The sequence below is a fragment of the Callithrix jacchus genome, chromosome 6 (genome assembly GCF_049354715.1).
Source record: "Callithrix jacchus isolate 240 chromosome 6, calJac240_pri, whole genome shotgun sequence".
Lineage (NCBI taxonomy): Eukaryota > Metazoa > Chordata > Mammalia > Primates > Cebidae > Callithrix > Callithrix jacchus.
The window spans coordinates 24,251,631-24,375,756 of record NC_133507.1 but is presented as its reverse complement, the minus strand read 5'-3'; the positions used below and the strand labels follow the sequence as shown (position 1 = coordinate 24,375,756).

Sequence of the window (124,126 nt, the reverse complement as noted above, 5' to 3'; positions counted from 1 at the left end):
AGCAAAAATAGAAACATAGAGGCTATTTTTGCTCTTTTGTACAATGAGGCTATTTTGGCATTTTGTACAATGCCAGTTACCTAAGGAAGACACAGTGCTTTATAATGCAGATTCAAAATAACTGACTTAACCACCTTACCATGCCTGTTTCTGCCACAGAGGGGAAGTGAAAGCAGGACTTTGAGGAGCTTGGTCACATTGGAAGCAGGAACAACGGGCAGATTAATGATCTTCAGGAAGAGTAAAGTAGAAGTCAGCCCTGCTTTCACTCTTTAGCCCCTGGCTCCTGAATGTTCACCCTCTTACCCTTGTCACATGCTTCTGTTCTCTTTTTTTTAAATCTTTTTGATAAAAGTTATGTTTGTGTTCTTATCAAAGGCTACCCGCTCTAAATGAATGTGCAAGAGGCAGTTAAGCAGACCGACCTATGGGGTATGTAGGGACAGAATAAATGATAGAGAGACCTGGGCAAGGATGATGTGCTTCGTGTGTAGGTCACTAGGATCCTCTCTGGAGAAGGAACCAGGGAGGAAGCCCACCCCAAAAAAATCTCTGGAAGAATCTCTTGGTGCATGGATCTCCCTAAGTCTTTCCAATAACCCTGAGTGCTGTGACTAGGGCCGCAATTATTAACATGGATCTGAGGTGGGGTGGGGTAAAAGTGGCTGTGTGTCCGGCCCTAACACAGTGCCAGGCATATAGCAGATGTACAATTAATGTTAACTGAAGAGGGGAAAGGAGAGATGAAGAAAGAAAGCAGGGGGAAAAGGAGGGAAGGAAATCGAGATGGAAGGAAGGAGTTCTGAAGGAAAAAGAGTGATACAAAAATAAAATGATGGGAGAGGTAAAGTTAGCATGTCAAATGTTTTTCAAAGGTCTTGTGCAGTTGCCAGAGGAGGACTGCAATTTTGTCTTGGGTTTCCTAGCAACCAAAGCAAGGAGGGAAACACAATCAGTTATAACATTCACAGTAACCATAAGATAAAAACAGATCCATTGCCCAGAAAAACTCTTCCCTGGCTCCTATTAAAGGGAACACCATGTCATATAGTTTATCCTCAGCAACATTCCTGAAATAAATACAGAATCACATCCTGAACAATTGTCTCTCAGAACATCCTCAATGCAGGTGACTGGCATATTGGCAAGTGCCACTCAGGACACTCAAATGGTCAAAACAATTTCATATAAAAAGCAACTTTCTGAGGTTCTGGCTTCTTTTCAGTGATATATTTTTACAGTATCCGGTAACAGGGATGAAAATACCTTCCTGGTACCCACACCATCATTTCTAGTTTCAGCCCAGGACAAACATCACCGAATGATCACTGAACTTTTTCTCATTGATACTGGACATTGCCTCATAATCCTTGCCAACTGTACCCATTAACAGGGTTCTTCTCCCATGCCAACATCAATCTATCTGCCAGCTCTGATCAAAGGGAATTGATGAATATCCTTCAAGCAATACTCTATGAATATTATTTCATATAATAAAATTTGAATACAAATGAGGCAAGAGGGAGTGTGAAGTTATACTGGCTGGCAAGAAAAAAGAAATATTATATATTGATAAGCAAGGATAAAACGTAATGATTTCACAAGCAAGGACATGGATCATTTGACATTCTGTATGAAAAAGGTGAATTAGAACAAGGACTAAATCAAAATCCCATGTTGCTCTAGTATCCAGACTGTTCCTGGCTATGTCTCTCTCATACATACACATACACGCACACACTTTATTTTTTTCCTTCTAGAGACAGGGTCTTGATATGTTTGCCAAGCTGACCTTGATCTCCTCGGCTCAAGCAGTCCTCCCACCTCAGCCTTCTGAGTATCTGGGACTACTGGTGCGCACCACCAAACCCAGCTCTGTTTTATTTTTTAAAGAAAAAAAAACAAACAGTATTTGGAAACAGGGAAGCATTCTACTAGTGGACCAGAAAATGTGAAGGATACACAGAAGATTGTGCTGTTACTTTGGGTGCACCTAATAAACCACATTGCTCCTACCACTTGACTTTGAACTTGGCTATGTAACTTGTTTTGGTCAATGAGACATTAAGAAATGTAAGCAGAGGCTTACAGAACTGCTTGTACATTAAGGTTTATCCTTTTAGAATGTACCTTCTTGGAACCTAGCCATTATGCTGTCAGGAGGCTCAAGCAGCCATGTGGAAAGGCTAACATGCAGAAGAACTGAGGCCCCTGTCTGTCAACCTGAGTTGAGATCCCAGCCAGTAGCTATCACTAAAAATTAGCTGTGGGAGGATGTCATTTTGACGCTTCTGACACCACATAAAGCAAAACAACTGCATGGTCAACCCACAGAACCATGAGAAATGGTACATTTTTTATGTTTTAAGCCACTAAATTTTGGGGTGGTTATGCAGTAGTAGATAACTGAAAAATACAAAGCAGCAATGGGGAAAGAATAGAAGATTAAGCCTGAAGCAACAAAATTCTTCCTAATGGAGACAGGTTCAGGCTCAGAGTCAACAAATGCGAAGCATAGAAGGAAACCAATCATTCAGGAAAAGCATTGAGAACAGCTCAGATAGTCATCTCTTACCCTCTTCTCTGCATGAACATGTAATAGCTAGAAGCAAAGGCTTTCATGCTCAAGATTCATCCAGAAAACTGCTAAAGAAAGTGGACAGTCTTCCTAGGGAGTGTTTGTTGTTGTTGCTGTTGTTTTGCTTTTTAGACACAGGGTCTTCCTCTGTCACCCAGACTGGAGTGCACTGTGCGGTCATAGCTCACTGCAGTTTCAATTTTCTGAGTTCAAGTGATCCTCCCACTTCAGCCTCAAGAGTCTTGGACTACAGACTTGCACAACCACACTCGGCTAATTTTTAATTTTTTGTAGAGATGAGATCTCGTTATATTGCCCAGGGTGGCCCATGGAGCGTTTGAAGGGGGTTATAGGGCTTGAGAATGAAGCAGACCCCAGTTTGAAATACTAAAGAGATCTACCCCTCAGTAGAAGATAAAGCCCACTTCAACTATTGTGAATATCTGTAACCTCTGTGCTTCTCATCCAGACACTCTAAAAGGGTTTCTTTCTTTTGATAGGCCCCACCTACTTACAAAGAACCCTCAGATGATTTTATCAGTCAAGGAAGGGGCCTAATAGTGACTTACACAACTCTGCAAAGATACTCATGGAAACTACCATACTAGTTAACATAATCCTTTATCTATATAAACAGAAAACCAAAGTTTGCAAATATATTAGAAAAACCGCAGGGTGCGGTGGCTCAAGCCTGTAATCCCAGCACTTTGGGAGGCCAAGGCGGGTGGATCACGAGGTCAAGAGATCGAGACCATCCTGGTCAACATGGTGAAACCCGTCTCTACTAAAAATACAAAAAATTAGCTGGGTGTGGTGGCGCGTGCCTATAATCCTAGCTACTCAGGAGGCTGAGGCAGGAGAATTGCCTGAACCCAGGAGGTGGAGGTTGCGGTGAGCCAAGATGGCACCATTGCACTCCAGCCTGGGTAAAAAGAGTGAAACTCCGTCTCAAAAAAAAAAAAATCTAGACACATCTTGGCACAATTTCACAACTCCAAATATAAATGGGAAATCCTAAAATCTTGGGGATTTCCTAGAAAGAACAAGAAGCAGAATTTTCACCTGACATAGACAATGTTGGATCCTGGACAATGACTAACATAACATCTTCATAGTTAGCAAGGAAGCTTGGAACAATCTAAACCCTGCCCAAGTACCAGTAATTTGTAAGAAATCAGAACATTTACTGTTCATATTCTTTGGATGACAAAATTATTCAAACATATTTTCCAGCAAAAATTAAAGGAGGGTCCAAGAAAAAGGACAACATGGGATACAAGAAATTGAAATCCCAAAGAAGTGAAAGAAGCTGGCAAGAGATGAAGAGGATTCATCATCTTCGGATGCCCAAAAGAATTTCCTTGAACCAACAGTTCGAATGACATGAGGATTTACATTTATTAATATTCCCTTTTTTTTATGAGGGATTTCCAGTAAAAAAACAAAACAAAACGGAAAACCTGTTAGACAAATTCTAAAATAGCTTTAAAAATTGGTTATTTAGTGAATGATATTTACATAGTCACAAAGCTGAAATGCTATTTAAAAACTTTTAGGCCAGGCGCGGTGGCTTCTGCCTATAATCCCAGCACTTTGGGAGGCCGACGAGGGCGGATCATGAGGTCAAGAGATCAAGACCATCCTGGTCAACATGGTGAAACCCCGTCTTTACTAAAAATACAAAAATTAGCTGGGCATGGTGGTGCGCTCCTGTAGTCCCAGTTACTCGGGAGGCTGAGGCAGGAGAATTGCTTGAACCTGGGAGGCGGAGGTTGCAGTGAGCCAAGATGGTGCCGTTGCACTCCAGTCTGGGTAACAACAGCGAGACTCCGTCTCAAACAAACAAACAAAAAAAAACTTTTAAATTTTAAAACAACTACTACAGGCTAAACATAGAAAACTTTCTTAGAGTTACAAAATAAAATGTAAATTGTATACCTTTACCCTGTAAGAATAGTAACTGACAAAAATTGAGGTGAGGGCAGGGGATAGGCAAAGAAGATGCTTCTCTTTAAAAAAAAAAAAAAAAAAAAAAATTGAAATCCCCGCTGCAGTCCTGGTCCTCTCTCTCCATCTCTAGAAGCAATCACTCTCCTGAAATTGGGGCATAATCAGCCTATATTTATATACTTTACCTATACACAGTATGTAGTTATTTTATAAAAATTTAAAGGTTATGTAAATAATATCCTTACATGTTTTTCACTTAACATTAAGTTTTTGAAATCCACTGATATTAATACACTTGGTCATTCATTTTCACTGTTAGAGTAAAATTGACCATACCACAGTTTATTTTAAATTCCCCCCACCAATGGGGCATCGAGTTGTTTCACTACCATAAACCACGTTGTAGTGAACATCCTTGTACTGCTTTCCTTTGCACATGCTCAGGAGTTTCTCCAGGGCACCAATGTCTAAAAGGGAAATGGCCAGGTGCTGGGGGTGTGCACATTGTTTGAATCCTCTTTATACTTGGTCGGTCCATGGCTTCTCTGCGATTTGGCTGAGATCAAGTGTGCACTTGATCCGTCCAGGACCAGCTCCAGCTGGGGGATAGTCATGAGGAAGTAGGATTGGACAAAGAGGATGTGATCTAATGGAAAGAAACAGGGGAACTCAGCAAGGCCTGTCTGTTCAGATTCTTCTTGGTGTCTCTTTGTGGATTAGCATGTTCCTAATGTCCCTTTCCTCTGCACATAGGAAGGGTACTTCTGAGGTGAGGGTTTTATGACTCACTCCAGAGAAGGAAAAGAGGGAAGTGAGAGTGACCTTCCTGATTCTGCTATTTTCTCAAATGCCAAGATGTTATCTTTTAGGGTAATGTGTCCTGAACCTCATCAGGAGAGAGTGATTAATTTGGCCATAGAGGCAGGCTAGTTAGATAGAGACTGTGAACCCTGAAGGACCAGGGTAGAGAGTGCCTTTCAGAAGGAAGGCAGTTCAGCATGTAGAATGGCCCAGACATTATAACCCACAGCACAATCTAGGAACTCCCCACCACCTGGCTGAGGGAGGAGGGTTAGTAAAACTTTTTTTTTTTTTTGAAACGGAGTCTCTCTCTGTTCCCCAGGCTGGAGTGCAGTGGCATGATGTAAGCTTACTGCAGCCTCCACCCCCCGGATTCAAGCAATTCTGCCTCAGCCTCCCGAGTATCTGGGACTATAGGCATGTACCACCATGCCCAGCTAATTTTTGTATTTTTGTGGAGATGGGAGTACACCATATTGGTCAGGCTGGTCTCAAACTCCTGACCTCATGATCCATCCACCTCAGCCTCCCAAAGTGCTGGGATTACAGGCATGAGCCACCTAAACTTTTTTTTTTTTTTTTAAGATAGAGTTTTGCTCATATTGCCCAGGCTAGAGAGCAATAGCACCATCTCGGCTCACTACAACCTCTGACTCCCAGATTTAAGTGACTCTACTGTCTCAGCCTCCTGAGTAGCTGGGATTACAGACACTTGCCACCACCCCCAGCTAATTTTTTTTTTTTTTTTTTTTTGAGACAGAGTTTTACTCTCTTGCCCAGGCTGGAGTACAGTGGTGTGATCTCAGCTCACTGCAAGCTCCACCTCCCGAGCTCAAGGGATTCTCCTGCCTCAGCCTCCTGAGTAGCTGGCACTACAGGTGCTCACCACCACGCCTGGCTAATTTTTGTATTTTTAGTAGTGATGGGTTTCACAATGCTGGCCAGACAGGTCTTGAACTCCTGACCTTGTGATCCACCCGCCTCAGCCTCCCAAAGTCCTGGGATTACAGGCTATGGAAACTTTTAAGCAGAGGTGTAACATGCTCAGCTTGGCCATTTTAGTAGCTTAGTTTGGTAGATATGCAGAGAATGAGGTGAGGGGGGATCAAATAGGCAGCAAAGAGCTGAGAAGAACAGTAACCTAAGCCAAAAATGAACAGATCTTGACTATGGCAGCTGCGGTGAAAGGAGAAAGGAAAGATTAATTAGGAATCAAATCTAAGAGTTTGGTGATTAAATGGATGTGGAGAAACATGGAACAGAGAAGAATTTAGGGATGACAGTTGACTGGGAGAAGGAAAAGGAAAGGGAACTAAAAGGACTCAGCTATACTGACAGATATTGAGACCTATTCAGGGTCTCCTGAGGCCAGGAGACAGGGTTCTCCTTCCTTGTGCTTGTGGCTCCCCGAATAAAATCAGGTTTTATAAACTAAAGAAGAAAGGAGAAAAAAATGTTGGGTAGTGGTTATAAGATAGAAACCTATTATATGCTGGACGAATTACTTGCAGTGCCTGTCTTGATTCTCAAGCAACTCTACAAGGTGCTGTTTCCATTGGGAACACATGAAGTTACAAGTAAAAGGATGTATAACTCTGGTTTAAGCCATGAAGACGTTTGAAAATCTGACATAAGAATCCTAGAGAAAGAAGTTTCCTTTTAAGCTGCAGTGGCTCAAGGATGTCATTAAGAACCTGGCCTCTTTATGTCGTCCTAATCCGCATTCTCAGTGTGTTGGTTTTCACTCTTAAGCTTGTCAACACAAGGCTTTTTCCTTTAATTTGTATCTTTAACTGGGCTACATGAATCTTTCCAGAAGCCTGCTTCCAGACTCTTCCATCTCCTTGGCCATAATTGGCCACATGCTGAGTTCGGAAGCAATCTCTAGCTGGGGAACAGGATAGGCTTCAACCAACCAAGACTTTTCTCTGAGGCCTGGGGACAGGTATTCCTTCTTTGTACATGTTGTAGCACAAATGAAATCAGGTTCTATTAACCAGGAAAGAAGAAGAAATACTGTTAGGTAATGGGAGTAAGTCATAGTTCCAACCTTCAGAGCATCTGTGGAAAGAGGACAGAAAGAAAAAAGAAATGACCTAGGTCAATCTCCCAAATACTTATTGATGGCATTCACAATTGGAAAGATAACAAAAAGGCCTTATTTATGCAATACCTTTACCAGGAGATAGCTGATCTGTCCGCTATGTCATTACCGAAGTATAAAATGAAGGTATTTCCTGAGCTCTTTGTGTAAGTGAGGTCCTGCACACATCACTTAAAGCCTCCTATGTTCATTCTGTGCCAGAGTGTACCCTAATGTGGCAAGAGAGGACCTGGGGCTGCACGGTGGTCCCAAACGTCTATGTGCTTGGCCCAAGTCTCAATATCATCTGTATCTTTCTAATTATCAGTAAAGGCCAATACTGGATAAGACTACTGATTCTTGTGAGTCTATTGAACAATCTGACTTTTTACGTCATCCTCCCTAGGTAAACAACAATGTTATTATCTCCATTTGACAGGAGAAGGAATGGAAGCTTAGCAAGTTTTAAAAACTTGCCCAGGCAGGGCACAGTGGCTCACGCCTGTAATCCTAGCACGTTGGGAGGCCAAGGTGGACCAGTCACCTGAAGTCAGGAGTTCAAGACCAGCCTGGCCAACATGGTGAAACCTCTTCTCTACTAAAAATACAAAATTAGCATGGTGGCATGTGCCTGTAGTCCCTGCTACTCAGGAGGCTGAGGCAGGAGAATCACTTGAACCCAGGAGGTGGAGGTTGCAGTGAGCTGACATGGCATCATTGCACTCCAGCCTGGGCAACAAGAGAGAAACACTGTCTCAATTAAAAAAAAAAAAAATTTAAAAAAAGGCCAGGTGCGGTAACTCACACCTGTAATCCCAGCACTTTGGGAGGCCAAGACGGGCAGATCACGAGGTCAGGAGATCAAGGCCATCCCAGGATGATGACACCCTGTCTCTACTAAAAATATAAAATTAGCTGGGCATGATGTCTCGTGTCTGTAGTCCCAGCTACTCAGGAGGCTGAGGCAGGAGAATCACTTGAACCAGGGAGTCGGAGGTTGCAGTGAGCTGAAATTGCACCACTGCACTCCAGCCTGGCGACAGAGCAAGATTCCAATATGAACAGACGCTTTTCAAAAGAAGGCATTTATGTAGCCAACAAACATGAAAAAATGCTCATCATCACTGGTCTTTAGAGAAATGCAAATCCAAACCACATTGAGAGACCATCTCACATCAGTTAGAATGGCAATCATTAAAAAATCTGGAGACAACAGATGCTGGAGACGATGTGGAGAAATAGGAACACTTTTACACCATTGGTGGGAGTGTAAATTAGTTCAGCCATTGTGGAAGACATGGGTGATACCAGTGCCCAAGGTGGGACAGAAGAGAAGGCTGTGATACAGCAAACTGAAAAGAAAACATTAGAGAAAGAGAAATGTGAAAAATTATAAAACCATGTTATAAATTCCAGGTAAGGAGAGTTTCCAGGAGTTAAGGGTGAACCACCACGCCTAGTGAGGTCAAATAACACAACAGAAAAAGACTCATGGACTTGGCAGAGAGGAGATCATCAGCCAGTGGCCAGAGGCAGATCCCAGCGGTGTGGAGACTGTGAGGAGATGAAAATGTGGAGTGAAGAAACTTTGATAGGAAGGAAAAAGAAAGGAAGACACTCAGAGGTTGAAGCAGAGTCTTTGAGGACATGTTTTTCTGTTAGGGGAAATTGTTATGTATTTGTGGGTATCAGGAAAAGGAACCAGTAGAAATGGTGACATCAAACTCACCAAAAAGGAAATGGACAGGCTGGGTGAGGTGGCTCACGCCTGTAATCCCAGCAGCCAACATGGAGAAACCCTGTCTCTACTAAAAATACAAAATTAGCCAGACTTGGTGGCACATGTCTGTAATCCCAGCCACTTGGGAGGCTGAGGCAAGAGAACTGATTGAACTCAGGAAGTGGAGATCATGGTGAGCTGAGATCATACCATTACCCTCCAGCCTGGGCAACAAGAGTAAGACTCCATCTTAAAAAAAAAAAATGTCAGTGAACAGGAAGTTTAGCAAGACAGCAACGGAGTAAACTCAACAGCAAAGATGGAAAATTTAGCCTTGAAAAGAAGGGGAATTTCTGAGGCTAGAAGGAAAGGGATAAGCAGACCTACTTATACCTTTGGATTGATCTAGTTTCTGTTGGCTGGGAAATGAGTAAAGATGGGCAAAGTTAAATAAAATGTGTTCACATAATCAGTGTGGTCTATATTTATTTCCCTGTAACCAGAGAGGCAGCATATTCTAGTGTCACAGAGTCTGAAACCCAACCTGCTGCTTTGAATTTTACTTCTGGCCATGACATGCTTTTTCGTGGAAGATCATATTTATATCACTGCAGCAGAATCACAGCAACTGTGCTCAGTCTTCATGGATTATTTAAAAGATTCAGAACATGTGGAACAGATAATTCCAGCTCTTTAAAGTCTGTGGAGCCCTAATATTATTTTTATTAACACAACAACAGCCTTGATAATGTCATAAAAACTGGACTAATTTTAGTTATTTATCTTATATTTGACTGCATCAAAGCAGTACTTGAGACAGCTAATAATAAAAGCACGACTGGACAGTTAAAATGGATTGAAAAGAAAAACAACTTTGACAAAAATGTAAACAATAACAGTTACAGAAATGTAAATTCTGTATTTGTTATGGAATTTACATTTACAAAATGAGGCATCTTGTGTTAAATAATCAAAAGCAAAGTCAAATTATTAAATTCTTGTAGGGTAGACTTTAGGAAAAGAGTACAGAAATCGCCAGTCAGTAATGAAATTGGTTTGGTTCTTTGAGTACTTGCTAACATTTGTTGAGCACTTACCCTACATTGGGGGCTATTCTAGTATGTTTTCATCTCATTTCAATTTAACCCTCTGAGGTAGATCATGTTACTATTATCATCATCCCTATTTTCCAAATAAGGAAACTAGGGCACAGAAAGGTTAAGTCAATTGGCCAAGGTCTGTAGCAAATAAGTGGCCCAGCTGCAATTCAAAACCAGGTAGACCGACTTTACAGCCCTTGCTCTTAACTAATACTCTAGATGCTCAGTTCTCAAACGCGGCTCAGGGCCCCTCTACGTTCTTAAAAATTATTGAGACTTTCGTGATAAAACTTTCAGCAAACCAGGAATGGAGGGAGACTGTCCTCAACATGATGAAAAACTCACAGCTAGCATCATATTCAATGGTAAAACAGAAAAACTTTTAAGATCAGGAATAAGAGAAGGATGCCTATTTTCACACTGCTATTTTTTTTTTTTTTTTTTTTTTTGAGATGGAGTTTCGCTCTTGTTACCCAATCTGGAGTGCAATGGTGCTATCTTGGCTCACCACAACCTCCGCCTCCTGGGTTCAGGCAATTCTCCTGCCTCAGCCTCCTGAGTAGCTGGGATTACAGGCACGTACCACCATGCCCAGCTAATTTTTGTATTTCTAGTAGAGACGGGGTTTCACTATGTTGACCAGGATGCTCTCGATCTCCTGACCTCGTGATCCACCCGCCTCAGCCTCCCAAAGTGCTGGGATTATAGGGGTGAGCCACCGCGCCCGGCCTTCACACTGCTATTCAACTGTACTAGAACTCCTAGACAGAGCAATGAGCCAAGAAAAAGGGGAAAAAGCATCCAAATTGGAAGGAAGGAAGTAAAATTACCTTTATTAACAGATGACATGCTCCTATATATAGAAAACTCCAAAGAATACACACAAAAACCTACAAAAAGGCTGGGTGCAGTGGCTCATGCCTGTAATCCCAGCACTTTGGGAGGCTAAGCCAAACATATCACTTGAGGTCAGGAGTTCAAGATCAGCCTGGCCAACATGGTGAAACCCCATCTCTACTAAAAATACAAAAATTAGCAGAGTGTGGTGGCACTCACCTGTAATCCCAGCTACTCAGGAGGCTGAGGCAGGAGAATTGCTTGAACCCAGAGGTTGGAGGTGACAGTGAGCTCAGATTGCACCACTGCACTCAAACCTGGGTAAAAAAGCGAGACTCTGTCTCGCAAAAAAAAAAAAAAAAAAAAGGTTAAAAACTACAAAAAAAAAAAAAAAAAGCTGGGGGTGAGGCTGGGTGTGGGGCCGGGGACAGTGGCTCACGCCTGTAATCGCAGTACTTTGGCAGCAACCAACCTCACCCAGACTGGCAATGCCATGGCACGTTCAGTAGCAACTCTTAAGTAAAAATACAAAAATTAGCCATGTGTGGTGGCAGGCGCCTGTAATCCCCATACTCAGGAGGCTGAGGCAAGAGCGTCACTTGAATCCAGGAGGTGGAGGTGGCAGTGAGCTGAGATCGCACCACTGCAGTCCAGCCTGGGTGACAGAGCAAGACTCTGTCTCTAAAAAAAAAAAAAACAGCTGCTAAGGACTCCAAGAGCTTTTGCTTAGATGGGTTGTCTATCAATATTTATTGTATAAGAAATTAAAACTGGGCCGGGCACGGTGGCTCACGCCTATAATCCCAGCACTTTGGGAGGCCGAGGCGGGTGGATCACGAGGTCAAGAGATAGAGACCATCCTGGTCAACAAGGTGAAACCCCGTCTCTACTAAAAAAAAAAATACAAAAATTAGCTGGGCATGGTGGTGTGCACCTGTAGTCCCAGCTACTTGGGAGGCTGAGGCAGGAGAATTGCTTGAACCCAGAAGGCGGTTGCGGTGAGCCAAGATCGCACCATTGCACTCCAGTCTGGGTAACAACAGTGAAACTCCGTCTCAAAAAACACAAAACAAAACAAAACAAAACAAAAAAAGAAATTAAAACTGGGAAAGTGTTTAAATATATTTTTAAAATAAAAACAAAAATAAATATATAGAAATACATATGTAAAAATTTAAAATAACTACAAATGACATTTTTTAAAATTAAAAAAAAGGTTTTCCACACAGAAATTAGTGAGAAAATTGGTGAGGTTTTTTTTTTTACTTTTTTTTTTTTTTGAGACAGGGTCTTGCTCTGTCACCCAGGCTAGAGTGCAGTGGCACAATCTCGGCTCACTGCAACCTCCGCCTCCTGGGTTCAAGTGATTCTTCTGCCTCAGCCTCCCGAGTAGCTGGGACCAGAGGTGCATGCTACCATGCCTGGCTAATTTTTGTATTTTTAGTAGAGACGGGGTTTCACCATGTTGGCCAGGATGGTCTCGATCTCTTGACCTTGTGATCCGCCCGCCTTGGCCTCCCAAAGTGCTGGGATTACAGGCGTGAGCCACTGCGCCCAGCTCAGTAGCAACTTTTAAGGTATTTTAACAGGTGTGTTATACATGTATAGCAACTATAAAGGTATTTCAACAGATGTGTTAGTTTTTAAAATAAAAATATAAACTAAATGATTAATAATAGAAAAATGACCGAGAAAAAGTAGTTTTTTCTTCATCTCCTACCATATCTCCTCCCCTGATATTCACCATCTCAGCTCTTATCCATTAAGAAGTCCTAGAAAAAAATCATGAGCACAGAAGAAATGAGCTCCCCTGGGGCCACATTCTGGTTTCTACATACATTTCCCACTAAAGGGAACTAAGGCTCCTAAGAGAAAGGGCTGATTCCAGATCTGGGAGAGGAGATGTACCTCTTGGCATACTAATCAAGGAATGCGAAAAGACCACTATCATAGTGTCAAAAGACTCAGAAACCCAGGACCCAGAACAATGCCTGGTAATTAAAATGTCTAGACCCTGAAATTGAAAACAACCCCGGTGGATGTGTGCAGGAGGGAACAGGGACCACTGTGTGCCACCTGTTCATTCTCTGTATTCAAAACCTTATGGCTGAATATCTGACACGTGGCTCCAACAAAATGGCTATTGCTTGGATGGGTGATAGATGATTAGATGATGAATAGAGTGAAAAAGTAAGAGAAATTGTAAAAATCATTTAACTACTAAATGTAATATTGTGGGGAGTTGCAATGCCAGGAGCTTTCTTCTCAAGTTATTCCATTCAAATATATACAAAAATTTCTATCACAAAATACTTTCAACAGTAACAAATGTCTGCAAGGTGGGAAAATCAAGGAAAAATAAACAAGAGAAAGAAGGCTGTGAATTTATTCACACCAATCTCAGAAGTGCTGAAGAAATGTTTTATTTCTCTTTCAGTGATCTGATCTTACCAGGTCGCACCCACGAGGTGACAGGGAAAAAATGTATTTCAGTCTATCCCACTTCAATTAGTCCAAGGCAAGAATGTAATCCATCCATTTAAGTAAGGCTACCCCATAGGCAAAATGTCTCAGTCTCAGATTCCTCTCTCCTCTTCCAGCTTACCTCTAAGGTAGCAGCTGTCTTATTCTGTCTCCCAGGCTGTAGTGTAGTGGCACAATTTCAGCTCACTGCAACCTCCACCCCTGGGTTCAAGCAATTCTCCTGCATCAGTCTCCCAAGTAGCTGGGACTACAGGCATGCACCACCACGTCTGGTTAATTTTTGTATTTTTAATAGAGATAGGGTTTTGCCAGGTTGGCCAGGCTGGTCTTGAACTCCTGACCTCCAGTAATCCACCCACCTCAGCCTCCCAAAGCACTGAGATTACAGGCGTGAGTCACCGCACCTGTTTCCTTTTTTACCCTCTTCTTGAAGAAAAGGTCTGACCATTGAATCATGGGAATGACGTGTAAAAAAGAGAACCTCTCAGAGAAGGATGAACAAGAGGCAGCAAAGTCGCTTAGCACTGCCACTCAATGGAGTGGGGCAAGCTGGAGAGCCATCAGTGAGTGTGGCTGGGCACAGACCACTTTCTGGTGGGAAATCTGAGATGGAGGGGGTCTGCATAGTGGGGAGATTGGGTGGAAAGGTTGGGGGATCAAGCTGCTTCACACTAGCTTTACCTGTTTGTTTATTCGTTTGTTTAATTCCTAGGGCCATGCCTCTGGGAAATGGGAAAGGTTTCTCAGAAATTCTGGATCCCTGAGAAGGAGGGAATGTTGGGTTCTGGGGTTTAGGTCAACCACATTTTTCTGAAAAGTGTTCGTTCTCAATTGAAAAAAGGTGAAGTATGGGGAGAAATTAACCCTATGGGCTCAGAGATCTTAGAAATCAGACTTTGCTGTGCATTAGTGTTATAGTAAAGCGTGTCAAAGGCTGGGACTGGTTTTAGATTTATAGGAAGGAGCCGGCGTGGTGGCTCATGCCTGTAATCCCAGCACTTTGGGAGGCTGAAGAGGGCAGATCACCTCAGGTCAGGAGTTCGAGACTAGCCTGGCCAACATGGGGAAACCCCATCTCTACTAAAAATACAAAAATTAGCCAGATGTGGTGACATATGCCTGTGGTCCAGCTACTCAGGAGGGCAAGACAGGAGAATCGCTTGAACCCTGGAGGTGGAGGTAGCAGTGAGCCGAGGTCGTGCCACTGCTCTCCCACCTGGGCAACAGAGTGAGACTCTGTCGCCAAACGAAACAAAACAAAGAAAGATTGATAGGAAGGGCAATGTTGGGCGCCCTGGCTTTTATCCCACACTTCTTCCCTGGAGCTCAAACTCGGGTCACAGACATAATTGCAGCCTTATGAGTAGAGGATATTATTTTACATGCTTATCAGTCTCTGCGGGACGTGTGAGTCTTTTGCTGCCTTCGGCTTCTTGACCTTAGCTTCTATTTATACCTACAATACTCATCCTTTCAAATAGAGGGTAATCCAATAGCAGCTACATTTTCATGCACTCGCTGAAATATAAAAATCCTAAGGGCATAACAATTGCCTTTTATGCTTTTTAAATGTCTTATCTTTCTTTGGCATTAAATTATTTTCCAAAATAGATTTCTTTCTCCTGACTGCCTTTTCTAGAATTTTACTCAATGTTTTTTGCCAATAAGTCTTTTTCTTATAAGTCCTCACATTTGTTCTAATTATAAACTAGCACACATGGTGACATATATTACTTTCCTAGGCTGGATTCCAGAAAGCAATGACAAGCAAAGAGAGAAGAGCTCCATAAGTAAGCTGAATTTAGTCTAGGGGATGGCAAATTGCCTTTGCTGCTGCATTTTTTTTTTAATCCACCAGACATCAAAAGAAGTTTTATTTCTAGCTTAGCAGGTGCCAGTGGGCTTCCCCCTTTTCTACTAAATTATAAGCTTCTTCAGGGTGAGTAATATGTTCTAGTCATCTTTGGAATCTCACCTTTAAGTGCCTTGCAATGAGCATCAAACTGAATTAAATTGCATTTAGTCAAATGAAGGGTGAAACCTAACAGCATTTTTGAGGAAGTCAAGGAAATTTGTGGCGTAGACATGCTTAGTGTCCCTCCTGTAGCTGACCAGGTGGCTAATTCAAAATTTATATAGAGTCGAATCTCACAATATTTTTATTTAAGAGAGAAAAAAAAAACTATTTCCCTCAAATAAGAAAAGTAATAGATTGGGAGGCCAAGGTGGGCAGATCACAAGGTCAGGAGTTTGAGACCAGCCTGGCCAACATAGTGAAACCCCATCTCTAATAATAAATTAAAAATTAGCGAGGCATGATGGCCTGTGCCTGTAGTCCCAGCTACTTGGGAGGCTGAGGCAGGAGAATCGCTTGAACCCGGGAGGTGGAGGTTGCGATGAGCTGAGATTGTGCCATTGCAGGTGACACTGCGGGTCTCCATCTAAAAAAATAAAATTAAAAAAAAGAAAAAGAAAGTGGGGGAAATCACCCACATTTCTATTATCCTGATATCAAGCTGGTAACAGTGGTCATACTTTGTCTCTTTATACATATATATGTATGTATATCAGCCATTTAAAACAAAATGGGCAATAGGGTGAGTCTCTGTCTCAAAGCAAAACAAAACAAAACAAAAGATTTATAGAAGGACAGTGTTATACTTACTCTGAGCCCAAAAGACAAAATGGTATGCTACGCATCTCATTCAGTAGCCTGTTCTTTTTACTTAGCATTACTGGTTGAGAATATTTTTCACAACAGTGCAATTTTTTCAACAGATATTTATCATTCCACCTTATGACTGATTATCCCATAATTTGGTCAACCAATGATCTAAGGTGTTTCCGTTTTTAAATTATTATAATGCTTTGATATCTTTGTTATTTTTTTTTTAACTCTACACCCAGCTCTTATTTCTTCGGGATACCACAGGCAGAATTACCGGAACAAAAGATATTTAGGTTTTTAAACCGTGGGCTCATTTTTGAATTGCTCTTCAGAAAGGTTATACTTCTGTGAGTCCTCTGTTTGTGTCCTTTGTCCATTAAAAAAGGGAAGAGTAGGCCGGGCTTGGTGGCTCACGCCTGTAATCCCAACACTTTGGGAGGCAGAGGCAGGTGGATCACGAGGTCAAGAGATCGAGACCATCCTGGTCAACATGGTGAAACCCCGTCTCTACTAAAAATACGAAAAATTAGCTGGGTATGGCGGCGTGTGCCTGTAATCCCAGCTACTCAGGAGGCTGAGGCAGGAGAATTGCCTGAACCCAGGAGACAGAGGTTTCGGTGAGCCGAGATGGTGCCATTGCACTCCAGCCTGGGTGACAAGAGCGAAACTCCGTTTCAAAAAAAAAAAATGGAAGAGCATTTGCCTTACTGATTTGTAAAGTCTCTTTATATATTAAGGATATTATGCCTTTGTCATAAATCATGTAAACATTCTTCTCAGTTTGTGTTTATTTTTATTTTGCTTTGTTTTATTTTATCTTTTTGTAATCCCAGCACTTTGGGAGGCCTAGGAGGGTGGCTTGCCTGAGTTCAGGAGTTCAAGACCAGCCGGGGCAACAATGGTGAAACTCTGTCTCTACTAAAATACAAAAAATTAACCAGATGTGGTGGCGCATGGTTGTATTCCCAGCTATTTGGGAGGCTGAGGCATGAGAATTGCTTGAAGCCAGGGGGCGGAGGTTGCAGTGAGCCAAGATTGCACCACTGCACTCCAGCCTGGGTGACAGATCAAGACTCTTTCTCCAGATATGTATAAAATAAAAATACATAGCACCAGCTGCTAGTCTATGGAAAATCCATGGAAGTATGAAGTTGTAAACGGAGGATTTGATTCTCATTAACACTTGGTCAAAAAAGAAGTCTTCTCCTTTCAGGAACGTTCTTGATAATTTATTGATTATAACCATACCCTTTGTGACAGGAATCATACAAAATAGAATTTATCAGAATCCTTATTTGTAGGGCACAAATCTGTAGTGGTTCTCTAAATGTCTGGTACAGCTCAGACAGAAAAGAAACACCAAGAGGGTTTTTTAGATTTCAGAGCAATCCTAAAAATTTGCATATTACCAGTAACAAGCTCTAGTTACCAGTAACAAGCATATTACGAGTAACAAGACTGAAGAAACTTCTTGAAACAACCAATGATAAATGTTTAAGAGAAACATAAATTCTGTTGGGATATCATTTTCTAGAGAGAGAAAATGAAAGTATAAATATTCCTCTTTTTTTTTAATTTTTTTGAGATGGAGTCTCGCTGTGTCACCCGGTGCAGTGCCGTGATCTTGGCTCACCGCAACATCTGCCTCCTGGGTTCAAGCAATTCTCCTGCCTCAGCCTCCCAAGTAGCTGGGATTACAGGCACCCACCACCACACCCAGCTCAGTTTTGTGTTTTTAGTAGAGATGAGGTTTCACCATCTTGGCCAGGCTGGTCTTGAACTCCTGACCTAAGGTGATCCACCTGCCTCGGCCTCCCAAAGTGCTGGGATTTCAAGTGTGAGCCACTGTGTGCAGCCTATTCCAATGTTTTATTATCACAAATACAGCTGCACTGATATCTGCTATGGTTTGGATGTGGTTTGGCTCCACCAAATCTCATATTGAAATTTGATCCCCAGTGTTGTAGGTGAGGCCTGGTGGGTGGTGTTTGGATCATGGAGCAAGTCCCACATAAATGGCTTGGTGCCATTCTCATGGGAGTAAGTGAATTCTCACTTTTTTGTTTTTTTGAGATGGAGTTTCCCTCTTGTTACCCAGGCTGGAGTGTGATGGCGCCATCTCGGCTCACCGCAACCACCACTTCCTGGGTTCAGGCAATTCTCCTGCCTCAGCCTCCTGAGTAGCTGGGATTACAGGCACATGCCACCATGCCCAGCTAATTTTTTTGTATTTTTAGTAGAGATGGGGTTTCACCATGTTGACCAGGATGGTCTCGATCTCTTGACCTCGTGATCCACCCGCCTCGGCCTCCCAAAGTGCTGGGATTACAGGCTTGAGCCACCGCGCCCGGCCCTGAATTCTCACTCTTAAGAGCTTGGCACCTCCTCCCCTCTCTCTTGCTTCTTCTCTCACCATGTGATCTGTACATGCCAGCTGCCCCCTTTACCTTCCACCACGAGTAGAGGCAGACTGCAGAATTGTGAACCAAATAAATCTCTTTTCTTTATGAATTACCTAGCATCGGGTACTTTTTATAGCATCACAAATGGACTAAGACAGAAAATTTGTACCAAGGGTCAGGGGTTGCTATGAAGGTAACCTGAAAATGTGGAAGTGGTTTTGGAACTGAGTAATGGGCGTGGAAGAGTTTGGAGAGCTCAGAAGAAGACAGGAAGACAAGGGAAAGTTTGAAGCACTGAGATTGGTTAAACGGTTATGGCCAACATGCTGATAGAAATATGAACAATGAAGGCCAGGCTGATGAGGTTGCAGATGGAAATAAGGCACTTACTGAGAAGTGGGGCAAAAGTCACCCTTGTTAAACTATAGCAAATAACTTGGCTGCATTGTGTTCATGCACTAGGACTCTGGAAGGCTGAACTTCAGAGTGATGACCTAGGGTATCTGGTAGAAGAAATTTCTAAGCAGCAAGGCATCCAAGACATGGTGTGGCTGCTTTTAACAGCTTCTAATCAGATTTAGGAGTAAGGGCATGATCTAAAGTTGGAACTTAAAAGTGAAGCAGAGAGTAAACATTTGGAAAATTCTCAGCCTGGCCATGTGGTACACAAGGAAAGAGCATTTTCAGGTGCGGAATCCAAGAGCACAGCTGAGCCACCACTCTTTAGAGAGACTATCACAGCTAAAAGGGAGGCAGGGTTAATAGTCAAGACAATAGAAAAAGTCCCTGAAGGCATTTCAGAAATCTTCAAGGCTGTCTCTCCCATCACAGGCCCAGAGGCCTAGAAGGAGAGCATGTTTTGGGGGCCAAGCCTGGGATGCTGCTGCCCTGCAGCCACCTTTGGACTCTGCTTCCTACATTCCAGTCCTGGGTGCTGCTCAGGTCGCCTATCCAGAGGATGCAAGCCATAAGCCTTGGTGGCATCCATACCATGTTAGGTCTGCAGATATACAGAATGCGAAAGTAGCGAATGCAGAATACAAGACTTATCCCTCCTTGTAGTTTGATATATTTCATCAGTTTGGAAATTTTCCAGCCAGTATGTTTTTTTTTTTTGAGATGGAGTTTAGCTGTTGTTACCCAGACTGGAGTGCAATGGCACGATCTTGGCTCGCCGCAACCTCCGCCTTCCGGGTTCAAGCAATTCTCCTGCCTCAGCCTCCCGAGTAGCTGGGACTACAGGCGTGCACCACCATGCCCAGCTAATTTTTGTATTTTTAGTAGAGACGGGGTTTCACCTTGTTGACCAGGATGATCTCGATCTCTTGACCTTGTGATCCATCTGCCTCGGCCTCCCAAAGTGCTGGGATTATAGCCATCATGCCTGGCCTCCAGCCAGTATTTTTTCAAATGCTCTTCTATCTCATTCTCTATTCTCCTTCTATGACTACATTATACATGTTAGTCCTTTTCACTTTGTCTCATGATTAACAGAATTAACAGACGTATATTGTTTCCTATTTATTTACTTATTTTATTGAGACAGGGTCTCACTCTGTTGCCTGGGCTGGAGTGCAGTGGCATGATCATGGCTCACTGTAGCCTCTCCCTCCTGGGTTCAAGTGATTCTCCTGCGTTAGCCACCTGAGTAGCTGGGATTACAGGTGGACACCACCACGTCCAGTTAATTTTTGCGTTTTTTGTAAAGATGGAGCTTTGTCATGTTGGCCAAGCTTGTCTCAAACTCCTGGGCTCAAGCAGTCTGCCTGTCTTGGCCTCCTAAAGTGCTGAGATTACAGGCATGAGCCACTGCACCCAGCCTGCTTTCTGTATTTTTCTATCCTTTTTTCTTTCCATGTTTCAATTTGGACATTTTCTACAGGCTTGTCTTCCAGTTACATTAATTCTCTGTTCTGCTGTATCTACTTTGCTATTAAACACAAATTAGTTATTAATTTATTATAGTACTTGTTCAGGTCAGGGATCTCTATTTGACCCTTTGGCACAGATTTCAATTCTCTGGTAAAATTCTTCATCTTTTTTTCTGTATTCTTCATTATATTAATCATAGTTATTTGATTTTTATTATTTTTCTTGACATAGGGTCTTACTCTGTTGGGCCCAGGCTGGAGTACAGTGATGCCATCTTGGCTCACTGCAACCTCCGCCTCCTGGGTTCAAGCAATTCTCCCACTTCAGTCTCCCGAGTAGCTCAGACTACAGGCACACACCACCACACCCAGCTAATTTTTTTGTATTTTTAGTAGAGATGGGGTTTTACCATATTGGCCAGGCTGGTCTCAAACTCCCAACCTCTGGTGATCTGCCTGCTTCAGCCTCCCCAAGTGCAATCATAGTTATTTTAAAGTCTTTGATAAATTCAATAACTGAATCCTATAGAACTGATTCCATTATCTTCTCTCTCTCTCTCTGACATTTTCATATGCCTCAAAATTTTTAATTTTTCCGACAACATTGTGGATCAAAAAGTGTAGGACAATACATATGTCTTCAATCAGATCACCTTGAATCTGTCAAGGATTAATTTTAAGCTACTGAATTTTATTCTTACTACTAGAGTGTAACTCTTATTTCTAGGGCATACTCCTGTGGGATTTCAGCCAAAAGTTTCAAGTTTGCCGAGGCTCTCCCATCCTGGTGGAGCTTGAATTATAGCCTCTGTGTCTCCAGCACTGTGCAGCACATAGAAGTCTCTATTTAACTCTTAGTCTCTCAGCTGCCATTGTTTTTCCCTGCACAGGGCAGCTTAGAAGTTATCCCACAGCATGAAGTGAATTTGTATGCAGGTTTTTGGATTTATGTCTGTGCAGTTTCCTCATTTCCAGGACTTTTCCCCCAATTACTTAAGCAGCCTCATACTCTGTCTCCTTATTTCTTTCTGCTTGGGAAATAAGCAACAAATTAAAAAATGCTTTCAGGGGAAAAGTTGGAGTGAATCTCACACACTTCTTTTAAGGATCCTTATCCCTCAAGTCTTATTTGTATCTTTTATTCTTTTTTGAAAAAATGTATTTATTTATTTATTTATTTTTTTTAGGGAGGGAAGGAGGAAGGGAGGAAGGCAGGAAGGGAGGGAAGGAGGAGGAAGGAAGGGAGGAAGGCGGGGAGGAAGGGGGGGAGGAAGGGGAGGAGGGAGGGAGGGAGGGAGGGAGGGAGGGAGGGAGGGAGGGAGGGAGGGAAGGGAAGGAAGGAATTCAAGCAATGAGAGAGACATTGCCAACCTGGATCTAGAGGTTTACAAGTTGATTTCTTTTTTTGAGAGAAGGAAAGAAAAAAAAAAATGAGTAAAGGAGAGAAAGAAAGAGGAAGAGAGAGAGGGAGGGTGAACAGAAATATTGCTTTATTCTGATAAAAAAAATGGGTATTAATAATGACCAATCAATGTTTCATTTAAACCTATGTGTAGGTGTGATGTGGTATTAACAAGAATGTTTATTTTATGTATTTGAAGTGGAGAGCTCTATAAATATTTATTAAGTTTACTTGTTCCGGATCTGAGTTCGAGTCCTTGATATCCTTATTAATTTTCTGTCTCATTGAATCTAAGTCTCTATGTATCTGGGTGTTAGGATCGTTAGCTCTTGTTGTTGTATTGATCCTTTTACCACTATATCTTTGTTGCTTTAAAATCTATTTTATCAGATACGAGAATTGCAACTCCTGCTTTTTATTTATTTATTTATTTATTTATTTATTTATTTATTTATTTTTGCTCTCCATTTGGTTGGTAAATCTTTCTCCATCCCTTTGTTTTGAGTCTTTGTGTATCCTTGCATGTGAAACAGGTCTGGATGTAACCTGCCGTTGGGTTTTGGCTGTGTCTTTTGATTGGGGGATTTAGTCGATTTAAATTTAGGGTTACTGCCATTTGATGTTAACTAGCTGTTTGATCCATTTGTTGATGAAAATTCTTCTTTATGTTGGTGCTCTTTACTTTTTGGCATATTTTTAGTAAGGCTAATACTGGTTGTTTCTTTCTGTGTGTAATTCCTCTTTCAGAAGCTCTTGTAAAGCAGGCCTGGTGGTAATAAAATCTCTGAGTACTTGCTTGTTCATAAAAGATTTTATTTTTCCTTCAATTGTGAAGCTTAGTTTGGCTGGATTATTTACATATTTTTTGAGACAGAGTTTTGTTCCTGTGGCCCAGGCTGGAGTGTAATGCCATAGTTTCAGCTCACTGCAACCTCCACTTCCCAGGGTCATGCGATTTTCCTGCCTCAGACTCTCAAGTAGCTGAGATTACAAGCGTCTGCCACCACACCCAGCTATTTTTTTTTGTATTTTTAGTAGAGATGGGGTTTCACCATGTTGGCCAGGCTGGTCTTGAACTCCTGACCTCAGGTGATCCGCCCATCTAGGCCTCTCAAAGTGCTGGGATTACAGATGTGAGCCACTGCGCCCTGCCAGCATCTGTTATTCTTGTCCCCCCCCCCCCCCAGCATCTGTTATTCTTTAACATTGACAAAAACTCTCCCTTGACCAAACCTTTTATTCAGGCTCCTTGGGGCTTTCTTCTCAACTAGGCCTCTACCTTGGCCTGTATCCTGTCTTTGGCCTGCCCAATCCAGTCTTAGCAAGAATCCCCTCACCCTTAATGCAACATCTTAGTAATTTTCCACCCATTGAACCCTCTTCACTTTGTTCATTGGCCGTAAATGCCCAGCTGTTGATGTTGTTTTCAGAACTGTGATCTCTCTCTCCTGTTGCAATGCTCCTGCTGCAATCATCTTGAATAAAGTTTTTCTTACCATTTTAACTAGTGTCAGGATAACTTTTTTCTTTCTCTTTATTTTTTTTGGAAATGTAGTCTCACTCTGTTGCCCAGGCTGGAGTGTGGTAGCACAGTCTCGGCTCACTGGATCCTGTGCCTCCCAGGTTAGAGCAATTCTCCTGCCTCAGCCACCCAAGTAGCTGGAATTACAGGTATGCACCACCACACCCGGCTAATTTTTGTATTTTTAGTAGACAGGGTTTCACCATGTTGGCCAGGCTAGTCTCCAACTTCTGACCTCAGGCAATCTGCCCGCCTCATCCTCCCAAAGTGCTGGGATTACAGGCATAAACCACCGTAAGTTTTTTATTTAACAATGCCTTCAAACAGTTGTTTATACACACACACGTACACACACACACGTACACACACACACACACACACACACACTCCAGCTTGTATAGTTGGTTTTGGTGGGAGGGTTAGTTAGATACTAGTTGGTACTTTATGGCTGAAACCGGATAACAAACATGTATTATTTTAAACAATTCTTTTAAAACAATAATAATATGTTTAACTAGCTCATCTGGAACCAGTCTTCCCTGAAGGTTATTATTGTAAAAGTTTTAGTACCCTGTGTAGATAATTGAATTGTCCAGGTTTTCTAGACCAGTACATTTCTTTGATGTTTTCAAAGCCACTAATAGACTTACTCATATTTTTATTTTTAATCTCCATAATTATGTTTATATATCCTTTCTTATGTCTAATTATATGTTTTAAATCTTTTTCCTTTTAAACTAGCTAGTATAATATACTGCAGAGTGTGATCTATGGAAGGCCTGCATTAGAATACCTGGATAACACTTAAAAGTAGTAACTGAATTAATTTTCTGAATCATCAATGGATGCGGAATCATCAATGGAAACTAGTAGGTGAAAGCTTTTTGGGGAAACAGACTGGTCAAACAGCCTCAGAGTGTCATCCTCATGGATTACTATAGGAATCATCCACCTTTACAGTGGAGAGATCTGACAGGCTCACCAAGTCATCAAGCTTAGCATCATCAACAGTGGGACAGCATATGCTTTCTGAAGTGAGGCAATGAAGTACTTAAAATCAGCTGCATATTCTTGCCAAAAATGTTTAACCTGGAATCTAACCATGAATCATATAGAATTCACCAGGCAAATCCAGATTGTGGTGCATTCTACTTCACAATTCCCCGGACCTTCAAAGAAGTCAACACAGCCAGTAATATGTGAATATTGATTTGATCCTGGGTTGGAAAAAAAGTCATCTATGAAAGATATATTTTGAGATAAGTGAGGAAACTTAAATATAACTGTACATTGAATTTTATATATAGGGCTGGGCATGGTGGCTCATGCCTGTAATGTCAGCACTTTGGGAGGCTGAGGGGGGGGGGCGGATCACTTGAGGTCAGGAGTTCGAGACCAGCCTGACCAATATGGTGAAACCCTGTCTCTGCTAAAAATACAAAAAATTAGTTGGATATAGTGGCATGTGCCTGTAATCCCAGCTACTCAGAAGGCTGAGGCAGGAAAATCGCTTGAGCCCAGGAGGTGGAGGCTGCAGTTAAGTGGAGATCATGCTATTGCACTCCAGCCTTGGCAACAGAGCGAGACTCCATCTCAAAAAAAAAAATTACATATAGATGACTTTATGATACAGTTAACTTAGTTAGGTGTGATAATGGTATCATTTGTAGCACGATGTCCCCTTGTCTTTAGGAATTGCCAGCTGGCATTGGGGAAGGGGTTGTGCATCCACTATTTCAGTCCCTACCACTACAAGTCTCTTCCCAAGAACGTTCCTCTCCCAAAGCAGTTTCCATTCTAAATGCCTAACAGCTGGAAGTCTCCTCTGGTGGTTTGACAAGTGGAGTGATTTTACAGGAGAAAGCCAGGTTTGGGGTTTACTATTAAGTTGACTTGGCATTTGTAATCTGTAAGGCTCTTCCTACAAAGAATAGGTGTTTCCAACTGTAGTTGCCTGGTCAAAAACTATTTCTTGGGTTTTCTACTTTCTGCCTTTAACAGCTGACTTAACTCAGGGCCTGCCTCACTGCAGAGGGGGAAGGAAGGCCTCTGTCTCCCTAATCATGATGATCCACATGTAAATACTGCCTGGAAAGCGGTAATACAGTTGATAGTGCCTTTTATGTGTGTGTGTTTAATTTTTAATTTTTTTTTTTTTAATTTCAGGCTTAGGCAGTGGTGTGTTCAGTGCAAGAACTGAAAACAAGTGCTACGAGGGAAGGTGGGTTTTCAAGTACAGGGATGGAAGCAGTAGAGGGAAATGTCTCTTAGGCCTGGACACTGAACCAAAACGGCAAATTAGAAGGGAAAGGGAGAGGTCACCGGAGTTCCAAGCCTTCCACCTCTGCTCCCAGAATTTCCACAGGTTCCGCGGCCATCCACAGCGGTGACTGGGCCACGCCTGGGGCACAGGGCTGTAAGAAGTCCTGTCGTCCCCTCCCCACGTGTTCCCTTGACCATACTCTCTTGCCCCTCCACTTCCAGACGAAACACTCCTCGGGACCTGTCCTAGATACATTACGAGGACGCTGGAGCTGGTGATGAGGGGCCTGGAGGAAGAAAGAGGCAGGAGTGCGAGCCGTCTGCAGATCCGAGAGGCGTCTTAAAATTACAAATTCTCAGGCCCTACCCCAGACCCACTGAGTCAGAATATCCAGGGCGTGGAACCTGCGGGTGGGTGCCCGTGGGCCCGGCCGCACCCAGCCTGCAGAAGCTCCACCTCTAGGAGCGCGGGGCTTGGACGAGCACCCCACGCCCCTGCCTTCGGGCAGCCAGAGCCCCCTTCTGTCCCACCTCCCGCGGCCGCGCACAGCGGCAACCCAGGCGTTCGGGGGCGCGCGCAGTCAGGGAGGGGCCGGCGGAGGCGCTAGGCCCCCGGAAGCGCCTTTCCCGGAAGGCAGGGAGGCGGTGCCGGTCTCCGGAGGCGGTCTCGGCGATGGCGGCGGCGTTCTGTCCCTAGCCTGGGGAGCCGTGCAGCTGGAGGATGGCCTCGCTCGGGCCGGCCGCAGCTGGGGAGCAGGCGCCGGGGGCTGAGGCGGAGCCGGGCCCCGCGGGGCCGCCGCCGCCGCCCTCGCCGTCCTCTCTGGGGCCCCTACTCCCCCTCCAGCGGGAACCTCTCTACAACTGGCAGGCGACCAAGGCGTCGCTGAAGGAGCGCTTCGCCTTCCTCTTCAATTCCGAGCTGCTGAGCGATGTGCGCTTCGTGCTGGGCAAGGGCCGCGGCGCCGCCACCGCCGGGGGCCCGCAGCGCATCCCCGCCCACCGGTTTGTACTGGCGGCCGGCAGCGCCGTCTTCGACGCCATGTTCAACGGCGGCATGGCCACAACATCGGCCGAGATCGAGCTGCCGGACGTGGAGCCCGCCGCCTTCCTGGCGCTGCTGAGGTGAGCGGCGGCGCGGGCCGGGATGTCCCCGGGGGTCCGGCCTGCCCGGACTACCCGATGACCTTGGGCTGGGCTCCTTTGAGCTGCCCGGGGCCTCAGTTTACTCCCGAGCCGCTGATGCTCCGGAGGGTCGAAATCGAAATCTATGAGCCAGACGGCTCAGTGGTCAACCATACATTCCTCTCTTCTCCGTCCAGCTAGCGTGCGTTTTACGGTTGAAAGGAGCTTTGCATTCCAATTGTAGATTGTCGCCCAGGCTTCAGAATTAGACAAGTGGTAAAGATAGATCAGGTGGATCCTGATTGCCCATTTGCAAAGTTTTATGTTTTCGTCTGGGGAAAGAGAGTAGTTGAAAAAGTCTTGCAGGACTGATGTTTTGGGGTTGTTGTCACACCCTCCCCCCCCCTTTTTTTTTGAGACGGGGTCTTGCCCTGTCGCCCAGGCTGGAGTACCGTGGCGCGATCATGGCTCACTGCAGCCTTGATCTCTCCGGGCTCAGGTGATCCTCCCACCTCAGCCTCCGGAGTAGCAGGGACTACAGGTACGCGCCACCCCGCCCGGCCAATTTTTTTTTATTTTTGGTCCAGTTAGGGTTTCACTATGTTGCCCAGGTTGGTCTTAGACTCCTGGGGTCAAGCGATCCGCCCACCTCACCCTCTCAAAGTTCTGGGATTACAGGCGTGAGCCACTGTGCCTGGCCACTTTTTTGTTTTTGTTTTTCATTAACGTATTAGTTGTCAAGACCCAGGAAAGTAAATACCAAAACAGGTAAGTGAGGCTTTACCTGCTCCGTGTTTCTGCACACAAGGTCACATTTGCTTATAAATGAATCCCTTCCTTGGTGTTAGAGTTTGCTTGTTGGTTATGTGAGGATAGTAGATTGACATCTGATGAATTTTATGTAATGGAAAGATGTGATTGTTTGGCATTATTAGCTTTTAATCGCAGCCCATCCTGTTAGAGAGGCTTAAGTATTGTTTTCCCCAATTTTACAAATGGGACTGAGGCCCAGAAGAGTCAAGTATCTTGCCCAGGGTAACAGCTAACTCACACTGAAGACCTTGTGTATTTCATTATACCGAGATGGTTTTAAATAGCTGCCTGAGTAGAAAGTGTTGTTATTAAAGTGGCAGAGTCTTGGGTAGTACTGAAGCAAAAACAGGCAGGTCAATGGGACAGAGTTAGATACAAAGGCTCACAGTTGAATCAGAAAGAACAACAAGAAAATAAATGTAAAGTTCACACAACTAGAAACAAAATACTAAGATTCCATTGACAAATGGATAAAGGACAGGATAGATAACTTAGAGAAAGAAAAAATACAACTAATTAACGAATGTTTAACCTGCTGGTAGTTAAGAAGTGCAAATTAAAAGAGTGACATTTTTTTCCTTCCATTAGTCCCACCAAAAAATTTAAAGGTGACATCTGAGCAGCATTTTCTGACAAAGATGATGGTAAAAACCCTTTTGGAAAATAGTTTGATGCTATAGATTTTCTTTCCACACATAAGAAAGCCTTCAAGTACTGAGAAAATGTTGCACACAAAAATATTTACAACATTATTTATAGTAGTGAGGAAGTAGCTGTAGTGAATGGTTAAACAGTGATGGGTCCACTTGCTGAAAAGTAATGCAATCACTAAATATGATAGATAGCACTTGAAATGGCACCATGATGACAACGTGAAAAGAAATGGGACAAATGAACCTAGAGACAAGGATAAAAGGAAACATACCAAAGTGCTAAGCAAAGGCATGTGGAGTGGTAAGATGAAAGTATATTTTTCTCTTCTTTTCTCTTTGTTTCTGATATTTTCTGTAATTTAGTTCAATTACATTTATAAGGGGGCAAGGACCTCAAAAGCTAGGATCCAGGTAGTTTTAATTTGAAGTTCACCAGGAGGATTGGGTATAGTTCATTTGGATTTTCTAGACTAGATGTATTTTTCAAAATGATCTGTGGGCCATCTGCATTATAATCTTCTGGGGTGCTTATGAAATGTGTAGATCCCCTCCTCATTATAGTATCATAATATATGGAGGCAAGACCTTGATAGCATTTTTAACACTCTCCCTAAGTGGTACTTATACCAGCTAAATTTGAGAACCACAAATCTAAAACTATTTGGGGGCAAATTTTTACTTTGAAAAAATATTGAGGTTACTAGGATAAGAATGTAGAGGAAAAATGCATATTTCATATTTTCGGTGAAGCTAATTAGTCCTTTCCCATCAATAGAAAATAAGGTAATTTTAGAGTGTTTGAAATGTAGGACAGTATAAATTTTTTTTTTTACATTTTTAAACTTTTTCATTTTTACATTTTTACATTTCAAGGTATTGTATTTATCCTTCAGGTTCTGTTCATTGTTCTATTTTGAAATTGATATCGGGACTGATTTCTAAACTTAGTGTTGGCTGGCTGTGTAACAACGTCGTGCTAATACATGACAAAAAGATGCCTGATAGTATTTGCTGAGTTGGAAAAGCAGGGTTGTTTGGGCATACATGTAAACATCTTGAATTAGTTAATGTTACTTACAGGCTTATGAACTTAAGTTTGAAGCCCTTAAGAAACTGCATGCTTTGAACTGCCTGACCTTTAAATGATGTTCTTCAGTTGTTTATTTGACAAATACTATATGCCTCCCTTTTGGGGTGCTTGTGAAACAGTGAGTCGCTATTGTAGGTGTTTGGGATACTGCAATAAACAAAAATTCCTTGCCCTCATGAAGCACATAAGCTAGTAAGGGGAAACTAAAGATACAGTGTCAAGTACCGATTAACGTTTTGAAGAAAAATAATGGAGTTATGAGAGAAGGAACATTCTCAGCAAGGAAGCGCATTGTTTTAGGCACTAAGGATCTCTTATTGGAGGAACACAAGAGTGAACCAACTGTGGCTTGAGCACAGTAGAGGGAAGTGGTAGGAAATGAGGTCAAAAAGAAGGCCAGGCAGGATTGTGCAGGGCTTTAGAGACTGAGAGGACTTTTTTCAGCTTGTATGTGATGGAAAGCCTTTGCAGAGTTTTGAATGGGGGTGGGAAGGTAAAGGTGGTGACAGGTGGCTCTGATCTGATTTACATTTTTTAAAAACAAACGCTTTCTGGCAGTGGTTGGAGTAAAATAGGCAGCAAGGTGATAGATGAGGAGGCTTTTGCAGTAGTCCATGTGAGAGGTGATGGTCAATTGTACCTTGTACCAGGGAAGTAGTAATGGGTATGATGAGATGTGGTCAAACTCTGGGTATATTTTTGAAGGTACAACCAAGAGGACTTCCAAGACATCCAAGTAGGGTCGTAGACAGAAATATTAATTTGGAGGTTAGGGAATAGCTTGCTGAACATATATTTGAAACTTAAGAGTGAATGGGATTTAAATTGAGAGACCAAGTGAGATTACCTAGGGAAGGAATATAGATTGTGAAGAGAGGTACAAGGATGAGCTCTGGAATCTTCCAATATGTAGAGATGTAGCCGAGAAGAAGCATAAAATGAAACTGAGAAGCAGCTGTCAGTGGAATTAAAAGAGAAAGCAAGGAGCATAGTATCCTGAAAGTCAAGTCAAAACATTTCGAGGAAGAAGTGGGGAATGTTGTCAACTATGGAAAGTGGTCAGTTATGCTAAATACTGTTGAGAGTCAGGTAAAATGAAGACATTGAATTGATGTTTAGTGTTGACAAGAGAGAAGCTATTGATAGCCCTGCCAAGAGTGACTTCAGCTGATTAGAGTAGGCTGGGGAGAAAATGGGAGGTAAGGAGCTGGAGATAGCTAGTGTAAACAATCCTCTCAGGAGTTTTGTTGCCACGGGGAACAGAGAATGACGTGATGGTTGGAAGGGGAACAGATGGGGTAAGTGTTCGTCAGGATTCTGTCCTCAGCTGTCATCCTTTCTCCCATTAACTAAAGTGAGAGCTTGATGCACTGACTCTGCCACCTGTGTCTCCAAAGCTCTACTTAGCTCCGGACCCTCACTTGCAACTGGACCATTGCAAAGGAATGTTTTATACCCAGGCAGATGGACATGTTAATAATAAAAATATCTGACATTTCATGAGTGCTTACTGTGTGCCATAAATTGTTCCTAAGCTCCTTTGTGATCTCACTTAAATTTCAGAAAAATGCTTTTGAGACAGGCATACTTCTTATCGCCCTCCAGTAGCTTTTGCCATATTAATGCTATAAATAAAGCAACCCCCTGCAAAAGCAATAATTTATTCTTGCTTATGATTCTGTGGGCCAGCTGGGAAGTGACTTAATGGCCTTAGCTCCAAATTGTAGTTTGGTTTCATTCCGTTCTACACGTTTCTCATCCATTTCAGACCATTCCTGAGAATTTTACCTGCCTCTGTCCATTTTTTTCTGCATTGCTTCAACTAGACTACTTAGACTTAACTCTCTCCATTCACCCTGTTAACACTGATCTCTCCAGTATCCGTTTATTGTCATATGATTCAGGATCTTTTAATGACTTCTTTTTTTTTTTTTTTTGAGATGGAGTTTCGCTCGTTACCCAGGCTGGAGTGCAATGGCGCGATCTCGGCTCACCACAACCTCCACCTCCTGGGTTCAGGCAATTCTCCTGCCTCAGCCTCCCAAGTAGCTGGGATTACAGGCATGTACCACCGTGCCCAGCTAATTTTTTGTATTTTTAGTAGAGACGGGGTTTCACCATGTTGACCAGGATGGTCTTGATCTCTTGACCTTGTGATCCACCCGCCTCGGCCTCCCAAAGTGCTGGGACTACATTAATGACTTCTTTTTACCTGCAAGATGAAGTTTAAACACTTTAGCAGTACATGAAACCTTTATGATTTGATCTCTCTTCCTCTCTGTCCACTCAGTATTTCAACCCTAATTACTAATGGCTTTTTTCTTGTTTTAGTGCCTGCCTTCTAAGGCCTCCTTACCTTTGTACTTCTCAGTCTTTCTGCCAGGGCTCCACACTTAATTACTACTGTTCAGATAATCTTCAGGCTTTACCTCCTCTATACAAATTCCACCCACAGGCAAAATTGCACAGTGCTCATCTAATCTCTCACAGCATGTTTTGGTTATCTGTTGCTGTAGAACAAATCACTGGACTACCTAGTGACTTAAACAACTGTTTTATTACCTTTTTTTTGAGACTGAGTTTTGTTCTTGTTGCCCAGGATGGGGTGCAATGGCACGATCTTGGCTCACCGCAACCTCCGCCTCCCTGGTTCAAGCAATTCTCCTGCCTCAGCCTCCCAAGTAGCTGGGATTACAGGCACGCACCACCATGCCCAGCTAATTTTTGTATTTTTAGTAGAGACAGGGTTTCACTATGTTGACCAGGATGGTCTCGATCGCTTGACCTCATGATCCACTGCCTTGGCCTCCCAAAGAGCCACCATGCCCAGCCTGTTTTATCATCTTTTACAGTTGTTTGGGTTGACTGGAATCACCTGGGTGGTTTGTCATCTGTGTAGCTGTAGTCAGATAGCAGCTGGGGCTGGACTCATCTGGAGGCTTGACTCAGAATCTGGGATGGCTGAGCCTTTTTCCCTTTCCTTATTAAGCCTCAGGTCCTCTTCAGGAGGCTTCTTTAGTTGGTCTCTCCAGCAAGGTAGCTTGATGTCTTGACTCATGGCTCCCAAGAACACAAAAGCAGGAGCTGCCAGGCATCCTAAAGGCGTAGGTCTGGAACTGGCATAATTCACTCAGTCACAATCTGTTGGTTAAAAGGGGCTCACACAGGGCCAACCCAGATTCATCATGGAACAAATCTATGTAAGGGCATGAATACTAGAAAGCATGACTTCTTGGGACCATCTTTAGAGATTAGTTATTAGATATGGGTGCCTAATATATACTTCTGTTATTAGGACATTACTTTTTAATCATTTTCAGTATCAGACCGTAGTCATGTGCCACATAATGGCATTTTGGTCAATAATGGACGCAAATAAGATGGTGGAGCCATAAAGATTATGATACAGTATTTTTACTGTGCATTTTCTATGTTTAGATACACAATACTCGCCATGTGTTAAAGTTGCCTGCAGTATTCAGTACAATAACATGCTGTACTGGTTTGTAGCCCAGAAGCAATAGGCTATACCACATAGCTTAGGTGCATAGTAGGCTATACCATCAAGGTTTATGTGAATACACTATGACAATTGCACGATGATAACATTGTCTAACAGTGGCTTTCTTAGACTGTATTCCCATCTTTAAGTAATGCATGACTGATTGTGTGTAAGCTTTTTATGGGCAAAGCTGTCTTACCCATATTTTTATCTCTAAGACTGTTACACTGCCTACTGTATAGTCCCTCAATAAACATTTTTGAGTAAAATGAACAGATAAATAGTGATACAAAGTTTCTTATACATGATCTTGTGATTATTCATATATAAAATCAAGTTTTCACCTTAGGCTTTTAAAATTATTTTGTTTTTTTGAGATGCAGTCTCACTGTTGTCTAGGCAAGAGTGCAGTGGCACGATCTTGTACAGTGGCTCACTGTAACCTCTGCCTCCTGGGTTCAAAAAGTTCTCCTGCTTCGGCCTCCCGAATAGCTGGGATTACAGGTATGTGCCACCATGCCCAGCTAATTTTTGTATTTTTAGTAGAGATGGGGTTTTACCCTGTTGGCCAGGCTGGTCTCAAACTCCTGACCTCAGGCGATCCACCTGCCTTGGCCTCCCAAAATACTGGGATTATAGGAGTGAGCTACCATACCTGGCTTTAAATTTTTAATTAGATTAAATGTAACCTAAGCTTTATTTATTTATTTTTGAAAACTATTAATTTTGGGGGGAAAGTAGGACTGATTTGAGGACATGTAATCATTTTTCTGTGCTCTTGTCCTTAGAGGTTGTATATGAGAGTTTAAATGGTCACTTTAAAACACAAAGAAATTCAGATCACAAGTAAACTTGAAATTTAAAAAAATAAATAAAATACAAAGAATTGTGGTAATGTCATGTTGAATCTTTATATTTTAAGAACCTTGGCTTAGTTTTCTATTTTTTAATATTATAGAAACTAATAAATATAATGTAGAGGAAATGTGTACATATGAACCAAGAGGATTCTTGGGTTTTTGTTTTGTTTTGTTTTGTTTTGAGATGGAGTCTTGCTCGGTCACCCAGGCTGGAGTACAGTGGTGTGATTTTGGCTCACTGCAACCTCTGCCTCCCGATTCAAGTCATTCTCCTGCCTCAGCCTCCTGAGTAGCTTGGTATTACAGGTACCCACCACCACACTTGGCTAATTTTTGTATTTTTAGTAGAGGCAGGGTTTCACTGTGTTGGTCAGGCTGGTCTTGAACTCCTGGCCTCATGATCCACCCACCTCTTCCTCCCAAAGTGCTGGGATTACAGGCGTGAGCCACTGTGCCTGGCCGGATTCTTGGATTTTTAAGTAATTTTTTTCAGAAATGAAAATATTTTCCGGGCGCGGTGGCTCATGCCTGTAATCCCAGCACTTTGGGAGGCCGAGGCTGGTGGATCACGAAGTCAAGAGATCAAGACCATCCTGGTTAACATGGTGAAACCCTGTCTCTACTAAAAATACAAAAAATTAGCTGGGCATGGTGGTGCATGCCTGTAATCCCAGCTACTCAGGAGGCTGAGGCAGGAGAATTGCCTGAACCCAGGAGACGGAGGTTGCGGTGAGCCGAGATGGCGCCATTGCACTCCAGCCTGGGTAACGAGCGAAACTCTGTCTCAAAAAAAAAAAAATTTTTTCCTTTCAACGTTACATAGACACCTGTACTGAATTGTGTAGTCAATTAATGTGTATTTATTTAGACTTAAACACATGCGCACAGTGTGCCTCATGCTGTATTAGCAAATAAATTAAAAATATAAGATACACAGAGATCCTTTTCTTGTTTATTGTCTAGTATTTATTTTTAATTTGCAGTGTACCAAAAAGAACTTAAAATATCTTATAAGAAACACAAGCGTAAGAAACTAGAGTCAAGAGTGAAGCTAATAGAAAAATGTATGCTGTCAAGCTGGCTACAGTCACTCAGGCCTGTAATCCCAGCACTTGGGGAGGCCAAGGCGGGAGGATTGCTTGAGACCAGTTTGAAACTAGCTTGGGAAACATAGCAAGACCCCAGCTCTACAAAAAATAAAAAAAAAAAAAATTAGCTGAGCGTAGTGGGATGTGCCTGTAGTGTTAGCTACTTCAGAGGCTGAAGCAAGAGGATCCCTTGAGGCCAGGAATTCGAGGATACAGTGAGCTATGTTCATGCTACCACCCTCCACCTGGGGGACAATGAGACCCTGTTTCAAAAACAAAATGTACGCTATAAGTAAGCAATAAACTTTAATTATCTTAGCAGCTAATGCAAAAAGGGAAACTTGGTGGACAGTAATTATTCATGGATTAAAAACAAGGCAACTGCTTAGGAGATGCACAAATCTAAGAATTAGATGAGTTTAAAAAAAAGGGATCTCCTTATGAGATCCCTTCTTATAGAAGACATGGCTGTAATGAAGTGTCTTCAATCTGTATCTTCAGATACATAGTTGTTTTTAAAAAATGTTCCTTGTTATATAAGCCAAAGGTATATTACCAAAGAATAATTTGATGAAAGCAATTTGAATAGGTGATTTCATACAAAATAATATAAAATGGCTATTCTCTCTTGTTTCTGGAGTGTACTTCCCACCATCTTTTTAGTCTTTTAGATCTAATCTCAAGCAGAAATTTCTCTACAGACCTTTTCCAGATCTCCTTAAGTCAAAGCCCACATAGATTTTCATAGAACCATATATAGGTTTGTGGCACTTGTCCTCTTCATGTATATCTACTCAAGGGCAAATGGTGATAAAGGCCTCACGTTTCTGCTCTGTTTTACAACTCTAGTAATTTTTACCTGACAAAAATAAATAAAGGCAAGCATGTAAAGACTTCTAGACTTCTACCTTGTCCTTAAAAATGTATTTATTTATATTTTTGGATTCTCACTCTTGCCCAGGCTGGAGTGCAGTGAGGCAATCTCAGCTCAAAGCAACTTCTGCCTCCCAGATTCAAGGGATTCTCCTGCCTCAACCTCCCAAATAGCTGGGATTACAGGCGTGTGCCACCACACTCAGCTAAGTTTTGTATATTTAGCAGAGATGGGGTTTCACCATGTTGGCCAGGCTAGTCTCAAACTCATAGCCTCAAATCATCTACCCACCTTGACCACCCAAAGTGCTGGGATTACATGCATGAGCCACCTCACCCGGCCTAAAACAAAAATTTCATGGATTTCTAGTTTAAGAAGGGAATTGAGGATGCTGTCAGCATTCTGTCTCTCTCAGTTAAAATGATTATTAAGAAATACAAAAAAAAAACAAAGTAAGTCTGTTACAATGAAGAGAAAAAGAGAGGTTGGAAGGGCCAACAGTGTAGAAAGGGACAAAGAAGTTGGAAGCTGGTTGATGGATGAACTAGAGTAGATGAATCTGGAGCCCAGAATCCAGAGCTTTCAAAGCTGCAGCAGAGCTGGGAGTGCCTTTCCTGGCAGAACCCCAACAAAGTTCTTGGCTAGGAGTTGGAAATAAGGAAGGCGGAAATGAGAAGGTAGTGCTAAAACGTGGAAATTAATTAAAGCCTGTGTATAGACCATCCCCTTAACCAGTTGTTGCAGACTTACTCCCCGTGACAATGGACAGGCTTTTTGAGATAAATTGAACAGACTGCCTGAGAAGAACTGAGTCTGCTGGATATGGCTTTGGGACCCCAGGGTTAAGCTCTTTACTTAATGGCCTTGAGGGGTCCCTGCCCCAAGGGCTGGCTTCCCACTCTAATGCCAGGTGCCAGTCAACAAGCCTCCCACATATGCAGAGCTCCCAGCCAATCTTTCTGTTTTGGAGAGAGTTTTATCTTGAAAACAGACCAGCTGCTTAGCATAGTGAAGTTGGAGACAGTGTTTAATCATCTGACATTTAAGGAACAGCAGAACATGAATGACAAAGACTAAGATAAACACAACAGCTGATCCTCAAGGAAACTTTAAAAACTTTGGTTAATGTCATCTTGGAGACTTCTGAAAGCTTTTGCTTCATAAAACCAGGACATCGGCTGGGCGCGGTGGCTCAAGCCTGTAATCCCAGCACTTTGGGAGGCCGAGGCGGGTGGATCACGAGGTCAACAGATCGAGACCATCTTGGTCAACATGGTGAAACCCCGTCTCTACTAAAAATTACAAAAAATTAGCTGGGCACGGTGGTGCATGCCTGTAATCCCAGCTACTCAGGAGGCTGAGGCAGGAGAATCGCCTGAACCCAGGAGGTGGAGGTTGCGGTGAGCCGAGATTGCGCCATTGCACTCTAGCCTGGGTAACAAGAGCGAAACTCCGTCTCAAAAAAAAAAAAACCAGGACATCATGCTGTGGAGAAAAAGGGAATGAATGATAAAGAAGCAAGGATTTGTAGAAATTCAAATGTGATTGCTGGGGAGAAAAATAGGAGGGCACCAGAAGATAATGGTGAGGAATCTTCCAAAATGCAGAGGGAAATAATGGTAAAAAATTGGAGACAACATACAGATAAATAGCTAATATTTACTGAGGCAAATTTTTTGTCAGGCATTATTCAAAACGCCTTGTGTTTTAGTTTATGTTAATCCTCACAACATTATAAAGTAGGTGCTGTTATTCTCATCTTTTTAGAGAAGCAGGCATCGATGATAACTTGCTGAAGTCACATGGCTAGCAAGTGGCAGAACAAACTCAAACCCAAGTAGTCTGTTTCCTCTTGGCCTTGTTGTACGGCTCTGAAAACCGTCAGAAGCTCAGAAATGATGTCTTAGGGTAAACAGTTGTTTCCTCAGCCTTGGTTTTCTTATTAAAATACAGGGAATAGCACCTTCCTTCCATGTGAAAGGATTAAATGAATTGGCATTTGTCATGTGGCAGACACTCAACAAATGGTAGCTTTCTCTCTGGTTTTATTCATTTGTCTCCCTTTGGCCATAAAGGACTATGCCTTCCTTTGTTTTTAATTCCTTGTATTTATCACAGAGTATGCTACATAATCTCAAGTGAGTATTATGAGGATGATACAGTTGACTGAGGAGTCTCTAAAAGAAGATTTCAGGGGGAAAAAGTATGTAAGAAAAATGTGATCCTGAAAAACAGCACCCTTGCCTTTGAACCTGAGATATAGGGTAGTATACCTCCACTTGAGATAGTTGTAAAGATGACTGATCAGTGCAGTGCCAGGATTTGGTTAGGGTGGGAAGTGGGGGATGTAACAGGCCAGAGTTTCATTGTGCATGGTGATTATGGCCATCGGAATAAAATGAGGAAATTGAAAGGTAGAGGGAAATTGCACTTAACTTTCCTCACTTAACCTCAGTGTAATACAAGTATTCTGAAAGAAGATAATGGGTTTTCTTTAACCCGCATTTTACAACTTCAGTCCTGGAAATACAAGTATAGTAAGTGTTCTGGGAGCTTATATACAAGGCTTCTTGGGTCTGAGTCTTCTGGGTAAATAATCTTAAAAAATTTTTTTTTCTAAAGTGTTCTTATGTCGTTAAGTATCACCAAAATGAAATAATGGTTCTTGCTGGATGCGGTGGCTCATGCCTGACATTCCAGCACTTTAGGAGGCTGAGGTGGTCCTGAGGTCAGGAGTTCAAGATCAGCCTAGCCAACAAGGTGAAACCTGGATTCTACTAAAAATACAAAAACTAGCCGGGTGTGGTGGTGCACTCCTGTAATCCCAGCTACTCGGGAGGCTAAGACAGGAGAATCACTTGTACCTGAGAGGTGGACGTTGCGCAGTGAGCTGAGATTGTGCCACTGCACTTTAGCCTGGGCAGCAGAGCGAGACTCTGTCTCAAAAAAAAAAGAAAAGAAAGAAAGAAAGGTTCTTAATGCCATACTTCTCCAGTAGTCTCAGCTATCATAAGTGGAGCTGAGACTTGAGCAGTAAGCACAAGGGTCTCTGAGGAGCCGCAGAGGGGGACCTAAAGATGATATGCACAAGCTCAAGTGTAGTTGAACAAGAAGCACCCAGGTCTTCACTGGGATTCTTCACTTTTTCTCAGTTCTTTTTTAAAAAATAAATTACTATTTATTTATTTTTGAGACAGAGTCTGGCTTTGTCACCCATGCCAGAATGCAGTGACGTGATCTTGACTCACAGCAACCTCTGCCTCCCGGGTTCACGCAATTCTCCTGTCTCAGCCTCCCAAGTAGCTGGGATTACAGGCAACTGCCACCACACTTGGCTAATTTTTGTATTTTTAGTAGAGATGGGGTTTCACCATGTTGATGAGGCTGGTCTTGAACTCCTGACCTCAAGTGATCCACTCGCCTCAGCCTCTTAAAATGTTGGGAATACAGGTGTGAACCACTGTGCTCAGCCTGTTTTTTTAAATTTTATTTTAGGCCAGGGCAGTGGCTTACGCCTGTAATGCCAACACTTTGTGAGGCCGGGGAGGGGAGGGCAGATCGCGAGGTCAGGAGATCAAGACCATCCTAGCTAACACAGTGAAACCCCGTCTCTACTAAAAATACAAAAAATTAGCCGGGCGTGGTGACTCACATCTGTAGTCCCAGCTAATTGGGAGGCCGAGGCAGATGAATCACTTGAACCAGGGAGGTAGAGGTTGTAGATTGCGCCTGGGCGACAGAGCGAGACTCCATCTCAAAAAAAATGAATAAATAAATTTTATTTTAAGTTCCGGGATACATGCGCAGGATGTGCAGGTTTGTTACATAGGTAAACATGTGCCATGGTGGTTTACTGCACCTGCCAACCTATCACCTGGACATTAAGCCCAGCATGCATTAGCTATTTATCCTGATGCTTTCCCTCCTCACCTTTTCTCAGTTCTATAAAGCTGATTTCTCTCTCAACATACCAGTTAGGAAGAGTGAAGTAGGAGGAGGGCAACATTGGGCTGCTAGATAATATTTTTAGAGAAAAATCGGACCTAAATACTACAAAGTATGTAGCAAGATGGAGTCATTTAATATATTATTAAGTTGCTTCATTCCTTCCAAGCGCCAGTACTCTAATCTGTGGTCATTATGGTAATTCTGGGATAAAAATAAGAGGTTAGAAGATGCCCAGAATAAGAAGGCACTATTATCAAGAAATCAATGAATATTTTAACATTTAGAGATGCGACTTCAGCCACCTGCAGATTTAATTAAGTGAACATCTTTTGATGAGGGAAAGATAAGTGAACCTCTGTTGTCCTAAGCAGCAGTGGGGTGCTACAAAGAACTCTGAGGGTGGCTTGGAGACAGATTTGTCTCATGATTAAGTAATAATAATCCTCAGAATTAAGAAAGAATAAAATTAGGTGATGTATGTGTACATGCCCTGTAGATTGCAAAGGTAATACAGATTTATTTTTATTTCGGTCGTTTTTTAGGAACAGGTGGTTTGTGATTACATGGATAAGCTTTTTAGTAGTGATTTCTGAGATTTGGTGCACTTGTTACCTGAGCAGTGTACACTATACCCAATGTATAGTCTTTTATCCTTCACTCCCCTCCCACCCTTCCACACCCAGCTCCAGTCTCCAGAGTCCATTATATCATTCTTATGCCTCTATGTCATGATAAAAATTTCAGATTATTTTTTGGTTTGCTCATTATATTTTAAAATATTCTCCCAGCACTTTGGGAGGCTGAGGTGGGAGAATGGCCAGGAGTTCAAGACCAGTCTGGGCAATGTGGTGAAACCTGTCTCTATAAAAAATAAAAAATTAGCCAGGTATGGTGGTGTAAACTTGTAGTCCCAGCTACTTAGGGAGCTGAGGTGGGAGGATTGCTTGAGCCAGAGAGGTTGAAGCTGCAGTGAGCCACTGCACTCCAGCCTGGAGTCGATCAAGACCCTGTGGATGGATGGATGGATGGATGGATGGATGGATGGATGGATGGATGAAAATGCAAAATAATAAAAATAAATATTCCTCAGAGATTTAACTCTGATGGATTGCTTATCTAAGACATTAATGATCATCTCTGCAAGTGTGCCAATTGCTTTCCAGATTTCTGTATTCTGATGAAGTTCAAATTGGTCCAGAAACAGTTATGACCACTCTTTATACCGCCAAGAAATATGCAGTCCCAGCCTTGGAAGCACATTGTGTGGAATTTCTCACCAAACATCTTAGGGCAGATAATGCCTTTATGCTACTTACTCAGGTAAGTAAATGTAGCTAAGGTATGTATCATTATAGTTTAAAAATTGAGTAAACTATATGTGGGTTTCTAATATTTCCTGGATAATTAATTCTAGCTTATAATTTTAAAGTATATATAATTATTTTTATAATACAAATCTGGGAAATATGTCAGATCCATAAGATTTTAGAATTGAAAAGTATAAGATTTTAGAATTGAAAAATATATTAAGGGCCATGCGTGGTGGTTCATGCCTGTAATTCCAAGACTTTGGGAGGCTGAGGCGAGTGGATCACTTGAGGTTAGGAGTTCAAGACCAGCCTGGCCAAATGCTGAAACCCCATCTCTACAAAAAGTACAAAAATTAGGTGGGCATAGTGGCACAGGCCTGTAATGCTAGCTACTCAGGAGGCTGAGGCAGAAGAATCACTTAAATCGGGGTGGGGAGGTGGACAGCCTGGGAGACAGAGCAAGACTCCATCTCAAAAAAAAAAAAAGGCATATTAGAGTTAATACAGTGCTGAATCATATAGGTGAAGAACCTAAAGCCTTATATATATAAGTGGGGTGTTGTGACTCAAAGTTAGATCGCTATTTAGGACTAGAGATGAGATTGAGATCCAGTGTTGTTTCTGCTCATGATTGAGAGTATGAAAGCATGAGATTTTATGAATGTCTTTGTTCTCAAATTTTGTTGGATCTGGAATAAAGATGGAATATTTCAAGTCCTGAGAAGTTCCAGGATTCACGATCTTTGGACCTATAATCTGGAAACTTGCTGATTCACTCCTGAAGGAGTTAAAGTTTTAGGTTTATATGAAATATTCTTTTTCTGACATTTTTAAGTTTTCACTAAGTATAGGATTCATATTGAAAATTACATATATCGTGGCTGGGCATGGTGGCCATGCCTTTAATCCCAGCACTTTGGGAGGCCGAGGCAAAACCCAGTCTCTACTAAAAATACAAAAATTAGCTGAGCATGGTGGCACATGCCTGTAATCCCAGCTACTTAGGAGACTGAGGCAGGAGAATTGTTTGAACCTGGGAGGCAGAGGTTGCAGTGAGCCGAGGTCACACCATTGCAGTCCAGCTTGGGTGATAGAGATAAACTCTGTCTTAAAAAAAGAAAAAGAGGCCGAACATGGTGGCTCATGCCTGTAATCCCAGCACTTTGGGAGGCCAAGGCAGGTGAATCACTTAAGATTGGGAATTTGAGACCAGCCTGACCAACATGGAGAAACTGTCTCTACTAAAAGTACAAAATTAGCCGGGCATGGTGGTGCATGCCTGTAATCTCAGCTACTCAGGAGGCTGAGCAAGAGAATCACTTGAACTCAGATGTGAAGGTTGCCGTGAGCTGAGATAGCGCCATGCACTCCAGCCTGGGCAACCAAGAACAAAACTCCATCTAAAACAAAAAAAGAAAAAGAAAAGTACACATATTGTAAGTGTGTAGTCTAATGAATTTTTACAAACTGAACACAACTATGGAACCTTTAACCAGCCCTTAACATGTAGTATTTATCATGTGTTAAATGTGTAATCTGAGCTTTATGCTTTGTATATAAACAGTTTTTTTCTTTTTAGACAATATTGTAATAGTCTTGTAAAAATTGTCTTTAAAATTCTGTGGTGTTAAAATATCTCATTTGATATTAGTACTGGAAATAATCATTGATGGCCCCTAGCTCAACCCTCTCATTTTACAAATGGGAGAATTAAAACCTGGGCTAGTTAATTGCCTTTCCAAACCCTCAAGGCTAGGTAGGGCCGTGGCCCAGAGCTCTTGTTTTCCAGTTCATTGTTCATTCTGTCATTTAGAAAATGTTTGGTACCTTTTAAAAACATCTTCTGTCATTAAGTATTTGTAATGACAGAAGAAAGAACATTCTAATGTCACTTCTTCCTGGACATAATTACAGAACTCCATGTATGTCAGACACCAAGCTATCCTCTTTACATATATTATGCCATTTATTTCTCATTTTGATGCTGTAATGTAGTTTAATATTATTATTATTGTTATTTTGAGAGAGTTGCACTCTGTTGCCCAGCCTGGAGTGCAGTGGTGCAGTTCAGCTCACTGCAGCCTCCACCCCACCTCCCAGGTTCAAGCGATTCTCCTGCTTCAGCCACCCAAGTAGCTGGGATTACAGGTGTGCGCCAACATGCCCGGCTAATTTTTGTATTTTTAGTAGAGACGGGTTTCACCATGTTGGCCGAGCTGGTCTTGAACTCCTGACCTCAAGTGATCCACCTGCCTCAGCCTCCCAAAGTGCTGGGATTACAGACCTGAGCCACCGTGCCCCACCTATTATCTCCTTATTCGCTTTTTAAAGATGGAAAATGGAAGCTTACAGAAGTTAACATCTTATTACACATTAGACAGCAGTGGTAAAACTAAGGACTCACCTGAAATCAACAATTGTTAAGGTTTGGTGATACTGATAATAATAGCAGAATGTACTGGGTGATAATTGTGTGCCAGGCACCTTTCTCAGCATTTTGTGTACATTAATTCATTTAATCTTTACAATAACTTTATGAGGTATAGGTTTTCAAAATAAAGATTTTCTTATCACATTTTTTTTTTTTTTAATTTTTTTGAGATGGAGTCTTGCTCTGTTGCCCAGGCTGGAGTGCAGTGGCCTCGGCTCACTGCAACTTCTGCCTCCTGTGTTCAAGCACTTCTCCTGTCTCAGCCTCCTGAGTAGCTGGCATTACAGGTGTGCGCCACCATGCCCAGCTAATTTTAGTATTTTTAGTAGAGATGGGGTTTCACCATGTTGGTGGGGCTGGTCTCGAACTCCTGACTTCATGATCTGCCCGCCTCGGCCTCCTAAGTGCTGGGATCACAGGTGTGAGCCATCGCCCCTGGCCATTATCATCATTTTAAAGTAAGGAAATTGAAGTGAAGCAACTTGACCAAAGTCATATAACTAATAAGTGGTATCTCTGCATTTTTTTATCTTTTGAATTTGTTATTAAAATCTAGTAAATAAGTTGATATTCATAAGATTCTTTATTGTCCAAGGAGTTTTAATGCATGTAGTGAGGATCATTTAACTACTTTTATTTTAAAAGCTGAGGTATAAATTCAGAAACCAATAAATAAAACTTTGGCAATTAAAATGCAGATTCTGGGCGAGATTTGGTTTGTGAGGTTCGACAAGTAGCAGTCACCATCTCTGCTTGCTGAAAAGCTGCAGAGGCCACCGAGAACCTACGCACCTGAGTCTTTTACCTTTACCCAAGAAAAGAATAAAAGAGGTCAGAGGATGACAACTGTGTCCTCAACAGCCAGGCCCCAGGAATCAGTGGCTTTTGATGACGTGGCTGTGTACTTCACTAAGAAGGAATGGGCCATCATGGTGCCTGACCAGAGAGCCTTATACAGGGATGTGATGCTGGAGAACTATGAGGCTGTGGCCTTTGTAGCAGTACCACCGACTTCTAAACCAGCTTTGGTCTCTCATCTGGAGCAAGGGAAAGAGCCCTGTTTCACCCAACCACAGGGAGTCCTAAGCAGGAGGGACTGGAGAGCAGGCTTTATAGGACACTCAGAACTGAGAAGATATACTTACTTAGCTAAAGCAATGTTATATGTAATAAAATCAAAAATTCTTCAAAATCGTCGATGCTGGGAAGACAGGAGAAAGGCTTAATTCTTGACATTTAAATACCAGTTTTCCAAGTCAGGACTTGATGTAAGAGCCACCTTAAATGATGTCAAATGCACATTTTCTTTTTCTGTAGACTACTTTCTGTAGTTAATGTTTTTCATTCATTAAAATAATTCATTTTGATGTAAAAAAAAAATGCAGATTCTGGTTCAGTAGGACCAGAATAGGGCCTGAGAGTACATTTCTAACAGACCTTAAGAGATCACCTGTGTTTCTGGACCACATTTTGAGTAGCAAGGGTAAACAGGTATCACTATGACGAAAAAAAAGAACTTTTCAGTATCTTGTTGGTCTGAGATTCCAATATTACATTTTTCACTGGTGGAGTCATATGAATTAGCCCATAAATTGTCATGTGAAACTTCTTGTTCCTGCCAAGTGAGTCATTTGAATTGAGCATGTTCATTTACTTAAGAGGGCCAATGCCAGCTTCTCTATAAAACAAAGTGCCAGTATACTGTACCAGCATGATTTATAGAGGGAAAAATACTTTTTATGAAGTGTCATCAGAGATAATGCCAAAGTCAAAGTCTGTTTTGAGAAAATTTATTTGACCATAAGAAACAGCAATAGATTCCATAGGAAACTTGATATTGCCTGTGTAATGTAAGGGGTGACAGACTTTTGCTACCTCGAATAAGATAATTTTTATAAAAAATTAAAATATGTTATTAGAATTTTACCTTATAAAAATGTACTGCTTCATACTTTAAAAATGTATAACTGTGATCCTAGACTGGGTCCTGTAATAGAAGGAAAAATGCTATCAAAACCATTAATGGGGCAAGTGACAAAACTGAAACATAGCCAGTGGATTAGATAAAGATACTGTATTACTGTTAAATTTATCGAAGTTAAATACTATGATTATGTAAAAGAATATCCTTAATCTTAGGAATTTTTTTTTTTTTTTGAGATGGAGTTTCACTCTTGTTACCCAGGCTGGAGTGCAATGGCGCGATCATGGCTCACTGCAACCTCCGCCTTCTGGGTTCAAGTAATTGTCCTGCCTCAGCCTCCCGAGTAGCTGGGACTACAGGCGTGCACCACCATGCCCAGCTAATTTTTGTATTTTTAGTAGAGACGGGGTTTCACCTTGTTGACCAGGATGATCTCTAGCTCTTGACCTCGTGATCCACCTGCCTCAGCCTCCCAAAGTGCTGGGATTATAGGCGTGAGCCACTGCGCCCAGCCTAATCAGGAATTTTAAGAGTAAAGGGCCTCTAAGTTTGGTGGCTCACACCTGTAATCCCAGCACTTGGGATGCTGAGGCGGGCGGATCACGAGGTCTAGAAATTGAGACCATCCTGGCCAGCATGGTGAAACCCCGTCTCTACTAAAAATACAAAAACTATTAGCTGGGTGTGGCAGTGTGCATCTGTAGTCCCAGCTACTCAGGAGGCTGAGGCAGGAGAATCACTTGAACCCAGCAGGCAGAGGTTACAGTGAGCTGAGATTGCACCTCTGTACTTCATCCTGGCAAGACAGCGAGACTGTGTCTCAGTTTCAGGGAGGGGAGGGGAAAGCCAAGCACAGTGGCCTATGCCTGTAATCCCAGCACTTTGGCCAGGTGGATCGCTTGAGGTCAGGAGTTCAATACCAGCCTGGCCACCACGGCGAAACCCCATCTCTACTAAAATTTAAAAAATTAGCTGGTGTGGTGACAGGCACCTGTGGTCCCAGCTACTCAAGAGGCTGAGACAGGCGAATCCCTTGATACTGAGAGGTGGAGGTTGCAGTAAGCCAAGATCATGGTACTGCACTCCAGCTTGGGTGACAGTCAGACCTTGTCGCCAAAAAAGAGAGTAAAAGGCCATGATGTATACAACGCACTCTCAGATAGTTCAGTCTCTCCTCCCAGATCGATATATATATACATATATATGGAAAAAAGGTAATAAATGAATCAAAATGTTAGATAAATAATATTTAGATAGATAAATCTGGATAAAGGGCATATAGATTTTCTTTGCACTATCCTTACAACTTTTCTCTAAGTTTAAAATTTCAAAGTATTTGTGTGTCTAAACAAAAAAGGTGCAGTTAAAAAAAAGAAGGAAAAGAAACTCCAAATGAAAAATATTGTGAGGGAAAATTGCATAAGATGGATTTATATTTACTAATACAAATGTTTTATTTAGTGCTAAAATTTATTCAAAATTTGACAAAGCAAATTATTGTAAACAGGTTCAGTGTATAATCTAGGAAGTGCATTTTCAAACATATTTGAGTATTCTATACATATTTTATATGTAAATGTTTTAAATTTAAAAGAATTTAAAGCCAGTGTGTTTAATGTTTTCTTCTCTACCTACATAAAATACAAGATAACTGTTTAGATATTTATTCGTTGTTCAGTAGTATCTGAATTCTTGAATCCTTTAAAATGAATTTTACTTTAAAACTAAATGAGTTGGCCGGGCGCGGTGGCTCACACCTGTAATCCCAGCACTTTGGGAGTCCGAGGCGGGTGGATCACGAGGTCAAGAAATTGAGACCATCCTGGTCAACATGGTGAAACCCTGTCTCTACTAAAAATACAAAAAATTAGCTGGGCATGGTGGCGCATGCCTGTAATTCCAGCTACTCAGGAGGCTGAGGCAGAATTGCCTGAACCCAGGAGGCAGAGGTTGCGGTGAGCCGAGATGGCGCCATTGCACTCCTGCCTGGGTAACAAGAGGGAAACTCCGTCTCAAAAAAAAAAAAAAAAAAAACTAAATGAGTCATCAGTCATGCCAAATAATTGGTGTCATTTGTGATATGGCGAATTAATTGGCAGTATTCTCAGAAGTTTCTGCCCAATCCAACATAAATACCTTTGGGCATTTAGTGTTTGTCCATCCTCTAAAATGTAAAGAGAACTGACCCCAGGCCAGAATGAAAGGTTAGTCGTTGGCATGCCTCTCGTCATACCTCCTTTTGTGGTGTTTTGGCTTTTTAATAATCTTGCTTGAGTTTTGACTTATACTCCGCCGTGCTTACAAATTTCTTTTTTTGAATTCTAACATACATATTCATAAAGTACATATTGTAAGCTTGATTTCTAACATCTTTAAGATGCCAAAATTAGTTCTGTTGGAATTATACAGTACATATTCTTGCTCATTATATATCCTGGCTTTTTTTGCTCTCATCACTAGGTTTGTGTGGTGCATTTATATTGGTTTGTGTAGTTGTAGATTGTTCATTCTCACTGTTGTATAATATTCCATTGTGTGAATTTATGTATTTGTTCTTGTGTTGTTAGACCTAATTTTGCTTAGGTTCCCAGAGCTCTCTCATCCTCAAACATTCTTGTACTGTATCCTGTCCCCAAAATCAAAACAGGCAATGAAGGAGAAAATCTGGTATTTGTATTGTTGTGCTTGACAATTGGTATTATAGTTTAGTGAAAAGACCATAAGACTAAGATTTAAGTACTAGCTTTGCATCATACTCAGCAAGATGATCCTAGACAAGTCACTGTACCTCTCCAAACCTCTGTTTCCCCACCTGGAAAATGGGCTAAGAATGTAAGCCTTATCTAACATAAAGGGTTCATTAAGGATCAGAATAAGTAATGTATACGAAAATATGGCTGGGCACAGTGGCTCATGCCTGTAATCCCAGCACTTTGGGAGGCCGAGGCGGGTGGATCACAAGGTCAAGAGATCGAGACCATCCTGGTCAACATGGTGAAACCCCATCTCTACTAAAAATACAAAAAATTAGCTGGGCATGATGGTGTGTGCCTGTAATCCCAGCTACTCAGGAGGCAGAGGCAGGAGAATTGCCTGAACCCAGTAGGCAGAGGTTGCGGTAAGCCGAGATCGCGCCATTGCACTCCAGCCTGGGTAATAAGAGCAAAACTCCATCTCAAAAAAAAGAAAATAGGCTGTATACACACATAGCGCACACACACATATAAGCACGTGAAAATAAAAATAACGGGATGTTATTGGTAATGTGAATTCGTTCTCCTCTCAGTAGGGCATTTGTATTTTTAGCTTTTCATTTCTGATTATAGAATGAAAATTTTTAAGAATGTGTAGACATTATCATTGTGTTCTAAGTAGATATTTTTTACATAATTAGCAATTATAACTTTACAATATTGACTTGGAATATATGCAGCCTGAAGGTAAAATAAGTATGAAAGTTAAATAACTATCTCTTTATATGTTTAGGCTCGATTATTTGATGAACCTCAGCTTGCTAGTCTTTGTCTAGATACAATAGACAAAAGCACAATGGATGCAATAAGTGCAGAAGGGTTTACTGATATTGATATAGGTAAGTGCACTATGAAGTAAATTGTTACGTTTTAAGTACACTTAATGCCTTACTTGTCAGCCTTATTGGAGAAGGAGTTGTTTTTAAATTAGTGGCTTTCCCAACTGATTGAAGTCTCTCTAAGAGTTTTGCTTTCTTTTGTTTTGGTGAAAATATTTCTAAAAGTCTTAACTACCTCATTGCCTTTTAAAATATTTCAAATCAAATACATATTTGTTGAATGCTCACCATATGCATGGCATTATTCTTGGGTCCATAGAAAATATAAAAATATTTAAGAGGCGAGTTGTCTGGTTAAGGAAACATCTGATTGGAGAATCAAAGAACAAATATGTGAAAATTAAGATTTAAAACACTAATAGAAGAGAGGCATTAATACCTGGGTGATGAAATAATCTGTACAGCAGACCCCCATGCACAAGTTTACCTATGTAACCAACCTGCATATGTGCCCCTGAACTTAAAAGTTAAAAAAAAAAAATAAGAGGGCATATGGTAAAATGTGATTTCTGACTTTTTAAAATTAGACATGTAGAAAATAATTACTATGCAAATCCAGAAAACAGAGCGATTACTTCACATTGAAGTAGTATGAGGAGAATTTTGACAGAGGAGGTTCTGATATAACCCTTAAAGAATGGATAGTACAGTAGGTCCTTGAACAATGTCATTTTGTTATAATGTTGATAAGAAAAGGATCGACTCCTAGCAGGGACCACTGTATAGAGTTTACACGTTCTCCCATATCTTCATGGTTTTCTCCAGGTACTCTAGTTTCCTCTCAAATCCCAAAGGTGTGCATTTTAGGTTCATTGGTGTGTCGAAATGGCCTCAGTCTACCTGAGAGTGTGTGTGTGTGCCCTGTGATGAAATCTTGTACTGTGTGGGTTTGGTTCTCGCCTTGTACCAAGCCACTGAGATAAGGTCTGGCCAGCTGAAACTCTGAACTGGAATAAGTGAATTGGAAAATGATTTATCAAGTAAAAATGTGTAACATATGATAATCATACAAATACTTGATGATAAATGATGTAGTATGAAAGTGCTCAGCAAGCACACTATGTTATCGTTTGTTTTTGCACTGCATTGTGTGGGAGGTGCTCCTCAAAATTTCCACTTTGTAAACGTTTATTCTTGGATTTAACCCACCACCATGACCACTGTCACTCACTGATACTCACTAATTCACCAAAAAATTGGGTAAATGATTCTCTTTCTTGTCTTTATTAGTCTTTCTTAAATGTATGTATAGCTCACATTTATTTCACTGTTTTTTGTTTTTTTTTGAGACGAAGTCTCGCTCTGTCACCCAGGCTGGAGTGCAGTGGCATGATCTCAGCTCAGTGCAAACTCCACCTCCCAGGTTCAAGAGATTCTCCTGCCTCAGCCCCCTGAGTAGCTGGGATTACAGAGGCGTGCACCACCTCACCCAGTTAATTTTTCTGTCTTTTGTAGAGATGGAGTTTCACTATGTTGGTCAGGCTGGTCTTGAACTCCTGACCTCATAAACACATGTGTCAGCCTCTCAAAGTGCTAAGATTACAGGCATGAGCCACCGTGCCCAGCCTGTTTCACTGTTTAATTTATAAGTGCTTTGAGTCTTGAAGCTTGGTGGTGTTTTTGTGACCAGAAATATGCCATGGGAACTTAACTCTTGTTTATATCAGTTGGCTCATGGAAAAATTGCTTTTTTTTTTTTGAGACGGAGTTTTTGCTCTTGTTACCCAGGCTGGAGTGCAATGGCGCAATCTCAGCTCACCGCAACCTCCGCCTCCTGGGTTCAAGCAATTTTGTTTCACTTGAAGTCAGTTTCCAAGAACCCAAACATTGAGGACTTACTGTATTTGGATAGCGGAGAGCGGAGGGCATTAGGGGCAAGTGAATCCTCAGGAAGAAGTGTATAAGAGGAAGGAGGTGCAAGGCAGGTTAAAACCAGCTGATAGAAAACCATCTAAAATGACAGGCTAAAAATGTACCTTTTGTCTTGTAGAGAGTAGAGAGCTCTAATCCAGGCCCATGGCTTTAAATACTATCTTGTGATGATGAACCCAACATGTATCTTCAATCCCTGTCTTCTTCTGGGCTACAATCTCATATACCCAGCTGTTTACTTGACATCCTCATTTGGAGATTTTGTAGGCATTTGAAACAAAACAGCTAAAGGAGAACCATTGATTCCCCTCTCTGTTAGGTCTCTTCTGTTCCTTTCCAACTGTTTTCAGTCTTCCTCATCAGCACCACCATGAACCTTATTGCTCAGGCTAAAAACCCCAGAGTTATTCTTGATTATTCTTTCTCTTATACGCCACATGCAGTCATATCAGCAGGTGCTCACGGCTGTACTTTGAATATGTATTGTGAATCTGACCACTTCTTACCATATCTGTGGCTACCACCTAGTCTAAGCCACTGTTGTCTTTCACCTGCATAATGGCAGTGGTCTCTTTCATCCACTCTTCCTCCCATACACTCCAGTCTCTATACTCCAGTCTTTACATGATAGCCAGAATGATCTTTATAAGTAAAAAATCAGGTCATATAAATTCCTTGCTTCCAGTGTCTTCCCACTGCCGTTTGCATAAAATTTAATAAATTCCTTGTCAAAACTCACAGTGCCCTGTGTAATCGGGTCTTGTATTTGTCTGGGTTTATTAGGCTAGGCTGTGGTAAGGAATAGACCCAAAAGTGCAGACTGGCTCAAACACAAAAGAAGTTTATTTCACACTCATATAACAGACCAAAGAATTACTATAGTTGGCAGGTAGCTCTCTTTTGTTCTGTTATTCTTTAGTGCCTAGTTATTATCTGTGTTTTGCTGGCAGATGAGAGAAAGTATGGACAGGAAAAATAACCACATATTAAAAGCCTTGGCCTTGATATAGCACCTACATTTTGGCTGTTATTTTCTTGGTCCCATTCAGTTACAAGATCTCACCTAACTTTTGGGGAAGCCAGGAGATGCAGACTAGTCACAACCCAGGAAGAAGAGAAAATATCTTTGGTAAACGGCTACAAGTCACTACTTACCTCTACCTACATCTGACTTTGTCTCCTACCATTCTTCCCCTAATTCAGGTCCCATAGATGCTGACCAGGATTATTTATATTCCATTCTTTTGTGTTTGCTATTCCTTCTGATTAGAATCCTTTTCCCCCTGAATCTTTGCATCTCAGATTAAAGGATACCTGAGACCTCAGACCTACTTAATTAGATACTGTGTTCCCCTAAGCAATCTGTTTCATTAATCTTACTCAGATTTATTTTCCTGTAATACATTTGCTCTCTGAAAGTCTTATCTAGATGTTTGCCTTTATTTATATATATATATGTTGATTGTCTCCTTTTCTGTCCTAGATTGTAAACTCCCTGAAGGAAGGGACTTTGCCTTGTGTACCATTGTATCTCTAGCACTAAAGAGCAGAATGTAGTACATATTCAGCTGATATTTGTTGATCAAATGGACTGACTGGCTGTGTCTAGAATAATGCCTTTTCTTCCCATCTTGGGTGGCTCTCACACAGTCTTAAGATCTCTTGGCTCAAATAACACTTCCACATGACTTTTTTTTTTCTTTTGAGACAGTCTTGCTCTGTTGCCAGGCGCCAGGCTTGAGTGCAGTGGCGCGATCTTGGCTCACTGCAACCTCCACCTTCCAGGTTCAAGCAATTCTCCTGCCTCAGCCTTCTGGGTAGCTGGGACTACAGGCACACGCCACCACGCCCAGCTAATTTTTTTTTGTATTTTTTAGTAGAGAAGGGGTTTCATCATGTTGGCAAGGATGGTCTTGATCTCTTGACCTCATGATCTACCCACCTCGGCCTCCCAAAGTGCTAGGATTACAGGCTTGAGCCACTGCACCTGGCCCATGACTCATTTTTTGAGAGGTGATACTCCACCCTCCATGATGCTTGGTATATTCCTCTGTTCTAACATCCTATTGTTAGTTTACCTGTGTATTGCACAGTACCTTGGGAACAAATAATACGCTGCTTATAATACACTGAAAGACAGGGCCTAAATCAGACTCCTCCCCAGCATCTGCATGTGGTGTCTGTTGAGTAACTGGATATTTGAGAGTCCTAAACACTGCCTAAATTGTTAGTGAAACATTGCTTAATCCTAATTTCCTTCCTGTTAGGGGCTGTCAAATGCTTCATTTGTTCTTCAGTCTGTTCTTATTTGAAGTATTACTGTCCGCATCTGGGTAACTTACACCTTATAAATAGCTCTTAAATTATGCATGCCATTGGAACCTGGGAATCTTGAAGTATGTGCCTTGTACAGCCTAGAAGCCCAATAAATACTTGTTGCTTTGATTTGACTCACAGTTGTTTATATGAAAATTTAGTATTGTGTTATATTTATGAAACATCTGCTGTGTTTTTATAATTTTTATTCGGCTCTCAGCTCTAACTTCTTGCTTTAACACATCTGCTAATAGAAAACCTATCTGTTTGTTTTTCTACCCCATATGCTAGTTTGTTTCAAATGTACTTGTTAAAAATTAGTAATTAAGGCTGGGTGTGGTAGCTCATGCCCGTAATCCCAGCACTTTGGGAGGCCAAGGCAGGCAGATCACGAGGTCAGGAGTTTGTAGACCAGCCTGACTAACATGGGTAAAAACCCGTCTCTACTAAAAATACAGAAATTAGCTGGGTGTAGTGGTGGGCACCTGTAATCCCAGCTACTCAGGAAGCTGAGGCAGGAGATTCCTTGAACCTGGAAGGCGGAGGTTGCAGTGAGCTGAGATCACGCCACTGCACTCCAGTCTGGGTGAACAGAGCAAGACTTCGTCTCAAAAAAAAAAAAAGTATTTAAATAAATGTATTTCTGATATATATTTCTGGATAATATAATCATATTTAATGTTTTAATTGATTTCTGTGTGTAACTATAGCATACTCATTTTTTTAATTTAAAGTATAACTATTTGATATTTCATAGAAGTTCCATTTTATCTAAGTTCTTTAGAGGTTTTCCTATACATCTTGAACTGCCCTTTTTTAGAAACTGGGGTATTTATTTTGACCCTTTGAGAAATTGAAAACATGTTTTACTTTACCTGCCTATGTTAAACAATGTGTACTGAATATAATTTAGGATTCTTGCAATTATTAATGCTCACTATTATTATCAGTTATATTATTATTGTACAGTGAAGCCCTCAGGTCTCTGAAGTGTTGTTTTTATTTTTAAAAAAATCTTTCTGTGAGACCTTTGATTACTGTTCTTTTAAAGTACTTAACATCATCTTTTCACAGATTTTCTGTTTTCTCTATCCCTGTTAGATTGCAGTTTATCATTTCATTCTAGTATATTTGCCTCTAAATCCCCTTTCTCTTCTGAACGAACTGCTTCTGGGCTGCTGGAACTTAAAAGTAACTGAGTTTATTTTAATTTTGCCTATCATAAAAGAAAAATGATTCTGAGTGAGGACCTGAGGTACAGGCATGATGTATATACTTGGATGTCAAATAGGGAATTCAAACTTAGTATGTCTAAAATTAAACTTCAGCTCTTTCCCCAGCCCAAACCTGCACCTCCTGTGGTCTTTCCCATCTTGGTTGATGCCACTCTCATCCCTCCAGCGCATAAGCTATGTAAACGTTGCAGTTACTGTTGACACCTCTCTTTGAATCATACCTCACATCCAATCTGTTAGGAAATCTAATTGAGTCTTCCTTCAGAATATATTCTAAATCTGATCAATTTTCACCACTTCCACTGCTACCCTCCTTGTCCAGGCCACTGTCATCCCTTACCTGATGTAAGGGCCTCCAACTGATATTGTCTCCACTGTAGCCTCTTCTCAACATGGAAGACAGGGTGATTCTTTCAGAACATTAAATGTGACAACTCAGAACCCTCCAGGGCTTCCCCATGTCACTCAGAATAAAAGTCAAATGATCTACAGGGTGCTGCATGATTGTCCCCACTCCCCGTAGCCTCTGGCCTCCTTGCCTGCTACTCTTCCCTCCTGCTCACTCCACTCTGCCACACTGGCCTCCTTACCATTCCTCAGATATGCCAGGCACACTTACATGACAGCCTCTGTCCTTCTAGTCCAGGAATACTCTTCCTCTAGGTATCTGTTTTATTCCCCTACTTCCTTCAAGTCTTGGTATAAATGAAGCATGCCTAAACCACCCTATTTTATTTTTTTTTTTGGCATAGTCTCACTCTGTCGCCTGGGCTGGAGTACAGTGGCATCATCATGGTTTACTGCAGCCTTGACCTCCCGGGCTCAAGTGATCCTGTTGCCTTGGCCTCCTGATTGGCTGAGACTACAGGTGCATGCCACCATGCCTGGCTAATTTTTTAAAAATTTTTTTATACAGATGCGGTCTCACTATATTGCCCAGGGTGGCCTGAAACTCCTGGGCTCAAGCCATGTTCCTGTCTCAGCCTCCCAAAGTACTGGGATTATAGGAATGAGCCAGCATGCCTGGCTCCTTCCTATTCTAAACTGCGTTTCTGATTCTTCTTAATCTGATATTTCTGCTCACATATGTCATCTAAGATACTCGAATTTATGTATGTTTATATAATCTGTTTTTCCTCATTAGAATGTAAGCTCTATGAGGGCAGGGATTTTTAACTTTTTGTTCAATGATATATCAGTGCCAGCTGGATGCAGTGGCTCACACCTGTAATCCCAGCACTTTGGAAGGCCAAGGCAGGCAGATCACTTCAGGTCCGAAGATTGAGACCAGCTTTGCCAACAGGGTGAAACCCTGTCTCTACTAAAAATACAAAAATTAGTGAGGCATGGTGGTGCATGCCAGTAATCCAAGCTATTCAGGAGGCTGAGGCGGGAGAATTGCTTGAACCTGAGACGCAGATGTTGCAGTGAGCTGAGATTGTGCTTCTGCACTCCAACCTGAGCAACAGAATGAGACTCTATCTCAAAAAAAAAAAAAAGAAAAGAAAAGAAGGAACGATCCAAGATGGCCGATCGCTAACATCTCGGGATTGCAGCTCTCAGTGGAAGCGCAGAGAACTGGAGGACGCCACACTTTCAGACAAATTCTGGTCACTCACGGAGTAGAAGAACCCCAGTGGAGGAGTCACACGGGTCGCCAGCGCGACTCTTGTGGCCGGCACAGCAGTTTCGCCGGCACCTTGGTGCGGCAGCTCTCAGAGCAGAGTAAACAGGGCTGGCTTCCCTTCTGACCGAGGTTTGGAGGACCCACACGGGTCCCCAGCACAACTCCTGAGGCCGGTGCAGCTGCTGTGATGGCACCTCGGCATGGCAGCTCTCGGCGCAGAGTAAACGAGACTGGTTCCCCTTCTGACCGAGGTTTGGAGCCTGGGGAAGGCAGAGTCGCCTATTACGGACACAAGAAGGAAGCCAGACAGGAGAATCCTGGGCAGAAAAGCACCATCAGTCTTAACGCTGCTGTTCTGGCCCTGGAAACTAACAACTTGGACGTCCACTCAAGAGACCTAATCTGAAAGTTGGTAATTTCAAAGACGACAGGAGGATAAATGTACAATGATGGGAAGAAACCAGCGTAAAAAGGCTGAGAATACTCAATGTCAGAACGCCTCTCCCTCTAAAGAGGATCACAGTTCCACATCAACAATGGAACAAGGCTTGATGGAGAACGAGCGCATCCCAATAACAGAATCACGCTTCAGGGAATGGATAATAAGAAACTTCTGTGAGTTAAAAGAACATGTTGTAGCCCAACGTAAAGAAACTAAGAACTTTGAAAAAAGGTTTGATGAAATCCTATTGAGAATAGACAACTTAGAGAGGAATATAAGTGAATTAATGGAACTGAAGAATACAATACAGGAACTCCGAGAAGTATGCACAGGTTTAAACACTCGAATTGTTCAAGCAGAAGAAAGGATAGCAGAGGTCAAAGTCCAACTTAATGAAATAAAACAAGAAGACAAGATTAGAGAAAAAAGGATAAAAAGGAATGAGCAAAGTCTCCAAGAAATGTGGGAGTATGTGAAAAGACCAAATTTACGTTTGATAGGTGTACCTGAATGCCACGGAGAGAATGAATCCAAGCTGGAAAATACCCTTCAGGATATTATTCAGGAAAATTTTCCTAAACTAGCAAAGCAGGTCAATATTCAACCCCAGGTAATACAGAGAACACCACAAAGATATTCATCAAGAAGAGCAACCCCAAGGCACATAATTGTTAGATTCACCAGGGTTGAAACGAAGGAGAAAATACTAAGGGCAGCCAGAGAGAAAGGTCAGGTTACCCACAAAGGCAAGCCTATCAGACTTACAGCAGATCCCTCAGCAGAAACTCTACAAGCCAGAAGAGAGTGGGGGCCAATATTCAACAGCCTCAAAGAACAGAACCTTCAGCCCAGAATTTCATATCCAGACAAACTAAGCTTCACAATTGAAGGAAAAATAAAATCTTTTATGAACAAGCAAGTACCTAGAGATTTTATTACCACCAGGCCTGCTTTACAAGCGCTTCTGTAAGAAGGGTTACACACAGAAAGAAACAACCAGTATTAGCCTTTATAAAAATATACCAAAAAGTAAAGAGCACCAACATAAAGAAGAACTTACATCAGCGAATGGATCAAACAGCCAGTTAACATCAAATGGCAGTAACCCTAAATTTAAATTGACTAAATCCCCCAATCAAAAGACACAGCCAAAACCTAACGGCATGTTACATCCAGACCTGTTTCACAGGCAAGGATACACAAAGACTCAAAACAAAGGGATGGAGAAAGATTTACCAACCAAATGGAGAGCAAAAACAAAAACAAACAAACAAACAAACAAATAAATAAATAAATAAAAAGCAGGAGTTGCAGTTCTCGTATCGGATAAAATAGATTTTAAAGCAACAAAGGTATAGTGATAAAAGGATCAATACAACAACAAGAGCTAACGATCCTAACACCCAGATACATAGAGACTTAGATTCAATGAGACAGAAAATTAATAAGGATATCAAGGACTCGAACTCAGATCCGGAACAAGTAAACTTAATAAATATTTATAGAGCTCTCCACTTCAAATACATAAAATAAACATTCTTGTTAATACCACATCACACCTACTCATAGGTTTAAATGAAACATTGAGTGGCCATTATTAATACCCATTTTTTTTTTCAGAATAAAGCAATATTTCCATTTACTCTCTCTTCCTCTTTCTTCCTCTCCTTTACTCATTTTTTTTCTTTCTTTCTCTCAAAAAAAAGAAAAATAAGAAAAGATCAGTGCCTAGAATAGTACCTGACATATAGTGAGTGCTTAATAACAAATGTTTACTGAATGAACAAATCAGTTATAATCTGTAGACTTTAAGAATTTATGTAAATAACTTGGAATCTTTTTCTGTGGCTTATTAATCTTATTCTGGATAGTTGAGTTTACTTGATAAATGGCATAAATATATAAGGAATACTGTATCTAATATTGCATGTATGGTAAGTAACAAATTGATTGTTAACCTTAAACTGATTTTTATGGAACACTTTGGAGTTTAAATCCTTTAATTCTTTAGTATTTTAAAGTATAAAGTCTGTAATTTTAAGTGTCTAACCTATTTTTTGTTGAGATCTAAGCATGTCTTTTGGAATTGCTTGGTTAGAGAGCAAAATATTCCTAATTTGATTTATTTTGTATTTTGCCTGTAGACACACTCTGTGCAGTTCTAGAAAGAGACACACTCAGTATTCGAGAAAGTCGACTTTTTGGAGCTGTTGTACGCTGGGCAGAAGCGGAATGTCAGAGACAACAATTACCTGTGACTTTTGGAAATAAACAAAAAGTTCTAGGAAAAGCACTTTCTTTAATCCGGTTCCCACTAATGACAATTGAGGAATTTGCAGCAGGTAAGGGTATAAATTCACCAAAATCTATTTGAAACTGTTTCAATAGTCTCTCGAGGCCGAGCATGGTGTCTCACGCCTGTAATCGCAGCACTTTGGGAGTCGGAGGCAGGTGGATCACTTGAAGTCAAGAGTTTGAGCCCAGCCTTGCTAACATGGTAAAACCCTGTCTCTACTAAAAATACAAAAAGTAGTCAGGCATGGTGACAGGTTCCGGTAATCCCAGCTACTCAGGAGGCTGAGGCAGGAAAATCGCTTGAACTTGGGAGATGGAGATTGTGGTGAGCCAAGATTGCACCATTGCACTCCAGCCTAGGCAACAGAGCAAGACTCCATCTCAAAAAAAAAAAAAAGTCTTATCAGTCTCCCTGTGCCAGAGAGGAAAAGAAGTTGTTATTTATTGAGTATTAATCACATGATAAATATATATGCATGTGTATGATTTCATTTAAGCCCTCCAAAATTATGTTATCCACATTGTATAGTTTAGAGGAGTGAAGTTGGGAAGAGGTTGAGTGCCTTGCCTCAAGTTATGACAGATCTTTTTGGCTCTTTATTTTCTTTATTTTCCTTTTTCTATCTTTTCTTTCTTCTTTTTTTTTGAGACAGAGTCTCCCTCTGTTGCCCAGGCTGGAGTGCAGTGGCACAAATGCATTCACTGAAGTCTTCACATCCCAGGATTAATCAGTCCTCCCACCTCAGCCTCCCAAATAGCAGGGACTATAGGTGCACACTACCACACTTAGCTAATTAAAAAATTTTTTTGTAGAGACAGGGTTTCACTATCCTGCCCAGGCTGGTCTTGAACTCCTAGGCTCCAGTGATCCTCCTGCCTCAGCCTCCAAAAGTGCTGGGATTACAGGTATGAGCCACCATGCCCAGCCTCTATTTGACTCTTAAGGTTGATGCTTCTGATTAAAATGAGACAGATCAGGTTTTGAGTCTCCATGACCACTTATGACCAGTTTTCATTACCCATATATTAATTGAATATTATCTGCTTTTAAATCATGGCGGAGGTTGCAGTGAGCCAAAACTGTGCAGGCAAAAAATATGAATCACTGGACTCCAGCCTGGGCAAGAGTGAGACTCCCGTCTCAAAAAAAAAAATCCTGAGACTTTTCTTTCTTTTGAATCTACCTGGCCATTATTATTTTATTTTATTTTTATTTTATATTTTTTTGAGATAGGGTCTCCCTCTGTCACCCAGGCTTGAGTGCAGTTGGCACAATCTCAGCTCACTGCAGCCTCTGCTTCCTGGGTTCAAGCAGTTCTCCCACCTCCGCCTACTGAGTAGTTGGGATTACAGGTGCATGCCACCACAGGCTGGCTAATTTTTATATTTTTAGTAGAGACAGGGTTTCACCATATCGGCCAGGCTGGTCTCAGAACTCCTGACCTCAGATGATCTGCCCTCCTCAGCCTACCAAAGTGCTGGGATTATAGGCATGAGCCACTACCCCTGGTCTTCATTATTATTTAAAAAATAATTTCAACTTGGCTGGACGTGGTGGCTCACACCTATAATCCCAGCACTTTGGGAGGCTGAGTTGGGTGGATCACTAGGTCAGGAGATCAAGACCATTTTGGCCAACATGGTGAAACCCCTTCTCTACTAAAAGTACAAAAATTAGCTGGGTGTGGTGGCACATGCCTGTAATCCGAGCTACTTGGGAGGCTGAGGCAGTAGAATTGCTTGAACCAGGGAGTTGGAGGTTGCAGTGAGCCAAAATTGTGCCACTGTACTCCAGCATGGCAATAGAGCAAGACTCAGTCTCAAAAAAAAATAATAATTTCAACTTTTATTTTAAATTCGGGGGTAGCGTGCAGATTTGTTTCATGGGCATATTGTGTGATGCTGAGGTTTGGGGTACAGTTGATCTTGTCACTCAGGCAGTGAGTATAGTATCCAGTAGTTAGTTTTTCAGCTCTTTCCCCCTTCTGTCCCTTCTTCCTTGCCCTTTTTAACAATCCTCAGTGGCTTTTGTTGCCATCCTTATGTCCATGTGTATCCACTATTTCACTGCCACAAGTGAGAACATATGGTATTCGGTTTTCTGTTTCTGGATTAACTCACTTAGGATAATGGTCTCTAGCTGTGTCCATGTTGCTGCAAAAGGCATGATTTTGTTCTTTTTTATGGCTGTGTAGTATTCCATAGTGTGTGTGTGTGTGTGTGTGTGTGTGTGTGTGTGTGTGTGTCAGTCATATTCTCTTTACCCAGTCTACCACAGATGGGCACCTAGGTTGAGTCCATGTCTTGTCTTTGCTATTATGAATAGTGCTGTGATGAACATATGAGTGCATGTGTCTTTTGGTGGAACTATTTATTTTCTTTTAGATATATACCCAGTAATGGGATTGGGATTGCTGAGTTGACTGGTAGTTCTAAGTTCTTTTTTCTTTTTTTGAAACAGCCTCACTCTTGTCACCCAGGCTGGAGTGGAGTGGTATAATCTCAGTTCACTGCAACTCCTACCTCTCAGATTCTAGTGATTCTCCCACCTCAGCCTCCCGAGTAACTGGAACTACATATGCTACCACCATACCCAGCTAATATTTGTGTTTTTTGGTAGAGATAGGGTTTCACCATGTTGGGCAGGCTGGTCTCAAACTCTTGACCTGAAGTGATCCACCTGCCTTGGCCTTCCAAAGTGCTGGGATTACAGACATGACCCACTGTACCTGACCTTGGTAGTTGTGAATTGTTTGAGAAACCTCAAACTGTTTCCCACAGTGACTAAACTTATCTGCATTCCCACCATCAGTGAATAAGCATTCCCTTTTCTCTGCAGCCTCACCAGCAACTGTTTTTTTTTACTTTGATAGGCATTCTGAGGAGTGTGAGATGGTGTCTCATTGTGGTTTTGATTTGCATTTCTGATGATTAGTAATGTTGAGAATATTTTTCATGTTTGTTGGCTGCTTATCTGTCTTCTTTTGAGAAACGTCTGTTCATATTTTTTTGCCCACTTTTCATGAGGGTTTTTTCTTTTGTTTTGTTTGGTTTTTTGAGATGGAGTCTCACTGTCACCCAGGCTGGAGTGCAATGGCGTGATCTTGGCTCACTGGAACCTCCGCCTCCTGAGTTTAAGCAATCCTCTTGCCTCAGCCTCCTTAGTAGCTGGGACTACAGGCTCATGCCACCACGCCCAGCTGATTTTTGTATTTTTGGTAGAGATGGGGTTTCACCATGTTGGCCAGGCTGGTCTTGAACTCCTGACCTCGTGATCCGCCCGCCTTGACCTCCCAAAATGCTGGGATTACAGGCGTGAGCCACTGCAACCACCCTGAGTTTTTTTTTCTTATTGAATTGGTTAAGTTCCCTATAGATCCTGGATATTAGACCTTTGTCAAATGCATAGTTTGCAAATATTTTCTCCTATTCTATAGGTTGTTCATTTGTTCTGTTAATAGTTTCTTTACTGTGCAGAAGCTCTTTAGTTTAGTTAGGTCCTACTTGTCAGTTTTTGTTTTTGTTGCACTTGCTTTTGAGGACTTAGTAAAAAATTCTCTCCCAAGACCGGTGTCCAGAGTGGTGTTTTCTAGGTTTTCTTCTAGGGTTCTTATAGTTTGAGGTCTTACTTTAAATCTTTATTCCTCCATCTTGGGTTAATTTTTGTGTATGGTGAAAAGTAGGGGTCCAGTTTCATTTTTCAGCATATGGCTAGCCAGCTATCCCAGCATCCTTGAATAGAAAGATATTTGAATTGAATAGATATTTCCCCATTGCTTATTTTTGTCAACTTTGTCAAAGATCAGATGGCTGTAGGTCTGCAGCTTTATTTCTGGATTCTCTTTTCTGTTTCGTTGGTATATGTGTCTGTTTTTGTACCAGTAAGTACCATGCTGTTTTGGTTACTGTAGCCTTATAGTATAGTTTGAAGTCCAATGGTAATGGAATGCCTCCAGTTTTGTACTTTCTGCTTAGAATTGCTTTGGCTATTCAGACTTTTGTTGTTATTGTTCCATGTGAATTTTGGAATATTTGTCTGGTTCTGTGTAAAATGATGTTGGCAGTTTGATAGAAATAGCATTAAATCTGTAGATTGCTCTGGGCAGTATGGCCATTGAATGATATTGACTCTTCTAATCCATGAGTATGGAATGCTTTTCCATTTGTTGTGTCATCTGTGATTTCTTTCAGCAGTGTTTTATAATTCTCCTTGTAAAGATCTTTTACTTGGTAAAAATACATCTAACCGAGATGTATGGATGTAAAAATATCTGGTAGAAATACATCTTGGTTAGATTTATTTCTAGGTATTTTATTTTTTGTGTGGCCATGGTAAATGGATTACATTCTTGATTTAGCTCTCAGCTTGAACATTATTGGTGTATAGAAATGCTGCTGATTTTTGTACATTAATTTTATATTCTGAGGCTTTACTGAAGTTGTCTATCAGTTCGTGGACCCTTTGGTGGATTTTTTTTTTTTTTTTTTTTTTAAGCCAGTCAAATTTAGCAGTTTTTTTTTTTTTTTTTTTTTTTTGAGACAGAGTTTTGCTCTTTGTTGCCCAGGCTGGAATGCAGTGGCACAATCTTGACTCACTGCAACCTTCGCCTCCCAGGTTCAAGTGATTCTCTTGTCTCAGCCTCCTGAGTAGCTGGGATTACAGGCTCCCACCACCATGCCCAGCTAATTTTTGTATTTTTAGTAGAGACATGGTTTCACCATGTTGGTCAGGCTGGTCTCAAACTCCTACCTCAGGTGATTTGCCCTGCCTCAGCCTCCCAAAGTGTTGGGATTACAGGCATGAGCCACTGTGCTCAGCCTGGTGGAATCTTTAGGATTTTCTTGATGTAGAAGCATATCATCTGTGAAGAGAGATAGTTTGACTCCTTTTTTTTCTTATTTGGGTGCCTCTTTCTTTCTTTTTCTTTCCTGATTGCTCTGGCTAGGACTGCCAGTACTGTGTTGAATAGGAGTGGTATTGGCTGTTGATTTGTCATAGATGGCTCTTGTTATTTTGGGGATACTCTTTTGATGCCTACTTTGTTGAGGATTTTTTCATGAAGAGAAGTTGGATTTTACAGAAAGCTTTTACCATGTCTATTGAGACAATCATATGGTTTTTGTTTTTAACACTATTTCATGATTGTTTTGAATTGCATTTCTTTTTAATTTTCAATTTTATTTTGGTTTTAGAAATGAGATCTTGCTATGTTGCTCAGGCTGGCCATGAGCTTCTGGGCTCAAGGGATTCTTCTGCCTTAGCCTCTTAGCCAGTGTGTCTGGCTGAATTGTATTTCATTATGCTTATTGACCATTTTATTTTCCTTAACATTATTCATGTCTTTTGTTGTTCTGTTGGTGTGTTCAAATTTTTATTTTACTTATATTGATTCTTATATTGATTTATCAATATAAGATTTATCTTATATTGATTCTTCATATACAGAGTGTGCATATGGTCGGCATTGGTAGATCCTGCCATTCTGCCAAATGGTTCCCCAAAGTGGTTGTAACAGTTTACACTCATCAGCAAAGTGAAGAGACATAAGACCTTGTTCTAGTTGCCCACATCCTCTCCAATACTTGGTATTGCTAATTTTTGTAGTTCTAGCCATTTGTGTGGGTGTGAGGATGTATTTCAGTGTTGTTTTGAATTTCATATCATGGATGATTAATGATGTTGAATATGCCAATAATTTTTTAATCCAATCTGACAGACTTTATCTTTTATCAGAACTACTTGGTTGACTTGCATTTAATGTAATTACAGATATATTTGTGTTTATGTTTACCATCTGGCAATTTGTTTTCCACTTGTCACATCTGTTTTTTGTTTCTTTTTTTCATTTCTTGCTTTCTTTTGGAGGAATCAGGTTATTTTTATTCTACTTTTTTTGAGGTAATGATACAGTTATCCCCCTTATTCTGTGAATATAGTGAATTACATTAATTGATTTTCCAATTTAAACCTATTTTAGATTCCTTACATAAATCAGATTTGGTTGTTATGCATTATCCTTTTAATATATTACCGGATTTAATTTGCTGAAATTTTTTAGTATTTTTATGACTACTGAATGAGAGAAATTAGTCTATCTATTTTTTACTTGCAATGAAATTGTCAAGATTATCCTCATATAAAAGTTAGGAATATTTTCTTTTTTTTCCCCCCCAGTGTACAAGAGTTCGTATTACTAATTTTTTCCAGGAACCAACTTCTGACTTTATTTTCTCTGTTGTTGTATGTTTTCCATTTCATTACTTTCTGCCTTTTTCTTCAGTACTTTCTTCCTTTCCTTTCTTTGATTTTAATTTGCTGGGATTATTTATTTCATTAGTCTTTGTGACTTTTTGAGATACTTAGATTGTCAGCCTATATCCTTTTAGAATACATAGATTTAAGTCTATAATTTTTTCCCTCAGCATCCTTCCCCCCCCAACAATTTTTTATTTCATTATCATTCAATTAAAAATTTCTAATTTTTGATTTTTTTCTTTGACTCAGGTTATAAACTGATAACTCAATTTCCAAATATTTGGGATTTCTTCTTATCTTGCTCTTGCTGACTTCTCTGGCTTAATTCCAGTGTAGTCAGAAAATACATTCCATATCATTTCAGCCCTTTGAAATTTGTTGATATCTGTTTTGGCCTGGCATATAGAAGTTTTATTATTTCTTTTTATTTATTTATTTTGAGACAGTGTCTTACTCTGTCACCCAGGCTGGAATACAGTGGCGTGATGTCTGCTCACTGTAATTTCCACCTCCCAGGTTCCAGTGATTCTCCTGCCTTAGCCTCTGAGTAGCTGGGATTACAAGCATGCGCTGCCATACCTGGCTAATTTTTGTGTTTTTAGTAGAGACAGAGTTTCACCATGCTGGCCAGGATGATCTCGAACTCTGGACTTCCGGTGATCCACCCGCCTCGGCCTCCCAAAGTGCTAGAATTACAGGCGTGAGCCACAGCACCTGGCCCATATGGTAGTTTTAATGAGTATCCATATATACTTGAGAAGAATGTATTCTTATTTGTTATGTGCAGAAAACCTGAATAGTCCTCTGTGTTTAACAGATTGAATACTATGTCTATGAAAGGAAAATATACTAATGATGTTCAAATTTTCTATGTATCTAGTGATTTTGTTTGTTCTATCAGTTACTAAAAGACATAGATTAAAATCTTGGGCCAGGTACAGTGGCTCATGCCTGTAATCCCAGCACTTTGGGAGGCTGAGGTGGGCAGATCACCTGAGGTCAGTCAGGAGGTCGAGACCAGCCTGGCTAACATGGTGAAATGCCGTTTCTACTAAAAATACAAAAAATTAGCCTGGCATGGTGTCACACACCTGTAATCCCATCTACTGGGGAGACTGAGACAGAATCACTTGAACCTGGGAGGCGGAGGTTGCAATGAGCCCAGATTGTGCCATTGTACTCCAGCTTGAGCAACAAGAGTGAAACTCAGTCTCAAAAAAAAAAATCTCAGGATATGATTGAGATTGTGTTTCCTTTTGGTTCCATCAGTTTTTTTTTCCATTTTGAGACTGTTATCATTAAGTGCATTCAAATTTAGGATTATCTTTTTTAATTGAATTTGCTTCTTTATCTTTACTATGTATCCCACTTTAATTAAAGGAGTTTTTGTTTTATGATTTTTTTTTTTTTTTTTTTTTTTTTTTTTTTTGAGACAGAGTCTCCCTGTGTCACCCAGGCTGTAGTGCAGTGGTGTAATCTTGGCCCACTGCAACTTCTACCTCCTGGGTTCAAGCCCTTCTCATGCCTCAGCCTCTTTAGTAGTGGGGAACTACAGGCATGCACCACCATGCCCTGCTAAATTTTGTATTTTTAGTAGAGATGGGGTTTTACCATGTTGGCCAGGCTGATCTTGAACTATTGGCCTCAAGTGATCCGCTCACTTCAGCCTCCCAAAATTCTGGGATTACGGTCTGACCTACCACACCCAGCCTAAACTTCTTGTTTTAAAGTCTTTGTGTGATATTGGTATAGTTTCTCAAGGTTTTAAAAATTCTTTATCTTTTCTCATCCTTTTACTTTTAGCCTTACATTATTTTAACTATGTCTTTTGTAAGCTTTGTTTTTCGAAAATTCAGTTGGACAGACTTTACCTTTTATTTGGAATATTTGGTTCATTTTATACTTAATAAAATTACTATTTTATTAAACTTACTTTTTTTTTTTTTTTTGTAGACAGTGTCTCCTCTGTCACCCAGGCTAGAATTCAGTGGCATGATCTCAGCTCACTGTAGCCTCAATCTCCTGGGCTCAGGTGATCCTCCCACCTCAGCCTCTTATATTAAACATTCTTTTATTATTATTTTATTGGGTTGTCCTTATTATTACAAGAATATATCCTTATTGATTTTCCAATTAAATCTTAAAAATTAAAATTTTTAGTCAAGGCACAGTGACTCACACCTTTAGTCCCAGCACTTTGGGAAGCTGAGACAGGTGGATTGTTTGAGTCTAGTTCAAGACCAGCCTTAGCAAAATGGTGAAACCCTATCTTTACAAAGAAAAGATTTTTAAATTAGCCTGGAGTGGTAGCACATGCCTGTAGTCCCAACTACCCAGGGGGCTGAGGTGGGAGGATCACTTGAGCCCACAAGTTCAATCAAGGCTGCGGTGAGCTGTGATCATACTGCTGCATTCCATACATGGGTAACAGTGAGACTATTTCTCAGAAAAATAAATAAAATTAAAAATTTTTAATTGAGAATTTCCATGCAATATAAAGGCATTATTGATACTTTTGCTACATTTAACCTTCTCTAGCCTTTGGTGCTACTATGTCGTTTATTTTAATTTTTCATATGTTATAAAGCCCACAAAACATTATTTTCTTAAGTCAGTAATCATTTTGATTTGCCTGTATATTTGCCTTTTTGGTACTCTTCATTGCTGTAGGACCATGCTTCTATCTGGGATCATTTCTGTCAGCTTGAAGAATTCCCGACAGTATTTCTTTTAGAACAGGTAGATACTACCCAGATTCTTTCAACTCTTATTTTTTTCTTTAGTCAAAAACATCTTTATCTTACTTTTTTCTTTTTTTTTTTTAAGAGATGGGGACCTGCTATGTTCCCCTGGCTGGAATACAGTAGCTCTTCACAGCCTCAAACTTCTAACCTCAAACAGTCCTCCCACCCCAGCCTCCTGATTAATTGAGACTAGAGGGGCACATCACTGAGCCCAGCTTACCTTCTTTTTGAAGGGTGTTTTCCTGGGTAGAAAGCTCAAGGTTGGCAGTTACTCTCATCTGTCATTTGAATGCAATTCTATTCCTTTTTCTTTCTTTCTTTTTTTTTTTTCCTGAGAGAGAGTCTTATTCTGTCACCCAGGCTAGAGTGCAGTGGCACAATTTTGTCTCATTGCAACCTGCACCTGCCAGGTTCAAGCGATTCTCCTGCTTCAGCCTCCCAAGTAGCTGGGATTACAGGCACCCACCACACCCGGCTAATTTCTGTATTTTTAGTAGACACAGGGTTTCACCATGTTGGCCAGGCTTGTCTCAAACTCCTGACTTCAAGTGATCCACCCACTCAGCCTTCCAAAGTGCTAGGATCATATGCATGAGCCACTGTGGCTGGCCTTATTCCCTTTGATTTCTAATATTGAATTATTACTTCTTTAATAATAATTATATCTTTATTGCTGGTGCTTTTAAGATTTCACATTATCTTTGGGGTTTGTTTTGTTTTTTTCTTTAGCAGTTTTATGATGATGTGCCTTGGTGTATCTTTTTTATCTAACATACATTCTTGAGTTCTTTATTTTGATTACCCCTCTTAACTGTAGCGTATCTTCTTTTCATTTTTTTAGGTAGGTACATGCATACATATCTGAACATAGTTTTCATTATCTGAAGACCTTTTTTTTCAACTAAGGAAATTTTCTTATTGTCGGTTCTTCAGGACCAGATATGTTGGTCTCTGCTCTTTATCATTTTAATCACCTTAACATTTTAATATTTTTTCCCTAGTTCTCTTCATTCTCAGAATGTTATATGAGTTTTCATCTCCATCTCTTTCGATCTTACGTAGTTTCCATTCTGTTCTTTTTTGCCTTATAAGGTGCAGATTTTAAGTTGTAATTATATATATTTTTTACTTTGTAAAAAATTATATATATTTTTTACTTTGTAAAAAATTATATATATTTTTTACTTTGTAATCTTTCCTCATACAGAGGTTGCAAATAATGAAACTTGGGCCAGATCTGGCAGGCTGATATAATTTTGTGTGTGATATTAAAACTTTTTAAATTTAGTATTTTTAAATTGGGGGAGCAGTTTACATTAAAATCTGAATTATGGGCCAGGCGAGGTGGCTCACGCCTGTAATCCCAGCACTTTGGGAGGCCGAGGCAGGCAGATCACTTGAGGTCAGGAGTTTGAGACCAGTCTGGCCAACATGGTGAAACTCGTGTCTACTCAAAATACAAAAATTAGCTGGGCATGGTAGTGCACGCCTATAGTCCCAGCTACTAGGAAGGCTGAGGCAGGAGAATTGCTTGAACCCAGGAGGCAAAGGTTTCAGTTAGCCAAGATCGCACCACTGCACTCCAAACAGATCGAGACTCTTGTCTTGACTGTTAGGAAGTCATAATTCAGATTTTTCTGAATTATGACTTCCTAAACCAAATTTCTGTTTTTCAGTCTCTTATTTTTAGACTGCTTTTACTGGCTTTGGAAAGGATTTCCTGTCATCTTTTTTTAATATAAATTTTTATTTCAATAGTTTTTGGGGAACAGGTGGTTTTTGGTTACATGGGTAAGTTTCTTAGTGGTGATTTCTGAGATTTTGGTGCACCCATCACCTGAGCAGTGTACATTGTACCCAACATGTAGGCTTTTATTACTCACCTCCTTCCCACTCCTCCCCACCAAGTCCCCAAGTTTATTATATCAGTATGCCTTTGCCTCCTCACAGCTTCTTAGCTCCCACTTATAAGTGAGACCATACAATATTTGGTTTTCCATTCCTGAATTACTTTTCCTAGAATAATGGCTTGCAAGTCCATCCAAGTCGCTGCAATGGCCATTATTTCATTCCATTTTATGGTTGAGTAGTATTCCATGGTGTATATATACCACATTTTCTTCATCCACTCATTGGTTGATGGGCATTTAGAGTGGCTCCACATTTTTGCAGTTGCAAATAGTGTTGCTCTAAACATGTACATGCAAGTATCTTTTTCATGTAATGACTTAGTTTCCTTGGAGTAGATATCCAGCAGTGGAATTGCTGTATCAAATGGTAGTTCTACTTTTAGTTTTTTAAGAAATCTCCATACTCTTTTCCATAGTTGTGGTTCTAGTTTACATTCCCACCAGCAGTGTAAAAGAGTTCCCTTTTTACCACATCCATGCCAACATCTATTATTCTTTTATTTTTAAATTATGACCATTCTTGCAACAGTAAGGTGTTATCTTATTGCGGATTTAATTTGCATTTCCATGACAATTAGTGATGAATATTTTTCGTATGTTTGTTGGCTGCTTGTATATCTTCTTTTGAGAATTGTCTCTTCAAGTCCTTCGCCCACTTTGTGTGTGGGGGGTGGGATTATTTGTTTTTTTTTCTGCTGACTTGTTTGAGTTATAGATTCTGGATATGAGTCCTTTGTTGGGTGCATAGTTTGCAAATATGTTCCCCCACTCTGGAGGTTGTCTGTTTAGTCTGCTGATTATTTCTTTTGTTGTGCAGAAGCTTCTTAGTTTAATTAGGTTCCATTTATTTGTTTTTGTTACATTTGCTTTGGGGTTCTCAGTCATGAATTCTTTGCCTAAGCCAATATCTTGAAGAGTTTTCCTGATGCCATCTTCTAGAATTTTTACGGTTTCTTAGATTTAAGTCTTTGATCCATCTTAAGTTGATTTTTGTATAAGGTGAGAAAGGAATCCTCCTAGCACTTTTATAAGGAACAGCATTTATTCCTGGATCTAAGTTTTGACTAATTAATGTTTTTAACATTTTATTGTGTTTAATTAACCTCAGATGAATTTATCAAAACTTTAAAATAAATGCAAAAATTATATATGCTAAGATTTTCCTCCCTATTTTTACATTACATCCTCTAGATTTGAATTTACATTAAGTGGAGTATTCCAAAGTTAGGAATTGAAATCAAATTGCTTTTTTTTAGGTTTATGTTTATATTTCCACAGGTCCTGCTCAATCTGGAATTTTGTCAGATCGTGAAGTGGTAAACCTCTTTCTTCATTTTACTGTCAATCCTAAACCCCGAGTTGAATACATTGACCGACCGAGATGCTGCCTCAGAGGAAAGGAATGCTGCATCAATAGATTCCAGCAAGTAGAGAGCCGCTGGGGCTACAGTGGGACAAGTGATCGAATCAGGTATCTGTCATACTGCGGACATGGGGGTAGAGTGGGAGTGGCAGTTACCATTTGGCCTTTATTTATATGTTATGGGAAATAATTAACCAACATTTCATTTTATGCTTTTTTAAATGAACTTCTAAGTTCATACAGGAAAGAAGAAGTCACTGAGGCATCCTGCCCTCCTCACTGATTTATGAGTGAGGGTGACTTCTTAAGAAAAAATTAGAGTAAGAAAGGATTGAGTTGGACCTTCTGTTAATGTGATTTCTTCCCCACCAAGATGGAGTCTCACTTTGTCACCCAGGCTGGAGTGTAATGGTGTGATCTTGCTCACTGCAACCTCCACCTCCTGGGTTCAAGCGATCCTCCCATCTCAGCCTCCCAAGTAGCTGGGATTACAGGCACACACCACCACATTCAGCTAATTTTTTTGTATTTCTAGTAGACATGGGGTTTCACCATGTTGTCCAGGCTGGTCTCAAACTACTGACCTCAAGTGATTCACCTGCCTCAGCCTTCCAAAGTGCTGGGATCACCAGGGGTGAGCCACTGCACTCCACTGTTATGTGATTTTTGTTTGGATCACCCCTGCTAATGGGCTGAGTTCTAGACCTTAGTTGATCAAACACTATTTTTACAGGCTTAGGGCTACAACTTAATAAATTTAACCTTACTATGTTTAGTGTGAGTTTTTTCTTTGCATAGATGTTGCAGGGAAAATATCTCAGTATACATTTATAAAAGCTTTGAGAAAAAAATCAAGAATCTTGAAAAATGCATACTATAATCCTGTTGAAGAAATTATCTTTGCTTTACTGTGTTTCTTTAGGTTAAATGTCAGAATAGAATCAGTGCCAGTTTTCACAAAATGTAACTTATGAATTTGCATTTATTTAATAGCACTTTAGTATAAAACTAGAAATTAAGAACAAGTTTGTTTTAAAAAAAAAAGGAATCTGGTTGGATGGGGGACTATTATAAATCTTGAGCTAACATGGAAATTAAAAATGAACTTGTAGACTAATAATAATTCACGATAATACTATATGTAAAAAAATTAAGGGATGAGCCCAAAGCTGCACACAAAGAAAAAGTAATAATTAACTACTTTTAGTAAATAGAGTAGAAATAAGTGATTTAAGCATTCAGTCCAAGTAGCTAGAAAACGAATAGCAAAATAACTAAGAAAAGAGAAAGGAAATAGATAAATGTAGAATTAATGAATTAAAAATAGTAGCATTGATAAATCCGTAAGCTGGTTTCTTTAAAAGATCAATAAAATAAATAAACCTCTGGCAAAAGTAATAAACATTCATATTTAGCGGTAAAAAGGGGAATATAATTATATGCTGACATTTTTATTTTAATTCTGGGTTTATTCTGTACTAATAAATTGAACATGTTGATGGAATGGATCATTTTATAGGCAAATATAAATTATCAAAATTGACTGAAGAAGAAAGCCTGAATAGACCAATTACCATGGAAGGAATTAAAAGTTATCAAAGAACTGTCCCTTCACAAGGTGGTTTTTACAGGTGAGTTTTGTCAAATCTTCAAGGAACAGATAGCTTCCTTGAGCATTAAAAGAACAAAATATTTCTTGGTTAATTATTGAAGGAAGCCTAACCTTTATATAGGAATCAGACAAGACAAATTCTAGATCAATCTCAGTATAAAGAAGAAATTTTGTGTAAAACATTAGGGTATTGAATCTGTACTTAGAAGAATAACACTGGATGAGCAGAGTTTATTTAGAGATTGAAAGAATGGCTCTGTATTGGGAAATGTGTTAGTATAATTCTCACAACAGATCAAAGAAGAAAAACAATTTGATTTCAACAGATGTCAGAAAGGCTTTTGATAAAATTTCACCTTCATTCCCAATATAATTATTACTAGGTTAGGCCTAGAAAAATACTTGTTTACATGATAAACTGTTGAAGCCTCAAGATAGAGATTCAGACTATCCATGCTCTTTTCAGCAGTGTTACTATAATTCTGACAATTTGCTAATGGCATTATATACATTAATAGTTAAAACTCTATCACACCCAGTTCTTTTTTAATAAATATTTTGTAATTCCCACTTTATTAACTGAAATAAAATTCATAGATAATATGCTTTATACATTTTTAAATTGATAAGTGATCTAGTTATAAAGGAGAAATAAACGTAACTGATAGTAAAATGTGTAGTTCAATACATATACTTTGGGCAGGACAATGCTAGAAGACAAACTGAAGTAGTCAGTTGCCGTACATATATGTATGTATCAGCACGATGAGGCAGTTTTACCTGCACAGTACAGGCATGTTAGGTCTTAAATGCCATGAGCAGCATTGCGGCCACATACATTTTCTTTAAAGGTTCCAGATAAAAAGCGTATATGTAATTGATCCTATTCAAGGTGTCTGTATTTCTGAACTTGCCTACTGGCTGAAATTTGTCTGTAACCTGTAAAGCCAATACTCAGGGCACTTTCTTAGTCTTTTTCAGCAAAGACTTTAGTTGCCAGACCAGCATGTTTCCAGCTGCAGCTGAACAAGGCAAGGCTCTACTTTCCTGTTTCAGCTCTTCTACAGTGGTGGAGACAGGGAGGGATAATGCAGTGGAGTGCAAGAAACTGGCTCTTTGGCAAGTTGGGTGTGGCTTGAATTCCAGCTCTGGCACCTCTTAGTGGGGCAGCCTCAAACAAGACACTTAACACTTCCAAACTCTGTTTTCTGTTTTGTGGAATAAAGAAAATAGAATATACTAGAATGAGGTGTTTGTTTTGAGATGGAGTTTTGCTCTTGTTGCTCAGACTGGAGTGCAGTGGCGAGATCTCAGCTCACTGCAACCTCCACCTCCCGGATTCAAGTGATTCTCCTACCTCAGCCTCCCAAGTAGCTGAGATTACAGGAATGTGCTACCACACCTGGCTAATTTTTTTTCTTTCTTTCTTTCTTTCTTTTTTTTTTGAGACAGAGTTTCACTCTTGTTGTCTAGGCTGGAGTGCAGTGGCATGATCTTGGCTCACTGCAACATCCACCACGAGGTTTCAAGCAATTCTCCTTCCTCAGCCTCTCGTGTAGCTGGGACTACAGGCATGTGCCAGCATGCCCAGCTAACTTTTTGTATTTTTAGTAGAGAAGGGGTTTCACCATGTTGTTCAAGCTGGTCATGAACTCCTGACCTCAAGTGATCTGCCTGCCTCAGCCTCTCAAAGTACTAGAATTACACACATGAGCAACTGCACCTAGCCAACAGAATTCTTAATACTTAATTTGGAAGAGTACATGTTTCTCTCTCTCTCTCTTTTTTTTTTTTTTTGAGAGAGGGAGTCTTCCTCTATTGCCCAAGCTGAAGTGCAGTGGCATTATCTTGGCCCAGTTCAACCTGCGCCTCCCAGGTTCAATTGATTCTCCTGCCTCAGCCTCCCAAGTAGCTGGAATTAAAGGTGTGCACCACCACACCCAGCTAATTTTTGTATTTTTAGTTGAGACGAGTTTTCACCATGTTTGCCAGGCTGGTCTCGAACTTCTGACCTCAGGTGATTCACCCACCTTGGCCTCCCAAAGTACTGGGATTACAGGCATGAACTACCATGCCTGGCCCATGTTTCTCTTTTAATAATAGTAATACAGATGACATGACAAAGTATTGTAAAGCTATAGGAAGTTAGTGCTGTATGGAACAGACTATAGATGTCAGAAACTAACCTAATATAAATGAACATTTAGAAAATGATATGGCTAGGTATACTGGCTCACACCTATAATCCCAGCACTTTGGGAGGCTGAAGTGGGTGGCTCACTTGAGCCCAGGAGTTTGAGAACAGCCTGGGCAGCATGGTGAAACTCCATCTCTACAAAAAATACAAAAATTAGTCAGGCATGGTGGCATGCAGCCGTAATCCCAGCTATTCAAGATGCTGAGGAAGGAGGATCGCTTAAACTTGGGAGGTTGAGCCTGCAGTGAGCTGTGATCTCACCACTGCACTCCAGCCTGGGCAACAGAGCAAGACCCTGTCTCAAAAAATAATAAGATAAAGGCGAGGTAAGGATTAACCACTGGGAAAATTAAGTTAGATCCTTACTGATCCGATGTAGCAGTATTCATGTAAATAAAAATTTTAACATTAAACAAAACAGAAGCCATGAAAGTGCTGGAACAGGTGAATGTTTGTATACTGTGAGGATGAGGTAGACCTCTCTAAACTTGGCATACATCATAATTTTGAAAACAGATAATTCAAAATTTTTAAGTACAAAATCACCATAAAGTTTAACTTTATGGTTAATGACAAATGGGAAACTTATTATAAGGATATTGCTAACAAAGCGTAAGTAACTATCATCTATATATAACGTGATCTTTCAAATCTACATTCAAAAGACAAACTGATCTGTAAAGAAAAATGAGAAAAGAACATGAGTTTGGTATTTCATTAGAGAGACAATCAGTGGGCAGTAAGCATATGAGCAAATGTTTTACCTCATTGATAATCAAATAAATAGGCTGGGCACAGTGGCTCATGCCTGTAATCCAGGCACCTTGGGAGTCTGAAGTGGGTGGATCTGTTGAGCTCAGGAGTTCAAGACCAGCCTGGGCAACATGGCAAAACTCCATCTCTACAAAAAAATATAAAAATTAGCTCGGCATGGTACTGTGTGCCTCTAGTCCCAGCTACTTGCGGGGACTGAGGTGGGAGGATAGCTTGAACCTGGGAGGTTGGGCTGCAACAAGCGGAGATCGTGCCATTGCACTCCAGACTGGGTGACAAAGTGAGATCCTGTGTCAAATAATAATAAAGTATAAATGTAATTTGTCAATGTCAGTTTCTCCAAGGTAAAAAGAAATGAAAAATACTCATGGTTGATAAGAGTGAGAGAAAAACGATCTTTATACCTTATGGGTTATAAAATGTTATCTTTCCAGAAAGCAACTTGACAATGTTTACCTAAAGCATTAAGACTGTGCCTTTTGGCTGGGTGTAGTGGCTCACGCCTGTAATCAAAACACTTTGGAAGGCCAAGGTAGGAAGATCGCTTGGACCCAGGAGTTCAAGATCAGCCTTGGCAACATAGTGAGAACCCGTCTCTACAAATAATATTTTTTTAAAAATTAGCTGCATGTAGTGGCATGTACCTGTGGTCCCAGATACTCAGGAGGCTAAGGCAGGAGGATCACCTGAGCCCAGGAGGTTGAGGCTGCAATGAGCCATGATCGCAGCACTGCTCTCCAGTTTGGGTGACAGAGCAAGACCTTGTCTAAATAAAAAAATAAAAATAAATTTTTTTTAAAGAATTTGACTTTTGTTTTCATCAGCAATTCTACTTCTAGGAATCTATTCCAAAGAAAACAATTAAGGCTTCATAAAATGATTTAACTATAAGATTGTTCATCATGCCATTATTATTTAATAATAAAAACTGCAAATAACCTAGATTATCCAACAAGGGATTAGTTAAATATAGTGAATTGGGGGGTGAGCATGGTGGCTCATGCCTGTAATCTCAGCACTTTGAGAGGCTGAGGTGGGCGGATCACATGGGTCAGGAGATCGAGACCATCCTGGCTAACATGGTGAAACCCTGTCTTTACTAAAAATACAAAAAATTAGTTAGGCATAGTGGCACATGCCTGTAGTCCCAGCTACTCAGGAGGCTGAGGCAGGAGAATCACTTATTATTTCCACAGTGCCAAGCCTAGTACCTAAATATGATAGGCCCTTGGTAAGTGTTTTTTGAATTGATAATTGTCAGTTTGAGATGCTGGGCTTCAGTCCTAATGACTGGCATGTCTGCAGTCATGAAAAAGATGTACAAATATTTGGACTCATATAACACTAAAATTATTACAACAAAAGTGGGTATTGAGGTTAAATGCTTTTACAAAACCAGTTTTTCTTAGGTTCCTGTTAAGTTCAAATTTACTCTAGAAAGTAAGTTTTTTGGTAAGCAAACAGATGACATTTCCAAGGATATCTAATTTGTATTTCTTTTTATAAGCAAAACTGGATGCTCCAGGTAACACTTAAAAAAATTACAAACCTTCAGAATATGAACACATGGGATTAATTATGTTATTTTATTTTTGGCTTCTTTCTCTCAGGTTCACAGTTAATAGAAGGATTTCTATAGTTGGATTTGGCTTATATGGATCTATTCATGGCCCTACTGATTATCAAGTGAATATACAGGTACAGTTTCCTCCCCACCATATATCATCTTGAAATATAACAAACAGGCAGCTTTACAATAAGATATTGTTTTGACAGGATTTAAGTTTTAATATGATTATCAAAGGAGTTGGAAGGCCTATTAGCATGGTAAGCATAGAGAATTCTGTTTTAAAGTTGTTTCAGACTTTTTAGTCTGGTTGTGGGGTCTTTCACAAAAGTATTAGCATATAAGGAGCTCTCCTTTGTCCGGGAATCCCTTCTATTAGTACTTCCTGCTTAAAACACCCTCCTACCTTTTTCGTGGCACTGTCAACTCTAGGACTGAAACTGTCTAAATTTCTTGTAACAGGTGTGAACATCCTATGACTTCTGAGGGTCTGGCAGACCCTGGTTTATTCTTCGCTACTTTTTTTTGAGACAGGGTCTCACTTTGTCACCCAGGCTGAAGGGCAGTGGTGTGAGCACAGCTCTCTAGCCTCAACCATCCTCCCACCTCAGCCTGCCAAGTAGCGAGGACCACAGGCATGAGCCATCTTGCCCATCTGATTTTTCTTTTTTTTTTGAGACAGAGTCTCGCCCTGTCGCCCATGCTGGAGTGCAGTGGCATGATCTCGGCTCACTGCAACCTCTGCCTCTTAGCTTCAAGCAATTCTCCTGCCTTGGTGCCTACCACCATGCCCAGCTAATTTTTTGTACTTTTAGTAAAGATGGGGTTTCACCTGTTAGCCAGGATGGTCTCGATCTCCTGACCTTGTGATCTGCCTGCCTCAGCCCCGCAAAGTGCTGGGAATACAGGTGTGAGCCACCGTGCCCAGGCTTTTCTTTTCTTTCTTTTTTTTTTTTGTCTCTCTGTGTTGCCCAGGATGGTCTGGAGCTCCTAGGCTCAAGTGATCTTCCTGCCTCAGCCTCCCACAGCATTGGGTTTACAGGCATGAGGCCCCTGCATCATTCTTTAGGCTTTCTCAACCATGTAGTTCTTTCAGATAGGGCACTACTCCCTGATCTGGAGGAAAGTTAAATACCTGTCTCCTTCCTTTTCTTATTAATAAACCAGTGTTCTTTACACTATTGATTGCACCCCCCAATTAGTAAAATTATTTTTTAAAACACATCCATATTGTATTTTTATTTATAAACTTATATATATGCAATACTGCATATATTTTATGTATAAATTGAAATATGAAAAATGTGAGAAAGTACACTGTTTTACATTTTTGTTTATCAACAGAACCCACCATCTCTAAAATGTTATTAGTCTATTCTCTCTTTTTTTTTGAGACAGAGTCTCGCTCTGTCGCCCAGGCTAGAGTGCAGTGGTGTGATCTAGGCGCACTGCAACCTCTGCCTCCTGGGTACAAGCAATTCTCCTGCCTCAGCCTCCCAAGTAGCTGGGATTACAGGCATGCGCCACCACACCTGGCTAATTTTTGTAATTTTAGTAGAGACAGAGTTTCACCATGTTGGTCAGGCTGGTCTCAAATTCCTGACCTTGTGATCCGCCCACCTTGGCCTCCTAAAGTGCTAGGATTACAGGCATGAGCCATCGCGCTCAGCCTGTTAATTTTTAATAATAAAAACTTTGGTTAACTTTGTGATCAAAATCCATTGTTAGTTTTCAAAATTCTGGTTTCTTTTTTGTGATACAACAATTCAGACATCTGGCTTGATTACAGCAGAAAAAGATACCATACTACTTCAAAAAGATGATAGCATCCTCCAAATGGAAGAATTGCATTATTGGCTGTGCCAACAAAATTATTCTACTTATTTTCTAATGCTCTACACTAAAATTTATTGTGAAATTCAGCTGCTAAATTTACATCATTCATGTCAGTTTGTTGTGCTTATGAACCAATTAGAAAGTTATATTATTATTATTTTTTTTTTTTGAGAGAGAGTCTGTCACCCAGGCTGGAGTGCAATGACACAATCTCTGCTCACTGCAACCTCCATCTCCTGGGTTAAGCGATTACTGTGTCTCAGACTTCTAAGTGGCTGAGATTACAGGGTTGCGCCACCACATCCCACTAATTTTTTTTTTTTTTTTTGGGGAGGAAGGCAGGAAGGGAGGGAAGGAGGACGGTAGGGAGGAAGGCAGGGATGAAAGAAGGAAGGAACGGAGGAAGGGGGGAGGGAGAGAGGGAGGAAGGGAGGGAAGGGAAGGAAGGAAATCAAGCAATGAGAGAGACATTGCCGACCTGGATCTAGAGGTTTACACGTTGATTTCTTTTTTTGGAGAGAAGGAAAGAAAAAAAATAAATAAATAAATAAAGGAGAGGAAGAAAGAGGAGGAGAAAGAGGGAAAGTAAATGGAAATGTTGCTTTATTCTGAAAAAAATTGGGTATTAATAATGGCCAATCAATGTTTCATTTAAACCTATGGGTAGGTGTGATGTGGTATTGACAAGAATGTATATTTTGTGTATTTGAAGTGGAGAGCTCTATAAATATTTATTAAGTTTACTTGTTCTGGATCTGAGTTCGAGTCAGAAAACTTATTAATTTTCTGTCTCATTGAGTCTAAGTCTCTATGTATCTGGGTGTTAGGATCATTAGCTCTTGTTGTTGCATTGATGCTTTTACCACTATATCTTTGTTGCTTTAAAATCTACTTTATCCGATACGAGAATTGCAACTCCTGCTTTTTATTTATTTATTTTTTATTTTTGCTCTCCATTTGGTTGGTAAATCTTTCTCCATCCCTTTGTTTTGAGTCTTTGGGTATCCTTGCATGTGAAACAGGTCTGGATGTAACCTGCCGTTGGGTTTTGGCTGTGTCTTTTGATTGGGGGATTTAGTCGATTTAAATTTAGGGTTACTGCCATTTGATGTTAACTGGCTGTTTTATCCATTCATTGGTGTGAATTCTTCTTTATGTTGGTGCTCTTTACTTTTTGGTGTATTTTTAGAAAGGCTAATACTGGTTGTTTCTTTCTGTGTGTAATGCTTCTTTCAGAAGCTCTTGTAAAGCAGGCCTGGTGGTAATAAAATCTCTGAGTTCTTGCTTGTTCATAAAAGATTTTATTTTTCCTTCAGTTGTGAAGCTTATTTTGGCTGGATATGAAATTCTGGGCTGAAGGTTCTGTTCTTTGAGGCTGTTGAATATTGGCCCCCACTCTCTTCTGGCTTGTAGAGTTTCTGCTGAGAGATCTTCTGTAAGTCTGATAGGCTTGCCTTTGTGGGTAACCTGACCTTTCTCTCTGGCTGCCCTTAGTATTTTCTCCTTCGTTTCAACCCTGGTGAATCTAACGATTATGTGCCTTGGGGTTGCTCTTCTTGAGGAATATCTTTGTGGTGTTCTCTGTATTACCTGGTGCTGAATGTTGACCTGCTTTGTTAGTTTAGGAAAATTTTCCTGAATAATATCCTGAAGGGTATTTTCCAGCTTGGATTCATTCTCTCCGTGGCATTCAGGTACACCTATCAAACGTAAATTTGGTCTTTTCACATAGTCCCACATTTCTTGGAGACTTTGCTCATTCCTTTTTATCCTTTTTTCTCTAATCTTGTCTTCTTGTTTTATTTCATTAAGTTGGACTTTGACCTCTGCTATCCTTTCTTCTGCTTGAACAATTCGAGTGTTTAAACCTGTGCATACTTCTCGGAGTTCCTGTATTGTATTCTTCAGTTCCATTAATTCACTCATACTCCTCTCTAAGTTGTCTATTCTCAATAGGATTTCATCAAACCTTTTTTCAAAGTTCCTAGTTTCTTTACGTTGGGCTACAACATGTTCTTTTAACTCACTGAAGTTTGTTATTATCCATTCCTTGAAGAGTGATTCTGTCATCAGGAGGTGCTCGTTCTCCATCAGGCCTTGTTCCATTGTTTATGTGGAACTGTGATCATCTTTAGAGGGAGAGGCGTTCTGACTTTGAGTATTCTCAGCTTTTTTACGCTGGTTTCTTCCCGTCATTGTAAATTTATCTTCCTGCCGTCTTTGAATTTACCAACTTTCAGATTAGGTCTCTTGAGTGGGCGTCCAGGTTGTTAGTTCCCAGGGCCAGAGCAACAGCATTAAAACTGATGGTGCTGGCCGGGCGCGGTGGCTCAAGCCTGTAATCCCAGCACTTTGGGAGGCCGAGGCGGGTGGATCATGAGGTCAACAGATTGAGACCATCCTGGTCAACATGGTGAAACCCCGTCTCTACTAAAAATTACAAAAAATTAGCTGGGCATGGTGGCACGTGCCTGTAATCCCAGCTACTCAGGAGGCTGAGGCAGGAGAATTGCCTGAACCCAGGGGGTGGAGGTTGCGGTGAGCCGAGATTGCGCCATTGCACTCCAGCCTGGGTAACAAGAGCGAAACTCTGTCTAAAAAAAAAAAAAAAAAAAAAAACTGATGGTGCTTTTCTGCCCAGGATTCTCCTGTCTGGCTTCCTTCTTGTGTCCGTAGTAGGTGACTCTGCCTTCCCGGGGCTCCAAACCTCCATCAGAAGGGGAACCGGTCCCGTTTACTCTGCGCCGAGCGCTGCCGCGCCGGGTTCTGGTGTTGTGCGGGGGGCCCTTGTGGGTCCTCCGAACCTGTTTACTCTGCTCAGAGAGCTGCCGCGCCGAGGCGCCCGCGGAACCGCTGCGCCACGAGAGTCGCCCTGGCCACCCGTGTGTTTCCTCCACTGGGGGATCTTCTGCTTCGTGAGCGACCAGAATTTGTCTGAAAGTGTGGTGTCCTCTAGTTCTCCGTGCCTTCCCTGAGAGCTGCAATCCCGGGATGTTAGCGATCGGCCATCTTGGATCCGTTCCCTCCATCCCGCTAATTTCTGTATTTTTAGTAGAGATGGGGTTTCACCATGTTGGCCAGGCTGGTTTTGAACCCCTAACCTCAAGTGATCCACCCACCTAGGCCTCCCAAAGTGCTGGGATTACAGGTATGAGCCACTGTCCCCAGCCAGAAAGTTTTATTAATATTTTAATAAATAAATTTTAAACTCACTGAAATTATTTGACTTTTTTTTTTTTTTTTTGAGATGGAGTTTCACTCTGTTGCCCAGGCTGGAGTACAATGGCACGATCTCGATATACTGCCTGGGTTCAAGCAATTCTCCTGCTTTAGCCTCCTGTGTAGCTGGGATTACAGGCATGCACCATTGCGCCTGCTAATTTTTGTATTTTTAGTAGAGACCAGGGTATCACCATGTTGGCCAGACTGGTTGGTTTTGAACTCTTGACTTCAGATGATCCACCCGCCTCAGCCTCCCAAAGTGGCTTACAGGCATAAGCCACTGTGCCCGGCCTATTTGAAAGATTTTTTAACAGGTTAGAAAATTTCGTTTCCATGTTTTTTCCATGTTGAAAAATGTTAGCAAACCTCTGAAAAATATACAGGATTTCACAGTCACTCCCCATTGTACTTTATATACTTTTAAAAACTACTGTTAAGATCCTATTCAATAGATGCCATGAACCCACTTAAGCACACTGGATAATCAGCAGAAGGTACCAGTTCCCACTGTCAGCCTCTGTGATTGTGGAACCTTACTCTTGCATTATGTATTACAGAAGACACCAGACTCCTTGTGTACAACGTGAGGGAGGGCATCAGGATTATAGATACATTAAAATGATGAAGTATAAATACTATGAGTCAGATAATAGAAACAGGCCAGGCACAGTGGCTCAGGGATTATAGACAAGGTGGAAGGATTGCCTGAGCCCAGGAGTTGGAGACCAGCCTGGGCAACACAGCATGAGCCGATCTCTACAAAAAAATGAAAAATTATAGGCAGTGGCTCATGCCTATAATTCCAGCACTTTGAGAGGCTGAGGTGGGCAAATCACTTGAGACCAGGAGTTGGAGACCAGCCTGGCCAACATGGTGAAATCTTGCCTCTACTAAAAATACAAAAAGTTAGCTGGATATGGTGGCATGTACCTGTAATCCCAGCTACTCAGGAGGCTGAGGCACGAGAATTGCTTGAACCTGGGAAATGGAGGGTTCCGTGAGCCAGGATCACACCACTGCACTTTAGAATGGGCAACAGAGCAAGAGTCTGTATCAAAAAAAAAAAAAAGAACACAAAGATTCCTAAGGGCTTCATATTATTTTCTGTAGTTTGCTTCATTTGGTTTAACTTAAATGTAACTTGTCTCTTAAAAATTGCAGATCATTGAATATGAAAAAAAACAAACCCTGGGACAAAATGATACCGGCTTTAGTTGTGATGGGACGGCCAACACATTCAGGGTCATGTTTAAGGAACCCATAGAGATCCAGCCCAATGTGTGCTACACAGCATGCGCAACACTCAAAGTAAGAGTCATGCATGATGTTCCAGATGGTTTTCTCTTGAATGTTGCAGAAAGCGTGTTTTAGCTGAGAGTCATGGACAGCTGAGCCATTTATAAAGAGGGGAGAAAAGAAACTGGGAGCTGAAATATTCCACTGCCTTAAGAAAAGAAGTGCTTTTCTCCATAGCTCTGTTCTGAAAGAAATAGCTCTTCCTAAGAAGTAGCCTTTTGTTTCAGTAAGCAGTTGAATGTTTGGCAGAAAATAAGTTATTTTTGTAAAAATCTTTTCACTGTTTTCTAATATCTGGGCTCTGTGCTCAGTATTTTTATTCATTAATTCATTTTTTGGTAAAAGCTTCATTTTTCTCTAAATGACAGCATAAAATTTTATATAGGAATGATAATGAAATATAATAGAACATTAGTTAAAACACCACAATACATTGAGTGCTTATTAAATGAAAATTACTAAGGAATCTTTTATGCCCATTTAGGGTCCAGATTCCCACTATGGCACAAAAGGATTGAAGAAAGTAGTGCATGAGACACCTGCTGCTAGCAAGACTGTTTTTTTCTTCTTTAGTTCTCCTGGCAATAATAATGGCACTTCAATAGAAGATGGACAAATTCCAGAAATCATATTTTATACATAATTTAGCATTGTAATACATCTTGGCTGAATAGTACCCTGCAATCTAGTGTCAAAAACATAAGTAACTGACCACAAAAAAGTAGTTTGAGTGTTATGAATATTTATAATTGTAAGATAAGAACAGTTTCTTAGAGGAGATAGAAAAATGTTTAAATCTTTGCATGATTTAAAAACAGGTTTTCCATTTTCTTATAACCTTATGGGAAAAGAACTGGGTTTAATGGTTTAAAAAAAAGTACAGTTATTTCAGCTTCATCTTGTATAATTTCATAGGTTGGCTGACTTAGGATCTTTCAATAGTTTTGGAATTGAAAGGTTCTTGTTATATATAGCTAGTTTGGGTTCATTTTTGTTTTAACTATTTTGAAGGTTAGGTTAGATGGGCAAATTAGGCTTACCTATTTTGAAGGTTGAATGAAAAGAGATGAGTCAGTATTTCTACGGAATTCCTATTAACTCAAATAACTAATTTCAGAAAATTAAGAAGCTGACTTTATATTTGGGGGTTTAAAATATCTGGTTGTTAGCATTTGGAATAGTGCTAAAAAAGGCCTAATAAAATGCCCAAGAAAATTTTCAGTGCACTTACACAAAAGAATATTTTGAAGTAGTATAGTAATGTGTTATGCAGTACAGTTTTAAAGCTATAAATGGAGTTTGTGTAAATTCACAATAATGTGATGTAAACGGGATCTAAGACTGGATTCTGTCACTAAACGGCATCACTATACCTGTCTTGCTGTGTGGAGGACGCTGTTGATAATTCCCAAGATTGAGATGATGATGGTGATGACGACTGGGTGAACAGACGTCACATCAACATTGTGATAATCCTGTACAGCAAGCAACCAAATAAAATACTAACATTTCTAACAACTGCTCTGACATTGTAAAGAGATCCAACAGAATCACTCCTGCTGAAAAATACACTTTCTGCCACCTACACATTTCTATCTGGGAAGTAAATTTGCTTCATGGTCATGACCCTGTTAGTCATTGTTCCAGCTGTGTTGGGGATAGGAAGTATATCTGGCAGATTGACATTTATACACTTTTTTATAAAGCAGATTTTTAAATATAAGTAACATTCATTCTTTTCCCTTGAAAGTGATTCTCTTATAAACAATGTAAGTGTAATTAAGATATATCAAATAGTTGTGGAAGGAGATCAAAAATCAAAATTCTTTTAAGTATCAACTTAGATAATTTTTTCTAAATAGGATATTAAAATTTTTCACCTAACGTAATATTTCACTTTATATTGTCAAGAAAGTAGTGAGGTATATTGGTGGCTGAGGTCTCTTGAAATTGCTAAAGGGAAATTTTTCTATGTTAATGCTTTTATGGCTATAAACCTCAGTTAAATGGAATATCTATGGGATATGTGGTTCTGGTTAACTAAAAATTAACCAGTAAACATTGTAGTAACATTACAGAAAATACTTCTGCCTTAAAAAGTATGATATGCCAGAGATGAGTTAGTGTTTCTTGATGTTGGAGGCCTTTCAAATGCCTCATCTGTTGTACTGAACAATTGAAACTGCATGCAGCCATAGAAGGGACAAGAAACAGAACTGTTTACTAACTGGGACATCCCCTGGAATTTTTAAAAATAAATATATATGTATTACCCTTTTTTTGTCATTTGTCTTTTTCTTCTAAAAGTGAATATAAACACCATTTTGGTTTTTTGTTTTTGTTTTCCGAGATGGAGTCTCATTCTCTTGCCAAGGCTGGAAGGCAGTGGTACCATCTCAGCTCACTGCATCTTCCATCTCCTGAGTTCAAACAGTTCTGCCTCAGCCTCTGGAGTAGCTGGGATTATAGGCGCTCACCACCACGTCCAGCTAAATTTTGTATTTTTAGTAGAGACAGGGTTTCACCATGTTGGCTGAGCTGGTCTCAAACTCCTGACCTCAAGCCTCCCCAGAGTGCTGGGATTACAGGCATGAGCCACAGTGCCCAACTCCAAACACCATTTTGGAACAAAGGTTCTAGTTAGTTGAGGTTTAACTTTATGGGAGTAATGCAATGCAAAATAAAAATGCCTCACTGCTGACTCAAAGCAGTTCATAGGAACTGCAGTGATAACCACTGCTGCCATTTGTTTCTTGATCACTTCTTTTTGTGGTCTCAGGTTTTTCTCCCCTGTTCTAATCTCAGGAGATGGAGAATGAAGAATGTGGGAGAATCCAAGAAATAATTTTACTGTTAGAGTGTGACTGTCATCTCAGAGCTGTTTATTAGTAGTAACTACCCAAGTGACTATTATGTACCAGGCTCTTCAACAAGTACTTTACTACATTTTTTTTTTTTGAGACAGTCTTGCTCTGTTGCCAGGCTGGAGTGCAGTGGCATGATCTCTGCTAACTGCAGTCTCCACCTCCCAGGTTCAAGCGATTCTCCTGCCTCAGCCTCATGAGTAGCTGGGTATACAGATGTGTACTACTACACCCAGCTATTTTATTTATTTTTTGTATTTTAGTAGAGACGGGGTTTCACTGTGTTGGCCAGGATGGTCTCGATCTACTGACCTCGTAATCTGCCCACCTTGGCCTCCCAAAGTGTTGGGATTACAGGTGGGAGCCTCCGCACCCAGGCTACCTTATGACATTCTTACTAGTTTCTCACAGCATTGATAGGAGGTAAGTACTGTTACAATACCCATTTCACAGGCAAAGAAAAAGTTAGCTAGGCTGGGCGCGGTGGCTCACACCTGTACCAGCACTTTGAGAGGCGGAGACAGAAGGATCACTTAAGGCCAGGAGTTCAAGACCGGCCTGGGCAACATAGTGAGACCCTGTCTCTGAAAAACAAAATTAGCTACGTTGTGGTGGCACGTGCCTAAGTCATAGCTGCTTGGGAGGTTGAGGGGAGGATTGCTTGAGCCCAGGGGTCCAAGATTACAGTGAGTTATGATAGCACCACTGCACTCCAGCCTGGGCAATAAAGCAAGACCCTGTCTTAGGGAGGGGAAAAAAAAGTTCAGTAAGTGGTGGGAGGTGGAATTTAAACCCATTTACATCTCGCACACTACAGAGTTGAGAAAATATTTTGCTGGGTCCAAAAATAGTATTTATGTCACCATTCTCAAACTCTGCAGTAAGACCCAAAAATATGCTTGACTAATCCGTATTTACTGTAGAATATACTTTATATTTTAAGAAAGTGTGATATTCCAGTATCTGCCCAACAAATTGAGATTACTTGCATTATCAGAGTGTTTTTAAATTTTTTAACTTGGGAATAGATAAGCTTGTAAGACATTAGAAAAAGCAAGGTCTTCAATGCGGTATGTTACGTGTAATGTGTTTAAAACATTGTCCCGGGCCGGGCACTGTGGCTCAAGCCTGTAATCCCAGCACTTTGGGAGGCCAAGGCGGTGGATCACGAGGTCAAGAGATCGAGACCATCCTGGTCAATATGGTGAAACCCCGTCTCTACTAAAAATACAAAAAATTAGCTGGGCATGGTGGCGCGTGCCTGTGATCCCAGCTACTCAGGAGGCTGAGGTAGGAGAATTGCCTGAACCCAGGAGGCGGAAGTTGCGGTGAGCCGAGATCGCGCCATTGCACTCCAGCCTGGGTAACGAGCAAAACTCCGTCTCAAAAAAAAAAAAAAAAAAAAAACCTTGTCCCACTTTTTAGTACTTCTTCAAACCATTTTCTACTTCCTTGTAGTCATCCAGATTCAAGACCTGGAAATGTCCCCGAATTAGAAAAAACATCCTTCACAAGAAGGGTGGTACCATCACAGTCACAGCCCCAACAACCAGCCCGAGCTACACCATGTATTTATTCACATGCACCTAGTTTGTATGCTTTGAAAAATCCCTTTTCCTGTTTCTCCATTGCAAGCTTTTAAATGGAACTCTATTTAAAACTGAAGATAAAATAAAGCCTGTAGTTATACAGCTGCTGAGGAAGCTGAGGCAGGAGCATTGCTTGAATCCAAGAGCTTGAGACCAGCCTGAGCAACGTAGTGAGAGCCTGTCTCAAAGAAAATAATATGCGAACCACCACAAACATTTACAAGGGGTTTCCTGCCATTTGAATCTTAGCCTCTGTGTTTTCCCTCACTGTTAGGCAGTATGTTTTCGCACTCTGCCTCTGTCTTTCTTCCAGAGACAGGGATGTGGGCAGGAGAAACAAGTCAGGTGCACAGTTTGGTGGCACATGGGGCAGATGGCACTTCTCTTCCCCATTGGCGCAATGAACTCCTCATACCCCCTACTCCCGAGTCACGTGTGGGAAAGGCCGCATGGTTCACTGCAGGTCACCTCTCCACTCTCATTCATCTAGCCACCCGCCAGATGCCATCATAACACCTTTACAAATGTCCCCTTTATTTCCCTGACAACTGCCAAACCTCTGAGGCTGATGTGACTTCACCCAAAGCAGATTCTACAGATGACTGCTATATAATGCTGGTTCAGCTTTTGTGCCTTAATTCTTCACTGATTTCAAAGAAGGGAAATATGCTTTTGGCTTAACGCCTGGCTCACTTGCTTCTGCTCAAGGCTTTATACTGTGTGGCCTCACTGGCCATGTGGACAGCCCAGCTACACGTAGCTTTCCAGTTTCTTCTTTACCTCCAGCAACCTTCGCTATTCCTTCTCATGGCCACACTGTGTAGCCTGTCATGGTGTGGAATTGCTGTACATCTGAAATAGTAAATTCAGACATCCCACTCTGGCCACAACCTTTGGTGTTTCTTCAAGCTCTCACTCACATTCCAGTTACTCTTGACCTCTGTTCTTTTCTTCCTTCTTTACCCAGTTAGGCTCTATCTTTGATCTCCCTCAACCCCTCTTCATCTTTGGTCTTTAATCACTTTAACCATTTCACCAATGACCTTCAACCCATTGTAATACCTGAATGAATCCAGTTCTGACTGCTTTGGTAGTAGCACTGGGGCCAAAAAAGAAAAAAGAAATTTAAACTTCTAGCTGGGAATCCAGGCATTTAAAAGAATGAAACTATAGGCCGGGCGCTGGCTCATGCCTGTGATCCTAACACTTTGGGGAAGTGAGCAGATTGCCAGAGCTCAGGAGTTTGAGACTAGCCTGGGCAACATGGTGAAACCCCGTCTCTACTAAAAATACAAAAAATAATTGTAATCCCAGCTACTCTGGAGGCTGAGACAGGGAGAATTGCTTGAACCTGGGAGGTGGAGGTTGCAGTGAGCAGAGATCCCACTACTGCACTCTAGCCTGGGTGACAGGTTCTTCCCATCCCCCTAACTCTGTCTCAAAAATAAATAAATAATGTAACTATAGATTGGGATCATGATGATTTCATGGTCTCCTTTAACTGTCAGTACTGTAGAGTGAGTTGCAAGAGTCAGCCCTTTGCCATTCTCCAGAGTCCCACTGTAAAGCTGTTCCACTGTGCTCACACCTTCAACACCTCCTCCAAACTTAGTTAATGAAAGAAATTCCAGCTCCCATCAGCAAACCTATAAACGCACCTACATGTCCACTTAAGCTTTCCCTTAGGAAGGGAGGAGTGTCTACGGTCTCCTGTAGTGCAGTCAGTCTCTACTTGAGCTCACATCTCACCACTTCAGGAACCGACCCTCTGCTGTATCCTCTCCTCTCCTGGCTCTTTCCTACCAACCTTCAAATATGGTAAAAATAAAAGTCTCTGAATGTCATGTGCCCCTCCAGATATCAATTGCTCCGTGACAGTGAAGTCACGGGATTATTCTCTACACTTATCTCCAGTTCCTTCTCTCCACTGAAACTGCTCCAGCCCTGATTTCTAAGTCTTGCGGTCACTTTCAGTCATTACATGTGACACGTTCTCTATGGAGCATTCATCACTGTTGATATTCCCTCTCGAAGCACCCTTCCTTAGCTGCCATTACACCGTACTGCTACCTGGACAACGACCTTTGTTGATTTCTCTGCCTGCTCTTGCTGTTCTATCCTGGCCCTCGTGCTCTGCACACACTTTCTCAGCCTTTCTCTCATCCATTTCCATAGCTTCAATTGCCATCTATTTTTCAGAAGATTCCAGAATCTCTATTGCCAGCCTTGATTTTGCAAACTTCGGTTACATATATGCAGTTACCCCTTTAATATTTGTACTTGGATGTTCAGTGGTCATCTCAAACTCATTATGTCCAAAGCTGAACTCCTTACCTCGGACACCCAAACTGTTCCTTGGGCCCCAAACCTGGGCATTTCCTTGACTCTTCGCTCTTATTCGCACATCCAGTCATTCCCAAGTTCTGATCATTCCAGTTTCTGAAGATCCTTGAAATGATCAGCGCTCCATCCTCTCTGCTACTTTAGTTCAGGCCACCGTCTCCCATTTAGGGGGCGGATCTCCCTATCTCTGCCTTTTCCTCTGTCAGCCACAGTGCAGCTGGTGTCTTTCTAAAACACAGCAAATTGGACTCCCAATCCCTTGCTTCAAAGCCTTCAGTGACTCCATGATCTTGCTTCTGCTGATTTGTTTCATGCCTCGCCATATCACATATCGCAGTGCATTTCCTCCTTTACATTGTGGGATCCGCTGCGCCTGGCACAAGGTAAGTGCGCCATCGATACGTGGAAGATTCACAAGGGCACGAGGCTCTATATAGACTTGCTGGCCACAGGCAGCAGCGTGAGGCTTTGCACCTAATGCTTGGCTGCAGGAGCGAGAAGACACCTGGTCCTGTGCACTCCTTACCGCGCTCTCCAATTCTGAGAAGTGACCATACCTTTCTTTCCCCTTTTAGGAAAGAGAAGATCAGAAGTGACACACCTTCCCATCAGCTGAGGAGGGTGGGCCATGACGCGGTGAGGCCCCAGCTCCCCAGCTCCACCTGCTGGGGCCCTTTCCAGAACAAAAGAGGCTTGCGCATGTTCTGAGGGCAGGAGACTCGCTCCCGCCGGCCGTAAGGTGTCGCCCTCGGACCAAAGCGGATGCGCGGCGCGCTGGGGCCGCTCCTGCCCGCTACCTGCGCAAGTGCAGAGGGCTCTTCCGGCGCCTCCCCAGTCAGGGATGCTGCGGCTCTACAGAGCGCTGGGGCAGGTCGGGGCAGAACCCAGTACTTGGGGTTCCGCTCGGCGTCCTCTTGCCGCCGAGATGCCTAAGAAGGCTGGTGCGACGACCAAGGCCAGTGGCAGCAGAGGGGTGGGCCGCAGGGCTCCTTGTTTAGGAGCGCGGGAGAAGCGGGGCCCGGGGGTGGGTGAGGCGCCGCCGGCACTTTGCCCTCTCTCAGTTCCGGTGCCCAGGACAGCTGCCGCTACCCCCAGAGCTGCGGCTCTTGCTGCAGTCGCCCCGCCTCAGTAGGCTGCGCCGCCGTCCACCCGGTGACGTCTGAGTGCTGGGTCCGGCGGCAGCCGAGCTCTCCCTGGGCTGCGTGTGCTGACCTCTCTGGCCTCCCTGCACTCGCACTCCCAGGCCGGCAATTCACGTTCCAACAGCGGCGTGACGCCTGCGCTTCCCCGGGAGGCTCTGTTCTGCGTTCTCCTTTCTTACCTTGGCTGATCGGAGCCCTTCTGTCAAGAATACACCACTCCCATTCCCATTTCCACCGTCTTTGCCTGGCCAACCGCAGTCCGTTTCTCAGACTCAGCTCAAGCACTGCCTTCTGCCGCTGCTGGCAGGATCCTCCAGTGCCCGTGCGGTAATGCCCCGTGTGTATCTCATGGGTGCACTTAGCACAGTGTTACTATGATTTTGTATGTTCTTTCTCCCTCGCAGCAGTCCGAGCTCCTTGAGAGCAAGGACCTTGTATCCTTATATCTTTACATATTTGTTGAATGAAAGTTCCTAGCACAGCCCCTGTCCCATAACAGGCCTTTAAATATGAAGCCCTACTGGTTTTTTTTCTCCCTTTTCCCGAACACGCACACATATACACTTTCACCAACATTTATTAGCTCCGACTGCATGAGATACAATGATGAATAATAAATGGTCCCTGCCCCGGAGGAGTTGTCCCCTAGGGAGGAACAAGCATTAAGGTTTAGAAGCCAGAGTTAGGTTTTCTTGCAAGGAAGGAAAAAACACTTGGGTTGATGGGAATGCTTCATGGGAGAATTGATTAATGAAGTTCGTGGGAAAAGCGTCCTAGGTGGCCAGAAGTCCCTGGACACCACGGATTAGCCTAGTTTGTCTGTCAAGGGTGAAAGGGGGCAGTGGAAGGATCAAATTAAATGTGTGGAAAAATATTTTGTAACCTGTGAAGTTGTGTGGTTATCATTTTAGGGTAAAAGCCAGAGCAAAGAGCCAGAGAGATCTCTTCCTCCCTCAGGGCCTGTGGCAGTTGATCCTAAAGGTTGTGTCACCATAGCCATCCATGCCAAACCTGGCTCCAAACAAAATGCTGTAACAGGTATGCCTGGACACTGGGGTGGGATGTAAGTGTGAATCAGGTGTCTGTCTTTTCCAGCCTCCCTTCGCATTGGCTAACTGAAAGCTTATCCTGTGACCATTGATTTGTCACATCTGCAGTTAGAGGCGTCTCCATTTTAAAATTCTAGATTCTAATGTAAAGGTGCCTGAAAGTGAATATATCTTTAAATCATGCCAAGTTACTCAAAACCATTGTATAATTTTTTTTTTATTTTTATTTATCTATTTATTTTTTTTTTTGAGACGGAGTTTTGCTCTTGTTACCCAGGCTGGAGTGCAATGGTGCGATCTCGGCTCACCGCAACCTCCACCTCCTGGGTTCAGGCAATTCTCCTGCCTCAGCCTCCTGAGTAGCTGGGATTACAGGCACGCGCCACCATGCCCAGCTAATTTTTTGTATTTTTCGTAGAGACAGGGTTTCACCATGTTGACCAGGTTGGTCTCGATCTCTCGACCTCGTGATCCACCCGCCTTGGCCTCCCAAAGTGCTGGGATTACAGGCTTGAGCCACCGCGCCCAGCCTTAATTTTCTTTTTTAAAATATGGTATTTTAGAAAGGACAGATATGGAAACCTGTATGTAGCCTAGATTATTAGTTTGTCTTTTTTCAAAACTGGAGACATTGGCCAGAGAAAGAAGAGACATTTTAGTGTAGTTTAATGATCAATGGCCTAAGGAGAGGGAGGAAACTTGAGATCTGAGACCAGTGATCAGTTCCTTTGTGAACTTGTTTTAAATAAAACAGTATAAAACATTCATGGGCCCAGTTTTTTCACCTGTCAGATGAGATTGCTGGACTAAGAGGCTTTCAAGCTATTCTCTGGAGTGCTGGAGGTGCCTCGGGAATCAGCTTTGGGCAAAGGGGAGGCCAGGTACACAGAATTCTGACTAGCTGCGTTTACATTTGTTTTAAATATTGGGATTCTAGAGACAATTGGGGGAAAGGGATTCTAAAGGAGAAGAAGGTTCGAAAGCCATTGCCCTGAATTATTGTGAAGGTCTTTTTCACCTCTAAAGCTCTGTATTCCAAATTATGTTTAGATTTTGAAAGGAAGACCACAAAATTGGTATGCTAGGCCTGGTTTATGCTGATGACCAAGTTAACTTGGCCATATTCTCCTTGGCCAGCATTTTCTAAGTAGTGGGTGTGAACACTGTCTACTGTTGGAATGTTATGTTTCATTAGCTCTAAAATGGGAGTCTGGGTGCCATGGCTCATTTGTAAAATGGAGATAATAATGGTACTAATATCTTCATAAAGTCTCTATAAGGATTAAAGAAGTTAATATTTGTAAAGCCTTTAACACATTTGTGTGTGCTTAAAATTAGTGTATAGTAAGTACTATGTAAATATTTGTTAAGTAAACATTAAATTTTTAGAACATTCAAGATACATGTCACATAAGAGGTGAACTTAGTCTAGGGCTCTCATTTTCCTGATGAGGGAACTCTGCACAACCCTGTACAATCTAATAAGCTAGCCTGTCCCTGCACTTCCTTAGTGACATTGATGAGGCTGAAGGCCATCTCTGACTCCCTGCCTGGGGCTCTTAATATATCAAGGGCAATTTCCAGTTGCAGGATACTCCCCAGGGCTCTGTAAGCCCATCTTGGTCAGCAAGATTGGGTAAATATCGGTTTTCTTCTTTGGATTTATTTCCTGTAATGGTGGGGCCATTTTTATCATGTTCGTGTTCCCTTAAATGTGATTAGTTTAATCATTCATTTCTTTATTCAACAGGTATTGAAAATCTATGTGTCAGGCAAATGCAAACTCTTTTCCAAAATGTCCTCACTTCATGAAGAAAAATAACTTCTTAAGGATAAGTCCACACCCTGTTTTCATTCCAGATTTGACAGCAGAAGCCATCAATGTAGCTATTGCAGCACCTCCATCAGAGGGAGAGGCTAACGCTGAGCTCTGTCGGTATCTTTCCAAGGTCCTAGAACTCAGGAAGAGTGATGTGGTTTTGGATAAGGTAGGTCTCTCTCTCTCTCTCTCTCTCTCTCTCTCTCTCTCTCTCTCTCTCTCTCTCTCTCTCTCTCTCGACAAAGTCTTGCTCTGTCAGCCAGGCTGGAGTGCAGTGGCACAATCTCAGCTCACTACAACCTCCACCTCCCAGGTTCAAGCTTCCTGAATAGCTGGGATTATAGGCTCACGCCACCACACCTGGCTAATTTTTGTATTTTTAGTAGAAACGAGGTTTTACCATGTTAGCCAAGCTGGAATCAAACTCTTGACTTCAAGTGATCCACCTGCCTCAGCCCCCCAAAGTGCTGAGAGTACAGGCATAAGCCACTGTGCCTGGTGGTCTCTCAGCTTTGGGCAAGGCAGGAGGCCAGGCTTATGACTTTTTAAGCACAGGACTCCTGACTTTTTAAAAATCTTTGATTGTTTTATTTTCTTTCTTTTTTTTGAGACAGAGTCTCGCTGGAGTGCAGTAGTGCAATCTCGGCTCACTGCTACTTCTGCCTGCCAGGTTCAAGTGATTCTCCTGCTTTAGCCTCCCAAATAGCTGGGATTACAGGCACCCACCACCAGGCCTAGCTAATTTATATTTATATATATAAATTTCTATATATATATATATTTTTTTTTTTTTTTTTGAGACGGAGTCTCGCTGTTGTTACCCAGACTGGAGTGCAATGGCACGATCTCGGCTCACCACAACCTCCGCCTCCTGGGTTCAAGCAGTTCTCCTGCCTCAGCCTTCCGAGTAGCTGGGACTACAGGCGCGCGCCACCATGCCCAGCTAATTTTTGTATTTTTAGTAGAGACGGGGTTTCACCTTGTTGACCAGCATAGTCTTGATCTCTTGACCTCGTGATCCACCCGCCTCGGCCTCCCAAAGTGCTGGGATTATAGGCGTGAGCCACAGTGCCTGGCCAATTTTTATATTTTTAATAGAGGCAGGGTTTCAACATGTTTGTCAGACTGGCCTGACCTCAGGTGATCCACCTACTTTGGCCTCCCAAAGTGCTGGGATTATAGGCGTGAGCCACTGCACCTGGCCTTGTTTTATTTTTTGAGACAGAGTCTCGCTCTGTTGACTAGTCTGGAATGCATTGTCATGATCTCGAGTCACTGCAACCTCCGCCTCCCGGGTTCAAGCGATTCTCCTGCCTCAGCCTCCTAAGTAGCTGGGATTACAGGTGCCCACCACCACATCCAGCTAATTTTTGTATTTTTAGTAGAGACGGGGTTTCAGCATGTTGGCTGGGCTGGTCTCAAACTCTTGACCTCAACTGATCTACCCACCTCAACCTCCCAAAGTGCTGGGATTACAGGTACCGTGGCCAGCCATCTTTAATTATTACACATCAGTAATGATTCATAAAATACTGAGGGTTTTTTTGTCTTTTTCAAATAATTGGGAAACCAGTTGTTTATAACTTTTAACTTTATTTAATCACAGAAATCTGTGAATTCTTCCTATTTAGTCTCCTTCATGCCTGCTGCCTTAATTCTTCCTGAGACTGTCCACACTGTATGCTTAACACGTCTTCACTGCCAGTGCTGCCAGCATTTTCTTCTTTCTGAATTCATTCCTGAACCTGCTATCAGATTAATCTTACTTAACCTCTCTCATCCTTCAAGCCATCACACTAAACAATCTAAAGCATTTCCTATTGTTAGTCATCTCCATGAGTGACTCTGTCAAGTATTGCTGGTCCCCTACTTTGCCCTTGCTCACTAGAAGCAGCTCATTGGGAAGACAGAAGGCTTGTATGATGTCATTAATATGGTTTTGCACTAGGAGTGGATATCAAAATCACCTGGGAATGATTTCTAAATACAGATCCCTGAGTCTCACTCTAGGCTTCTTGAAATAGGATCTTCAGGAATAGGGCCCAGCCATGTTTATATTTCTTAAAGCTCTACTTCTTTTCCAGTGCTATATTATATTGCTCCTATCTGGGTTCCAGCTGGCATTCAAAGTCATTGATTAACTGACTGCACCTAAAAATCCATTTGAATGCCCCACCTGTGGCAAGTCATTTCTGATTTTTGGCTGGTGCTCCTGCTCTGACATTTGCCTGAAAGGTGTTCACCACTCTTTTGCCTGTGCAAATTCTACCCATCTAAATAAATCCCCTCTCAAATTTTATCTTCTTTAAAAGATGTGTTTGAAAGCAAATCCTTTTTTAAAGTTGTTTAAAGTGATTGTGAAATCGTGGCACTTAGATATGTGCTACTTTTTGTTTGGAATTTTCAGAAATGTTTAACAGCATAGAGAACAGCAATTTGTTTATATTTATAATTGTTTTACTACAAAGTTTATATAAAATTGCAATATTTATTTTGGTATTTTAAAGATTATATCTTTTTTTTTTTTTGAGACGAAGTTTCACTCTTGTTGCCCAGGCTGGAGTGCAGTGGCATGATCTCAGCTCACTACATCCTCCGCCTCCCGGGTTCAAGTGATTCTCCTGCCTCAGCCTCCCAAGTAGCTGGGATTACAGGCATGGACCACCACAGCCAGCTAATTTGTATTTTCAGTAGAGATGGAGTTTCTCCATGTTGGTCAGGCTAGTCTCAAACTCCCAACCTCAGGTGATCTGCCTGCCTTGGCCTCCCAAAGTGTTGGGATTACAGGCATGAGCCACTGTGCCCAGCCAGGATGATTTTCATTTTTAACTTAAAGAATTGCTTAAGACTAGAATATTATAAAGATTCCAGCCAGGCGTGGTGGCTTACACCTGTAATCCCAGCACTTTGGTAGGCCAAGGCTGGTGGATCATGAGGTCAAGAGATGAGACCATTCTGGCTAACATGGTGAAACTCCATCTCTACTAAAAATACAAAAAATTAGCCAGGCATGGTGGCGTAAGCCTGTAGTCCCAGCTACTCAGGAGGCTGAGGCAGGAAAATCACTTGAACCCAGGAGGCAGAGGTTGCAGTGAGCCAAGATCATGAGACTCCATCTCAAAAAAAAAAAAAAAAAAAATTCCATATTCATCTTTGAGATTTTAATGTCCAGCTTTTATTATAGAAATTGATGTATGAAGGTAAAAATCCTGGAGAGTTGTTAGTACTAACAAATGTTTAGTAACAATGCTAGTAAGGTAGAATCTTAAGAGATAGTCTTTGGTGGCTCACGCCTGTAATCCTAGCACTTTGGGAGGCCGAGGCAGGTGGATCACAAGGTCAAGAGATCGAGACCATCCTGGTCAACAAGGTGAAACCCCGTCTCTACTAAAAATACGAAAATTAGCTGGGCATGGTGGTGTGTGCCTGTAATCCCAGCTACTCAGGAGGCTGAGGCAGGAGAATTGCCTGAACCCAGGAGGTGGAGGTTGCGGTGAGCCGAGATCGTGCCATTGCACTCCCGTCTGAGTAACAAGAGCAAAACTCCGTCTCAAAAAAAAAAAAGTGATAGTCTTTGGTTAGACCAAAAGTAACCAAGAGAAAGTGGTACCAAAGCTATCAGGAAAGCCCATCGTACAACTGAGGTTTGCTGTCTCCTAATGGCATTAGATTGTGCTAAACAGTAAAGCATATTTTTTCTCTTTTGGTCCAGGGTTGTAAATCTCGTGAAAAGGTGGTGAAGCTTTTGGCCTCTACAACTCCAGAAGAGATCTTGGAGAAATTAAAAAAGGAAGCCAAAAAAACCTAAGAGCAAGAAATGAGGCCAGGTGTGGTGGCTCATGCCTGCAATCCCACGAGCGGCCAGATCACCGGAGGTCAGGAGTTTAAGATCAGCCTGACCAACATGGTGAAACCCTGTCTCTACTAAAAATACAAAATTAGCTGTGTGTGATGGTGCATGCCTGTAATCCTAGCTACTTGGGAGACTGAGGCAGGAGAATCGCTTGAACCCAGGAGGCGGAAATTTTAGTGAGCTGAGATCGCGCCATTGCACTCCATCCTGGGCAACAAGAGTGAACTCCCTCTCAAAAAAAAAAGAAATGAAAAAGACATCCTTGAGAAACTTTTTTATTGCTAATTATGAAAAGGCTGTTAAATAGAAACATATACTATATGAAGAACTATGCTATACTATACTACAGAAGAACATGCAGAGAAGAATATATATATATTGAAATAAGACTTCAAAAAGTAGAAATTTTAAAAGTGCTATACATTGAATACAGGTTCTAAAATCCCTAACCCCAAACAGCCTGGAACATGTTACTCTGATTTCATGTCATTATAAAATAGCAGAGCTGGAAAGAATATTCGAGATGACCTGATTTAACATCTTTCATTCTGTGGGCGGAGCTTCTGATACCCAAAAGTTGAGAGACTTACTCAAGATTGTACCATGCAAGTTGGAACTAGAACTCAGATCTTTTGACTCCTTTTTGAATTAAGTTTTTCCAGATTGTAAATTAAAATCATCATATCTCCACAATGGTTCTGGAATTCTGGGGATTGCCTTCTAATCCAGTTTACAAGTGACAGAAAACCTGTTATGCTGCTTTGTAGTCTTTCCTTAGATTTAAAAATGCTTGTTTAAAAGCAGATTTTTTTTTTTACATCTTTTGAAGACTACATTTGCCATTTTGTGAAAAAGTAAAGAAAAATCAGACTTCTAATATGAATTATAATTTTTGAGATGTTACTGAATTTTCTTCTTCCTCATTGGTAACTTAGATTCAGTAGTTTTTTTCAGGGGAGGCAGAGTCTTACTCTGTCGCCCAGGCTGTTGTTCCATCTCGGCTCACTGCAACCTCTGCTTCCCAGGTTTAAGCGATTCTGCTGCCTCAGCCTCCTGAGTAGCTGGGACTTCAGGCGCACACCAAAATGCCCAGCTAATTTTTTATATTTTTAGTAGAGACAGGGTTTCACCATGTTGGCCAGGATAGTCTTGATTTCTTGACCTCATAATCCTCCCGCCTCAGCCTCTTAAAGTGCTGGGATTATAGGCATGAGCCACAGTGCCTGGCTTACCCCCACCTTAATAAATGATGATTACTTGTGCAAACATGATCGATTCATCATTTATTAACTTGGGTGCTTACTTGACAGACACTGCTAGGTGCTTTGCCTACACCATACTTTGACAGAACCTGGGAAAGAACAGCCTGGTTATTATGCCCTGGAGGCAGGAGCGCAGATTTTGGACTCCTGATTTCTGTGAGCCATTCCACACTTTACTCTTTGTTAGGGGATGGACAGCAAGAACCAGAGGATGGAGGTGGCACCTTTGCAGTGTTTAAAGTTCCAAACACCTAGGCCAGGAGCAGGGGCTCATGCCTGTAATCCAGCACTTTGGGAGGCTGAGGCAGCTAGATCACTTGAAGTCAGGGGTTCAAGACCAGCCTGACCAACATGGCGAAACCCTGTTTCTACTAAAAATACAAAAATTAGCTGGGTGTGGTGGTGCATGCCTGTAGTCCCAGCTACTCAGGAGGCTGAGACCCAAGAATTGCTTGAAGTAGAGGTTGCAGTGAGCTGAGATTGTGCCACTGCACTTCAGCCTGGGCGACGGAGTGAGAGTCTGTCTCAAAAAATAAAGTTCCAAACACCTAAATGCACAAACTTTTAAGAGGCAGCTCTCTGGGCTATGGGTTGTCAGCATCTCCCTCTTAGATTCCAGGGATTTGGTTACATAGTTCCTTAGCTATAATGCAGAATATAAATTTTAGAACCCATGTGTCCCCAAATTCAAATTGTTTTAATGCATGTAACTAGTGATTAAAAACTTAGAATTTCAGTTTACATCCAAGAGATGGCACCAAAACACAACAGGAGAAAACTACACAGACTGAAACTTGGTTCTTTTTGAAGTGAACAGTGCTATTAGGAAATTTTTTCTGCAGTGCCTGACTACCATGCTCACACGCTGTGATCCTTCTTGTCTTCTCAGAGCCATTTTTTTTCTGGAGAGGGAGTCTTGCTCTCTCGCCCAGGCTGGAGTGCAATGGTGTAATCTCGGCTCACTGCAACCTCTGCCTCCTGGATTCAAGCGATTCTCCTGTCTCAGCTTCCTGAGTAGCCGGGATTACAGGTGTGTGCCACCATGCCTGGCTAATTTTTTGTATTTTTAGTACAGATGGGGTTTCACCATTTAGCCAGGCTGGTCTTGAACTCCTGACCTTGTGATCCGCCCGCCTTGGCCTCCCAAAGTGCTGAGATGACAGGCATGAGCCACTGAGCCAGGCTTCAGAGCCATTCCTTAGGCTTAGTCCCCCTGTACCTTAAATTCAGCTCAGACCTGAGTGTTGTTAACTTGGAGCCACTGGGTACGTGAGCCTCTCAGCTCATAGCCGTGGTGGAGGCAGCATGGTCCTGAGTTCTTCCCTTAACTCTGCAGCTTTCAGAAATCCACGAAGCCAGTGTTTTTGAAAATGGACCTGGGTGGGCAATTGGCAAGGAGCTAATTTCTAATCAAGATGCCAGCTTACTAACTTGAGTGAAGAACAGACCTGCCAAATAGACTGCATAGTGGGATCTGTAGTCAGCACATTCTGTCCCTTTGGGAAACCTCTTTAAGAGAATCATTCAAGCCTACTTGGAGAGCTTGGAATCAGAGCCAAGGAAATTAGGGGCCAGGGTAAGGGAGCTATGACCATCTAGAGCTCCCATTTCTGCTGTAGGGATGGACCTATTGTAGCAGGAGCGGTCAAGGGAAAGGATCTCTCGGACACCGAATACAGGAGGAAGGAATTTATTTCAGCTGGGAGCAAGGTGGCATAGGTGCCTAACAGCCAAGCTCGTCTAACAGATGGAGGTTCAGCCCTTATTTAGGCTTGTACTTTAGATGTTACATGTGGAAGAATCTTAGATTCATAGTTTTAGGACTCACATGTGAAAAGGTTTTGGTTTACAGTTTTAGGAATCACATACGAAAGGGTTCTGGTTTACAGTTTTAGGACTCATGTGAAAAGGTTTTAGTTTACAGTTCTAGGAATTACATATGAAAGGGTTCCGGTTTACAGTTTTAGGACTCACATGTGAAAAGGTTTCTGGGTTGATCTTGTTTTAAGTAAAAATAGTGCCTTCTGGAGAGTTTCCCCGAGGCCTAGCCTGTTGTTTTCAGGAAGGAGATTCAGGAGGCGCCAGCTGGCTTGCTCTCTCCTTTATTGAGATGCACAATGGATGACAGAGGGGGAGGGAATCCCAAATGCCTGGGTCTCCCTCCTCACTATGGTAGCAGCCAGCCACAAATCCTCTTCTGGGACAACACTGGAGATAATGATCATTCATGATACAGGAAATTATTTTTTCTAGGTTGCAGGAAGAGCACCTATTTCTACCCACATAGACATTCCTCAGACAATCCTTAGAATTCAGTTATTAAGGGTTTTTGCATTTTATCCTGTCTGCCAATCAGTCCCCCAGACAGAATTTGTCAGGGAAGAATCCCCAAATTTTGCAGCCACAGGTTACATACTCCCTGATCATTTCTACAGGAAACTCATCTGTGTTTTTACTATAGTGATGTTCAAACTTTCAACAGAGATACCTAGGGGGATTAGGCCACTGTGAACAGTAAGGGAGTGAGTCAGGTGAACAAAAATGCTAGCCTTTAGTCCTCTTTTACAGCCATACATGTCCACATGATAGCTGCTCCTGCCACATGTGGCTATTGAGCACTTGAAATGTGGCTAACAGAATTTAAAAATAAAAGATAAGGCTGGCCATGTTGGCTCATGCCTGTAATCCCAGCAGTTTGGGAAGCTGAGGCAGGATGATAGTTTGAGGCCAGGAGTTCAAGACCAGCCTGGACAACATAGACCCCATTTCTATAAAAATAAAATTAGCCAGTCATAGTGGCATGTGCCTGTAGTCCCAGCTTCTTGGGAGGCTGAGACAGGAGGATCACTTGAGCTCAGGAATTCAAGGTTGCAGTGAGCCACAATCACGCCACTGCACTCCAGCTTGGGTGACAGGGCAAGACCCTATTTCAAATAAATAAAAAGGAAAAACAAAAGCATAATAGAAATAAAGGCCATGTTGGAAACAGTCCAACAGAGAGGAGGCTGAAAACGGTATGGAATTTAGAAGGCAACATAGAGAAGAGTGAACAAAGAAAGGAAAATGACAGCTACAGAAGTCACTTAAAAATTATTATTTTTTGAGACAAAGTTTCACTCTTGTTGCTCATACTGGAGTGTGGTGGGGTGATCTCGGCCCACTGCAACCTCTGCCTCCGAGGTTTAAGTGATTCTTCTGCCTCAGCCTCCCAAGTATCTGGGATCACAGGCCTAAGCCACCATGCCGGTTATTTTATTTTTGTATTTTTAGTAGAGACGGGACTTCTCCAAGTTGGCCAGGCTGGTCTTGAACTGAGCTCAGGCGATTCGTCCTCCTCAGCCTCCCAAACTGCTGGGATTACAGGAGTGAGCCACTTCGCCCAGCCAAAGTTATTCATTTTTGTATTGTTTCACTTATATATTGTTTTGTAAACACACAAGTTGAGGAAATTTTAAAATGAGAGAAATACACATACAAACAACAAAGCTCTAGCCATTAGCCATTAAGAGCAGTTTTATTTACCTAATTCAGACAAAGAGACTGGAGATTCTCTAGGAAGTTAAAGGTACTAGCAGTGGAAAAAAACCATGAGATCATCATCACATCATCCCCTGAAGCTGTCTCAGGAGGAGTCACTGAAACCCACAGAAAATCTAACTGGTAATTAATACATAGGGCTCTCTGTGTCCCTGAGGGAAAGGAATGAAAACATCAACTGAATTAGCCCATACATGGAGCTGTCTGTGCCCCTTAGGGAGAGGAATGAAAATGACAAATCAGCCCATCACCCCATAAAGACACTGTTGAAAGGTCTGCGAGTTGTCCATCGTGCACCCTAGCAGCCCGCAGATACCTCACCCTAACGTACAAACCTCACTGGGTACCCATTATGTGCCTAGTTCAGTGCTACGTACTTTATGCTCTCTCTTAATCCTGCAGTGGGGCAGTCAAGTCACATATTAGCTGTTTGTTTTTATTTCTTTAGATGGAGTCCCCCTCTTTCACCCAGGCTTGAGTGTAGTGGTGCCATCTCGGCTCACTGCAATTTCCACCTCGCAGGTTTAAGCAGTTCTCCTGCCTCAGCCTCCTGAGTAGCTGAGATTACAGTCACATACCACCACGCCCAGCAAATTTTTGTATTTTTAGTAGAGATGGGTTTTTGCCATGCTGGCCAGGCTGGTCTGGAACTGCTGACCTCAGGTGATCTGTCCACCTTAACCTTCCAAAGTGCTGGGATTACAGGCATGAGCCACATGCCTGGCCAACTGTTCTGACCAAAGACTTTTCTTCATTAACCTGCTCCTCCTATTCCATCCTGTAAACCTTCAAATCTGAAGGATATTATCCACAGCTCATCTCCACTTTTCTAATCTGACAGCACTGATCATTGAATTCCTCAGAAGCAAGATGTTTCTCTGGCACCCAGAGGCCTCAGCAGTGTCACAGCAGCTGAAGTGTCACTTCTTCCTCACCCAGGGCACACCGTGACATAGTGCAGCCCCACTGACTGGGACCCATGCAACCATCCTGGCCCAGGGCCACTCTCACCCAGAATGTCCACAGGTCAAGGGATCTCTACTCCCATCCTTATTTTCCTCAAAAACTGGTCACAGCAGTAGTCAACCAGACTTCTAGAAAAGAGGAGATATCCACTCTCAAGGCCGCCTGGGCTCCAGTGGTATAATCTACTTTAATCTAGTTGTTTCTTTCATTCCATAATAATTTAATATAGTAGATGTCAGTGGAAATCTTTGTTTAGATATTATATCACATCTGGATACATCTGAATCCTAAAGGATTAATCTAAATATTAACAATTAAGTTCTACCAGTGTCAAGAGTATTTTCTCCTGTTGGTCTTAATTTTAAAATTTGAGAGTTTTAAAAGCATATCTTTATATGTTCATAAATAAACAGAACAAAGATGCTTTGAGTGCCTTATATATAATTTTTTCATACAGAATTAACCAAAGCCTTATTTAATATTTCAGAATTCTCATATATATATATATATATTAAATATATGTCTTTGGTTAAAGTGCAAGATACTGAAAGAAAAATGCATATAGGCATTTCAGATAATAATTTACATGTATTTCATTTGTCTGACATTACAAAGTAAGCACTTTCACAGCTAACATTCCCAGCTAACTGAAGTCCAATTGTAATAGAAGCCACCTTAAGCTGGGAGTATTTATTTCTTATATTTCCTAAATTTAAAAAATTCCTTTCACTATAGATGATGGTGCTAATTAAAAAAAGTCAACAGTCTACGGCATAGATTTCCATACACAGCCAAATCTGTGTTTGGATTGAATCAAATCAAATAGGAAGTCTAAGAAAATTTGTAAGGTGTAAAAAATTTTTTATTTAGGTTGGCTTGAACTTGTCTAAAAATAAATAAATTTTAAAAAATTATATTTAGGGCCAGGTGCGATGGGTCATACCTGTAATCCCAGCACTTTGGGAGGCTGAGGCGGGTGGATCACTTAAAGTCAGGAGTTCGAGCCCAGCCTAGCCAACATAATGAAACCCCGTCTCTACTAAAACAACAAAAATTAGCTGGGTGTGGTGGTGGGCAGCTGTAATCCCAGCTACGTGGGAGGCTGAGGCAGGAGAACTGCTCGAACCCAGGAGGTGGAGATCGCAGTGAGCCCAGATCGTGCCACTGCACTCCAGCCTGGGTAACAAGTGTGAGACTCTGTCTCAAAAAAATGAAAAATTAAAAAATTAAAAATTATATTTAGGAAACAAGTGTAGTTCTTTTATGAGAGTTCAAAATTAGTGCTGTCAGTAACCTTCAGGGCAAATGACCACTTCCTTCAATTATAACAGTCTCAAAACTGACATTTCATTACTCTTAATTCTATCATAAAGTCCTATATTTTTCTTTCTTTCTTTCCTTTCTTTCTTTCCTTCTTTCCTTCTTTCCTTCGTTCCTTCCTTCCTTCCTTCCTTCCTTCCTTCTTTCTTTCCTTCTTTCCTTCTTTCCTTCGTTCCTTCCTTCCTTCCTTCCTTCCTTCCTTCTTTCTTTCCTTCTTTCCTTCTTTCCTTCTCTTTCCTTCTTTCCTTCCTTCCTTCCTTCCTTCCTTCCTTCCTTCCTTCCTTCCTTCCTTCCTTCCTTCCTTCCTTCCTTTCTTCCTTTCTTTCTTTCTTTCTTTCTTTCGAGATGGAGTCTTGGTTTTTTACCCAGGCTGGGGTTCAGTGGCACGATCTCAGCTCACTGCAACCTCCACCTCCTGGGTTCAAGCCATTCTCCTGCCTCAACCTCCTGAGTAGCTGGGATTACAGGTGTGCACCACCATGCCCAGCTATTTTTTTGTATTTTTAGTAGAGGTGGGTTTCACCATGTTGGTGAGGCTGGTCTCGAACGCCTAACCTTGTGATCTGCCCACCTTGGCCTCCTAAAGTGCTGGGATTACTGGCATGAGCCACTGTACCCAGCCCAGTCCTATATTTTCCTTTAGGTGAATAAAATACAAGGAAAATTATATATTTGTCTGTTGAGCATTATAAGGAACATGGCTTTGGAAACAAAAACCGTGCTAGAAATCTTCCCAGATGTCTTTTTCCTGTATAGTTTCAAGAACCCCAAAACTATTCTCAAAGCAGTGACTCAAATTTATTACATTCTGTATAACCCCAAGTCTACCTAGCACTCAAAAACAAAACACAAAAAACTCTGAAACTTCCCAGCATCCTATTCTCAAAAGGACATTAATCTGGTGTGTTCAATAATTAACATTTGACATTCTAAACTCACTACCAATTTCCAAACAGCACATGCTACTTATTTTGTGTATTTATTTCTGAGATGGAGTCTTGCCCTGTTGCTCAGGCTGGAATGCAGTGGTGCGATCCTGGCTCACTGCAACCTTTGCCTCCTGGGTTCAATTCTCCAGCCTCAGCTTCCCTAGTAGCTGGGACTGCAGGTGCACACCACCATGCCCAGCTAATTTTTGTTTTTCATAGAGATAGGGTTTTGCCATTTTGGCAAGGCTGGTCTCGAACTCCTGACCTGAGGTTGTCCACCCGCCTTGGCCTCCCAAAGTGCTGGGATTACAGGTGTGAGCCACTGGGCCTGGCCAAATACTACTAATTTTAGCTCAACTTTTTTTATACAAACCGTCTTCCACATTTCAAGTGTTTATTTTCTGAATGATATAACTTGCTTTCCTTTGCTAATTCACATATGAATTCACATAAGGAAACGGTCAGAAATCCTTAATTTTCAACGTCTCCTGCCCTACCTTATCTTCTGTTACTTTACATCCTTCCTATCAACACTACGCTTTACAATTTACCAAATACTTCCCTCCTGTTGATTCAACAAATGTTTATGCAGCACCTATTCTATGCCACTAGGGGTTTAATGGTCACAACTATATTCTCAAGCTCTTCCTTTAGTTATTTATTGTAATACATCTGAGGGTGGCAGGTTGGGTATTGCCCTCCTTTTTACAGCTGAGCCAATAAGTTCAGCATTTACATGATTTTCTCAAGGTCACATATGCTTTAAGCACAGAACTGGAAGCTAGGACTCCTTATGCCTAATGCCATATGTTATTATAACGGACTGTCTACTTGAAATTAATTCTATTTGACACCCTTTTAATTCTTTGTTCTCACTCTTAAATTATCTTTAAGCTTTTCATGTTATTTTCTGCCTCATGAAGCAGAAACTGTGCCTTTTATTTCTTCCTGGTTTTAAGTACATGGAGGGCAGGGGTACAGTCTGATACTAACTGCTGTTAAAAAACAAAAACCAGGGCCGGGCGCAGTGAGCCTATAATCCCAGCACTTTGGGAGGCCAAGGCAGGTGGATCACGAGGTCAAGAGATCGAGATCATCCTGGTCAACATGGTGAAACCCCATCTCTACTAAAAATACAAAAAATTAGCTGGGCATAGTGGCACGTGCCTGTAATCCCAGCTACTCAGGAGGCTGAGGCAGGAGAATTGCCTGAACTCAGGAGGCGGAGGTTGCGGTGAGCTGAGATCGCACCATTGCACTCCAGCCTGGGTAACGAGCGAAAACTCTGTCCCAAAAAAAAGAAAAAAAAAAACCATAACCACATAGATTATTCATGTAGCATGCAGAATTAACTCATGTTGAAACGAGGTTTATTCCCATTTTTTCAAGCAGGGCTGATACTCAGATCACAGGCAGCCTAGCTGTGTTAGGAGTTAAAACGTTTAAATACTATTGGAAACCACCTCTCTTCTGAGCTTTTTGAGAAGCATCCCTTCAGTGCTGGCCTTGGACCCACATCTCCCTTTGTGTCAACAGCTGGCACAGCAGAGAATCCTGCCCTGAAGCTATAGTCAAATACTGTCCCAACTACTGCTCAGTGCCCGTGCTTTCTCAAGTAATATGATGTTATAAATTGTTTTTGTTGTTGTTGTTGTTTTTTTGAGACGGAGTTTCACTCTTGTTACCCAGGCTGGAGCGCAGTGGCGTGATCTGGGCTCACCGCCACCTCCACCTCCTGGGTTCAGGCAATTCTTCTGCCTCAGCCTCCCAAGTAGCTGGGATTACAGGAACGCGCACCATGCCCAGCTAATTTTTTTGTGTTTTTAGTAGAGACGGGGTTTCACAACGTTGACCAGGATGGTCTCGATCTCTTGACCTCGTGATCCACCTGCCTTGGCCTCCCAAAGTGCTGGGATTACAGGCGTGAGCCACCGTGCCCGGCCTGTTGTTTGTTTTTTTGAGATGGAGTTTTGATCTTGTTGCCCAGGCTGGAGTGCAATGGCATGGTCTCAGCTCACTGCAACCTCTATCTCCCAGGTTCAAGCGATTCTCTTGCCTCAGCCTCCCGAGTAGCTGGGATTACAGGTGCCTGCCACCATGCCTGGCTAATATTTGTATTTTTAGTAGAAACTGGGTTTCACCCTGTTGGCGAGGCTGGTCTCGAACTGCTGACCCCAGGTGATCTGCCCATCTCAGCCTCTCAAAGTGCTGGGATTACAAGCGTGAGCCACCACGCTCAGCCTATAAATCATTACCATTTTTTGGAGACAGTTGCCCAGGCAGGAGTGCAGTGGCGTGATCTCAGCTCATTGCACCTCCGCCTCCCAGGTTCAAGTGATTCTCCTGCTTTAGCCTCCCTAGTAGCTGGGACTAAAGGTGTGTGCCACCACACCTGGCTAATTTTTTGTGTTTTTAGTAGAGATGGGGTTTCACTGTATTAACCAGGATGGTCTCAATCTCCTGACCTTGTGATCCTCCTGCCTCGGCCTCCCAAAGTGCTGGGATTACAGACAGGTATAAGCCACCGTGCCTGGTTTAAATCATTGTTTTTAAGAGACGGGATCTCAAATTCTTTTGCCCAAACTGGAGTACAGTGGCATGATCCTAGCTCACTGTAGTCCTGAAGTCCTCATGGACTCGAGGGATCTTCCTGTCTCAGCTTCCTGAGTAGCTAGGACTACAGGCATGACCACCACACCCAGCTAATTTTTAAATTTTCTGTAGAGACAGGATCTTGCTACATTGCCAAGGCTGGCCCTGAACTCCTGGCCTCAAGTGATCTTTCTACCTTGGCCTCCCAGAGTGCTGGGATAACAGGCGTGAGCTAGCATACCCAACTGGGTGATAGATATTTTGGTAACACTTATGCTTTCAGAGAAGATCCTGGGGTGTAGTCAGGACGTTACTATTCGGCTAAATATCTGTAGTATTAACCTTTTTTTTTTTTGAGACAGAGTCTCACCCTATCGCCCAGGCTCGAGTGCAATGGCGTGTCTCGGCTCACTGCAGCCTCTGCCTCCTGGGTTCTCCTGCCCCAGCCTACCAAATAGCTGGGATTACAGGCACATGCCACCGCACCCGGCTAATTTAAAAAGTATCTTTAGTCAAGACAGGGTTTTACCATGTTTGCCAGGCTGGTCTCGAACTCCTGACCTCCTGATCTGCCCATCTTGTCCTCCCAGTGCTGGGATTACAGGTGTGGGCCACCATGCTAGGCCCAAAACCTATAGCACTGGCTTGCTGCCTTCTGTTGTAATAAGGGAGGTACAGGGAAAACCCTTATCTTACTGTTAATATTTTATTTACATCTTAGTGTGAATGTATGACTTATTAGGTCCTTTCCAATAAAACAGTTACCTGAGAGGTAGCTTTCCAGGGAGAATAAAAGAGAGGTAGAATCAGAGCATGAAGAACCTGGAGAAGTCAACTTTGAGGGCCTAGAGTGGAGTGCTAAGAGAGAAGGCAGTAAAAGACAGGTTTACAAAGATGCTATCTTTTTTTTTGAGATGAAGTCTCGCTCTGTCACCCAGGCTGGAGTGCAGTGGCATGATCTTGGCTTATTGCAACTTCCACCTCTGGAGTTAAAGCAATTCTCCTGCCTTAGCCTCCCAAGTAGCTGAGATTATAGGCATGTGCCACCAAACCCAGATAATTTTTATATTTTTAGTAGAGATGGGGTCCCACCATGTGGATAAGGCTGGTCTCAAACTCCTGACCTCAAGTGACAGTGATCCACCCACCTAAGCCCCCGAAAGTATTGGGATTATAGGCATGAGCCACTGCACCTGGCCAGAAGATGCCTTTTTAAATATTGTTTGTTTTTTGTTTTTTTTTTTTTTGGTTACTCTAATAAAGTCAGGAAGGTGCCTGTTAATTCCTTTGACCTATGTTGAAACTTGTACTCTTAATGTTACTCTTAAACCAAATAAGCCCTTTTCAACAGATTTGAAAAACAGCATAATAAAAAAACAAAAAATCTCATTTCACCATATTAATAAATAGGCTGCCAGAACTTGGGAGTGAAGACACTTAAAATTTTTTTTAAATTTTATTTGAATGAAACCATTGCTGTAATAACCATTAAAACGATCTGAAATAGAATGATCTCTGTGAAACGAAGTTTATAGCATCACTATTTATAGAAGAGAAAGCAGCAGAGGTATGCATCTGGAAGTGAATATAACATTGTAAAATCAGCCCACATTAAATACCAAAAAAGTAAGAACAATCAAAATGCAGCATTATTTACAGGATTAAAAAGGAAAGTTTGAACATCACAGAATTAAATTTTTGTATGTGTGAATTTTGACCTGCTATGTTGTTAGCGAAAAGCCTTATTGGTATACAAAATGATGTTACCCTAATCCCAACCATCATCAGATCAAGACACAAACTGACAATGATTCCTTCCCTATTTTACAGCTTTATTACTGATTTCCCTCTAAAGAGACCCAAGTAAATGTGGAGCTGACTCATTATCTATAGAGTAAGGAATCACAAAGTACCACAGTCACATAACAAAAAAGCAATAGTTTTATCTTTCAACTGCTGATGTTATATACAATCTTTCACAAGAAGCATAGCTGTGCATTCATGAGCTGATTTTGTATTAACTTCTAGAATTTTAGAAACGAGCACATCTAAGTATATGGATACTCTCTTACCTTACAAAGGAGAAGCAAGCATTTTCTATTTTAAAATTTTTATTTCTGTGTAAAACAAAGGTCTCCTAGAGGTCAAATAAGAAAATATACCAAACTCAAAGCACTATTACGTCATGAAACAAGGAAGACTGAGGTAGAAGTCAAGCAATATAATCCACAACTTCAAATATCAGCAGCAACCATCGCATCCCGCAAGTAAGATCTATTTTTTTTTTAAGTCTCAACTTCCAAAAAATCCGTTCTCTAAAATCAGATGTATAACTTTGACCAACAGAAGACACCCAAACTTTTGTCATGGTAACAGAGTAAATGCTTTACTAAAAGCTGCCAACATTTCTATCAGTAGTAACCGTAAGGAGGCCGCTGGTTGTAACCATAATGTCCATATTGGTGGGGATAGTAAGGTTCTTGTCTGTGTTGCGGGTAATTGTTACCCCAGGATCGTCCATGCCACTGATTGGATCGATTGTCACTTGGCCACCCCCATCTGCTGTCCCTGCCTCTGAACTGTCTGTTATCTTGCAATCTACAAGAACAAAACAAAGTCTTTAAACTTCCTTGTTAAAAAAACACATGATAAACGCATAGCAGTGCATCTAGTTTCTCAATAAATAAGACTAAAAACATTCTTCACAATAGAATGTTACAGCACCAGTAAATCAAACCTTTCCTAAGACTGAAATCATTCTTCTAGTACTATACTAGATATGCTTTACAGAGAAATAGGCAGACTATATAACCAATAGAATGGTTCTGAATTAAAGTGAAATCTATTCCATTGTACAAAAACGGAATGGTAATTTATTCCTTTGACTATTTTGAATTAAATAAAAGTAACTTCCATTTGTAAACTTCTTCCTAAAGTAAAATCGAAACAATATTTTCTTTATGGAATTGAACAAGTTCTAGAAAGCTCTAGGTTTTTAAAGTAGATTTGCATAGAAAGTATTAATCTATAAAAACAACATTTAAAAACAAGAAAACACATATACTTGAACAGCATGGAAAAAAATATATGGTGCTGAAAAAATATTAAAGCAAGTATTTATCAGAAACAATATACCAGGCACTATTAGGCACTAGGTATGCCATACTAAAAACTAGTCCCTGCCATCACTGGCCTTAAAGTCTAGCAGATTGAAGCTATCCTCTGCCAGGTCAACCATTTGCATTTATTGTTTTGTTTTTTTTTTTGAGACGGAGTTTCCCTCTTGTTACGCAGGCTGGAGTGCAATGGCGCAATCTCGGCTCACCGCAACATCCGCCTCCTGGGTTCAGGCAATTCTCCTGCCTCAGCCTCCTGAGTAGCTGGGATTACAGGCACGTGCCACCATGCACAGCTAATTTTTTGTATTTTTAGTAGAGACAGGGTTTCACCATGTTGACCAGGATGGTCTTGATCGCTTGACCTCATGATCCACCCGCCTTGGCCTCCCAAAGTGCTGGGATTACAGGCATGAGCCACCACGCCCAGCCCACATTTATTCTTTACATACCGGTTGCCTCTGTTTCTTTGGTTCCCACCAGCTCTGCTATTCCATTCCTCAACAATTGGAGGGGACTCAGGAGGGCGTTTTAGGTATTCCTGATATTCCTTGTCATCTTCTGTGAATCTACTAGCAAACATCTCTTCAAAGTTGGGAACAGCTTTGGCAGTGTCAGTCATTCTGAAATTCTGTACAATTTTAAAGACACTTTTATTTAAAAAATTTTAAAAATCAACACTATCTCTAGATAATGAAAAACCAAGAAGTAAACAATTTTTAGGGAGGGTATTTGTGGAAGTCTTTGTGTGCCTTCAGACTTGCTAAGTTTTAGGTATTGAATTCAACCATTTTTTTTTTCTGAGACAAGATCTCTCACTCTTGTCACCCAGGCTGGAGCACAATGACACAATCTCAGGTAACTGCAGCCTAGACTTCCTTGGCTCCAACAATCCTCCCACCTCAGCCTCCCAAGATGCTGGACTACAGGTGCATGCCACCCACAAGCGGCTAATTTTTGTATTTTTTTGAAGAGACAGGGTCTTGCCATGTTGCCCAGGCTGGTCTCAAAGTCTTAGACTCCCGTGATCCTCCTGCCTTGGCCTCCCAAAGTGCTGGGATTACAGGCATGAACCACTGGGCCTGGCCAAAATAATATCCTTACTGTATTAACTTATAATAAAACATTTTGGACAAAGAGATGTGATATTGAAAGCTACTATGATAACTTCTGCATTAGTCTGCCTTTCCTCCAAACATATGCATCTATTTGTAACATTTATACTACCTACCTTCACCCCAACAAAATTAAACCAAAATTATTGTTTGGATTGCAAGAAGCAATATATAGACACTCTGTCTTATTTTCTTTTCCATTTATTCTTTTTCCCCTCCAAATGGAGTCTTGCTCTGTTGCCCAGAGCTTGAGTGCCATGGCGTAATCTCGGCTCACTGCAACCCCTGTCTCCCAGGGTCAAGCAATTCTTCTGCCTCAGCCTCTAGAGTAGCTGGGATTACATATACACCACCATGCCCAGCTAATTTTTGTATTTTTAGTAGAGATGGGATTTCACCATGTTGGCCAAACTGGTCTTGAACTCCTGACCTCAGGTGATTGGCCCGCCTTGGCCTCCCAAAGTGCTGGGATAACAGGCGTGAGCCATCGCACCCAGACTGACACTTTCAGGCTATTGTTCTTAGCGTGCTTTATCAAATACCAAATATCAAAGACTTTCAGTGTGTCTGGGATTGGCAAACTATCTGTCAAATTCTCAAATCCGAGGAATGAGTTTCAAATAAATTCAGCTAATTAAAATCATGCCTAGAATTCTATCAGGATCACAGAAATCACTAAAAAGATGACTCATGCCTAATCCAGATGGGCAGTAAAAATCATAAGGTAAGTAAAAAGTGCTACTCCATTTTTATGTTCTCATATGTTCTCCGACGATTCCCCACCCACATGCATGTAAACAAATATCAACTGTTTATTACTGAGAACGGAATTTAAATAGAATGTTAATTGACCCAAGCTTTACTTACCCCAAAGATTTGAGGCAGCTGTATTGCTTAATGTTTAGGTTAAATCTGTGGGAGAAAGAAAACAAACTTGACTTTTACTCTCAAAAGGTGTTTGGAGGGGAGGGTGATGCATTTTCGTCTTACTCAAGGAAAGATTTGGAGTAAAAGTGCTCTAAGGCCCGGAGCGGTGGCTCAGGCCTGTAGTCCCAGCACTTTGGGAGGCCAAGGCGGGCGGATCACGAGGTCAGGAGATCTAGACCATCCTGGCTAACAGGGGGAAACCCCGTCTCTACTAAAAATACAAAAAATTAGCCATGCGTGGAGGCAAGCGCCTGTAAATCCGTACTACTCAGGAAGCTGAGGCAGAAGAATCACTTGAACTCAGGAGGCGGAGGTTACAGTGAGCTGAGGTCGCGCCACTGCACTGCGGCCTGGGCGACAAAGAAAGACTCCGTCTCAAAACAAAAAACAAAACAAGTACTCTAAAGACTTCCAAAGCTAATATTCCAAATAGGGAACTGGCTCTCACAGTGAAGAGCTAGAAGCTACAAGATTTGTCCTCTGGGCATTCAAAAGCAAAATAGTTCAAGTATGAATAAGAACTTCATAAAGTATGTATGTTCTTTTAGGGTAAGCCTTTCAGATTTGTACTCGAACACTACTAGTTTATTCACCACAAATAAAACCACAAAAAACTTCGGCTGCGGGCGACTAACCCTTGAAACCAGAATGGGGTTTCGCTGCCCTAGGAGGTGAGCGTAGAGAACAGACGATATGCAGACTTTTCAACTGCGTTTTCCAGTCTGTCCTCAAGGCACATCACAGCTTGTTTACCAAGGTTCTAGCAGATCTGCTCCCTTCCGAAGCACCTTACACTTTCAGAAGTGAGGGAAATTATGGGCCGTGAGAGGCAAATGGCTTTCGGTTTCGCAAAGAGTACAAATTCACCGCACAGGCGGAGGACACTTCACCGGCAATCCAACTCGGTCGCCCCGCTCCCTCCTCCCGGGCGTCCGGGGCGACTCACCCGCGAAGGGCTGTCTCTATCCAGCTCGGGCTGAATCCCGCCCGCGAGACACTAAGAGACCACAGGAGAGGTGGTCTCTAGCCAACTACGCCGTGGAACTCCAGACCTCCAATGTAACTGAGCCCCTTCCTCTAGAATCAGACAACCATCCGACTTCCGCTTCCGGCGGATCGATGCTGAAGCTAGACTGCCTGTCAAGTCTCGCGATAACTAAGGCTCGTTGTGTAGATCGCTTTGCAACAGAGCGCTTCTTTAAATATTGGCGCAACGCCCAGAGCTCGAGGAGGTGTGGGCAAGTAGCTGTCTAAAGATGGATGATGCCTTGCGCTTTCAGCCTGCCTGGTGGCTGGGCAGTCGAAAACGTCGCTGTCTATTAAGCCACTTTGACTGGGAGCCGGTGACGGGTAGAGACGGAAGTTCTGGGAATCTTGGAGAAGGGAGGGAAAGGCTCCTTCCCGCCGCCTGCTCCGGAGTCTTCGTGGGGAACTCAGGTGAGAGCAGGCCATGAAGAGTAGACATTACTGATGACTTAAGGGATGCTTAAGTTTTCTCTCCTGCCCGGGCAAGCTTCGGTAGTAAGATTTCTATAGTCCATTTAGTATGTGGTTTTGCGGAAACATACCTCCTCTGTGCTCCAGTTTCAGCTGTCCGTATCCAGCTACTTCCAGGAGCCTTGCCCTGCCTTCTGGGATGTTCTGCAAATGTATAAACACTTAATATCCCGACAAAGCTTGGCCTCTTCCCTCCCAAATTGCTTCCCAGGCTATGCATCCGTTTTTGTTAATACAGCCAACTTGGAAACTTTGATGACAGATTTGATGCCCTTTCTTTTTTGTTCATGCTCCCATCACTTGCCAAGTCCTGTCGATTGTACCCCTACAGTGATTCCAGCATCTTCTTACCTACTGCCCCCACCTAATCAAAGTTCTCATAACCATCCCCTGAACGGTGTAAATGCATGTACCTTTCTCACTGATGTCCTGCCTCTAGCATCACACTGCTACTAGCCTATCTTACATATACTCGCCATAGGTGTAGTCATCTTCAAGCACCACCGTGATCCAAAATAGCTGATCCAATGGCTTTCTGTTGCCTGTAGATTAAAGGTCAAGTTTATTAACTTGGATTCAAAACTTTTTTTTTATTTTCTGCTGTTCCCCTTCCATTCTCCCTCAGTAAGTGGTAAACCAGACCTTGTGAAGTACTTCATGCATAAATCATTACTTTTTTTTTTTTGAGACAGAGTCTCGCTCTATCACCAGGCGCCAGGCTGGTGTGCAGTGGAGCCACCTCGGCTCACTGCAACCTCCGCCTCCAGGGTTCAAGCAGTTCTCCTGCCTCAGCCTCCCGAATAGCTGGGACTACAGGCATGCGCCACCACGCCCAGCTAATCTTTTTGTATTTTTAGTAGAGACGAGGTTTCACCATGTTGGCCAGGATGGTCTCGATCTCTTGACCTTGTGATCCGCCCGCCTCGGCCTCCCAAAGTGCTGGGATTACAGGCGTGAGCCACCGTGCCCGGCCATTACATTTTTATAGATTGCTCATGTCCCTTGTATGAAATACCTGTCCCTCCCAATCATCTCCAAATGTTGAAATTCTGTCCATTATTTAAAGCTTTAGAAATAATTTTTCTAAAATTAACTCTAGAAATAATTTTTCTTTATATTGAGAGCCCTTCATATTTTTGGAACTTCATGTATTTATTACCACTTTCTAACTTTGAACTAAAATTATTTATGGGCAAGTCTTTCCCCCTCTAAACTGTAAACAAGCCCTTCTGGTGCATATCTACATTCTGGAGTGTATAACATTGTTGGGTTTTTTTTGTTATTGTTGTTTTTTGACATAGGGTCTCATTCTGTCGCCCAGGCTGGAGTGCAGTGGCACGATCATGGCTTCCTGCAGCTTCAGCTTCCTGGGCTCAGGTGATCCTCTCATCTCAGCCTCCCGAGAGCTGGGACTACAGGTACACACCACCAAAGTACACACCACCACCCTGTTAAGTTTTGTATTTTTCATAGAGATGGAATTTCGCAGTATTGCCCAGTCTGGTCTCGAACTCTGGGCTCCAGTACTCTGCCCACCTCAGTCTCCCAAAGTTCTGGGATAACAGGACTGAGCCCAGCCCCATGTTGTGCTTTTTACATGAAGTTAGCACTCAGTAAATATTTGTAGAATGAATGACAGAACTATCAATATTCCATGTAATTTTTAGAAACATTAACCTAGCAAAAGTGTATAGGATAGCATGGATGAGAAGATAGGATAGTCTTGGTGTTGGGTAGTAAAGGTAAGAGGTAGAAAAACCAAGGTTACAACAAATGAATAATACTATCTTGGAGCCCCAGTAGCGCAATTGGTTAGCACATAGTACTATAGTACTTATAGCACTATCCTTAGTTACTGAGTGGATGATGGGTGAAAAAGATTGGTAGAAATTAGGGAAGGAGCTAGGCATGGTAACTCACACCTGTAATCCCAACACCCTGGGAAGCCAAGGCAGGAGGATCATCTGAGGTCAGGAGTTCAAGAGCAGCCTGACCAACATGGTAAAACCCCGTCTCTACTAAAAATGCAAAATAATTAGCCAGGCATGGTGGTGGGTGCCTGTAATCCTAGCAACTTGGGAGGCTGAGGCAGGGAGAATTGCTTGAACTTGGGAGGCAGAGGTTGCAGTGAGCTGAGATTGCACCACTGCACTCCAGCCTGGGGGACAGAGCAAGGCTCTGTCTGAAAAAACAAAACAAAACAAAAAAGGAAATCAGGAAAGACTCTAATTTTTGAGCCTGAGAAATTGGGGCTGAAAAGGAATGTCCATAAGGTAAATTGGCTTTAAGGCAAAAATGAATTCAGAGCCCAAATAAATTTGTAAAATTTGAGATAGTGGTAAAATATTCAAGAGAAAGTTTCTGGGGAGTCGTTAGAAATACAAGACGAAAGCTCAGGAAACAGAGGCTCTGCCCAAATATGTAAATGTGTGAGTCATTCATGAAGAAACAGTAGTTAAAATCACTGGTGTACAGATGGTCCCCGATGGGACGGTTTGACTTACGATTTTTGTGACTTTGCCATGGTACCATGCATATTTAGTAGCAATGTACTTTAAGTATTCATACAAACATTCTATTTTTCACTTTCAGTACAGTAGTCAATCATATGAGATATTCAACATTTCATTATAAAATAGGCTTTGTGTTAAATAAGCTTGCCCAACTATAGGCTAATGTAAGTGTTCTGAGCATGTTTCAGGTAGGCTAGGCTAAGCTATGATGTTTGATAGATTAGCATTTTTGACTTATAATATTTTCAACTTATGATGGGCTTATATGGACATAACCCCATCATAAATCAAGGAGCATCTGTATATGATCTTTTCAACAGGGAAAGTATTCATAGAGAAGAGAAGGTGCCCAAGGCCTATCCCTCAGGAAATACCCATATTTAGGAGACAAGAATAGGAAATATCAAACTTGAAGAGGGACAGTGTAACAGCTCAAAAACTAGGGAAAATGTTTCCCCACCTAGTATCAGGAAGCAAGGACAGGGGCTTCTTGTAGGCTAGTTTGCTTGTTTCCTTGTGACTATTATTGACATTATTTGTAAGTGACGAGGACTTATCCAGAAAAGAATATACAGGTTGGGCATCCCTAATCCCCAAATCCAAAATCCAAAATGTCTCCAAATCCAAAACTTTTTGAATGCCAACATGACACTCAAAGGAAATGCTCATTGGAGCATTCTGGATTTCAGATTTTCATAGTAGGGATACTCTACTGGTATTTCTTTCCTGTAAATTTGTGTACAACACTTAGGAGCCTCTAGGCCTCTGAGGGTTTCTATGAAGAACTCTAAGTATTCCAGCAGATTTTCAAATGAAATTTTTTCTGCCCACAATGTCTTTTTTTTTTTTTTTTGAGACGGAGTTTTGCTCTTGTTACCCAGGCTGGAGTGCAATGGTGCAATCTCGGCTTACCGCAACCTCTGCCTCCTGGGTTCAGGCAATTCTCCTGCCTCAGCCTCCTGAGTAGCTGGGATTACAGGCACGTGCCACTGTGCCCAGCTGATTTTTTGTATTTTTAGTAGAGATGGGGTTTCACCAGGTTGACCAGGATGGTCTCGATCACTTGACCTCGTGATCCACCCGCCTTGGCCTCCCAAAGTGCTGGGATTACAGGCGTGAGCCACCGCGCCCGGCCCTACAATGTCTTTTCATACTCTGATATCTTATCAATTATTATGTCTCATTATCTGACAACAGGAAATTTTCAAACAGGTAAGTTTGAAAGCATCAAAACTTTTTCACTGAAAGCATTTTTGATGGAAATGTTCGCAAAATGTGGTTCTTACCTATCTGGTATAATGAGAGTATAGGGGCCATAATTTAATCTTTGCTTGGCAACTAGAAGCTAGTGTTAAAGTATCAGTTATATTCTTCTGGATAGTAATATCCTTGGGCCTGTTGCTATGTATGAGAAAAGTTACACCATGAAATTTATAGGGTTTTTTCTACTAGTTGTAAACATTTTGTTTTACTTAAGCGAATGTATTTTGTAAATTGTGGTAAAATATATGTAACATAAAATTTACCATTTTAACCACTTGTAAGTGCACAGGTTGTTGAAAGTAAGTACATTTACATTGTTGTGCGACCATCACCACCATCGATCTCCAGAAATGTTTTCGTCTTCTCACACTGCAATTCTGTGCCCACAAAGCCATAACTGCATTTTCCTCTCCCCCCACCCCCTAGTAACCCCCATTCTACTTTATCTTTAGGAATTGACTACTCTAGGTACCTCATACAAGTGAAATAATACATTATATGCCATTTTGTGACTGGCTTATTTCACTTAGCATAATGTCTTCAAGGTTCATCCACATTGTAGCATGTGTCAGAATTTCCTTCCTTTTTAATGAATATTATTGCATTGTATGTTTATACCACATTTTGTTATCCATTCATCTATTGATGGACACTTGGGTTGCTTCCTCCTTTTGGCTTTTATGAATAATGCATTTGTGAATATAGATATACAAGTATCTATTCAAGTCTCTGCTTTCAATTCTTTTGGGTATATAGCTAGAAGTGGAATTGCTGGATCGTATTATTAATTTTTTGAGGAACCACCATAGTGTTTTCCATAATGGCTGTGCCATTTTACATTCCCAACAGCAATGAACAGTTACTAATAGCTTTAAACCTTAGTTTGACTCAATGATCTAGAGGGAAAACACACCAGCAGAAAATCCTGGGGAATCGTGGCATCAAAAGAACTCTCCTTTCAGAGGCCATTCATGATCTTGGACAATAACCACTTTACAGATGGTAAAGCTTCGGGTCAAGAGGTCATACAGTTTATCCAGGGACACAGCTGGTAAATGGGCCTGTCAAATGGGATAGGAAGAAGGAGATATTGTGCAACTTGCAGTTGCCTGTGTCTTTGGCTAGTGCATCCTCTGCTCTTGCAAGTTGTGCCTGCAGTTATTCCTTCGCTCTTCTCTGTTTTCAACTCTCCTTTAGTGGCTGCTCCCAGCCCCACACTTGCTCAAATTTCTTCAATCTCAAAACAAAACCTATACCCTGCCCTCAATCCTATACTTTCCTCAGACTCTCTTGGATCTCCTTTCCCCCAAGAGATGGGTATTTTACAAAGAATCCTCCTCACCTACAGTTTGTACTTCTTTACCTTTTCTTTCAATGCAGTCAAGCTTCTGCCCCTGAGTACTCCACTGAAACCACTCTACTAAAACCACTCTGGCAAAGTTCACTAGGGACAAGTTGTCCCAGGGTCAAAGTCAAGACTCTTGCTAAATTCTGTGGCATATTTCATATCTGTACAGTATTTGATGCTTTTATCTCCCTCCTCCTATAAACCTTCTCACTTTCTTTCAAAGTTTCTCATGATTCTCCTGTACCCTGGGTCTCTGTTTTCTTATCGTACTGTATTATTTTATGTGATGGTCAGTCAGGTGCGGCCACAAGAGGAGACATAGGAGAGGCACCGAAAAGCAAAGTTTATTACACTTACAGGTCCTGGAGACAGGAAGCACAACACACCATGCAGAGGCACATGGGAAAGACACGAGAGTGGTCAGAGGCAGAAGACAGGAGCAAGGGGAAAATGTTAGGCCACAGCCTTTATTGGATGTTCATTAGGAAAGGAAAGGCAGGTCAGGGTAAACATTTTAGGATTGGCTAGTTTGAATAATTTCAGAGGGCTCTAAACTATAGGGATGCTCCTGAGTTGCCTGGTACCCAGCCCTGGGGTGACTGAGACAGGAATATTGTCTCTTGGGATGTATGGGCCATATATAGAGGGGTTGACTCTTGATTGGCTGGTTTGTGTATCACAAAAAACTCCTGGCTGGGCCCTTTTTAAGACATCAAAACATCATAATATAACTCTCAGTGGTATATAACAAAAATAAAAAACATAATTTATAGAAATTTAAATATATACTTATATGTGTGTATATATAAACATACATACATATATGTAATACACTTCTCTATCTCTGTCTCCTTGTCCCTGTCTCCCTGTTCCTCTTCCTGCTGCTTAAATGTTGGTATCCCTGTAACCTTGCCGTGTATTCTCCTTGTGTTGCCCATGCAGACTGTCACTTTTGTGGTTTCAGCTTCCACTTCTGTGCTGATGACTCAACAATGGATATCTCCAGCCATTCATCACATATGAGCTCTAGACTCATAAATATTTTCTGCTTGCTAGAAATTTCCATCTGGATGTCCAACAGGCATCTGCAGCGTGTGTCTAAATGTGAGTTCATCTTTCTTCCTGAACCTGTTTATCTGCCACTCTTTCCATTTTCAGAGAATGCGTCCTCCCAGTTTCCCTTGCCAGAAACCTAGCAGCCATCCTGGACTCTTCCATCACTCTCATGCCAGATACTCAGTGTCTCCTTAAGTCTTGTGAACTTCAGCATCCGACTGAACTTTGTCTTCTGTTTGACCACTCCTTCTCACTCCTTCACGTCACCCTCTTAGTTACAGCCCTCATCATTTTCCACACAAACCACGCTGATGGTCTCTAACTGGTCAATCCCTGTACTAGCCTTGCTCTAGTCCAGACCCTTCTCCACTCTGCTAGTAGAGTGTCCTTTATTATTGTGAAATATACAGAAAATAATTGATGGAAATATAATTAACTGTGTATCTACCAGCCAGCTCAGAGTAGCTTGATTGTATCTAGGCCTTGATTTATCTACCTTTCAGTAATTCCTAATTTCTTCTAGGACACAGTCCAAGCTCTTTAGTTTGAAATGTACAGCCGAACAAGATTCAACTCTGTCTTCTCAGTCCATTCTCATCTCCTGCCACTCTCCCTGTACTAGTCTGTTTTTATGCTGCTTTATTAATGAAGATATACCAAAGGCCAAGTAATTTATAAAGGAAAGAGGTTTGATTGACTCACAATGCAGCATGGGTGGGGAGGCCTCAGGAAACTTACAATTTTGGCAGAAAGGGAAGCAAACATGTCCTTCTTTACATGGTGGCAGGAGAGAGAAGAGTGAAAAACAAGCAAAGGGGGAAGCTCCTTATAAAACTGTCAGATCGTGGCCAGGCATGGTGGTTCATGCCTGTAATCCTGGCACTTTGGGAGGCCGAGGCAGGCAGATCATGAGGTCAAGAGATTGAGACCATCCTGGCCAACATGGTGAAACCCCATCTCTACTAAAAATACAAAAATTAGCTGGGCATGGTGGCATGTGCCTGTAGTTCCAGCTGCTTGGGAGGCTGAGTAGAATTGCTTGAACCTGGGAGGCAGAGGTTACAGTGAGCCGAGATTGCGCCACTGTACTCCAGCCTGGCGACAGAGTGCGACTCTATCTCAACAAACAAAACAAAACAAAAATGGTCAGATCTCATGAGAACTTACCCACTATCACAAGAATAGCATGGGGGAACTGCCCCCACAATTCAATTACCTCCTTCCCAGGACGTGGGAATTATTGGAACTACTAAATGAGATTTGGGTAGGGACACAGCCAAGGACACAGCCAAACCATATCACTCCCTAAATGAAATAAATGCATGCTCATATCAAACTGTTTAAAGTTCTTGGAAGACTTCATACATGTTGTACACATGCTGGCCCTTCTGTTTGCAGTGCCCTCCCACTCTGGTCTACCTGGTAAACAGCCTCTTCGGGTGGTCTTCCATAATGCATGCCACTATTGTTCCCCACCTCCAAGTAGAATGAATTATTCTTTCCTTTATATCTTTCATATTCTTAGTCATGCATTTATCACAGGAAGTGAATTCCTGTGAGGAATTGTAATTTGTTTACATCCACCTAAATTATAATTTCCTTGAGGGTAAGGCTGTATCTTTCACATCTTTAGCAATGAGCATAGAGTCTGGCAACCTGATACATAGTTGGTGCTCAGTTAATATTTATTGATCTAGCCCCTGCCTTCCTCTCCAGGTTTGTTTGTTGGTTTTGAGCTGGGGTCTCCCTCTGTTGCCCAGGCTGGAATGCAGAAGCACAGTCTCAGCTCCCTGCAACCTCCACCTCCTGGGTACAAGCAATTATTTGCCTCAGCCTCCTGAGTAGCTGGGACTACAGGCGCCCACTGCCATGCCCAGCTAATTTTTATATTTTTAGTAGAGACGGGTTTTTACCATGTTTGCCAGGCTGTTCTTGAACTCCTGACCTCAAGTGATCCACCCGCTTCAGCCTCCCAAAGTGCTGGGATTACGGATGTGAGCCACCGTGCCCAGCCTTCCAGGTTTATTTTCGACTAATTTTTTCCCACTTCCTCCCACCTCAGTCAACGTTGAACCATATATAAAGACTCAGCCCACCTCATGTACATAACACATTTGTTTCCTGGATTCTTATTTTATCAGATAAGCATTCACATTATTGAATCTGTTTTAATGTCCCTCTTTCCTGCTACAGTGTAAGTGCTGAGTCCAGGGACCATGTGTGATGTCTTTTCATCTCCAGCACCTAGCACTGAGGCTGACACACATCAGGCAGTGAAGAGATGTTTATGAGCATATGAGTGAAGGACTTAGACTTTCCGATTTCTAAGGTCTCCTGCAGCTCTACAACTGATTTGAGGCTCTGAAAATTGTGACATAATCTCAACGTTTTCTCTGAGTAGATGGTCACAACAGTTGAAGCACCAATTTAAACAGTTGGCAAATATGAAGGTAAACGTTTAAGAAAGTTAATCAGAATGAAGGTGAATACTTAGAAACTGTGTATTAAAGTAGTCGCAGGCACCCCGTTTGCACCCATGGTGAGTTCCATATGTTCCCTTCGATAGTAACACATG

The 124,126-nt window shown here is 41.6% G+C and overlaps 3 protein-coding genes and 2 pseudogenes across 5 annotated transcripts; 3 read left to right on the top strand and 2 right to left on the bottom strand.

The window, feature by feature from the left end:
- Window positions 1-3,999: 3,999 nt before the first annotated feature.
- On the bottom strand, window positions 4,000-4,073 carry LOC118154983 (U7 small nuclear RNA; annotated as a pseudogene).
- A 22,257-nt stretch (window positions 4,074-26,330) lies between these two features.
- Window positions 26,331-85,725, top strand: BTBD1 (BTB domain containing 1). Its single transcript, XM_002749179.6, has 8 exons — window positions 26,331-26,802; window positions 40,794-40,950; window positions 48,782-48,887; window positions 58,524-58,721; window positions 70,863-71,055; window positions 77,141-77,228; window positions 83,317-83,463; window positions 83,936-85,725. The coding sequence occupies exons 1-8, from the start codon at window positions 26,402-26,404 to the stop codon at window positions 84,092-84,094; spliced, it is 1,449 nt and encodes a 482-aa protein (XP_002749225.1). The 5' UTR covers window positions 26,331-26,401; the 3' UTR covers window positions 84,095-85,725.
- LOC100895638 (KRAB domain-containing protein 1 pseudogene) lies at window positions 44,079-44,751 on the top strand (annotated as a pseudogene).
- A 5,355-nt stretch (window positions 85,726-91,080) lies between the features above and the next one.
- Window positions 91,081-100,515, top strand: C6H15orf40 (chromosome 6 C15orf40 homolog). 2 transcript variants are annotated; one of them, XM_035303948.3, is made up of 4 exons: window positions 91,081-91,202; window positions 92,301-92,427; window positions 94,299-94,442; window positions 100,265-100,515. In XM_035303948.3, exons 1-4 carry the CDS (start codon window positions 91,089-91,091, stop codon window positions 100,384-100,386), a joined length of 507 nt encoding a protein of 168 aa, XP_035159839.1. In that variant the 5' UTR covers window positions 91,081-91,088; the 3' UTR covers window positions 100,387-100,515. The 2 variants fall into 2 exon arrangements, with proteins under 2 accessions (XP_035159839.1, XP_035159838.1); XM_035303947.3 differs by lacking the exon at window positions 100,265-100,515 and adding an exon at window positions 97,970-98,993 and having other exon boundaries at window positions 94,299-94,426.
- A 9,715-nt stretch (window positions 100,516-110,230) lies between these two features.
- RAMAC (RNA guanine-7 methyltransferase activating subunit) lies at window positions 110,231-114,978 on the bottom strand. 2 transcript variants are annotated; one of them, XM_078326898.1, is made up of 4 exons: window positions 114,821-114,978; window positions 113,815-113,859; window positions 112,285-112,463; window positions 110,231-111,314 (listed from the first exon to the last, which is right to left on the bottom strand). In XM_078326898.1, the coding sequence occupies exons 3-4, from the start codon at window positions 112,452-112,454 to the stop codon at window positions 111,128-111,130; spliced, it is 357 nt and encodes a 118-aa protein (XP_078183024.1). In that variant the 5' UTR covers window positions 112,455-112,463; window positions 113,815-113,859; window positions 114,821-114,978; the 3' UTR covers window positions 110,231-111,127. The 2 variants fall into 2 exon arrangements, with proteins under 2 accessions (XP_078183024.1, XP_008996734.1); XM_008998486.5 differs by lacking the exon at window positions 113,815-113,859.
- Window positions 114,979-124,126: the final 9,148 nt, after the last annotated feature.

Bases quoted from the DNA above. Each gene is read 5' to 3' on its own strand.
- C6H15orf40 (XM_035303948.3), top strand. From the start codon at position 91,089: ATGCTGCGGCTCTACAGAGCGCTGGGGCAGGTCGGGGCAGAACCCAGT. The intron at 91,203-92,300 runs GCCAGTGGCAGC...TTATCATTTTAG, and splicing joins AGGCTGGTGCGACGACCAAG to GGTAAAAGCCAGAGCAAAGA. The intron at 92,428-94,298 runs GTATGCCTGGAC...TTTTCATTCCAG, and splicing joins CAAACAAAATGCTGTAACAG to ATTTGACAGCAGAAGCCATC.
- BTBD1 (XM_002749179.6), top strand. From the start codon at position 26,402: ATGGCCTCGCTCGGGCCGGCCGCAGCTGGGGAGCAGGCGCCGGGGGCT. The intron at 48,888-58,523 runs GTAAGTGCACTA...TTTTGCCTGTAG, and splicing joins GTTTACTGATATTGATATAG to ACACACTCTGTGCAGTTCTA. The intron at 58,722-70,862 runs GTAAGGGTATAA...ATATTTCCACAG, and splicing joins AATTGAGGAATTTGCAGCAG to GTCCTGCTCAATCTGGAATT.
- RAMAC (XM_078326898.1), bottom strand. From the start codon at position 112,454: ATGACTGACACTGCCAAAGCTGTTCCCAACTTTGAAGAGATGTTTGCT. The intron at 111,315-112,284 runs GTATGTAAAGAA...TTGTTCTTGTAG, and splicing joins CAAAGAAACAGAGGCAACCG to ATTGCAAGATAACAGACAGT.